At 42.1% G+C, this 144,179-nt stretch overlaps 2 protein-coding genes across 3 annotated transcripts in view; one reads left to right on the top strand and one right to left on the bottom strand.

Annotated features, from left to right (window-relative positions):
- LOC111154265 (docking protein 6) overlaps positions 1 to 48,159 on the top strand; it is a 373,118-nt gene extending 324,959 nt beyond the window's left edge. Inside the window, exon 8 of the mRNA XM_022513774.1 lies at positions 48,023 to 48,159. Within this exon, the coding sequence (XP_022369482.1) occupies positions 48,023 to 48,159 (137 nt within the window). The remainder of the gene's footprint in view (positions 1 to 48,022) is intronic.
- An 18,244-nt stretch (positions 48,160 to 66,403) lies between these two features.
- On the bottom strand, positions 66,404 to 130,841 carry LOC111154274 (CD226 molecule). 2 transcript variants are annotated; one of them, XM_022513783.1, is made up of 7 exons: positions 130,775 to 130,841; positions 130,129 to 130,467; positions 117,019 to 117,121; positions 88,763 to 89,115; positions 72,620 to 72,722; positions 68,423 to 68,474; positions 66,518 to 66,661 (listed from the first exon to the last, which is right to left on the bottom strand). In XM_022513783.1, the coding sequence occupies exons 1-7, from the start codon at positions 130,818 to 130,820 to the stop codon at positions 66,548 to 66,550; spliced, it is 1,110 nt and encodes a 369-aa protein (XP_022369491.1). In that variant the 5' UTR covers positions 130,821 to 130,841; the 3' UTR covers positions 66,518 to 66,547. The 2 variants fall into 2 exon arrangements, with proteins under 2 accessions (XP_022369492.1, XP_022369491.1); XM_022513784.1 differs by lacking the exon at positions 117,019 to 117,121 and having other exon boundaries at positions 66,404 to 66,661; positions 88,763 to 89,119.
- Between the last annotated feature and the right edge of the window lie 13,338 nt (positions 130,842 to 144,179).

Below are 144,179 nucleotides of genomic sequence, written 5' to 3'. Positions count from 1 at the left end.
CCTGCCCTGCATCTGTCGTCCCTCTCCACACTTCAGAAGAAGGATAGCGGTCTCATTCACCAACAAGCCAAAGAAGAAAAGCTTCCACAAAGGGTCTGTGAGTAGACAACACAAAGAGTTTAAAAGAGGAAGAAAATCAACAAAGGGACAAAGAAGAAAAATTCTCAAAAATAATTCTCTGTACATTCAGAAAGTCATGAAAAGATGCAGTCTTTGGAGAACAGTTGAAAAGAGTTGCAAGAAATCCAAGAATAGAGAAGACACTAGGAAGGATATAAAGTGGGTTAGAGCCCTCAGCAAAGTAAATTAAAAATAGTGAAAAATCCTTCCACAAATGGAACTATCTTATAAGCACTCAGGAGTCTAGTATTTGTAGTTGAAAAAGCCTGGAACAACTTCAGGAAATAATAGACGTGGATAAAGTAACAAAGAAATGGAAGCAATTAGAAAGGGAAAATAATGGAATACGTGTATGACATATATATTTGGCATATTTACTAGTATATAAATAATAGTATACACAAGTGTATATGCCAAATACTGAATCAAACAGATCTTCCTAAAATGACAAATAAAGACAAGACATATGTAAAAAAGTTCGCTGAAATAAAGGAAGACGTGGGTCTTAGCTCAGGTTCTCTGCCAAGATGAGTTGACATGTGCAAGAGTTAACGACACCATGTTCCTAAATATTGGTGGAGAGCGTGGAGTAAACAACAGAGGTCATCACAAAGAAATTGCATGACAAGGATCCTGGAAGAACAGAGACGCGGCAGAGAGCACGCTACAACCACCCAGAGGAGCAAACTCACAAACAAGGCAATCAGTTCTGAGTCCGAAGTCTGAGAAGAGCAGGCCTGCAGTCCCTGTAGCCCACACAACTGACCTGAGCAGCAAATGGATTGGTGACACGGGCTCACAGAAAAAAATGCCCAAAATGCCAGTAAGGGCTCTGAGAGGAGGGTGGCGCGGACACGTGTGAGGAACAGAGGGAGTAGTTAAGAGAACTCGGTCTTCAAACTCCAGAGTAGGAAGAAAATCTGTAACGTCTGAACTCAAAAAATCAACAAATGTCAGCTTAAAAAATATAATAAAATAAAACTTTTATTTAGGGTTATGGCGGCAAATCTCAGAAGAATAACCCTGAAGACTGTGACTCCCTCTGGGGATCCAGATAGTACCGCCTTTATTATGATATCATCTTTGTTTCGACAGAACTTCAAATCCCACCCCCCACCAAGTGACTGGGGTTGAGGGGAGCAGACTGGATAGAAGAGAATCCTGGCGCATTTCTTCTCTGAGTGTGTAGTCAAAGTCATGGATCACTTGTAATTTTGAAAATTTTTAAATACAAAACTCAAAAGAAAGCAAGCACTAGATGCTTATTGCTTTCAAAATAATCCCTAGGCTTTTCTGGGACGAGGGTTAGTACTTCATACTCTGGCCTCGCCTGTCAATGCGCCTTTACTTCCTCAAAAAGCCCTCTGCCAGGGCCACCTGGGTGGCTCAGTGGGTTAAAGCCTCTGCCTTTGGCTCAGGTCATGGTCCCAGGGTCCTGGGATCCAGCCCTGCATCGGGCTCTCTGCTCAGTGGGGAGCCTTCTTCCTCCTCTCTTTCTCTCTCTGCTGCCTCTCCACCTACTTCAGATCTCTGTCTGTCAAATAAATAAATAAAATCTTAAAAAAAAAAAAAACCCTCTGCCAGGGATGTAGCTGTCTCACATGGAAACACATTTTCATTTCTACCCTCTTTTTATGCTATTGCTTCTATCACTATGTTTTCCCCATCTCTACTTGGGATTTTGCTCCAAGTCCTTTGAGGTCTAGACAAAAGTGAATTAATCTTTTTTTCTCCATATAGATCTTTACTTGCTCACTAGATTGCCAGTGTAGACAGTATTTTCGCCTTCCACTACCTACTTTGCATAGTGCCTTACAAAGGTTTGCAAAACTGAAGTGATCCCAAAAAAGCAGCATATTTTGGGGAAGAAATTTGGGTTTTGTTACACTGCCATTCTTACAACAGTGGTGCCTTGGGATAATAGAAATTGTGCCATGGAGAGAAGAAGTATCCCAGGGTATTTTGTCCCTAATCTGTAAGATGACAACAAAAAAATAGCATTGGTGCTGAAACGTGGAAGTTGCTTTAACAGTAACAATAGGATGGGTTGTGTGTGTGTGTTGTTGTACTCCACATGTTTGTTGCACGCACACACGCTTCTGTGCCACTGTGTCGGTTCATTTGGCTTCACACTCAGAAGGCTCTTCATTGGTTTTCTTCTTGGTGAATGATACTAAGGCCTGTAGTGTTCTTCAAACTGGGACTCAACCTGTTCTGTCCTGTGAATTTAATCTGAATTTGATGATAACATCCTGTTTACTGTACTATTACTAGAAAAAGAAAATGTCTTAATGTGAATTTTATCAACTGTTGTATAATTGCATAAATAATAGGACATGAAAATGTGGACATACCCTTATATTTGAAGAAAACAAAAATATATAATATATATAATCATTTCAGAATACATGTAATTCTGACATCATGATTAGGATTTAAGATTATGTTTCATAACTAGGAATTAAGAAGTCTGGGTGGGCACAGTCTCCCTTTACACACAGCACAGAACAGTGAACAACCGACATCTTGGGCTACAGATGAGATCTTATTTACTGTGCAGTCGAATCCATGGTAGGGGCAGATAGTACAGAAGAATGAGATTTTAAATGAAAACCACACGATCATGTTTTGGATTGCCAAAAGTGTACAGGATTGGAAATGTTCTGTGCTTCTGGTCGACTTATTTTTCAACGGACACAGAGATGTGGATATTTGGGGGCTATCTACTGTAGAGCCACCTGTGGTAACTATGGGATTTCTTAGCCTGGTGAGGTCTCCACTGACTTCTCTGTTCACTGAGGGGCAGGTGGCCACTTGTTAGAAAGATTATGGCGTCCGCTGTGTCTTTGCAATGCCTGCAAACACTTTCAGCGACCGAGAGAAAAGACTTTGAAAATAGTTTCCAAATTCCAACTGATCATCTGTTTGTCTTCCTGAGACTGTTCAGAGGAAAATGTCAGAAGGTCATTTTCCTTGACAAATAATTTGTACTCTTATATGTGAAATTTTTTTCTTTAGTACTATAAAAATAAGTTTTTTTTTTTTTTTTTTTTTACAAAGGAAGACTGAAACATATAGAACTTTTAGTTGATAAGCTTGACGGTTTCATGTTTTCTCCTGTGACAGTTCCTTAGATTTCTTGAAAAAAATACATATATATACCCTTGGTCGTGTATCTAACGGTACAGTGCCTCTTTTCCAACTTCTTGGCATAAGACGGCCATATGAGCTGAAGTGAGGGTATATGTGTCCCTAAAGAGTCTGAGGAAAACCCAAATCAACCCAAAAAAGGGCAAAATATCTTTAAAATCTTATTTTAGAAAGTTATAATTAATCCCTAGCCTCCCCACCCCCAGCTCTGCTTATATGCATTTTAGACTAAATATATCCAGTCTCAGTGCTAAACGTGCTTCTTAGGGTATCCATTACCTTTGTTCTAGTTCATTTTTTCAAGTTAATGGATGCTTAGCATCTATAAGACTGTTTCTGAATAAATTCCTGAGTATTGGACACCTCTAAGATATTTTGAAATCCTCCAATGATACAGCCTTCCTGGAACCACTAACGGAACGTGGGTTAAACTGGAACCCTCAAGTCTCAAGAAAAATCTGTATTTTTGTCTGGCTCTTCTATTTTTTCCACTCCAAAGTGCTAACAGTCTTTAAGAATAAATTAAGGTAATCTGGCCTCTCCTGGGTTGAACTAAGTGCCCTGAAATTCTCTTCACAACACAGGTGAAGCACCCAACAAGGTAGCAGAACCTCACACTACCATGTGTATGCCAATAGCAGCTGAATCCAGAAATTTCCTAAACTCTCCCCTCACTCACCCGAACAATGGTACAGCTCAGACACACAGTAATGACTGATTCCCTACCAAGTGTAGTCACAACTTGCCAGCATAAATGGGCTCCTTGTAATGAGAAGAAGGTAGAGGGCTCAGGTCCAGGTACACTGTTTAGAGGAATAGAGGGGTAAAATGGAAGTTTCCACTGTTACGCAACAAATAAAAATTAAGGAGAGATGGAGATTCCAACATTAAAGTAATGTTAAGCATATGATCCATTTAAACTTGGCACTTAAACAGTGAGTAAAGCTATCCAAGGGGTCCTATCTGATCATTTGGAACACTGGCAAAAGTGGTTGGCATAAAACAATATGTGGTAGTGCTGTCATCATGTGTAAATTGTGATCGTAATGCCTCCTAAACATACCCACGTCAGTAACAGAATCACTACCAGGTAATGAAGGCAGACTGCCTAATCAGAAGTAGTTATCTCATTTTCTTCCTAATATGTCCCAATTTGTAAATTAGGAGCATAAAAAATTGGTTCTGCTTCCCTGTGTTTTCACTTTTAGCAAGGCTACCTCATGAAACAATGGAAATGTTTTCTTATGGATAACTGAAGTGCAGAAGTAATGTGACTCATTATAATACAATACAGTGCATTGCTTCAACTCATTTCAACAAGGGTAAAATGCTTTTAACAAGCATTTCCAATAAACACTTTCTTAAAACATGAGAGTAGTAATATATATTATAGTTCTTTACAGATAAATGATGTTTTTCTATTTTTTTTGTAATATCTGTCAAACAAAAATCAAGAACATATATTTGGTTTACAAACATGATCATAAAGGTCCAAGTATATATGACAGTTGTGAACAATGAAGGTGGTATAATTTTTGCTTTTCATATTCCAAATGTTTTCATTCACTAGAGTGATTCATACTTATCATAGGCTTTATGTAGCTTTTTAAATATTTGTCAGAAACTATATATATATATATATATATACATATATATATATATATATGAAATCTAGTTTTACAAGGAAACTGTGTATCTTATAGGACACTTCTTTTAATTTTCTTTTGTTCCATTTTGATCTTTCCATCCTAAAAATGCATATGTTACATTGGTACAGCTTCATAAATTTTTACAAATAACATTCTAAACAGTGGTTAGATAACCATTATATTTGCTCAGGGGTGTGTTTATGTGTGTCTGTGTCTGTGCGTATGTGTGTATGTGTGATATAACTAGATTCAAAAACAAAGAAAAACTTAATTATTATCTTTATATCTTTTAATAACCAAACACAAGATAAATTTTGACTTGTTGCCAGTTTTAACTGTACACCAGTTTTTATTTTATTTGCCATTTGTTTTGTGATGACATAAATAAATGGGAAAGTATACCATGTTCATAGAGTGAGAGGACTTAATGTTATTTAAAATATCCATACTACTGAAAGCAAATTATAGAGTCAATGTAATCCCTATGAAAATACCAATGGAATTTTTTACAGAACTATACCAGATAATCCTAAAATTTTTGTGGAGCCACAGAAGATCCCAAAGAGCCAGAGCAATCATGACAAAGAAGAGTAAAGCTGATGGTAGCACACTCCCAGACTTCAAACTCTACTACACAACAATATGGTACTGACACAAAAACAGACAAATACTGGCACCAAAACTGGAACAAATTCTAGACAATGGAACAGAATAGAGTGCCTGGAAATAAACCCATGCTTACACAGTCAATTAATCCACAACAAAGGAGGCAAGAATATACAATGTGGAAGACAGTTTCTTCAATAAATGAAGTTGAGAAAATTGGACAGTTAAATGCAAAAGAAAGAAACTGGACAACTTTTTTATACCATATACAAAAATAAACTCAAAATGGATTAAAGAGTTGAATATAAGACCCAAAACTGTAAAACTCCTAGAAGAAAACATAGGTGGTAAGCTCTTGGACACTAGTCTTCATATTTTCTTGGCTGTGTCTCCTCAGGCAAGGAAAACAAAAGCAAAAATAAATAAATGGGACTGCATGAAACTAAAAAGCTTTTGTAAGTGAAAGAAATCATCAACAACAACAAAAAAGCAATCCACAGAATTGGAGAAGATGTCTGCAAATCATAATATCTAATAAGGGCTAACATCTGAAAATATATAAAGAACACATACAACTCAATGTCAAAAAAAAAAAAAGATTCAATTCAAAAATGGACAGAGGACCTGAATAGACATTTTTCCACAGAAGATATACAGATGGCCAAAACCATGTGAAAATGCTTTACATCACTAACCATCAGAGAAAGGCAAATCAAAACTGCAATGAGGTATCAGTTCACACCTGTCAAAATGGCTGTTACCAAAAAGACAACAAATAACAAATGTTGCTGAGGATGTGAAGAAATGGGTCCTTCTATTTTTTTAGGGAGAGAAAGAGAGGATGGGAGCAGAGGAAGAAGGAGAGAAAAAATCTTAAGCAGGCTCCACACCCAGCATGGAGTCTAATGCGGGGTTTGATCTCACAACCTTGAGATCATGACCTGAGCCGAAATCGAGAGACACTTAACCAACACTAACCCTGAAAAGGCAACATATAAGAACTGTTGATGGAAATGGTACATTGGTGCAGTCACAATGCAGAATAGTATGGAGGCTCCTCAAATTACTAAAAATAGAAATACAGTATGATCCAACAATTCCACTTCTAAGTATTCATCTGAAGAAAACAAAATACTAATTTAAAGATACCTTTGTACCCCTATATTCATTATGGCGTTATTTACAGTAGCCAAGATATGGAAGCAGCTTAAATCTCCATCAATAAACGAATGGATAAAGAAGACGTGAGATATGTATAGATGTAATGGTATATTATTCAGTCGTAAAAAAAAAATAAATAAATAAGGCATCTTGAAATTTGTGTCAACCTGGGTGGGCCCAGAGGGTATTATACTAAGTGAACTAAGCCAGAGAAAGACAAATACTCTATGACCTCACTTAGATGTGGAATCTAAAAGCAAAATAAGTGAACAAACAAAATAGAAATGCTTCATAAATACAAAGAACAAACACGAGTGCCAAACAGGAGGGGATGGGGGGATGGACAAAATAGATGAAAGGGCTTAAGAGGTACAATCCTCCTGTTATGAAATAAATAGGACATGAGGGTATCTCGAACAGCATAGGGAATATAGTCAATAGTATTATAACAGCTTTGTTTAGTGACAGATGCTGACTAGAGTCACTGTGGTGACCATTTCATGATGTATATAAATATAAACTAATACAATACAGTACATTAAGTATTCTTCAATAAAAATAAATAAATTACTGCCTCTATATTTTGTAACAACCCCACAAAAGAAAAGAACCCACTAGTTTAACTGTACACCTGTTTTCACTTTCTTTTATTTTTAAATATTTTTTATTGTGATATAAGATTGTGTGTGTAGTACGTGCATGCTGATCTGAAACACACGTATTGAGAAATGACGACCACCACAGCATTAGCTAACACCTTCATCAACTCGCTCAATTACCCTGTCGTTTCTGTGGTAAGAACATTTAAGGCTATTCTCTGAGCATCTTACAGGTAGACAACACAGCTTTCTTAACTACGATCACCATGTTGCATATTAGATCCCCCAAACTTATCCTTTCATATCTTTAAAAGATTTTATTTATTTATTTGACAGAGGAAGACACAGCAAGAGAGGGAACACAAGCAGGGGCAGAGGGAGGTGGAGAAGCACACTCCCTGCTGAGCAGGGAGCCCAATACGGGACTCGATCCAAGGACCCCGGGATCATGACCTCTGAGCCAAAGGCAAACACTTAACACTTAACTGAGCCACCCAGGTACCCCAAACTTATCCTCTTATAACAACACTTAGCTCAGGGATACCCGGGTGGCTCAGTTGGTGAAGCAACTGCCTTTGGCTCAGGTCATGATGCTGGAGAGCCAGGATCAAGTCCCATGTTGGGCTCCCTGCTTGGCGGGGAGTCTGTGTCTCCCAATGATCTCTCCCCTCTTGCACTTTCTCTCTCATTCTCTCTCTCTCTTAAATAAATAAATAAAACCTAAAAAATAAATTAACACCGTGTTAACCCTCCATCTGTTTGGTGCGGTAGGACAGGTAATGGACAGTAACAAAAAACACCTCATCAGAGTCGCCAAAAGTCACATTTCAAGAGAACTTCGTAATAACCCACTTGGCCAATATCTCTGTTAACAAAATTTATATCCACTTACTAGTCACGTTTAACCAGATTAAATGCATTAAAACTAGTTTTTTCCACATCTGTCTACGGCTAATCCCAAAGATGTCTGCTGAGGCTGTTTGAGCCTCAAGTGCAGAATAAATTGTTAGATCACTTTCCTTCTTAACTTGAATCCAGTATGTAGTCTGCTGCGACGGTCCCTTACACAAGTGGAAGCCCAGCCGGAGAGGCTGTGACGTGAGTCTGAGGAGGTGCTCCCCACGTTTAAGAGGCAAAGACTCTCCTGGTCTCCCATGACTTCTTGTGCTCATGGTGGAAAGAGCGCCAGGACTTTGCTTTTGTTATGAGGGCGGATTAACAAAATGGGTCCCTCAGAGCCGAGCAGAGTCCAGGCCACAACCCGAGTGTTCTGTTCTCTGTGATGACAGATGCTCTCAGAGGAGAGGTGCACCCTAATTCCCTTGAAGATACACCAGGCACCTCTGCAATTTAAGAATTTACTGTGTTTTTGAGAACCACATTATAAAATCTATAAAGTGCTTATTATTGATTGTGCTACCTAATTAAAGTGCACTCTATTTAAGAATGTTTTAAATTCCTTTAAAAAACAATATGGAGGTGGGGCACCTGGATGGCTCAGTTGATTAAGCGTCTGCCTTCGGCTCAGGTCATGATCCCAGGGTTCTGGGATTGAGGCCCACGTGGGGCTCCCTGCTTAGCAGGGTGTCTGCTTCTCCATCTCCCTCTGCCCCTTCCCCCGCTGCTTGTGCTCTCTTTTTCTCTCTCTCAAATAAATAAATCATTTTTTTAAAGATTTGATTTATTTATTTGACAGACAGAGATCACAAGTAGGCAGAGAGGCAGGCAGAGAAAGAGGGGGGGATGCAGGTTCCCCACTGAGAGGAGAGCCCGATGCGGGGCTTGATCCCAGGACCCTGAGATCATGACCTGAGCCGAAGGCAGAGGCTTAAACCACTGAGCCACCCAGGTGCCCCAATAAATAAAATCTTTAAGAAAAAACAATATGGGTGATATTTGGATCTTGCTTGTCTGTATTTAGCAATATGTGCGGCGATGCAGTCTTGCATTGCTTTTGTGAACCAGGTCCTGGTTTGCAAGAGACACCCCTCCCGCCCCATGGAGAATAAGAACACCCAGTCCTGGAAGCCTTATAATCACAGCATGTTACCTGCTCACTCAGGTAAGCAGGTTGTCCTTGATCATTTGGGTAAATAATCCTTCAGGAAAGCATAAAAAATGATACAAGTTAGAGAAAAACAAGAAGTAATAGCCTCCATTGAAATTCAGTATGACCTATTAAAAAAATAAATAAAAAGACTATAGGTCACTTGGATCCTACCCACTTTTCATACTAGCTGAGCCGCGTTTTGGGGTGGCCACCAAATGTGGCCAGTGCTATTGCATTGCAAATAGTCCCATCAAATATTAGCTCAGTTTCTGCAAAAGTGTCTATTTTCTGAGGTATTCTGGGTAAGCACTCTGTCCCTAGTACAGGCACGCGTTAGTGTCATTATGCAGAAAACGGAGGTCTGTTTTCAAATCCAGCAAAGTGTGGCGGTTTTCATCATCGTGGTTTTTCGGTTCTAAAATCCAGTGTTACTGTTCCTCTAAATGAAGTGCTTCTCAGGCTTCGGGTTTTCTGCAGGAGAAATCGTGACATCGTACATCACAGACCGGAACGTCTACTCTGAATTTCAGAACAGATAAGCCAAATAAGGGGAGTAACCTTTTACTCTCTCACTACATTCATCAGATCAATAGACACAGCGTCAAAGCGCCTTATTCAGGGTGTCGAGAAACCTGAGTTTTCATTCCAGTTCTGTCATTAACTGCTTTTGTAACCTTGGACAAGTTGCGTCCCTTCTCTGGACTGGAGATCTGTCTTGTAAAATACATACCAGAGGACAGCCAAGGTCAGCGAAGCCTCAGAACGCCCAGGCCTTCCGTTTACCTCCTTCCGATCACTTTTTACAGGGTTCCAGAAATCCTTCAGTCTCCTAAACCACGTGCAGGAGGCTATCAGGATGTTTCTGGAGCGCTAAGAATTTATGTTGACCTGTGAAATCTTGCAAAATTTAATAGTGACACACTGAAAGACAGGGTGACCCAACCCAGAGAAAGCAGAGATAAAGACAAAAAGCTTGGAGCAGCATCGCTTAAGGTGAGAACAAGGGCCACTTCCCGACGGTGCGTGTTGGCCGACCCGATGCTCGCAGGGCGCCCACGGTGTGCGAGGCCAAGAGCCAGGCCTCCCACGTCAGAAGTTCGTTCATTCCACAGACCGATTCCCTTCTCGACGGCACGTCTGGGAATCTTACCCATTGGCAGACGGGATAAGTAGACTGTCTCGCTGCCCGCCAAGCAAAGGTCTTTAATGAGAAGCTTTATCTGCTTTTAACCACCTCCTAACAAGTGGGGAAGAAGAGAGAAACCACTCTGTGTCTGCTCAGGCTTATTTTTCCTCCGAGGAATCACACTGGAAAGCCGGCCTCGGCCAGGGGAAGAGCTTAGCCAGCGATCTGTGAACTGCAATCATCCAGCGACCGAGGGCCTGGGGCGTTTTCTAGAAGAGTGAGCTTTCTGCCTGAGTGTTTCTTTCAGAGAAGAGAAATGAAATGTCACAGCAATTACCTGGGCCGTGGACAGTGTAGGGAAAGCTGGCTGTGGCCGGAGTCCCAGTGACCACATTAGGCAGAGATGAATGCCAACCACAGCTCTCGCTTCGAAGGGAGCCTAGAACAGGATGACAGGACGTGTGGAAGAATTCCCGAGAAAGGTCCTGGAAACACACGGAGGAGCTTGACTTCCTTTCCAGGAGTGCTGGGATCCACGTCCACCATTCCCGTCGTCCAAATTCTGCCACTGCACGTAAGGAAGAGCCGCTGCGGTGAATGTGTCTGTGAGGACCTTCCCCGAATGCCCTCCTTGCCCTTCCCCTCAGTGCTAATTAATCTCTTTTAATATTTGTGAGTCTAACCCGTGGATCTGGCAGAAAAGCCAGCAATCCCTGTGTTAGGCTTTCACGTCTATCCCAGCCTTCTCAGAACAGAAAACGACACCGTCGTTGATGGAAGTTGTCTGAGACTCTGACAAATGCTAACGCATGTGGCTTTAAAAGTCCAGTGCGACAACACGTGACACAAATCGATTTCAAAAGAGACCAATCTTGCTCCTGAAATAAAGTCTCTAGAAAGATTAGAGTCCCTGGCATGTTGTTGAAAGTCCCTATCATACATGAATTTAGACAGTGTGCACATCGGATTAAGGGCTAAATGCTTTTCCACAGAAGAAAAGCACAGTCAGAGCCCCGGACCATCGAGCCAGTGGCAAGACTCTGGGTCACAATGGCTTGTCCTTCTCATTGCCTTGTTTCTCGGTAGCCTGGAATATTGAAGCCATTTGATGGTGCATCACACCTCCGGAGGGTGATGTCCCAAGCAGAGAACAGTTCAGATGAAAAGCATCATGAGTCCATGTGGATTTTTTTTTAGTAAAATTCTTGGAAATGGCTCTTACCTGATGACCTGACTCAACTGGGCTATGGTGATTACTCTTTCCAGAAATTGCACCTGTTGATTCAGTAATCTCGTAGAGATTAATCTTGTATTTCCAATTCTTAATTTATCTCCCGGTAGACATAATTGCCCGTGTTTATCAGAAAAGATTCACAGCTGCACCAAACCTACCCCAAGGGACAGGTCTTCTCGCCCATTGAAAGGAGGAAGAAATACGATTTAAATAATAATTACCTGCTAGCATTATCCTGGTATAATTCTTCTAAGATTCCTTGAGAAAAGAATTATATCCTTTCTGTAAGAATGTAACCCCCCATCACTGTGGTCAGATAACGTTACTCACTGAACCCATACTGAGTGTGAGAAAAATAAACCCACAAGCCGGAAAGTGTGTATCATCGCTTTGCTTGTTTTAGCTTTTTGTTCCATGTACCCGAGAACTACTTACCACATGTCTCACTTATTGAGGTGACTCTTAAAGCTTTTTCATTTTCATTGGCGAAACCTAGAAAGTTGTCAGAATGTATCTTCATGTATTAACATCTTGAAATGCTATTACTCTTTAAAAAAAAAAAAACCTTCATACATTAAGGCAGAATGTAAACAAACAAAAGAGACTGGAATCCCCTAGTTTGTTAGTGCAAGGGGAAAAAAATTGCTCAAAAATTTTTTAAAAGATTTTTATTTATTTATTTACTTATTTGACAGAGAGAGAGATCACAAGCAAGCGGAGAGGCAGGCAGAGAGAGAGAGAGGAGGAAGCAGGCTCCCCGCTGAGCAGAGACCCTGATGGGGGCTCCATCCCAGGACCCTGGGATCATGACCTGAGCCGAAGGCAGAGGCTTTAACCCACTGAGCCACACAGGGGCCCCATCAAATTTTTTAATATACTGATTTTTGAAAGATTTTAATGAGCTAACTTTTGTTTATTTATGTACCCATTTATTGAGATATAATTGACATACAACATTACATTAGTTTCAGGTGTACAATATAATGATTTGGTATTTGTATATATTGTGTAATGATCACCACAATAACTCTAGTTAACATCCGTCACCACACATAGTTACAAATTTGTGTTTCTTGTGATGAGAACTTTTAAGATCTACTCTCCCAGCAACTTTCTTTTTTTTTTTTTAAGATTTTATTTATTTGCCAGAGAGAGAGAGAGAGAGAGAGAGAGAGCAAGCGAGCACACACAAGCAGGCAGAGAGGCAGCAAAGGCAGCGAGAGAAGCAGGTTCCTGCTGAGCAAGGAGCCCGATGCGGGACTCGGTCCCGACCCTGGGATCATGACCTGAGCTGAAGGCAGCGGCTTAACCCACTGAGTCACCCAGGCGTCCCAACTCCCAGCAACTTTCAAATACACAGTACAGTAGTAGTAACTGTAGTCACCACACAGTGCATTACGTCCCATGACTTACTTATTTTATAACTGGAATTTGGCATGTTTGGACCTCTTTCAAGCATTTTGCCCAATCTCCAATCACCAACCGGAAGAGTCTCTGAATGCATGAGTTCAGTTTTTAAAATTAGATCCACATATAAATGAAATCATATGGTAGTTGCCTTTCTCTGTCTCACTTATTTCACTTAGCATAACGCCTTCAAGGTCCATCCACATTGCATCAAATGGCAAGCTTTCTTCTTTTGATGGCTACATAATGTTTCCCTGTGTATGTCCATACCACATTTTCTTTATTCATTGATCAGTGGATGCGTAGGTTGCTTCCGTGTCTTGGCTGTTGTAAATAATAAATACGGAGATGCAGGTTGTTTTGTTTTGTTTTTTTTTTTTTGAGTTAGGGTTTTTGTTTCCTTCAGATAAATAGTCATGTGGAATTGCTGATCATGTGATAGTTTTATTGTTGATTTTTTGAGGAATTGCCATGCCAGTGTGGCTGCACCAGTTCACACTCCCAACAGTGCCCCTGAGTTCACTGTTAGTGCAAGTCTCTATAAATGGGTTGGTTATCTACTACTCTACTAAGACAATTGGATCACCAGCCCCCAGCTGGATGTCCTCTCTTCCTTTTTGAACTACCATAACATTTCTTTCTTTTCTTCTATGACACTGTTTTCTATCACTACAAATAGTATTACCCAGAGTGTATTCTCTAATAGTTAGGATGCAGTATCTTTTTATAGCCTCATAAGGCCCATCACTGTCTCGTATTCCTTTCTTCTTTTTGTTCACTCGTGCATCAAATATTTATTCCCACAGGCAGTAGTGAACCAGAATAGACAGCTGTGGCCCCCATGAAATTTTCCTTTTTAAATACGATGATTCTTGATTTAGATTTTCATCACAGTTTATACTCTGAAGTTTTATATGGATTCTTGTAATCAACCAGCTTGATTGACTTATTATTTTTGTTTTCCCATACAACTTATTTTTTATTGAGTTATAATCTATGTACAATAAAATGCCTAGATAGTAAGTTCAGATCCTTGAGGTCTGAAATTACACTCATATAGCCACTACCTAAAATAAGACACAGAACATTGCCATCACCTCATAAAGCTCACTTGTGTATCTTTCCAGTCAAATTCCGCCCCCCCAAACAATCACTTCTTGATATCTGTTATCACAAAATCTAAATGTTTAACTTGTTCTTCGAATTCTACAAATGCAGTCAGACACTGTGTGTGATTTTGTATCTAGACTCCAAAAACTGAAACAAGTATTTTGAAATAGGAATAATAATTTTTCTTTTATTTGTTTGAAATTAAACTTGAAATAATAAAGAGAAATCAATCCATGGCGCCATATTCTATTAAGATTACTAGACTTTAAAGAAAAAGAAAAAATCTTTTAGATATGTAAGCAGAAAAATAAAGCATATGACTTGCATGTAAAAAAATCATTAAATGTAAAAGTTGATTGTTTGACTTTTAGACAGCAATATATTATTCTAGAAAAAAATGAATTAGTGTTGTTGAGATACTGAAAGTAATAAATTATAAGCCAAATATTTTATACCCAGATAAACTGACAATCATTTATAAATGGCACAGATGTGTTCTAATTAGAAATTTCTGCTCAGTGAGAGACAATCAAAAGAAAACATTTACAAAAGATACATCTGATAAAGTAATGTTATCTAAATTAAAAAAGAGGAGCACCTGGGTGCTCAGTGGGTTAAGCTTCTGCCTTCGGCTCAGGTCATGATCTTAGGGTCATGGGATTGAGCCCCACATCAAACTCCTTGCTTAGCGGGGAGCCTGCTTCCCCCTCTCCCTCTGCCTGCCTCTCTGCCTACTTGTGATCTCTACCTCTCTGTCAAATAAATAAATAAAATCTTTAAAAAAATAAACTCGAAAAGAACTCTTAAAACTCAACAATAAGAAAAAAAAAAACTAGATTAAGAAATGATCCAAAGGTTTTCACAGACCTTCACTAAAGAAGGTATACGTGTGGCAAATAAGCCTGTGAAGATGCCCCATCTGATGTCATCAGAGAAATGCAAATTAGAAAACAAGGAGATGCTCCCACTCACCTGTTAGGATGCCAAACTCCAGAATCTCAACAACAGCCAATTCTGGTGTGAACATGAAATGACAAGAACTTTCATTCATTGCTGGTAGGAGTACAAAATGGCACAGCCACTTTGGAAAACAGTTTGGCAGTTTCTTTCAAAACTAAACATACTCCTACCATAGGATCCAGCAATTGTGCCCCAAGAGAAGTGAAAACTTATGTCCACACAAAAATCTGCACACAGATGTTTGTAGCAGGTTTATTTATGATGGACAAAACTTGAAGCAACCAGGATGCTCCCAGTGAGTGAATGGATGGATAAGCCAATGGCGGTGCATCCAGACAACGGAATGTTAGTCAGTGCTAAAGAGAAATGAACTACAAAGCCATGAAATAGATAGGAGAACCTCAAATGCGTGTTACTAAGCCAGTCTGAAAAGATTACATCTTCATGGTTCCTACTCTATGACATTCTGGGAAAGACAAAACTCTTGAGTAAAAAGATCAGTGGTTTCCAGGGGTTGGGAGGAGGAAGAATGAATAGGAAGAGCAAGGAGGATATTTAGGGCATTGAAAATATTCTGTATGATACTATAAAGGTGGGTGTATATCTTTATACATTTGTTCAGACCCATAGAATGTCCACATCGAGTGAACCATAGAGCAAACCACAGACTCTGGGTGATAATGACGTGTCATTGTAGGTTCACCTATGATGTTGACAGTGGGGGAGGCTGTGGCTGTGTAAGGGCAGACGATATATGGGGAATCTTCCCCCCAGTTTTGCTGTGGAGCTAAAAGTGCTCTAAAAAAATTAGGTCTTTATGAAAAATTAGCTGTAGTAATGATAGAGCGTTTGCACATTCAAATATGTTTTCAAAGAAAAATTCTGCTTGTTGCCATTTCTAAATGTTGAGGTGAGAGAGACAAGCATTTTCACTTTATGTTATTTAGCTTCTACTTCTTCCTGTTGCTACCTTCACAGCAGAGGAGATGAAAGCATGAGTTTTGGGGCCAGACCACCTTTGTTGGAGGGCTTGCTACGCAGTCATGGGCAGAAAACTTAACTACAGTTGTCCCTGTTTTCTAATGTGCAAGATAGAACCTTTTAGCAAGTCATTGGCTTGTACAGAGTCAAGTACAATAATAAAAGTCATGAACCCTAGGGGCTCCTGGGTGGCTCAGTCGGCTGTGTCCAGCTCTCAGTTTCAACTCAGGTCATGATCTCAGGGTCCTGAGATGCAGCCCCGTGTCCAGACTCTGCACCCACATAGGGTGAATCTCCTTGAGATTCTCTCCCCTTCCCCCCCCGGCCTCCTGCTCTGCTCCTCCCCCAGCTCAGACTCTAAGTAAGCAAATAAATAAATATATAAAATCTTTTTAAAAATATTTGAACTCAGGGCACCTGGGTGGCTCAGTGGGTTAAAGCCTCTGCCTTCAGCTCAGGTCATGATCTCAGGGTTCTGGGATCGAGCCCCGCGTCGGGCTCTCTGCTCAGCGGGGAGCCTGCTTCCCCCCTCTCTCTGCCTGCCTCTCTGCTTCCTTGTGATCTCTCTCTCTCTCTGTCAAGTAAATAAATAAAAAAAATCTTAAAAAAAAATCATGAAATGCTATTATTACTAATACACCGACCTGTGGGCAAGAGATTGGAGCTGTGAGCTGAAAGGAAACCCTTCTTCACTTGACATTTTACACACTTCTATCTTGTTCTTCCAGAATCCATTCAGCTGTCACAAAATTAGAAATTCTTACCTTTTTAAGAGCTTTGTTTGTCGACAGTGATATGGTGGACACTAGAGGAGAAAGTTCAGGTCTCTTAAATCAGGGAACACCTAGCCTTGTTTTAAATAAATGAAGCCATTCGCTCTGACTTGGCCTGTGACCTGAAAGGCCAACAATGGGCGTGGGGAGTTCTTCGTGAAATCCCTGAAGTTGCCCATTCCAGAGAAAAGCAAAAAAGGTGGGAAGTGTTTCTCCATCTGCCTCCACAGAAAAAGAAAGATACACATCCTTCTTTAGCACTGCTCGAATGTCTCCAACCTCCTCCTTCCTGGCCTCCAAGATCAGGAAGTGCCCCCCGCACGTCAGGTAGGCCTGTCACTGAGAGGACTTCACCAAAAGCTCTGGCCACAAGACTTAACTGGAATGGTTTCATCGTGCCAAATCAATGTCTTGAACAATCAGGCTGCTTCAGTCCTCTGTGGAAGATGTCAGCCTAATACGTGTGAAGTGTGGTTCCCTCCTGAAAGTCAGCCATTTGTGTGGTGCCCTAATGACCACGCCCCCCAACCCAGGTCCCGCACACCTCGGTGCTTCGGGGCTCAGCTGCCATCCGCTGGAAAACCCTCGACACCTCACCGTGACTTCATTCTCCAAACCATTCGCCTATAGCATAAAAGCAAATGAAAGTAATTATCATAGCTATCTTTCAAGGGGCGAGAGTCCACTCCTGCTACATACAATTTTAAGGCAAGAAATTGAAAGCAGCAGGAAAGAAACATTGGCACTTTAGCTTCTCTTTATGGAGTTTTGGGTTTTTTTTTTTTAACTATTTTTAGTTTTCCTTTGGTCCTGTATGTGTGGTAAAAACACAAAGATTCAAGCTATTCGATGTGGCTTTCTCTTCCAATGGCACCGAAACAGTAAATGGAGTCTAGAGCCACTAATCTATGACTTTCCTTAATTTCAAAGTCTCTTAACCTTTTTCTTAGGTCCTTAGTGAGTGGCTTCTCATTAAATGAGATTTCTAAAATGTGTTCTATATTATGTTTAGTTTCTGCTCTTCCCCATTATATTTTCAAATTGCTTATAACAAAGAAACTAAATCATTTCTACATCTATTTCGCCTCTTTTCAGAAATCACTTATGCTTCAGAAATTGCCCGTTGTTTCTGGGGAAGAAATTAAGTGCTATTATTAAACTGACTCAGCCAGTGTGCTTTATCTGTACACATGTCTGATAGGCTTGCCGGAACACAAAAAGCCTTGTTACTTTATTTTGTCGGAATTGATGATTTGGGGGAAAAGCTTCATGTGATTATTTTCTCTTCTCCAGACTTTCTCTATTTGAGGGCTGCTTCGGGATGCTAGGTTTTTAAAATGCATTTATGCCAACAGCCTCTGAAAGACATGGGGCCTCCTTTTTATAGCGGCTCATAATCACAACTCTGTCATTTAACTGGGCCTCTTGGTTTTAACATCCGAATAGTTCCTTCATTCTGGACAGTGTAGGAAGGTCATTCCTCATGTCTTGAAGTCCACACTTCGAACATGCGGCCGTTTCCCACCACAACACTCTTCCCAAGGAATCGTGACTTTTGAGGTGTCCGTTTTAATGATGATGCTGATATAACAGACATGCCTTTGGAATTGTTCTCCTCGGGCAAAATGCTTACATACTTGGGTTGGAAAGAACCCCACGCTTTAGAACTTGAAGTAACGGCTGGCATCTAGTTCAACCATACCCTCCCAGCGACCCATGAAACTGCAGTTCCAAAAGGTCGATGTGGCAGGTGGCACAGATGAAAAGTGGGCGTTTCTGTTTAGGGTGAGAGATCTGCTCTGCACGTACAAGCATTATGATCTTAGGCAAGTTTTTTAACTTCTCCGTGCTTTGTTACCTTCATCTGTCACATGAGAATAATACGTATGATATTGATCACAGAAGGATACAAATATTAAGTGAGTAAATGTGTTGTCACCTAAATATTCTCTTTCAGTCCTCATTTTTGATGTCTTAGGGTAATGTATGGAACACAAAATGGCTCGTACCAGTATTATTTTCACTGACTTGTCTGAGGCTACTGTGAGAGGCTGTAGGGTGTCTCCCGCAAGATGTCTACATCGCATGCCACCCCAGAACCTGTGAATGAGTTACCTCACACGGCAAAAGGGACGTTGTGGGAGTGACGAAGTTGAGGCTCTTGAGATGGGGAGACCATCCTGGTTTATCCACATGAGCCCTGAATGTAGTCTGAGTGTACTTACAATGAGGTAGAAGAGGGTTTGGCTACTGCCAGGGAAGAAAGCCTCTAGTCTACTGGTCTTGGCGTGTTTCCTTTCCACCCACATGTTTATACCTCATGCTCACAATGCCTGCTGTAGCTCTAGGCATCACATTCCCTTTCAAGAAATGTAGCAGGAGGAACACACAAAAAAAATTTTCTTTGGGGGCTTATTATTTTTTAATCAATAAGGATCTCTTTCCAGAATTTCCATAGAGACTTATATACTATGGGCCAGATGTTTGACCTATGGGCATCCCTGCTGCAAGGGAGGCTGGAAAAAGAAGTCAGTGGCAAAGACAAAGGGAACTGCTATGATTTGCTTATTATCATTATGTCTCTCCTTGGTTAAGGGGGAATCCTAACTTCATTGTGATCAAAAGATTCCCATTATGGATTCTTATCACAAGGACAAAAGGGCAAATGGGAAGTTGCTTAAGCAATAAACTGAATCTGGCATATTTTAGGACTATACTATTTTTTTAAGATTTTATTTATTTATTTATTTGCTGGAGACTGAGAGAGCACAAGCAAGGGGAGTGGCAGGCAGAGGGAGAAGCAGACTCCTTGCTGAGCGAGGAGCCTGACTGGAGCGTGATCCCAGAACCCTGGGATCATGACCCAAGCCAAAGGCAGCCACCTAACCGGCTGAGTCTCCCAGACGTCCCAAATTTACAAATACTTCTGATTCAAATAATGCATGGATTGAAGGAAATTTGGGGGTAAAAAAGGATCACTAAGAATAAAATGAGAATAAAATAAAAATTTTAAACTCATCTCCCAGGAACAATTGTGTTGGTATTTAGATAGAAAGATATGTCAAGCATTTTTGTTTAGTTTTGCTTACTTTGTTGTTGTTTTTTTTTTTAACTCAGTGAATCATACCTTTAATTACCTTTTTAAACCACCTTTCCTTAGCAGTATGCCATGGGTAGTCTCCCAGGTCATTAATATTTTTGTACAATCATTTATAATGGCTACAGAATGTTCTAGGCGCTATGTCAGTAACATAATTGATACAATCAACTCCCATTGTCACACATTTAGATTATGCTTCCTGTTTGTGGAGGTTTTTTAAAATTTGTTTTGTTTATCTTGCTATTTAACACAGATATATATATACACACATATATGTATATATATGTGTATATATGTGTGTGTGTGTGTGTGTGTGTATATATATATATATATATATATATTTTTTTTTTTTTTTTGTAAGATCTACTGTCTTAGCAACTTCCCAGCATACAGTGCAGTACTGGTAGCTGTGGGCGCCTGCTGTCATAGATAGCCTGAAGACTTACTCATCCTATAACCAGAAGCCAAGCTACTTCTTAAGCCTCCTCAGGAAACTTTAAGCCCAGGTTTTTCATATTCACATATATGCTTGCTCTACCATCTCAAATATTAACACAGACCACCAGTTGGGATTGGTGTTATGCATAAGTCATACATTTTCTTTAACCTTGACGTCAGTGAGGGGTATCTGCTGAGGGGAGTGTCTGCAGGGTTGGATACAAATAAAGACCAGAGAAATTTAACAAAGGAGAAGGGTGACAATCAATTTCTGCTCTAAAAGTAAGGTAAAACAAGGGCCTCACTCTAGAGCAGACCCCACTCTGTAGACTTTCACTATCAAAATGGAGTCTCTATGCGGAGCGGTTCGAACCCCACTCACTGCACAATAATTGTGATGAGCTGCTCTCAGTAAGCCAGAACTCAGATAGCATGGAGGGAGACATGGCCCCTTCCCTTACGGTTTGTTATCTAACAGAGCTATACATACTGAGGGCAAGAGTTCAGAGCACTGACACGGGTGACTTTATGTCTGTTTGTCCTGTCATGGAAGATGGAGCTACGAGGACAAGGGTCCAAAGGTACTCTTCAAAGTCACTGAGAGGTTTCCATGAAAGAAGTAAGGGATGAGAAGTAATGATCCAAGAGATAATATTGATAGAATAATCCATGTAAAATAAAATAGATGTAGCCCTTTGAAAAATACATACAGCCCTTTGAAAAATAGATATTAAAATGCATATACACATGCAAAGCAGGTGGGGCCGTAATTTTGACCAACCGTGTTTCCACAGCTCAGTAGGCTTCATTCAACACTACATAAAACCATGACACTGTTAAGGGACCTCCCATACACACGTGGGGAAACAAAAGAAAAATGCCGAGCAGACCCTGGTATTTCCAAGCAGATTTCCTCCCATTTAAATCCTGATTTACATAAAGCATGTATATGATAATGTATGCAAATTGTCAGTTAACAAGCAACACACATTTTCTTAAAGCTTTGATTAAGGGATTGGAGCTTAATTGAAATGTCTTAGGGTACAAATATATGAAGAAACTATTAAGGAAAGTAATCTGAATGCTGTCTGCCCTTTCAAACAGGTTTTTCATTTTATTATTAAGGGAATGGATTTTATAATAACTTCCCTTAATTATTAATTATTTGGTTTTTAAATCTATGTTGTGTGTGTGTGTGTGTGTGTACTAAAAAGGAAAATTAGGTCATGTGCTTTACTGTTTACTTTTCCTTCAAGGTCTCTTGGGTGTATTTCAAAGTTTTAGACTAAAGTCTGTCATCTCACTTAAATGGGTTTCTTACCTGAGCTGTTTTTAATCCTCTAACCAAAGTAGAGCCTGAGTAGAGCATGAACCAAAGAGAATTACTTGTTCTATTACAATTATTATAATAAAGGATGTGTTTAATGGTATTCATAGTTTTAAAAATTTATTTTATTTGTGTTTTCTTAGATGATTTTGCTGCCAATAAATTCTTATTGGAAAGCAGGTGAATAAAATATAAAAACTTTCAGAAGCATGCTAATTCTATTTTTGGATTTGTGCTGCATGTTAAATTTTAGCCCATTTTAAGTTTTAATAATGTAAAAGGTCAAATACTCAATGCAGTGCACTTTTTAGTGTCTGCACTAAATGCCACATTAATCTCAGTGTAATTAATGAGCTTACCCCATATTTATTAAGCAAGAAAATGGGATTATTTCCCTCAGAACCCATGAACCTAGCAGAATAATAGATAAGAAACATAAATTTTGCGACCACTGCCCTGACTAAAAATGAGCTACACAGCCCAAATAAATTCGTTTTTGGCTTAATTTTCCGAGATCCAGAATTAGAGTATAAATCCCACTTATCAATCACTGTAGTCCCATTATCATCAACCGTAAGGATCAATATTTTACAAGGCAGAGTAGGTAATTGGAGATTCACACCACTAGGCAGGTTATTCTGGAACATTATTACGTTAAATGACAAGCTCATTCAGGAATCGGATCGCATGCAAATTGGCTTTCATGTCTCTACAAATTTCTAAAATGTAAACACTAGACATTCAAGTTCATCATATATTTAAATGGAAACCAGAACCAATGTGGTAGTCATATCAAGCTCCAGGCAGACCTGGTCAGAAGATGCTGGTGGCTAGAACATGAGCATCAGCCATTTTGGTCCTCATCAGGAGTGCAAAATCACCATTTCATTGGCAATTAATGACAGTGACCACTAATGTTATTCCGAATCACAAATGGTCAATACCTAAGGACATTCAGAAATGATGGAGACCTATAGTTCTTAAAGCATGGTCCCCAAATGACCAACATCAACGTCCCCGGCGAGCTTACTAGGAATACAAATTCCGGGGTGTCCTCCCCACCCCCAGACCTACCAAATCCGAAATTCTAGGGGTGGGACCCAAGAATGAGTATTTGGCAAACACTTTGGGTGATTCTGATGAATGACTGAATGCCAAGGAACTCAGCCTCGTTTTGTCCAATTTTGTGAGTGATAAGAAGACACATTTACTAGATGATGAGATCAGAAATAGAGCGGCCAGATACCGGGGGAGAAATGGTAACATGGGGATGGGAGGCAGGGTGTGATGTCTCTCAACTAGGAAACTTCTGCAAGTGTGACACACAAGAATGAAAGGGGGACATTAGCTGGCCCACCCTGTTACCTTTGTGACCTGGATAAAGCCTAGCTCCGCCGCAAACCACAGGAGTCCTGGCACCCTGCAGAGCAAGGCAGCCAGAAGATAAAAGCAGAAGGAAGGGAGGGAGGCCATGGGTCATATGGAAAAACAGAGATGCCTTAGCCCGGGCTTGAAGGCAGGCAGGACAAGGAGAGAGGACGAGCCTTGCCTTTATTCACTCTCATGCCGTGTTGTCCACTTGCTACAACAAATAGGCATTCCTTCTAGGATCTGAAGCTCATCAAAGATTTAAATTTTTTAAAAAATAATAATACTCAATAAAGGCAAGTGTTAAAATTAACATTGAAGCAATTAACTGGGTCTAGGAGTGAGGTCTGACACGTGTGTAGTGTGAATGTGACTAGTGCTGCAACTCTCCAGTTGTTTTATTTTTTAAGATTTATTTATTTTGGAGCAGGGGGAGGGATGGAGGGAGAGGGGGAGAGAGTCTCAAGCAGACTCCTTGGCTGAGCACTGAGCCTGATGCAGGGACTCAATCCCACAACACTGAGGTCACAACCTGAGCAAAACCAAGGTCCCGATGCTCAACCCACCTCACCAACCAGGTGTCCCAGGCAACTCTGCTTTCATACCAAAGTCTTGCTTGGGCACAAGAATATGGTTGCAGGAATAAATCATTTAAATACAAGCAAATCAAGTAAAGGGTGACAGAAAACCTTCTAATGATCACATTTTTCTTTATTCTGTGTATACACACACACACGCATACTTTTTTTAGGGGGAACTCTGAAATTTCTTATATTTTACACTTAGTGACCTAAAAACTGAAATTTTGTAGGGTCCAGTCTTTCTCCCTACATAGACATCTAGACTCATACATAAAGATGTATATGTAATTTGAGATTTTTCAATACTTGGTTAAAATTTGTTGTGGTCTCATGATCTGTTTCATTGCTTAAATATAATCTTTGTAGCTGAAAACTTATCCAGTTGTATTTTCTAGCTTACCTTTTATATCCTCTAGGATATATGAGAAATACTCGTTTCTGCGGATATGATTATGTTATCCAAAAATAAAACACTGTAACTTAAGAAGAGAAAAAGAATAAAGCTGAATGTATTGATTTTAATACCAGTTTTAGAAACAGATCAAACATCTTAATTCATCTTCCATTTAGTGATTTTTTAAAAAAATTTTAACAAGGTCCTGAATCCATGAGGAGCCGTTCCCCAGTCCCACGGCTCCTGGTTTGTGTTGTGCACAAATCAAATTCCCGACACTGAAGGCACGTGTTACTGCCCGGCCCCTTTCTAAATCTGACGTGTGGACATCAAAATGACAGCAGCTGCTCCTAGATGTCTCTCTGCCAATCGAATGTGCCCTTTATATCTATGTGCAATGTGTTCCTCTTCCAAAAACTAGGAACTGTGTCTATGGAAGTGGTGGCCACACATATCATTATAAATAAACCCATTTCCTGTGAGCAAATGAGTGAATTCACTACGCAGCCTTAAAGCGGATTCACAAGGGATGGATTAGGGTTTGTGGCCAGAAAGGTTGGAGATTTGTTAGGTTGGGCCATCTTTCTCCATGGTAATAAACAGAAGCACCCAGTATGTAAGAATATTTACAGGAGTGACTGTCGTGCAAAGAACTTTACAGACATCACCCTTTCTAGAATAATTCCTACTTAACCTAAGCCCAACCCCAAGGCCATTGTCATCATCCCTGTTTGAAAAATGCAAAACCTGGGACTTTCAAATGACCACCAGTTCAAGGCAAATAGGATGTCAAGCCAGATCCATCCACATGCAGACCCGGGGACTCTAGCTTAGGGTTTGTCAAGTCAGGGGGAGGCGAGCTTCGAGCTATAGGTACGGGAGCTATCCCCAAGCATTGAAAACATCCTGCATTCAGTGCTTTGTTCCCAGAGAGCAGAATTCTCACACAGTGCTTTTTGCCCAGGATGTGGTAAGTAGACTCACAACTTCAATTAACACCAAAGGGTGTTCAAATTAAATTTAAAGGTGTTACATGTTAACTATTCTTGTTCAGTTGGTTTGATTTCTGTGATTGTAGAGTCCAATCCATCTCTTTCTTATTCTTTCATGAAACACGATAAGACACATTCTACAACTGGTGTGGCCATTCTGCCAACGTCTAGGGTTCCAACAGACTGCTCATCGGTGATCGGTACTGCTGATCGTTTTGGGTGTGTTCCATTTTACTTAGTGAAAAACTCGTTTTTATTCTTAAACAGGAAAAAGTAACAATAACAATAAATGGTCCTTAAGGGCCATTGGCCCTAAAATCAATGGCTCCCGAATTTACTACAGTCAGTCCTGTCGCGGTTCGTTCAGGCTGCCCTAACCAAATACCACAGATGGAATGTCTTCAACAAGAGAAATTTATTTCCCCAGAATTCTGGAGGCTGGAAGTCCAAGGTCAAAGTGTCAGCATGGTCAGATTTGAGTGAATGTTTTCCTGGCGTGCAAACAGCCCCCCTTCTTGCTGTGTGTGTCATGGCTTTTCCTCAGAAACTGTGGGAGAGAGAGTGAGAGACAGACAGGGACTTCTCCTCCTCTTCTAAAGCCACCAGTTCTGAGTAAGACCTCACCCTTATGATTTTATTCAACCTTAATTACATCCTAGAAGCCTTCCCACCAAAGCAGCCACCCTGAGGGGTAAGGTTTCAGCAAGTGACTTTGGGGGCCATACCCCATTCCCCTGTAACAGCCAAGTTCAGGCCGGGAACAGAGGGGTCACGTGCTGGATGCAGTAGGAGCTGCCGTCACAGGTCCTCTGCCAATGCCAGCATCTCAGGGAAACGCACGAGGTGTCCTTAAGTCAATTATGAGTTCTAAATCCAGACTAAAACAAAGGTGTATGTTGGCTCAGAAAGCCTGCCAAAATGAGAATTCTGAAGTCTGGAGCATTTTTTTCCAGAACTGAGAACTCAGAGAGTCCTTGACACCCAAAACCATACAGGCACCATACACACCCATGCCCCATAGGTACTACCACTTCAAGCTGAGGACAGTGAACGATGGGGACCTCGAAACCTCATGAATCCTGAGATTCCACCACAAGGCAAACATTCTGAGCCTGCAAACTGACCATTTTTGCAACCGTGGCTTTCCCAGAACACCATGGTGGGCAGGACCACTCCCAGTGCAGTGGTCATGTGTCCCAAGACATCTTAAGTGGGAGGCAGGAGTGAGGGGCTATGCCTGAGATGAGAGAGTTTCTTATTAGTGGACAGATCTCTGTATCAGTCAGGACTCAGACAGAGAAGCAGAGCCAAGAGGAGAGATAGATTAAGAGACATTGCAAACAATTGGCTTATGTGATTGTGGGGGTTTGACAGGTCCGAAATCCAAGGCCAGGCCGTGGGGAAGAGCAGCTGTAGCTCCAGGACAGGACTGGAAACCACAGGTCATGAGCACACCTTCCTCACCGGGAAATCCTCAGTACTGCTCTTAAGGACTTTCCACTGATTTAACGAGGCCCACCGAGATTGTCTAGGATAAGCTTCCTATCTGTGGACTTGAATCATACCTCCAAACTACCCCAGAGCAACGTGTTGATTAGGGTTTGATTGAATAACTGGGGCTGTAGCCTTGTCCTGTTTACACCCGGAAGGACCATCCCAGCCTGCAAGCGTTCCCTGGCTTTGAGAGGCTGCTAGGCACCACAGCGGAAATGAGCACCTTGAGGCAGACTATTAAAAGCTCCAGAGTGGGGGCACCTTGGTGGCTTAATGGGTTAAGCCTCTGCCTTCAGCTCAGGTCATGATCTCAGGGTTCTGGGCTGGAGCCCCACATCAGGCTCTCTGCTCAGCAGGGAGCCTGCTTCCTCCTCTCTCTCTCTCTGCCTGCCTCTCTGCCTATTTGTGATCTCTGTCTGTCAAATGAATAAATTAAATCTTTTAAAAAAATATACTAGAAGCAAAAGTTTTACGCATATATAAGGGAGTTTCTGCTTTAACCATTGTTAACATCGCTCTCAAAAAATGTCTGCTTGTTTGTTATTGTAGAAGCAAATAGTATGCTGAGAAATAGGGCATTAGGCAGCATCATTGCACCAGGAGTAAACTCTTCAGTCTCCGCTGCTTTTGTTGGGTTCCATGTATTTCTTTCGATCTAGTCCATATAGTATCTTCGTCTTAGGATAATGGCCATCTGTTACAGCACGTGTATTTCTCCATGGGTAAAGAGTGTGCCTGAAATGAAGAAAAAGGTCTAGACAAAAGTATTTCATCAATGTAGATTTTTCAAAGCATCTCAAATGTTGCTGCTTCTCATCAAACAAGCAAGCAGCCCCTTACATTCTGGGATCCTGGCCATGAGAAAGTAGGAATTGCTTCTCCTCAGAAACTCACTGCAACTTGTCCAGGATTCTTTTATATTCTGGCACCTACCACTGCAGAGACTGAATGGGATTTCGGGCAATGATCGTAACCACCAGCTAGTACCCTACGCTAGTCTCCACACTGACACCTCAGCTCTCGAGTATCTGAATAAACATGAGTTATTATGCTTTATACTTTCTGCTCATAGAAAAATACATATATTTTATAGTATTTTTTAGCTTTATTTTTATTTTTTCAGTGTTCCATAATTCATTGTTTATCCACCACACCCAGTGCTCCATGCAATACGTGCCCTCCTTAATACCCACCACCAGGCTCACCCAACCTCCCATCCCCCTCCCCTCCAAAACCCCCAGTTTGTTTCTCAGAGTCCACAGTCTCTCATGCTTCATCTCCCCCTCCGATTTCCCCCCAGTCACTTCTCCTCTCATTCTCCCAATATCCTTCATGCTATTCCTTATGCTCCACAAGTAAGTGAAACCATATGATAATGACTCTCTCTGCTTGACTTACTTCACTCAGCATAATCTCTTCCAGTCCCATCCATGTTGATACAAAAGTTGGGTATTCATCCTTTCTGATGGAGGCATAATACTCCATAGTGTATATGGACCACATCTTCCTTATCCATTCATCCGTTGAAGGGCATCTTGGTTCTTTCCACAGTTTGGCAACTGTGGCCATTGCTGCTATGAACATTGGGGTACAGATGGCCCTTCTTTTCACTACATCAGTATCTTTGGGGTAAATACCCAGTAGTGCAATTGCAGTGTCATAGGGAAACTCTATTTTTAATTAAGGAATCTCCACAGTTTTTCAAAGTGGCTGCACCAACTTGCATTTGCACCAGCAGTGTAAGAGGATCCCCCTTTCTCCACATCCTCTCCAACATTTGTTGTTTACTGTCTTGTTGATTTTGGCCATTCTAACTGGTATAAGGTGGTATCTCAATTTGGTTTTGATTTGAATCTCCCTGATGGCTAATGATGATGAACATTTCTTCATGTGTCTGTTAGCATGGATGGGAAGAATAAACATTGTTAAAATGTCTATACTGCACAGAGCAATCTATACTTTCAATCCCATCCTGATCAAAATTCCACCAGCATTTTTCAAAGTGCTGGAACAAACAATCCTAAAATTTGTATGGAACTAGAAGAGACCCTGAATTGCTAAGGAAATGTTGAAAAAGAGAAACAAAACTGGGGGCATCATGTTGCCTGATTTCAAGCTTTACTACAAAGCTGTGATCACCAAGACAGCATGGTACTGGCACAAAAACAGGCACATAGACCAGTGGAACAGAGTAGAGAGCCCAGAAATGGACCTGCAACTCTCAACTAATCTTCAGTAAAGCAAGAAAAAATACCCAGTGGAAAAAAGACAGTCTCTTCAATAAATGGTGCTGGGGAAATTGGACAGCTATGTATAGAAGAATGAAACTTGACCATTCTCTTACACCATAAACAAAGATAAACTCAAAATGGATAAAAGACCTCAACATGAGGCAGGAATCTATCAGAATCCTAGAGGAGAACATAGGCAGTAACCTCTTCAACACTGGCCACTGTAACTTCTTTCAAGACATGTCTCCAAAGGCAAAGGAAAAAAAGCAAAAATGAACTTTTGGGATTACATCAAGATCAAAAGCTTCTGCTCAACAAAGGAAACAGTCAACAAAACAAAGAGGCAACCCACGGAATGGGAGAAGATATTCATAAATGACACTACAAAGGGCTAATATCCAAGATCTATAAAGAACTCCTCAAACTCAACACTCAAAAAGCAGATAATCACATCGAAAAATGGGCAGAAGACATGAACAGACACTTTTCCAAAGAAGACATATAAATGGCTAACAGACAGATGAAAAAATGTTCATCATCGTTAGCCATCAGGGAGATTCAAATCAAAACCACATTGAGATACCACCTTACACCAGTTAGAATGGCCAAAATTAACAAGATAATAAACAACAAGTGTTGGAGAGGATGTGGAGAAAAGGCAACCTTCTTTATAGTATATTTTTAAATATAATATATACTTTGTATCTATGCAGACAATGAATATTTCTAAGGTAGAGGTATTGATAGAAAGCAAAAATTTAGATAGAATGCATAATTGTGCAAGCCGCTGATGAATTTTTTTCAATGATGCACACTCGGTGCACACGAAGCAAGAACCAAGCACCTTCTGCATATGGATTAGCTCCATAGGATGCATCGACTGGCACAAAGAATGAAGGCTAGGAGGGTTGTTTAACCTTAAATTTACTATTTTTATGTCATATTTATTTCCATGTAGAGATTTAAAGTTGTGCTAAATTATAAATTTATATTTTTTAAGATTTTATTTATTTTTATTTGAAAGAGAGTGTGGGAGCAGGGGGAGAGGGAGAAGCAGGTTCCCCATTGAGCAGGGAACCTGATGCAGAACTCCATCTCAGGATCCCAGGATCACAACCTGAGGACGAAGGCAGTTGCTTAACCCATTGAGCCACCCAGTGGCCCCCTTCCTTTTGTTTTTAATTTTATTTATTTTTATTTGAGAGAGAGATAGTGAGAGATAGCGCATGAGTTGGGGGAGGGAGTAAATTTAAACATACAGATGTAATATGTAAACATCAACAGAAACTATTGTTATTAAACTAACAAGGCAATCATTCAAAAGTTTATAAAGATCAGAATAGCATAATCCTTGGCATTTTTTTGATTGTGTTACATTTTTGTCAATAGAATCATGTCAAAAATCCTGTGAAAATTACACATATTAGTTAAAATGTCCTAGAATCATGAGACATGTCAGTAATTGAAGTTATCAATAGGACAGAGCATGTATGATTCTTGCTTGGCTTCTCAAAACCCCTAAGCCATACCTCCTGTGTGGGCCACATTACTGTGTTTTCCATCACACATTACAACAGCCAGAAATGGGAGATTCTAAAATACACCATGACTGCATCTTCTTGGTTCAGTTCAACTGGCTTCACAGAGGACAGAAAGAAACTGCCTTAACAAAAGAACTCTGATAAAAGATAGAGTCACCAGTTAATCATCTCCTGAATGTTAACCATCACAGCTTGTAGGCTATTTACCCTGTAATCTCTTTATTTTCTATCTTTAAAGTACTCTATTGTGGTATAGCAATAGTCTTTTAGAGCAATTTTAAGGGGCAGCAAATCTTTGAGAACAATTTTCCATATTCAGAATTAAAACATGCTTCCCTCTTTTTAACAAAGGCTCTAACAGGATAAAAGCTTCATTCTAAAACCACAGGAATCATTCATTTTCTCTGCTTTGAGTTTGCCCTAAAATAAATGTTTCTTTCTTCCTTGTGAAAACCAAATGAGCTCTGATTTTTTTCCCACTTCATCTTTATGTTGACAACATGCTATTGTCAAAAAAAAAAAAAAAAAAAAATCGGAAGAAAAGACCCTCCCCATCAAAGCAATAGCAGCAACAAAAGTTTATATGCCTTATTAAAAAATAATTCAGATGGTTCTTAGGTGACTGGACTGTCTTTACTGGAAATTAATTTTCATTAACAATATTTTAATCCTAAGAATTTGAGTGGTGAGAAGGGCCATTTATCTAATTTTCTATTCTTGTAGAGAAAACAACATTGTCCATATTCACTCTTTCTTTCTCCTATATGATGAATTTCAGCTCACTCTATGAAACTGTTCTGTTGGTCACTATTACATAAATTATGTCATTAAGGCAGGTGTATTTCAGACAAGAAAGGATTTCACTGAAACTTAGCAGAGTCTTACTAAATAATGAGTCAATGTAAAATCAAACAAAAAATTCAAAGACACTATCTGTAGCATGAGAATCATTACATATCACTATTACTAACATTGTCAAGAACATGAAGTGTCAGAGATTTTACCCTACATGCAAGCTAACAAGTCAGCCTGCCACAGTATCATGGATGTTGGCAGAAGATGTGAGACTCCTGAATCAGAGAATAAGGGTGTTTTATTACTCCCAGCAATACTATTAGCCAGAGTATCAGCAATTGTGTTGGTTTCCTGAGTCCTGATTCTCATAAGGAGATGCAAAGAGGCTAAGATGACACCTACACATGAAGTAGGTTGTGTTACAGGAGGAGAACCACAAGTTTAGGGAACCCAAATGTTTTATAATGGGCAACAATACAGCCTGAACTTTGAGCCAGAGACATCTTTATTGCAGATAAATAAATCTCTCCTTTCATCCAGAAGGAGGCAGAATCTCCATCTTCCAAGGTTGTTTGCTCTACAAATAGCCCTGAAAAGATAACCCAGAGTAAAGGCCATCAGTGTCTCAGAAACAAACACAGAGAGATGCAAGAGGCTCACAGACAACTATCTGCCAACAAACTTCCACTGCACAGGTCTTCTTTCTGCATAAATTAGTCCATTTGTTGTGGTCAGTGCATTACAATGAAGCCAAAAATAATTATATCCTTATTCTCATATTTATACCTAAAGCATACCTTTGACAATCACATTTCACTTTATATTATTATTATTTAAATTTTCATCTCAAAAAGGAGTGTCATTTCCCCCCATCAGCCAGGGGGAGGCATATAATTAAACTATTGTGATTCAACAGATAGTTATTGACCATCAGAGATATATCACAGATAATTATTGACCATCAAAGATGTACAAGGCAATACCTGAGCCATCTATACTGTGTTCTACCCTGCACAAGGGGAGCTGCTGCCTGCATTTCTCATGGTTTTATTCATTAATATTTATTGAGTGTCTGCTGTGAGGTGGCATTTCCCAAGGCTCCAAAGACACAGAGGTAAATAAGCTTCCTTTCCTCAGATTCAGTGTAAGCTCCTAGAGGAGACACAAAGATAGAGTAAGAGATGAGACAGAGATGTGCAGGTGTCGCTGAGGAAGCTCAGTGGATTGGCTCCCGACGCAGGCAGGTGAGATGGAGAGCAGGAATGTGTCAGCCTTCCTCCATGAATTCTGACACTAAAAATAGGAGTGAGCCTGGTAGGAGTGGAGCACCAATGATTATAAGGGTGGACCTTCCCAGAGAGGAAGAAGCCCATGCCATGGTTTGGAAAGGCTGCTCTCTTTGGGAACTGCTGTTGGTTAGAATGGTAAGAGCAGGGGTGTGAGAGAGAGACGAGGGAAACATGAAGCCAGAGCGGGAAGGACAACTCCCATCACAAATGGTCCTTAGAGGAAGTTCCGATACATTTCACTTATATGTAGAAAGAGTTTAAGGGTAACAATCTGGTTAAAAGGGAGTTCTGGAGGATTTGTCTTGAAACCACGTTTGTCAGCAAAAACAATGTTTTCACTAGACTTTTACTGGAGAGGAGTGGAACTGATGGATTTTATACATGGTAGTTAATTAAAGAGCTCTAGCATCATACCCTTGTCATCCTCATTGAGAACCTTAAGTACTATGCTAGGAAGTTTGCATTTATTCTAAAAAAAATGTATGTAGGGGAGAGATCACCGCATGTTCATACTCACTTTGGCAAAGGACATATTACATGACGGCATTGTCAGGAAGACCAGTTGGGTGGCTAGAGCCATAAACCTGGTGACAAATTCAAGATAGAGGTAGAAAGCATGAAGGAATTAGTAGAGTTAAGAGGTTTTAAGGAGGCAGAACCAACGAGACGTGCTGAATGATGGTAGGAGGGGAGATAGTGGACAAGCAAGGAGATGAGAATGGCTCCCAGGCCTTCAACATGGGCTGACGGGTGTCATTCACTGAGTACAGAAGGAAAGGGAAATCAGGTGGGGAAGAAGGATGAGTTCAGTTTTGAAATACTGCTTCTCAGTAATAGACAAGTTTTTGCTTCTTGTCATGGATGACAGGCCAATTTGGAGAGTCACAAAGGTTTTCTTCATTCTAAAAGCCTCTCGCTCTCCGTCTATAGGTGATAGAAACGTTGGAGCACTCAGATTTCCAGCTATTGGGCTCACCCACCCAAGAACCCCAAAGCAGCTAACCCTTCCCCCACCTCCATTTTTTGGGGAAAAAAACTCTTCCATTTATCAGAACTTAGTTGTTTAGAAAATTAAACAGTACTCAGCAATGCATTTTAAATAAAAGGCAAACAAATTGAAACCTAATACAATGTATTGGGATTTCATCTATCCATCAGTGCAGTGACATTATCTGCACAACTCTGGAGTAGTCACTGGAATGATTCTTATTTTACAGATAAAGAGGAACTAAGGCTTAAGTTACCGAGTCAGGACTCAAAGTCAGATCCCCATGCCCCAGATTGTGTTCTTTAACATTTTCTTGTGTTCCCCATATAATCTGTCTACCAAATTTCTAAAAGGCCCTCTCTGTCTCATTCCTAAACCTGCTGGAAGTGCTTCAGTTTTGTGTGGTAAAGGTCTGCTCAAGTCTTCGGTCGTGTGAAGTCTGTAAGCCTGGCAGGTATCAGCAATGCTGTGTCACATCTCTGCCCTGCCAGGAGTTTCTTTCCAGACTGGGAGGAATACATTTCCTCTGCATCCAAACTTCTTGCTTCAGTTTCTTTCTGAGAATCACTTTCCTAATTCCCTCCTTATTGAAGAATATAAAAGGGTCGGTACCAACTTCATAGGGGCAAATTTGTGTAATGCTAATGCCTTAATATCCACTACCTCCTAAAAGTAATATCCTGTGCTAGACACCCTAAATCCATCCTCTTATTAAATGCTTACATGTAAGATGTCACAAGCTCATCTTAGAGGTGATGAAACTGAAGTTGGTTGGGCGTGGTGAAGGAACCTGTCAAGGCGCCCCCAGCTGGAAGGTGACCGAGCCTGCATTCAAACCAAACGACTCCACAGCCACTCATGAGGGCTACTCATAATGACTTACAACTCAGCATAATTGTCTCAAACATTACACATATACTTCAAGGGAACCTCTTACACTGTTGGTGGGAATGCAAACTGATGCAGCCACTCTGAAAGACGGTGTGGAGTTCCCTCAAAAAGTTGAAAGTAGAGCTACCTGTGACCCAGGAACTGCACTACTAGGTATTTATCCAAAGGATGCAAACATAGTGATTCAAAGGGGCACCTGCACCCCAAGTGTTTATAGCAGCAATGTCTACAGTGGCCAAAATATAGAAAGAGCCTAGATGTCCATCAACAGATGAATGGATGAAGAAGATGTGGTAGAAATATATGTGATGGAATATTACTCAGCCATCAAAAAGAATGAAGTCTTGTCATTTACAACGCTGTGGATAGAACTGGAGGGCATTATGCTAAGTAAAATAAGTTGGTCAGAGAAAGACAAATATCATATGATTTCACTCATATGTGAAATTTAGGAGCCAAAACAGATGAACATAGGGGAAGGGAAGGAAAAATAAGATGAAAACAGAGAGGGTGACAAGCCATAAGAGACTCTTAGCTATAGGAAACAAGCTGCAGGTTGCTGGAGGGGAGGGGGATAGGATGATGGGGTAACTGGGGGATGGGCATTAAGGAGGTCACATGACAGAATGAGCAGTGGGTGTTATATGCAACTGATGAATCACAAAATTCTACCTCTGAAACGAATAATGCACTATATGTTAATTAAATTGAATTTAAATTTTAAAAAAATTTAAAAAATTATACATATACTTGAAAATGTAATAAAGAAACAGGAGTACTGAGAACATGAAAACATAATAATGGCAAAACAAACCCTTTTCATCTTTGGTGCCAGCAGTTGGTCTCTTCAATCTGTTTGAAAAGTGCTTTGAAAGAGAGAAAGAAAAAGGAGAAAAGGGAAAGGCAAGAATTCATTGTGAAGCACAAGTGTTCTCCTTTCTCTCCTGTCAGCATGCCCCAGATTCCTTCCTTCCAGACTCCGTACAACTCCCGCGAGGCTCCTGCTCTTTGTCTCCAGTGTCACACTCTCCTCCATAAAAAAAGTCTTTCATTATCATTTATTGGATTTATGTTTGGACTAAGTTATCTGAAAGAAAAAAAAAGATGTTTTTAAGTCAAAACATCGATGCCTGAAGATCAAAATTTTCATATTTGGACAACAGTGCTACCAACTTGAACTACTGATACCTGTATCCAATCAAAACAAAGCAAATAGGAAATGTTCTTCCATTGAGCAGGTTTGTCTTAAGTAACAATAAAATTTCTGTTAGAATTGTTAGCTGAAAGAGTTTCTGACCCCTTCAAGCCCACCCACCACCAGTGCCATGATCCCACCATGAATCTAGGCTAATGTGGTAACTAACGTAACTGATAGCTAATAAAAGAGACCAGTACTACCTTTTTTTTTTTGGCAGAATCACATTAAAAGTGAGGCTCCACACGGACCGAATACTGTCATGTTTTGAAGGAGTTAAATTCAGAATTTTATTCTTTTAGTCTTGGTGTCAAAAAATGACAAGTCACCCTTTATTTTAACTTCAACTAGAAAAATCTCCTGATTGAAAACTATTTTCTACATCTTTCTACTATTTTGTATGCTTATTTTTTCACTTACTTTTCAAGGCTTTATTTTCATGTATAGTGTAGATAAGAATATAAAGTAATATGTTTCTCCAGAAAACTAGCTGAATTTCCCAGTACCAGGTTTTGTGTTTTTTGTTTATTTTTTAATTTGATAGAATCACAGAGACTGCAGGCAGAGAGGCATAAAGACTTAGACAAACATAAACCTTTTCTGTCTTTGACTTAGCTGGGATTTAGAAAAATTTAATTTTTATATGACTTACTAATTTACATTAAGTCGATGCTATTATTTATGTAAACATAAATGCTTTGCATCAAAATATTCTTACATTCTATGGCAGCAGTGAACATAGGGGAAATTTAGTAACACTAGTCAATGCGTTGTTGTGGATGCAATCCAAGAAACATCCAGATGGTTTATTGATCATAACTTTCTAAGAGTTAGCATCCTATCCAATTAAGTGATTGTTAAATATAAAAACAACCCAACAAGAAAAACTAAAGTTTCTGATTTTCACAATTATGACATGAAAGTCAAACAGATAAAGAGATACCGACCTTGGGAAAAAATAGTGAGTATCCAATTCTTACAGTTAAGTAATATGAAATACAAATCAGATTATCCTGTGCTCCACTGAAAACCAAGATAACTGTGGAAATAAAGGGGGAAAAAATGTATGAGTTGCTTGCACCCTGGTCTCTGAGATATGCTTTTGTTTGCAAAACCATGCCTTTTGCATTGACCATTGTACTACCTGTAGGTAGAGTTAACCTTCTGGGGTCAATGAAGAGTTTTGAGGCAGGCAGCTTGAGTTCCAGCATCTGTGTCTGTGTCCCTGAAAAAAAGGAAGAGCACTGATCCTACAGGGCTACCAGGTGGATTAAACCAGCATAAGTGAAATGTCTGATGCTTCCTGGCACATTGTTAGTGTTCAATAAATTTTAATGACCAGAATCAGCCAGAGCCTGGCACTCTGCTATTTGGTGTGTCATTTGGTAAATGAGAGGACCGGCCTTCGAGGCTGAACTCCCCATCACTCCCTGCTCTGCCTGTTCCTAGTGAAATTAGGGTAGGCAGCATGACACTATAAAATGCCAAGTATTCTAAATAGAAACTTTTTAGCCTTTTGACATTAGAACTTAATATGAAAAACAACTGATCAAAATATATTTCCATCTCCCGTAAAGTGAGAATAAGATAAAAATATTTCATTCATAATGGAAAGTAATGGGGTGCCTGGGTGGCTCAGTGGGTTAAGCCTCTGACTTGGGTTCAGATGATGACTTCAGGGTCCTGGGGTCAAGCCCTGCATCGGGCTCTCTGCTCAGCAGGGAGCCTGCTTCCCCCTCTCTCTGCCTGCTTCTCTGCCTACTTGTGATATGTCTCTCTGTGTGTCAAATAAATAGATAAAGTCATTTTGAAAAAATGGAAACTAACGAGAAGATGATGGTTTTCGTTGCTCCCTGTTGGGTATAATGATAACACAATGCCTAATAAGGATTGCTCAATCTGCCCTAGAAAAGTAATTTGGACTTTTTGCAGCAGTTTCTCATAAAACAGAAGAGATAGCAACAGAATTCTTCCTTTGTCTTATACTCCTTGACTCCATCTTCATGAACCTCAGATCTCTTGTTCTCTATTTACCTGGATAGTGACAGGACTAATACACACATTGCAACAACTACTCTCCAGGAAGTGCCACTAACCAGGCAACTGTCTAGGCTGCAGATGTCTAGGCTCTGAAATTACCACTTAGTTTATTGGTTGTGTAAGGCAGTACTTAGAAGATTGAATTTCATCATGCTAACAAATACTTAGGTAGAACTTTCTCAATGAGACTGAAACTTCTCAACTCCCCCAGCACACCTAACTGTTCTGGTCTCGGTCTTATCTACATCAGTACCAGCAGTTTTCAACTCTCCTATTGGACCTGGAGGAATACTAATTAGTTGGAGAAAATGGGGAAGAATTAGAAGGAAGTCTTAGGAAATGTACATAAAACCAAAGGCACTTTTTATGTTTGTAGTAGACTTCCATGAGAATTTTTTCTATCAGGGCTACATTCTATCCATCAAATGTGTTAGGATGCAAAAAGGGTTGAGAACAGGTACTCTGCAGTCCCATTAAGTGTTATTTTGAACCACACATCTCATCCAGTCACTTACCTTATTAAAATCATTCAAAAGTTTCCTGTCACCTTAGAAAAAAAAATCCAATCTGCTTAGTAGGATCTAACTGTCCATGGTGCGTTCCCTCTCCATCTCCCAATCTCATCTCCTACCACATGCCATTTGGATTTTTATATTCACTATTAGCATCATGAGGTCTGTAATTCATAATGGCGAGATATAAAGAGTTTGAAAGGCATGACAATTTGGGCATTGTGTTCTTAGACACACAAAGGAAATATTTACAAATATAAGATGACGAAATTCCATTTGTGGTTATTGGAATGTTTCCCAGATCTCTGAAAAATCAACCCAATCAGTTATTAGAAGGAAGAGCTCTAGGCAAACTGCTACAGAGAATGAGATTAAAAATCAGATCTTTGTCCATACAGATGGCCAAAAGACACATGAGAGGATGTTCAACATCACTCATCATCAGGGAAATGCAAGTCAAAATCACAATGAGCTCTCTCACCTCACACCTGTCAAAATGGCTAAAATCAACAACACAAGAAACAACAGGTGTTGGCAAAGGTATGGAGAAAAATAAACCCACTTTCACTGTTGATGGGAAGGCACACTGGTACAGCCACTGTGGAAAATAGTACAGATATTCCTCAAAAAGTTAAAAGTAGAACTACTCTACAATCCAGCAATTGCACTACTAGGTTTTTATTTGAAGAATACAAAAATACTAATTTAAAGGAATACATGCAGCCTGGTGTTTATAACAGCATTATCTACAATAGCCAAATTATAGATGTGATTGATATATATATGTATATATGTACATATATATATATATATATATATATATATATGAAGTGTATACAAACACACACACACGTGCACACACACACGTGCACACGCACCAGGGAATATTACTCAGCCATAAAAAATGATGAACTCTCACCATTTGCAATGACACGGATGGAGCTAGAGAGTATGATACCAAGCAAAAAAAAAAAAAGGTCAGAGAAAAGACAAATAACAAAAGATTTCACTCATATGTGGAATTGAAGAAACAAACCAAATGAGCAAAGGGTTAAAAGAGAGAGAGAGGCAAACCAAGAAACAGACTCTTAAGTGTAGAGAACAAACCAATAGTTACCAGAAGGGAGGTGGGTGGGGGCACAGGTTAAATAGGGAATGGGATTAAGGAAGCACTTGTGATATTGTGTGGAAGTATTGAATCACTATAATGTACACCTGAAACCAATATTATATCGTATACTAACTGGAATTTAAGTAAAAATTTTAAAAAATAAATTAAAATCGGAATCTTTGTTAAGCACTAAGCAAATTTTTGACACATATCTTCAAACTCATTTCAGAAGTCCTCAGAGCAGATGCGAGTTTAACCTTGTATCTATGGCAGAATAAGACTGCTACATTATATGAAAACCTGGTCATAAATTTTAAACAGTTTCATTAACATTCCCCAGATCTAGTCTACCCATGTTGCAAACTTCCTCCTAGGTAAACTTATGTGATAGTCAGTAAATTTCTCTGTAACATTTCTGTTGTAACTCAAATCTCTAAGTATATGTGTAGGGAAGTCTCATTGTCATGCAAAAGTGTTTCTTTGCATTATTTTAAATTTTTTAGGAAAGAATTATAGCAAATAAAATGTTCCATTTTCTCCCTAAGACATTATCTGAGGGACAGTCAGCTGGTGTGTATTCTTGTCATTGATTTGTAGATTAATGTGGATTTTCAGTAAATTTATTAAAATTCCTCAGATTATAGTTCTGGAGATCTCTACGTGAACTGGAGTACTCTACTTCATGATCTTAAATGGTTCCTTGATTGCTTAAACTATCTACAAATATTGTGTTCAAAATGAAAACAAAGATATAGCTATATATAATTTTATTAACATTATATTTTAAATGTTATAAATGAACCTTTAAAAATAGCAATAAAATGTTGTTGGTCAACATTAATGAATTTTCATTCCAAGTATTTTCTACCCTTTGTACTGTCTTTCAGCTTAGATTATATGTTAATATTTACCATTTTATTGGCTGCTACAGATTACTTCTAAATTCAGCTAAGTTTTTCCAAGGGGTTACAGTTGTAGAAAATTAAGATTCCAATAGGTAAGTAGAACACAAGAGAAATTAAATGCAAGCAGTAGGAATAAATGGATGCTACATCAACCAGAATAATAGATCTAAGGCTGTTTTAATTCTAGAAATAGGTAATATAAATGTAATTCTGTATGAATCAAATCAAACTATCTTTAAGGCAAATTAAGGCATTATAAACTACGTTATGTCTGATTTTTTTCAGCATTAGAATGTGGATAATAACCCATTGGTAGGCTGAGTACTACATAACATTATATAATAAGCATTTTTCTCATTCAAAAATTTCTGAGTTTTAAAGATTTGCGTAAAAAATATTTAGATGTCCACTTATGAAGTAAACAAAAAAGACCCATAGTTTTGGGGCTGAGAGTGCCATCATTAAAAACAATAAATGCACAAGTGCATATTTTTAAAAAGAGAACAAGGGAGAGAAAGGAAAAGGAGTAGAAAAGCTTTTGCAAATTAGAGTAGTGGAATTTTTTATTACTTAGGAAACTTGGAAGATGAGGTTAAGCAAATCTCAAATCTCCACAAGGTAAAGCAACAAAAAAGAATGTGAAAATAGAACACACTGGAGAATTACAAGATCTGTCCAGAACATATAAATAAAGATGATTTGGGAAAGGAACACAGTGTTGGGAGAGAGCGTGCACACGAAGAAGATGGTGGAAAGGAAATAATTAACAAAAAATTATAATAACGCAGAAATATTTCCCAGAAAATGAGAAACCATGGATCCTTGATTGAAAAAACTCATAGAGTTTGAAAAAAAGACTTGCAGCAAGACTCGTCATCATGAAGCTGTTAAGACTAGGAATAAAGAGAAGTTCCTGAGAATTCCAGAGGACAAAGCAGGTGACAGAGGACCAGCACCAGACACTGTTGCACACACTTTCTCACTACCTCAGCAGCAAGTTGCTGTGATGACGAAATGAGCTAATGACACCTCGTGTGCGTGGGTGTGCACACGTGTGCACGTGTGTGCACATGTGTGTAGTACAATATAGTACCCCTGTTCTTGGGGTAGTATCCTGACACCAACGCCATACGGTCTTATACGAAGTTATTACTATTAATTAATCTAAAACATGATTCTGATCTATTATGATTGCCATTACACACTTGAGGAATCAACAGGACAGAGCAGCGACATCTCTCCAGTTGTCCCCCAACTAGTAAGGGATGAAGCTGGGAGCCAAACCCGAGCAGTATTCCTTCAAGGCTAACGCTATAAACCATCACACAATACAGGCCTCCTTAACCTAGGCCATGAATGAAGAGATATTCCCAATAAATCAAAGAGCCGAAGACAGCATAAGAAATTATGAAAATATATGTATAAAACAGCTTATAAGAAAATATTTTAATAACCTGTGACAAGGGGAGACTTATTACCAAGACACAAAACTCAGAAAACACAAAGTCGGATTTGGCTTCAAAAAAAAATTAAACACTTCATGTAGCTAAAGGAAATTAGCTAAATAACAAGATGCAGTTTTTCAACTTGGAAACATCCTTCAACTTGAAAAAAAGTAAAAGGCTAATAATATCCAGATCTTACTAACATTAAGAAAATACTTTTTTACCCTCTATGTGGGAGTGTAAATGAGCACAATGCAAACTGACAGTTTATTTCAGACACTTAATGGCATAAATCAACCATTAAACTTTTTTTTTTTTTTGGCAATGTGAAGGGTGAGAGATGACATGTGATATTTAATCATTTTATATAATCTTAAACTGAATTACATAACTTTACTAACATGTACAAATACCTCCTCAAAAAAATGTTAAGGATATAATAATTCCCAGCAAAGAACAAAGTGTCACCTCCCTCATCTTAAATTAATATGTCCTCATCCATTTTACTGATTACAGTTTGCTCTGCACTGACCTGTGTCCCCCCAAAATTTATGGATTGGAGCCCTAACCTCAAATTTGACTGTATTTGGAAATAGGGCCTTTAGGGAGGTAGTTAAGGTTCAATGAGGTCATAAGTGTGGGGCCCTGATCCTACAGGATTCAGTTCCTCAGAAGAAGAGGAAGAAAGAGACCACAGGAAATCACAGAGAAGAACCCGGGTCAGGACTCGGGCAGAAAGCAGCCAAGGACAGTGTCCTCCCCGGAAACCAACCCCGCTCACACCTGGATCTAGGCCTTCTGGCCTCCAGAACTATGAAAACATCGTTTCTCTGGTTCAGGCCCCCGGTCTGAGGTACTTTGTTAGGCCAGCCTGAGTTGACGACAGCACAGCTTAAGTTGTTTTCGTTCTTTGATGACATACTTCAGAGGTATTCCATTCACATCTGTAGGGATTGAGTCATGACGGTTGGTATTCCTGCTCTGAAGCTTTGCTGCATCCTCCACTAAACAGACATTTTGAAAAAGTTCTGTGAGGAAACCAAGAATGGAGTGGTGGTGGCCGTGGGGCTGGGGGGAGGGGACATGGAGAGATGTCAGTCAAGGAACGAGTTTTCACTTATGAGAGGAATGCCTTCGAGGCTCCAGGGTAGAGCTTGGTGACAATGGGTAGGAAAACGGTTTGTGTGCTTGACAGCTGCTGAGAGTAGATCGTCAACATTCTCACCGCATACGCGAACACGGAATGAGGCCTGTGAGGTGATTGTGTTAATTATCTTGATGACCATTCCACAGTGTACCCCGTGTACGTGTATATCAAGTCATCACCTTGTGCCCTTGCCATATATACAAGCACATTTCTCAATTGTACCTCAACTTTTAAAAGTAAAAGGTAAAAAAATAACAAGAGCAGAAAAATCCATGTGTCCAAATAAAAAAAAATTAAGAGACAACTAAATACCAAAAAAGAGAGAAAGAGAGAGTTCTGTGAGGAAATGTAGCAAAATGTCAGCAAGGTTTTGGCTTCAATTTCCAGACCTAGGTCTGCCTCTCTGCCCCTCCACTTGTCAACTGTGCCAGTCCGTAAAGACCTGTGGGCTTCGATTTGCTTTTTCCCACCGGGAGAATAAGGATATGCAATTTCACGTCATAGCACTGATATGAGGATTTTTTTTTAATGATATTTCTATGGGGTGCCTGGGTGGCTCAGTGGGTTAAGCTTCTGCCTTCGGCTCAGGTCATGATCTCAGGGTCCTGGGATCGAGTTCCGCATCGGGCTCCCCGCTCAGCAGGAAGTCTGCTTCTCCCTCTCCCTCTGTCCCTCCTTCCTTCCCCTCACTCATGCTCTCTCCCTCTTTCAAATAAATGAATAAAATCTTCAAAAACGGGGTGGGGGCCATGAAGTTACTGGGACCCTGAACTCTCCACTGGAATTTCAGAAGCACCCACTAGGACAGCCCACAGACCCAACTAAAACATAGTCTGGTTTGAACTGAAATTAGAATGAACTGAGTAAAAGCCAAATACAGCGTCGGGGAAGGATGTGGAGAGTGAGTCCCCGGCATCTGCAGGCATAACTAGGAGGTTCTGAGTCCCCATGACCACACTTGCCACAGCTCCAGGCCATTCTCCCGTCGTGTCTAGCTTCCATTTATGCCTCCCGCCAGGAAAACATTCAAGTATTAGACGCCCACGAAAAATCCTGGCCCATGGTCCCCTGCTGTGAGAGCTCCTAGCGCCCCCTGTTCTGGCCCCCCACCCCGCCACTCCTGCACTCTGTCCTGCAGCGTCCACCACCCGTCCCCCCCTTGTCCTCCCCTTAGAAAGCCCTTGTGAGGGAAGACGGCTCCTGCTCCGTGTCTACTCAGGCCTGACGGTTGTTGATGCGTTCTTCTTGCCTGCCCCGTTCCTCCTGAAGCTGTTTTACTGGGGGCTACTTTTCTCCCCTTTAAAAAATTGTTTTATTATTTAAATGGACAACCCCCTTCCCTCTCTCCCAGATCCCAACAAAGTAATAAAACAAATTCAAATCAAGTATCTAAATTCTTACCAATTAATAAGCAGGAGTGCTATGCTTTGGGACCCTTCTGACTTGCTAAAGAAACCATTTCTTTTCTATCTTATGTAAAGAACACAGATGTCTCCGTGAGCACAGAAAACCAGGCGCCATCATAAAGGGGGAAGCACGCTTCTTCCTTCCTCCGGAGAGGGAGGGTATTGATAAAGTGCTGTCGTTCTGGGCTTTTTTCTAGGTGTGATGTGACTGTCTGGTCATTTTCCACGGCATCTGTGTTCCTTCCAGATCTTTACTGGTTTGAATCTTTCAGGGTGCTCCTGAGTGTTAGCCCTTTGTGGCTAGAGTGACTTCGCCTTCCTTGTCCTGTGGTGTTTAAGTTTCTGGAACTGGGAGGATTCGCATCATTTTGTTAGAATAAGCAAATATTCTCAGTGTCTCAATATCCAATATATTTCCTTCTCTATGGAATGGAACTGTGTTCTTCCATCTGGGGGTTGTGCACGTAGCATGGGTGGAGGGTTGTCATGAAGTGTCATTTCAGAGTATACTTCCAAATGCCAGGGAAATATGGGTTTTATCCCCAGCTTATCAATATTTCCTGAAAATATGGGTGGAAGATATTATTTTCTTTTAAGACAAACATGAATATACACTGCAATAGAAACAAAAATGTAAAAAGACTTTTAAGATAGACCAGTAGCCATTAGCAAATTTGTTGTTTTTAAGTTTCAGAATTCCCCACATTCCCCACGTATGTATTCAGCTCATTTTTCTTTAGGGGATGATCTGGAGGGAAACTGTAGGAAGAATTTAAATAGAGTCTCTGTTTAGTGGTGTGAACAGTCTATTCTAGCAAGTGTTTAATTGAAGCCACAAAGTTGATTTCTGTTTTGTTTTCATCAACAGTGCCAAAGGGCATAATTCAAATAAATGTGGAGAAAATGCTTAATTATTTCTCTCTCTTCTTCTCTTACTCATTGTTGACATAATCAAATAGTACTCATTAAGCCTTCATCTGTACAGTTCTGATTGAGGTATGCTATTTTTGTGATAAGCATTAAATAGCGTCATCTGTGAATTGTCTGAAAAGAAATGGTTGAGGTAAAAAATAATAATAATAATTTCATTTCCAGTTAAACTAGAAATTGTTCATAGAGGAGCCGAAGAAAGCAATGTTGACCTTGAAGGAGAATAATGTTCAAAGCCCGGCACAGTGAGGGGACACCGCTGACCCAGGGGAGAAAGCGCAGACATTGAACAAGAACACATAAAAAAGAATCTGGGCCCGCTGGGCAGAGATAGAAGGGAGAAAACTAGCATCTGCTGGGTACCTCCAAGTTCCAGGCATCTTCCCAGGTGGTGGTTCACCCAATCCTCAAAACACAGGGAGCACAGGGCAGTTGTGGTTGACATGATGTCCACAGCTCTCTTCTCAGCCCCATTGGTGCCCTGCCGGATCTTGGAAAGAACGGGTTGTGTGCATCCTTCTTTCGTGTTTCTGTTTGTCTCTCCATGATCAGCCACCATTCCCGAAGCAGCCTGTGAACCACTTATGAAGACAGGGACTGGACTTCCCATTCCCGTGTCTCCTCTGTGGGGTGTTGAACTGTGTTAGCTCATGTTTGACAAAGAGCAGTTGCTTGACTGAAATTTCACACTCAAGATTCTAGGGTCAAACGCTGAGTGTGCCAGACTCTTCCCAAATCCACAACTTACAAGCCTTCGCTTTTAGCCCACAAGAAGTGCGAACTAAGGGTGATCCCCAATACTGCTCTCTTTTGGGTATTTCTCATTTATTTTTTAAATAAGATAAAACCGAGGCCAGGAGCACTGTCTTAATATTAGAATTTCTGGCTGGTTTATGCTGATAAATGCCTGCAGCTCTACTTGTGAGAACGTGAATTATCGTCTGGGAAGTCAATGGTGAGATAAGGAGCAAAACTATTAAAATGTTTAAGTGATTTTTTTTTTCATATCACATTACTCTCTCATAACTTTGCCGCATAAGTACCATGTGAAAATGCCACCTTCTTCTGGAGGGCCTCTCTGGCCGTCCCATCTAGGTGACCTTGCTGGTCACCTCTCTTTTCACTATGGTGTAACATGTCTGAATTCAGTTACAATGCATTGGTTTCAGAATCAGAGTCGTACAGCACCACTCATGTCATCCAGAATTTGCAGCTAAGGAAACCCAGAACTCAAGAGACAAAGCGAGGCTCACGAGGTTGTTACTCCTACAAGTAGCAGAAGCAGCATGCAGATCTGGTCCGTTAGCTCTGAGTTCCCACCCCTTCACCCTAGGTCCCCTCACTTCTCCACTTTTCTGACTCTTCCCAGATCCAGTGTTCTTCCTTGCAGCATCAGGGTCCTACAGGATAGAGAAGACACAACTGGATGGGAATTTAAAAGACTTTAAAGGACTATTTACCTGGGAGGGAAGGGACGGAACCAACAAGGAATTGTGAAGGACAGGCAATAGCAGGCAGCATTCCTACCTGCAGAGGCAAGGAGCAAAGAGAGGAAATGTGGTTAGGACGCCCTGGGAGAGGCAGGGCAGGGAGCAGAAAGGTCCAGAAGCTCAGAAGGAGGCAGGGCTGGCCAAACCCCAGGAGCTGCCGGAGGGCAAGGCAAAGAGGAAATGCCCACATCTCCCTCCTCCCCTAATCTGCTCCTGGGGAGACTTAATCTACAAGGGAATTGGGCCAACAGTGAATCGAAAGTGATTTTTAATGTAAAAAGCAAAATTTCACTCTCACAATTTTTTAACCTTAAGTGGTTCTACCAGTTCAATTAGCCTTCTATTACCCAATTCATTTGCATTTCTCCCTGGACCCCAAGCTTCCAACACTGCACGGATGTTTTCCAAGTCACCACACTCACCTGATGATGAAACTGGCTTTAGGCACATGACCTCATGGAGGAGAAGGACGAGATGCTCGTCATCTCTGTGAGAGTGGACTGTCTGGCCTCCATCCTTCCTGACAGAGACCAGAAACATTGCCAATCAGGCGCGAAACATCTTTTCGTTTTGCTGAAACAGACACTCTGGAAGGACAGAGCACACCAGATCCAGTGTCCTCTGCTCACTAAGCTCAGTCTCAAGCACGAAGAACAATCAATTCCTGGTTAAGAAAAGGTTGAGGAGGCCCCCGGATAAGGGTGACGTTTTCTCCCTCTGTTGTCGGCATTCTGACAAGCTCCTCGGTGGTCACTTCCGTTTCCGTTTGCATTAGACAAATGTTTCGTTTCAGGGATGCTTCCGAGTTCCCAGAAGCATAGATAGAATTTTCCTTAAATCTATTTTCTAGAAGATTCAACTTTCCGGCCATTTTAGTAACCATAAAGGTTTGTTTCGGTTAATCATATCACCAAGTGGGTTCAGTTACTCACAAACCTGACAGGATAAGTCAGGGCCTTGATGTCTCCAATTGTGAAAGCTCTTCTTGCTAATTGATGGTTACTGGTTGGGATACAGTGTAATTTGCCTGCTCAAAAAAGGTTTTAAGAAAGTATGTAATTTGCTTTTGTGTGCCAAAAGTGAGTACAGAAGAAAAAAATGCAGCTCACAGGCTCTCCATCAAAAACAGCTTTTTTTTTTTTTTTTTTTTTTTTTCCAGAAAAGCTTTTCTGCTTTTGTTCCAATAGCTGGAGGCTACTAGAAGTTTGAGATCTCTAGAAAGCGTACCCAGCTCCCTGGCATCTTGTTTGACAAGACACACTTGAAACTCTTGAGCCTTGAATACATTTTTAACTCCAAGAGGAATAAAGCACCAGAGTTGTCCGTGTCCCACACCTGTGTCCTTACCTGGAGCTCTCTTGGGAGGATGTGTGGGCCTCGGCCTTGTTTGCTTGTTGTTGTTTTTGGTTTTTTGTTTTTTCAATCTATCCCTTTGCTTCCCTGGATCTCTCTCTCAGCGCACCTCTCCTTCCTTCCCTTCTCGCAGGCCACGGGTTCGGTTCCTCGAAGATGTCTCGCGCACAGACGTTTCCCAGCTACGCCTCGGAGCAGAGCGAAGAGACGCAGGCTCTGTCTCGGGCGGGCAGCTACGGGTTCAGCTCCAGCTCTAGCCTCATTCAGTGACAGTCGGAGAGCTGCTGCCGCCCGGAGACAGTCTGTCCGCACCTGCCGCGGGGGCCACTGCCCCTCAGCCTCCTGGAACACCCGTCGCGGCTGAAATGCAAGTGGGGCGGGTCTAGCCCCCATCCCAGGGGAAGGTTACAGACTGGAGTTCTGCTTCCTCGACTCTGTGGCTAAGTCTTTATTTATTGAATTTCTTGGGGGTTGGGGGGGTGGGGAATCTATGTTTTACAAAAATAAGACTCCAAATCGTAGCAACAGTCATTTAAATGAAATTCTTTGGTTCTGGGCACCATGGAAAGTGGCCCACACCGGGTGGTGCCTGTGGGGGTGGGCATGACCCTGTCCTCGTGGCTCAGCCCTCCCGTCCCGTGGCGGGGTCTGTCCTTAGACATAAGGTCACCCACCGCAAACTCTGTGGCATGGAAGGTTCGGATGGAGACACATCCAGCAAGGTCTACAAATGGCATCATGACTCTCCATATAAATAAGCCCCAGTGACAATGAAGGGAACCCGAGATCTAGAACGCACTGCTGAGCGGGGTCTTGGAGCTCTGCTGTGTGTGTGCGTGCGTGTGTGTGCATCTGTAGACAAACAGATATGGAGACCGCCGTATCCATCTGTGTCTAACAAGTATACACCAGATGTGTGCTGAGTGTGACAGGCTATGCTCACTTACATTGTTGAAAACTGTAATTTGGTGCATTAACATTAAGATTGTTACGTTGAATAGCTATTTTTAAAATAGTGCTGTAAAAAAAAAAAAGGCTTCTTATTAGCAAAAGTATTTACGTAGTCAAGTCTGCTCCTCTGACAAGTATAAATGAATATGTGAGAAGGGGGGACGTGCTTGAAAACAAAAACCAGAGAACCGCTCTAGCTGTCCTATGCGTCGTGTCGCCATGCCGTCTTTCTGGTTAGTATCCCCTTGGTGACAATGTTTGTCTCCTTGGCCATCCCTCTGAGCTACGTGAGGGAGATAAGGTGTGATCGCCCACCTGCCTCCATTTACCCTCAAGTAAAAAAAAAAGATTTTAAGTGGGAAACCGTTTTTTAAGAAAGAGATGGAAAGTATGTATATGATACCCAGAAAGAACTCAGCTGTTTTACCGTTGGGAGAACCATGGGCACAGGAGCGTAGATGTTAATTATTTAAGATTTTATAGACGCCATTATCAAAAGCCACTGGGCACTTGTGATTTAGTGTGTAACCAGAATTTGCTAGGCTTTCCTTTCTTCCTAATGGACATGGTTGGCTGGGATCGTAAGAGAAAACAGATCAAGTATAATTTTTTTCATCTCTGACAAACCTTCCAAGTTTAAAGGGAAGCGAGTGGTTGGCTTCCTCGTGATCTAAAGAATTTGGATCATTTATTTAGGGTCAGCAAAGATATTTTTGTCCTTCATTTTGAAGTTTATTCAAGTAAAAATTAAAATCATTCTGCCCGACTTCCCTGGTGCCACACGCCTAAGACGACAAGCCCACAAACACCGCAAGTGGAGTGTAAAGTGCAGTGAGCCCAGATCACGGAAGACAAAAACCTGATTTGTTTTTTCCTAATAGCAAAATTCTTTGAACTGTTGAAGTTAGTCTGTTGAAGGGGTACCTGTCTTGCTGATCTATAATAAGACTTTTTCTTTCTTATCTCTATCCATAGCTTGAATACAGATTACACAGACATTTCAGAGAATTACTACTGAGTAGAAATGGTTCTGGGTCCCTCCTAGATGCATATACACTTAGAGCACCTACCTGGCCTCTCTGAATCTCTCTGATAAGTATGAACACCCCATCAGGATGCTAATCATAAGAGTTCACTTGGCTATGAAAAATAATTATCTTAAGCTTTCAGGGATAAAAAAAAATGACTCAAACCCTCTGTGCTGTGAATTTTGCTGACACAGCAGAAAAGCGGATGCCGGGTTCCTGATGATGACCCAGCCTTCCCTAAGATCCCAGCTGGCAGGGTCACACGCCTCTGAATCACTGAGCGCCTCGGCATTTGCTTCCAAAATGCCCTTTGTAAACCACACCAGAGCAGCCCCCCGCTGAGACCATCCGCGCACAGCTCCTGGTGGTGCCACACTCAGAGCAAGCCTCTCGGCGGCTCACTCGGTCGAGCTCTGCTTAGAGACCACAGTTTCTACACAGGACTTGTGGGGAAAGGGCCTCAGGGGTCCTGGTTCATGTCTCAGCTTCATGAATGTGCGAGAAGCACAGACAACGAGTCCGGGGTGGGGGGGATCCTGCTAATTAGATGAGTCTGCTCTTGTGTCTGGCGGAAGACACGATGCCTGCCTGAAATTGCTTCCAGAACACCATTCGCTTGTGATCATTACCCGTGAGCATAAATGAGGAGATACCAAAGATCAGGCGAATCTTGGGCCAGGTCATTCTGAAAATGAGGTCATTACAAAAGTGTGTGAGAGAAATTTCCTTCCCAAGTCTTTAACCCAATCTCATCCCAACGAGGATAATGCTATAAAGTCTCTCCTGGTACATTTTTGGAGATTTATTCTAGCATACGCCCCCATCTGTACTAATAATTGTAGCTCAGATAAAATTGCTAACCGAACAGATAGGAGAATTTATATTAGCCTAATATACTTGACATGAGGCAGTGTGCATGGTAATAAAAATGACGAGCAAACAAATCTTCTGTAAAAACCAAAGATGAAAGAAAAGTTACCATACCATTCTCCTGCAACTTCATAAAACCAATTTCATTGGAGCAATTAGAATGAACATAGACACATATTCAACGCACTCGAGCTCATAGGTTTTTGACTGAAGATACCTCTACACTTTGCAAGTCATTTTTCTCCCTCAGAAATTGTATCATATCTTTCCTGCCATTGGGATTGCTCTGAACCAAAGACATCCTTTGGCTCCTTCTGAAAGTGACTCACTTGGGGTTCCAACCATATATAGGTAGGTGAGTGAAGATGGTCACAGTTTCCACATTGGGTTGGAAGAGAACAGTGGTGAGGGACCTTGATCCAAGTAATGAAGGCTCTTCTGAGAGCAGAGAAATGCTGGAGGGTGTACACAGTTTTCACGAAAGATGACATGGCGGGAGGGGGAGAGGTTATTTCTTACATCCCCCAATTTTCTTCTGAAAATATTAATCATTGCACCCATGACCGATACCTGACCTTATCTTTGAAGTGTTTAAAAGCATAAAATAAGCTTGACCCAGTAGTTTACCATACTGGTGGGGGAAAAAGAAAACATATTCTTTGCTTTTTCATTGAATGAGTAATAGGCACTCAGAACCAATTTATTTATGCAGGTCGTTGATATTTATGAATCAATAGGTTCTGGCCACTGCCACAATATGAACTTAATGAAATAAGAAATGTATATTTACTTATATACTAGGGAAGATACCGTTTGATGAAGCATGTGAAATAAAGTGAAACTATTTATTAAAAGTAAACCTCACTTTTTTTCACCAAGTAGTAACTAGAGTACTAGTCCTAGTATCTTGTACAATTTTTCTCTGTCTTCATTGGGCAATTATGTTTGAAAATCATTTATCACCTATAAAATGGTCAGCCACTAACCCTTTCTGTCCAATATAGAAACAGTGGACTGGTAAATAACATTACACTGTTAATAGTTTTTACAGATCCAATTTATTTACTGCATGTGGTATCTTTAGAGTAGAAATTAAAAACATATCATAAAAATTTATGTCTGCCCCTCATTCTTCAGCCAATATCTGAGAAAACTTTGTAAAAAAGCATGAGTACCCTAACTCCTAGATTACTTGAGCCACTTACTGAAATCAACCATTAATGCTATGGTGAAAACAAGCTAAGCAAATTATATTCTTATAAAAAAATTTGTAGTCCAGTTTTGATGATTATACCATAGCACAGTAAATAGGCAATATACATTCAGTGATGCTAAGCTTTAGGCCTTTAACACATTGTCTTATAATAAATATTGTACTAAAAACTGCTCAAGGTGAAAATGATACACTTTTCTCCAATTCTATGAACATATCATGTCCATCAGTTATCTGGAAATTTCAAATTGCTCTATCAGTCACATACCATACTTTACAACTCCTCAACCTTGGCCTTCTTCAAATAGATAAAAATTGGCCACTCTATTTCCATTAATATAATACTAGGCGATGTGCTACACAGATGAATTTCTGGCCTATGAAATGTATGGAGAACAAGAGCCCATGGAGGGGGCACAGAAGGAGCAAGGGACCTACTCAGGAGGGCAACAATTTAGATAGAATTATAAAACCCCAGTGAAATGTCCAAAGTAGCACTAAGACCCTATTTTCTTGACACTCTAACCTCAGTTCCATATCACAGAGTTGGTCTTCTTGACCAGCTTCACCTGGTGAAGACAACGGTTGCACCATGTTTTGAAGTGACCACAGAAAGACAACACATAACCAATAAGTATGCTTCCTCGGGTTTAGTGAAAATTATTGAACATGAAGGAGTGTGTAACAAGATCCCCATGGTAAAGTGTCTCTTGGGTAACCCAAGGATTATTTTTGTATGGTCAACTTCCTTTGAGTTTCAAAATGAAGGCATGTTATCTGTGACCCTGGGCTGAGGGCTAAGTATGTCATTAGAGAGCCACAGCCCCATGTGTGCATTCTCTGTGAATGTATTTGCAAAACTAGCCCACCTTTTTCTCCCTGAAACTATCACAAGTCCTTACTTTCTTACTCAAGAATGTGAATCTTTGTTGGATCACTTCTCCAATTACTACAACTTGTTGAGGCAGTAGCTAGTTTACAGACTCTCATGGAAGTATCCTGAGATGTTGGGCACATTTTCTAGACGGGCAGGATGCCAGCTAGCTCTGGAAGCAATTGTGTGGAATAAAGGACCCACTTCACATTCTACTCAGGAGGAAACCCAAGCCCATGAATGTTGTCATTTATTCAAGGCAAAGAAACAGTCAGGAACAGTTGTGCCCAGTTCTAGGCTCCTGGGCCAGAGCTAATTTCCTTGGCTCCATCTTGTGTCCCATTTAGATGCAATGGGGGTTGAGAAATGCCACATGGCCTCTAGGTAAATGGGCCCTTGCATAACATTTGAGTGTCTCCTCAGGTTTTTCCGATGTTCTAACCATTCCTGGACTCATCACTATCTGTGTCAGTAGAGAGGCTTTATGAGACAACTCATTAAACCTGTAGGTCATGAATGATTGGCATAAATTGTATTCTTCTTACAACTGTTACCAGTTCTTCATTGGAAATTCAAACTTACTTATTCTAAAGTGATAGTCAAACTAAAAAAAAAAAAAAAAGTGGGTATGGTTTGTATTCCTACTGATTCATCGTATTGTAATCATGATAATGATTTTATTCTTATTTTATCTCCCTGTAGTATTTTGGCTTAATTCTTTATGGCATTTGTCACAATGTGTTTAGATAATAACATTGGGCTCACATTTTGTTTCTTGTGAACTTCAAAAATCTTCCATTTTCAGTTGGAACTGGGAAATGACTTTTTTTTAACAATAAAATAGCTTACATATCAAGTTTTTTAATACACTTCAGTAGACAATTATTTAAATTAACTGAAGCCTAGATAAATAAGAAATCAGTTAAAGTTACCAAGTAGTATGAAAACCACATTTTACTTATGATTTTCATACACTTTTCCCTAGTTTATGATTTTAATATCATGTAAACATTTAAAGGAGAGGAAAAGTACATTTGTCAAAGAAATACTGTAATTTCCTTCTAATAATTCTGTTTAAAAAGTTTTTATTTTGCCTTCTTTTCTATGCCTACTACGCTATATTCCGTATTCCAATTTTAAGAAGAATGAATAATTTTAAATTTTTTAATAGTTATTTGGGCCTAGTTTTAATTGTTAATACAATTCACTTTCTCTGTCTGTTCTCTACTCTTGGGACGATTTTAGACTGAAAGAGAGCATAAAATCAGCCCTTTTTGTAGACAGAGAATACTGCACTGAGTGGAACAGGGGTCTACTATGACCAGGCCATGCTGTTCTCATTAAGATCTGACTGCTACCTTGATTCACTCAAGAGATCTATAGCTTCATAAGACTTGCTTATTTTTTGGAAATCTGAAATTTAAAAGCCTAAGTTCAGGAAAAGAAGATTGAAATCATGACTTAGTTTTTTTTTTTTTTTTTTCAAAAGTAATGACAGATTTTCTCTCGAAAACAATGTAAGAGGGTTTCTATGGTGTTCCAATATTGTTAACTATTTGACAAATGGGCTGAAAGGCAGGGAAAATGAAGACTAGAATGGCAATAGCATCTTGATGTTCTATATAAATAAAAAATTAGCATGGTATAGGTCAATATGAAATCATGTGACTAATCAAATTCAGACTTACGTATCTACTGCATAATTCAAAGACCAATGCTTATTCTTAAATATACATGTTTGTGTGTGTCTATCAGTGGGTTCAACGGGGGAAAGGAAGCTCTCAATTTTCGCGAAGACCTAAAATAGAGAATAGAGATTCCTTCCAGTTATGAGGCACTCTATATTACTTTGGTAATAACAGGCAGAATATAAATCACAACAATGAATCCGTCTACTCCCTGACAATAAATGAGCATAAAAGCCGGCAGATGAGAGAACCAGGACCTGCAGAAGCCCCCTTGTACCTTCTCTGCACTGAACCCTAACACCACACACACACACACACACACACACACACACACACTTTTTTTTTACTTTTGACCTACTCTGTATGTGTTAGATTTGTTACCTTTTTCCTAGGTCCACCCAGAATTATCCCACCTTTCAAAATCCTTATCCTTATGAATCTTCAAAATATATTATGTGCTATATGTTTGCTTCCTGTAAATTCTTTTAAATTAATTTATATATACTTTGTGAAGTCTTCTACTGTAAAGGGATGTCATTTGTCATTGATTAAATATAATGTTTATGATTATTTTGATAAAAATAACTTTGGATGCTAGGCCCTTGTTAAGAAATAAAATATCCATTACCCAGTTTGCTTCTACTGGAAATCATATGATTTGACTTTATTTTTCATCACAGTCTACTCTGGATAAATAACAGTTTGGGGACGTCTGTACTTAAATACCAGTTGAGCCACCTTTTGGAATGGGATGCAAAGGAACAGCTGTCCCTAGAACCTAAATGTGAATTTCTGGCAGAACATAAACTATTATAAAAATGAGGCAATAATAAAATTAGGAAATTAAATTATTTTTAAATCTGTCTGTGTGATTTTTTCCCCCCTTGGTAAAAACACATGAAATACATAATATAAGAATTACCTTCTTCTGAATTCATAGTTTCTGTATCTCAATCCTTGGTAGATACACCTAATGAATTGTTGTTAATGTCTTCCACATAATTCTAAGAAATTTACAATTGATATGGTTACAAGGAGGGTGATTTATAGTAATTTAAGTAATGCTCCACTACTGAAAAAAAGCAGTCCAGAAATATTGCTTTACACCACAACTTTGCATGATTGAGATTTTTGAACATCTATATCGATGGTTTTTACCCATGAGTTATTTAATATTGTTCACTATATTATATGATTTCCTTATATTTTTATTATTATGTGATGAACTGTAACTATGTAATTAAACAGGATTCTGACGGTCATAGTCTGCTAACCTTTAAAATGTTACTTATTCCTTCATTCCTTGACTTGATATTTTCAAAATAAAGTAAAAGAAGGCCCTTTATTAAATGTAAGATTACTGAGAACTTATTATGCACTCCCAGTGTTTTCCTAATCCTATGTTAAATAATTTTTATTAGAGTGACTGGGCTTGGTGGAATCATAGAATATTAATGTTGTTACTGGCACTGGTGATCAATACTTTTATTTTCAGTGAAGCGACATCCAGAGTTTTTAAGTGGCTTTCAGTGTCACGAACTGGAAAACAACTTTCCCTCCAGCTCTGTGCCTGCCCTTTAACAGCCAAAGAAAATTACTGAAAATGAACATTTGGCAGACAAAGACTTCACCCCAAAGGTGAAATGTGTGCAGTCATGACCACACCAGATCTTGATGACTTTCTAATTTTCACCCCATTGTATTGAACCTCTTGTCACCTGGATTTAGACGATTTGCATCTGTTTCTCAAACTTAATCTTTAGATATTAACTGGGAATTTGTTGTAAGTTCACTAGATTAATTTGTGAGGAGTGTTTTTCCTTTTGGAGGGTCATGTCTTTAAAGAGAGTCCAAAGCTTCCGTCTGTCTTCAATGATCAGAGACATCAGAGTGGGTGAGTTCACCTGGACGGAGCAGACATGCGGCTAGAATGTCCAGCTGCGGTAGGTCTGGCCAAAGTCATGCATTTGAAGAAGGCAATGACAACTGTATGACAGCTTTCAGACCTGTCAGCTGGGAGAAGTTTGGAACACAAGGGGCAGTGAGGGGGCCCTTCCTTGTCAATGTGGAATGAAACCCTGCTTCTCCTGGATATGAATTTTTTTTTAAGATTTTATTTATTTATTTGATAAATTTGAGAGATTTTTTTGAGAGAGAGAGTATGAGAAGGGGGAGGGTCAGAGGGAGAAGCAGACTCCCTGCCAAGCAGGGAGCCCGATGCGGGACTCGATCCCAGGACTCCAGGATCATGACCTGAGCCTAAGGCAGTCGCTTAACCAACTGAGCCACCCAGGCGCCCCTGGATATGAATTTTTGGTGCCACTTTCATAACAAGCTAGTGATGTGAACTTCTTCCTCTTTTTCTTCTTCCTCTTAAAGTCATGAGGACTATGAAAAGTACAAAAGTTTGTATAAGTTTGGAGCCAACATCAAAGAAGATATTTAATAAGTGCCTGCCACAGGGCACGGCCCAGGAGCCATGGCTCTGCTATTGTTGTAATATAATGAAGAGAAACAAAACCAAGAAAATCTCCCCAGTGGCAAAACTGCTATCCTTATTTCTAAATTAGTCAAGAAAAACATTAGGCAAATTTACCTAATTTTGATATCCATATGGTGAATTAGAAAAATAAATGTTTGAGCAAGACCTAGATAGGATATCTAAGCATTCATGAAAATATGAATTATCCTAATATCTAGGTGTTTCAGGCTGCTGCTTTATAGGATCTCCAAGGCCAGTCAACCACTAAGGACTTACTGAGGGCTTGCTGCTTACAAAACGTGAGTCAAGGGCATGCGACATCTCCTCGCTCTTGGGTCTTGCCCACTTTTTGATACACATCAGTGTCAGGCAGGAGCTCTGGCAGCAAATGGGTACTTGGCTTTGCACAGAAGACATGAGATAGCTAGAAATAAGGGGTTAGGGAAGGCGAGAGAGACTAGCCTCCCCAGCTTCCTAAATCCCTTTTTCCTAGCTGTCTCTGGATTTCTCCTTTTTTTTGCCTTTTCTGCCTTTTTTTTAATCCTAGGAAATTATTAGACAGGGTTGTCGAACATAGCTCCAAAATTATCTCCCGTTATTTGAATTGCATAAATGTTTTAAACCACGTTCTCTAAAATTCCCAACTCCTTTTTTGACACAAACTTGAGCAGAAGACAAATATGCAGTCACCCACTTTCTCTGCATGTGTGAATTATAGAGCTCCGTTCTATGTACCTTATAATCTTCCAAATATTTGCAAACTTTGGATATAAGGTAGCCAAAAGAGAAAATGCTATTTCAAAATTTAATTTTAAAACCATCCTCTGAATCTTCTAAGAGCTAGGAATTCAAAATGAGCAGGAGTTGAGCTCTCCTCTAAGGAGTTTGCCATTTAGGGAAGAAGTATGCATTTCAAGTCATGAAGCAGGTACGATCTGTCTGGGATATTCAGCCAATATCCCTTGACTTAGTAAACCCTTTCTTCTTCCGGTATTTAAATTATTTAAAAAATTATTTTAGTTAGACTGCTGTTTTTGAAGTTTATGGGTTTTTTTAGTAATTATATTTCAGGGAGCTAAATATAGAGACAGAGTTTGATGTCCAAAATAATAAATACTAAAGCCACTAACCAGAAGTAACCCTCACTCTCAGCAATGAATCTAAAGAAAGAATGCTACAGACGTATTTTGTAGATATTCTACTTAGCTCTTCTACCTCCTTCGCCTCCACGTCTGATCCTCTTTCTCAGTACTGAGGGGGAATAACATTAGAACCACTGAGATGGCATGAAGCATTGAGAGTTTTGACAGGGAAACTTAACTGAAATGAATTGCTATAAATTTATAATTTGTAAATGGGACGTCTAGGTATTTGGTAAGAAAGAATGCCCACTATTACACATTGTAATACTGTGCACAACCTAGACTGATACGGGTGCTATTTGGTATCTCAGGTAAAATCAACATAGTTTATAAAAATATAATTCCATCCTTCACGTGGCATTTCTCCTTCCTAGTTCTTCCACGGCAATGTAAATTGTACGGAGATCCAAGAGGCATTATATCCCCGGAAATGCTATATTATGGTGCTTGACATTTTAAACAATAACATTTGCATGTTATATTTAACTGTGCATTTAAGTTGAATTTATGAATGGGATTTGGAGCATTATGATCTCTGATAGTTCAGGTCATTGCTGATGACTCAAGAAAAGAGATCACATTTGTCCTTTTCGGTTCCTTTCTAGATACTGTGTTCTCCCTAAAGCTTATATAAAATATGATTCATACAATGATAATGAGTGGTTATTACTAATGCATTTCCCTAATTTGAAGGAGATGGTAATGGGTTTGGGGTCATTTGCTTGATATTAGTCTACCTCAATAGAAAATTTCAATGCTACTCCCATTAACATGTGAAGAGAAAGAGGGCTGAGTTTGAGAAGCAATTTTTGAATGATCTTTTTGAAAAGTTTTGCAGTATTTTGATTTAAGGCCATAGGTAGTGAAAAAACGATAGGGCAGCTCTGCCTTGGGTCTGTCTCTCATGGTAAATTGACTCACACATTCATGAGAACCCTCCACCAACCACCATTGTCTAACAGTCCCACAGGATGTGTGGACCTTCCTTCTCAAGTTGCCTGTTTTTGTTTATCTTTCTTTTTATCATGTGTTTTCTTCTATAGAAGCCAAACAGTAACTAATTAATTACATACATAAAACATAGCACATAAAACATATATATGCATAAGTATTTCTTGATCCTACTGTTAATGCCTTCCTTAGTTTCTCTTATCTATAGAGTTTGCTAATTTTCATTTACCTTTTATGTGACTAATCCTTAAAATAAATGAATATTGAATACACGTGACCAGGGAAACACTTCCTTATGCCTTGCATTTCAATCCATTTTAGCAGAATCCCAAAAGAGCTCGTTCAGTGCGGTGCTTCAGACTATATTCTGTGGTGGATGGATGTTGCTGACAGTTCCTCTGATTTAATTTTTGCTGATGGAGTAGACTTAACCCGTCAGTGTCTTCTTATAGTTTGAGATGGAATTTCTCTTCACTACCTTTTGCTTCTCTTTGGACCAAAAATTTTATGAGGGTGGATGTTGATCTGGAGTCAAGGAAACTGAGCATAATCTCCTACTAATTTCCAGATTACATTCTACATTTGTGCCAAGTTTTCACATGCCATAGATACTTGGTCAGGTGGATCTGTGGTTTATGAAAATGGGCCAACGCGCAACATGGATCCAAGTCCAATGTCAGACCAGCCTAGTGAAGCTTCCTAACATCAGGACAAAGAAACAGGTCAGAAAACAAGGCACCAGAAAACATATTAAAACCACATGGAGGGGCGCCTGGATGACTCAGTGGGTTAAGCCTCTGCCTTCAGCTCAGGTCATGATCCCGGGGTCATGGGATCCAGCCCCACATCAGGCTCCCTGCTCAACAGGGAGCATTCTTCTACCTGTCCTGCTCCCCCTGTTGTGCGCGCGCTCTCTCACGCTCGCTCGCTCTCTCTCTCCCTCTGTCAAATAAATAAATCTTAAAAGGTAAAAAAAGTGCCCGAGGAAGGACTTCCAGGTTTAATGCTAACACATAAAGAGCTTGGAAGATGTCACTGCTTGATTTCAACAAGAGAAAGCTAAACAGATTAAAAATCAGCGACTTCTCAGAGAACTGAGGTTTGAAGGCAAACCCCCAAATCTGCAGAGACAGACGCATCCGTACAACTACAACAACCAGTACCTCCTTCCCCGGGGCTGAAGCTCCCGAGCCACAAACTATGAGAAACACTTAAAAGGTAAGCAAGGTAAACTGTTGGCATATAATTGTGGGTAATAGGATTGTGAGAAACTCACAGGGACCATAGCCTGGGAGGGACCCCACACTTTCATGGGCTTTTCTTCCAGGAAACTCAACAGATTCTCATCATGAGGACCCAAGAAAGCTCCCTTCATGTCTCTGGCAAGGAAAGGGGCAAGGTCACCACTGTGAAATAAGCCAAGAACCTTCTCAGTAACAAAGATATGCTTACCCTCCAGAGGAAAGGACTTCACCAGAGCCCAGCTCTCAAACTTAGTCTGGGCTCCTGTGGTCTTCCTGTCTCACTAAGGAATTAAAAAATAATAATAATAACATAATCAACAGGGGCCAGGCCTTCATGGAAATGGATTGAAAGCTTGACAACCAGGGATAGGAGTAGGGAGCAGAACGGGAAAGCAATTCTATTGGAGAAATCTTTGTGAATGTCACAGACCAAAGACACATCAAAATCTGTAATAAGAAATTTTAGTAACATCGAGAGAAAATCGGAGAGTTCAAGACCGTACCCAATCATCTTATTAAAGAAACATAGTTTCATTCACTAGAGATGCTCTTGAATATGTAGGATAAAGGTTGTAATGAACAAGTGACTGACTAAGGAGATCATCTTAAGAGTGAATTTCCAGAAAAATTAAAAATAAGTTGAGATTCTTTTAAATTTTGAAGAATGAAGAAAGTTATCAGATCTTCTCAAATTTTTGTCTTACAAATATGGTCTGGCATCGCTCTTGCAGGATTTGGAGAATTTTGCTTGACATTTTAAACTCAGGGAATATTTTAACTCACAATCCAGAAAGGACCTTTGCTTCTTTGGCCACATGTGCAAGATTGGCACTGCCTTCTCATTACTTTCTTCCTTTACTTTTGTTTCTACACATCAAGTGGTACTCAGTATAATTTTATGACATTTATATTATTTTAATTAGCAGTTTTCCACTAAACATGGACAAAGTTCAACTCAACTTACTTGGAATGTTGGAGGTTATATGTTACAAAGAAATTGATATTTTGTGTAAAGACACGCCTGTCTAGACATAAGTTACAGTTTTAAAAATCAGTAAACTGGACTGAAGTTAAAGTCCAAGAATAATATGCAACGGATGTGTTCTTTGGGAGGCAGGTGAATCTTCATATCCAAATCCAATCTCAATAACACTGTTTTTTTTTTCAATAACACTATTAAAAATGAACTGTTGGCCACTATTCCAGTACTCCTGAGAGTACTGATATGGATTATAACTTGTATTTGTCTATTCACTAACTTACTCAGAAGCAACCTTGGATATATCTGGATACACTGGTAATAGATTCAGGTATTACATAAGGTCCTGAATTTATATTAGTCTATCTAGAATGTGCCATCCTGCTTATGGACTGCTGGAGTTGCCACATTTCCTCCCCGTTTCCCAAACATTGGTGTCCAAATGCTGTTATAATTCACCCCTATCATCTCATTCAAATCAATTAACAGTTTTTCTAGAACAGTCAACATGAGCTTCCAAAGATTACAAGAAATACCCCCGACTCTTCCAAACAGAAACCCAAATATTATAGGCTTCTTACTGTTCTTTGTTCAGGGCACTGAGTAACATTTGCAATCTGGAACCTCATAGCCTTTTGTACTAGGGCATTTTTGAGAATTGATTCCAGGTTTTATGGTCCTTTGTCTTCATTTTTTCTGACGGGAGATGGAGGATGACAGTTCTGCAAGAAGCTATTAAGCACCACTGCTTAATGACCCAAGTCTAGGGTAACTTTTTCAGGAAGTTAAAATTGTTGGAAACATCTGCTGCATCACAGAGAATCTGGGGAGATTATCTAGGTCACTGGTGAAGACTTTGAGATAAACTTACAGTAAATACAGAACTATTGTAAGCTAAAAAGAGACAATTATTAGCTCTAGGTGAAAACCAAAGTTCTGTAGGAGAGAAGCACAATATTTACCATTTGTTCCAGCTGAGAAGAGTGTTGGCAAAGTCATAAAAACATAAACACCAAATACTGAAATAACTCAATTTTAATACAAATCTTTTGGAAGGGTGGGCACATGAGAAAGGTGTGGTGAGTTCATGGAGAAGAAAGCATCCACATCAGTAAATAATGTCTAAAATTGAAAAAAAAATCTAGTGATATAACCTGCTCTTCAGAAAAGTAGCAAAAAACAAAGTAATTGGAGGAAGTGAAATCTGTTGTCTCAATGGAGGGAAAATGTGAAGGGCGAGAAACAACATTTTTTTTCCCAAAAACCCCTCATACAGCACTTTGATTTTGAACTACATGCACTTCGAAAATGCACTGAACGTTGCATTGATATTGAAGTTATAAAGCCTCAGTGGTTTGAATTTTTTCTACATTTAACTCTTTATGTTAATATTATTCCTCTTAGAGGACTTTTTCCTAATATTCTTTGATGGCAAATAAAACTAATGATGGTGAAACACTGCACTTTATTCATTCAAACAACAGAATTCAGTATGTCAAGGACATTGAATGCCTTACAAAACCAGAGAATCTGAAATTACACATAAAAGTGGAAAAAAATGTTCTACACAGGGTGATTATATTACTCATCATTCAAACAGGGACAATAGGCAATACATGGGAATTACTGCAGACATTCATCACACAGATCCCCAGATTAGGTCTTTTATGACCACCCCTTCCAACACAGTTAGTGCTTTGAATCTGAAATACTATGTAAACCAACCTTGAAGATTTGTAAAATTCCCTTAGAAAGTATTGCAGCAAATTCTAGAAGCCACAGCTCTACATATGAGTCATGAGCAATAGAAAAGTTTTTTAAAATGCTTGATTTTATGTTTCAGATAAAACTGTAAGAGCCCAGAGACTTGACTTAAAATAATTCCAGTGAAATGACCAGTGGAAACATATATTAATTTATGCAAAAGCCTGAACATGAAAGTCAACACTTTCTAGGCACTATGTTCTAATAGTGGCCAAACTAATGGTGATACCTGTGTTATAAGTTGGCATCACTTTATATTTCCCAAAGATGTTTTTTCACTATTGTGGAAAGAAGCTAAAGATTGTATTCACAATTAAGTGCCTCTATCTGAACTTTATAAACATTGAGTTCTGCAACAGCTCCAGTCTTGCTGAAATGTCATACAAGCAGCACAGAATATAGCACATTATTATAAATCGAGGAGAAGCACGTTGATTACAGCAATTTCTACTTACAATGTGGACTCTACCGGTTTGGTGAATTACTGTAATACAGCTGCAGATGTGACTTAAGATAGTTCTATATAAATCAACATAACTTGAATATTTACAATGAAAGTAAACCTACTAAAATTATTTTTATCTTCCTTTGACTTGTAAATTGATAGCCAATGTATTTTAAATGTATACATATAATATTTTAGTAATAAATTGACTTCCTTAAAAATCCTACAAATGTAATATTTACTAACTAAAGAATATAGCTTCATCTGCTGCCTCTCATCCATAAGCATAATTACAAGCTAATGAAATTTCAATTCTATTTTCTCAGTGTGCATAAAGGCCTTTAAATAATGTCTCAATTCTCAAGGTCTCCCTGATGATAATAGAATCAATACCTAGTCATCGTAGGTTAATGGCATGTGTTCTTTCCCCAACAAAACTGCACACTCTGTAATGACATTTAACAAACTTACCTAACTTGTCATCACACAGCAATTCCCTTTAATCGGTTACTTTCATGTAAATATTCAAATGTACATTTATGGCATTCAAAGGAAACATAGATTTTTATGTAATATATTATATATCATCATAAATTATATATGTAAAAGAGAATGCAAGGAAACATCTTGCTCCCTAAGTAGCACCTTTCAAAAAAGATTTAAAACATAATTTAATTCAATTCTGACCTTTTATTCTGTGGAACAATTTTGATTGGTTTCCTTAGTACAACAGATTAGGGGAAAATACACACACACACATAAGTGTGTGTGTGTGTAACACATATACACACACAATATACTATACATACCATGTATTATTTCTATAGTAGGTGTATATATATATGAGAGTTATAAAACTCTAGCTAATTAGGAATAATGTTGAACAGACAATAATGAAAGTGCTTCATTAGTAAGTAAAGATGTCCAGGGAAAGAGCCTTAGTGAGTAGAATTTCATCAGCATGAACAGCTGAGAGTGTAACAGGACCAGTGGTGGGGTCAGTGGGGGGTGCAGAGAAATTCCAACAGGACTAAGAAGAGTATTAAATGCCTGAAAAATCCTGAGCTCTGCAGAGGAGGAATACATGAAGAAGAGGGACAGAGGATATAGTTCTCATAAATATTCTGAGTGACAGATTAAAGAAAAAGCAAAACATGCATGGGAAAAGAGACCGGTTTTAAATGGTCTGCAGGCTCTGCTGTAGAATCCTCCATGAGGGAAACTTCCAGGACAGTGGCATCTGGTTGTACTTTGTACCCGGCACCCCCCCACACCCCATCATCTTCTCTGTTCAAGTGGGATTTTCATTTCCCCATATTGCATTGGTAGAAATGCTTTCCTCCTCACCCATATTAGTCACTGAGAATTTGGAAATACCTCATGAGAGTGGACATTTTTGCTTTTTCTCTTTTGAAGCCGGCAGGGGCACCCACAATTTCTGCGATTCACAGAATCATTGCTCTATTGGGTGCACACAGTAGTTAAAGCTATCATCATAAAATATCCATTGACTCACTTAAGACTGTAAATTGCAGCTTCAAATCTGCCTAGATACCATGAAAATTTGGTTTTGGTTCACTTAAAATTATCATAAAAACCTACAACCTTGAATCTTACATGCAATTTTTGTGGTGAATGTTTTAGAGATGAGTAATAAATATTTGAGACATGAATGATCACTCTCTTTGGTAATGACCACTGTGGTTTCAAGGTGATCATGATCCTTATTTAGCTTCAGAACTACTTTTCATTGTGTGACCCCATCTAGAATGTGGACAATGGCAGGACAGCCACTAACTACTGTGTATTGACATCACTACGGTTGTCTTTGGCCAAACTGTAAAGGAAGACAAAGTTCTCTCTGTATCTTCCCATTCTTTGTTCCCTGTTCCTCCTTCCTTATAGGCCTCCAAAGTTCCTCCCCGTCATGTTTCTACCATAACCCAAACCACACTTGCAACTAACATTCTTTTTCTTATATTCAGATTTCCCATAATTATTAAAAAAGAAAAACAACTGATAATGCCTAGATGCCTGACTCTTTTGAGAGACTTCACATATTTAAAATAGTTCTCAAAAGTGGAAAAATTCAATATCAAAAACATGAAGTTATTATTGGACCATGTACTACACTTGCTCATAAAGCTAAGCCAGAGAGAGTGGAAAGAATTCCAGGCAGAATCAGGGATTCCTTCATTTGATAATAGAAAAGGAAGAGATTTCCGTGTTCTATTTGTCTTCCTCTTGACCATTCATTTATTTCTGCTGCCAACTACTCTTCTGGACTATGCTGATAGAGCAGATTTTAAAGTGGGGGGAGAGAGCGCTAACCCAGATCCATCCACATGTTCTCTTCTCAGTTGGTCAACATTATGTTTGGAAATGGCTTGCAGTCCACATTTGTCGGTCACCAGCCAACATCTCCCCATCTCCCTCCTCTAATGATACTCTGAATTCCCTGGTAATGTGCTTTGGCCTCAGTCCTTGTTCTAGAGGTGAACCCTTAATTTACTTAAGCCATTTCATCCTTTCCAGTCATGATGGCTGTTCAATGATGGTCAAATAACCGATTCCATTTACTTTATCAGAGAAGTAAACTCTCTACCAGGCAGAAACAAGGATTGCGAATCGCCAAGAGTGGCTGGAAACACAAGGAAACACGTGAATAAGAGTTAGGCTAACACCAATACAGTGGATCCAACACCACAAAAGGAGACCCAGAAACAGGTTTATGCCCATACTTAATCCAATATGTGACATTTAAACCTTCGGAAATAACTCTTGTCTGAAGCTGGATCCCCCCTGGATTGTTCCATTACGTGACTCAGGGAGTTTCCCCTTACGTATATACTAATGAGAATCGGGGTTTCTGAAACATTTCTGTTAAGAATGTTCTTCAGGTTATAAGGTATTTTTCCTACCAAATTAAATAAATGTAGCCAACTAGTATCCAGGGTAGGCACCGAGTAGTGGGAAAAAAATAATACAAAATAGTCATCATAAATCTGCTCAGCTCAAGGAAAATGCTCAGACTCTGGTCTTTGGCCTCTGAGAGAAGGCTGGGTAGTTGACATAAATATCCTCTCTTGCGCCATCCGATGACTGGTTGGTAGAGTCGGGATTTCTGTAGTTGTTGGCTGCCTAGAAAGAGACAGAATGTCAACGATTCACTGCATTTCAGCAGCCAATAAAGATACTCAAAACCAATCTCTCCTCAAACGGACCACAGTGTAAGTCAAATTTCTATTATAATTAATCTCATAAAACATGCCTTTCATTGTACTGAACTTCTATGAAAAATCACATTTTTGACTTGCTGGGCTCAGAGTAAGGCGCAGCAGGAGGCTATTCCAGATTGTCACTTGGCTGTATTAGACTATGAAACACTTAGTCTTGGAACTCTTTCCCAATATCCCGGGCTGTTTTGATAAGAACTATCAGTCTCATTTTTATATGGGAGTCTAGTATAGTATTTGCCATAGTGGGTACTCAGTAAATTCTTTTGAATGAATGCCTTAATAAATAATACTTTCAAAGTACAGTGTCATGTCTTGACAACAAGCAACTAAATGCAATAAAAGAAATTAACAAAACATACTGGCATTACTTTCAAGATGATGTCATATACTCATTAACATTCTCTACACTAATCAAGTCACTGTGACCACCTACACATGTATGTGGCAGAAAATATATAACCATGGGTGAGACAGAGAGAAACTGAGAGGAAAACAAGAGGAAGAGAGAGGGGGTCTTTTGGTGAGTACTTTGGAAATTGAGAGTGGTTTTGGTGCTTACAAAGAAAAAGCAAAAGGTAAGGTGCAGTTCCATCGGTAATTCCAGAGCCTGCTGAAAACCCCAAAACAATCAAGTAGGTCAGTTTCTTTCTCTTTCACAGTCCAACTTACTTTCTTTCTAATCATCGTTCAAAATATCGTTACTCTACCAAAGTCTGAACAAGTTGAATACTTAATGTAGGAAGTTGCAAAGCTCCTTCCCTCCCCTGACATTCACAGCAATAAATGTGGCTTTATATTGGCTCTAGTGGACAATGGTGAAGGACAAAGAAGGGACCCCAACACTGCGTAGGACAGCACTGTTGCATCACTTGCTGGAGTGGTAGATGAGACAAGGCGAAGACTTCTTTAGTCTTTCCAGTTACTGTCAAAAAGCCAGACATGAATTATTCAGAAAAAAAATTTTGTTGTGTACAGAGTAACTAATAGAAGAAAAATTTAAACTGAGAAATAAATAGGTAACAGAAATCTGAAGCACACATATTAGATTGTCAGAAAAGTTTTATTACTTGATGTTTTGGTCATAATAGAATTCAATTGCAAATAAGTAAACTGAAGAGAAATTTATGTAATTTTAGATAACACTTGGGGAAATGTTTTGCTGTAAGATTGTGTAAACAGGGGTGCCTGGGTGGCTCAGTCAGTTGAGCGTCTGACTCTTGGTTTCAGCTCAGGTCGTGATCTAAGGGTCATGAGATAGAGCCCTGCGTTGGGCTCCATGCTCAGTAAGGAGTCTACCTGAAGATTCTCTCCCTCTCTCCCTCTCTCTCTCCTATACCCTTCTCCCACTCTCTCTCTCTCTCTCTTTCCTTCTCTCTCTAAAATAAATAAATCTTCTAAAAAAATTTTGTAAACAGAATCATATATGTTAAAGAGAGAATCTGGCCAATAGTGGAGACAATGAGCATGAAAGTAAGACAAACTATTTCAAAGGGCGTCAATAATAAGAGAATAAGTCAGAGAACAGGTGTTTCCTCAAATAGCCGATCTACTACATGGCCAGGGAATTGTGAGGAGAACAAAATTGTCGACTCCAAGATGGACTGACTTTACAGGATATTACAATGCACAAAAGGGGGGAAAAGACAGCTCTGAGAAAACTTACCTTATTCTGTGCATCACAGGAGTCTTTAAATAGTTTCTTCTGACTCCTTCTCCTGAGAAGACATATTCAGTAGAGGCATTAAGATCTACACCCCAGCACTAGGATTACTGCATATAGTCACACACCTTACTTGTACCCCAGCCTACATGCCCTCACTAAAGATGTTGAAGTTGCTTCACACACACTTACTCAAAATTCCCTTAACCTAATTCTTCACTTTCCACAGATGGTAAAGGCATCTAAATGGATATCCAGCCAGTGTATATTAGTAATTAATCTCAACAGCTTACTAAAGAATGGTTCATAGTAGGTTATTGCATAAATGGCTTACTGCCTTTTCCAAATAACCTTGAGCTTAGAGATTGCCCACAATTAAAAACTTCCTTTTCAATGCCAACTGTGTAACTTCTTGAATGACCGTGATAATAGAGTTAAGCTTTAGAGAAACTTTCAGGTGTTTTACTAGACCTCCTCAACGGATTATTTTATGTAGCTTTCATCAAAAACTCTGTCTTTAACTCAGATTGGGAACCAAAGGCAAGAGAGGAAAAGTAACTTGCCCTACGTCATGTGGTTGGTTAGTGGTAGTATCAGGATTTGAATCTACAGTCTTCCTTCATGACTATCAGGCTCACTACTTCTGGAGCCATGATGCCACAGTTCCTTGGGCCATCTGGAGCCATGCTACTCTGTAAACTCTCCACCATTCCAGTGAAAACTATAAAACCTAATGTCAGGAGGAATCTTTGAAAATTCAAGAGAAGAAGAAAAGAGGCCACGATAACTGAACATGCACTAGACAAAAGGACTCTACCCCAAGTGCAGGAAGATATATTACAGGAGATGACGACTATCTTTTTTTCACCCCCCTACAAAAAAGACTTTTATCAGACCACAGAGGAGATGGGTTAGATGCAAAAACGTAGGGTTTTTTCCCTTTATGCAAAAAGATGAAGTTGTAATTCCTTCACGGAAAGTTTAAGAACCAGCCACGCTTGTTGCTCTCCAAGGAAAGGTTATTCAGATGATGGATGCTGTTCTCTCCTCGTTGCTGGGAAATCCTCCTACTGTGTCGACATCATCACAGATTGATCTTACTCTGTGTGTATCTGTTTACTTTTGAAGAATCTTTTATGCAATGAATTTATTTAAATTTTTGATGTGTAAGTTTGTTATGTGAAGGTGATATTTCCAGGTCTTCCACATAAATTATTTACTCCTCAAAAGAAATCTGTGATGTAGATGCTATTACTGTCCTCTTTTTACAAATGAAGAAACAAATCTACAACCTTGGAATCTTTTGTTAGATCATTGTTCACAAGGCTTGTTGTATCATAATATAGATTAACTTTCCCAAAGAGGTCCAAATAAGCATATTGTTTGCATAAGCCTAGAATATTCAATATAATGAAGAAAAGAGAACAAGAAACTTAGAGTCAGATCCTCTGTGTTTAACTTGTGCTTGGCAATTTACCAGATATTTGCACCTATAAAATTCAGTCTTCTCCTCTGTAAAATAAAGATGGTGAACACTGTGGTGTGTTCTAGGTTGACTGGCCATTCTGGTTTGCTTGATTTTAAGGAGTTTCCCTGGAATGAGGGATTTTCAGTGCTGAAGCTGGGAGAGTCCCAGGCAAAGTAAAAGAACCCATTTGTTGTGAACATCAAAGTTGACAACAAAGGGAAAAAGAAGGGTCTAACGTTTTGCACACTAAACATTACATTTCTTCTTATAGACACACGCGTCAATGTGTAGACTATCTTTTGGCTCCTGCCACACCTAACCAATGCTATGCACGTCCACCAACCACTTAATCACCCTTAACAACATGACCATTCTGATCTCCAACTGGAAGCAACACAAACTGAGAGCAGAGAAGGTGCGGGAAATGCCCCTGGACACACAGGCTCCGGGGTACTAGGTGTGAAGGAAGGACTCGGTTTCTTTCAGGCACACTGTGGTTTCCTTTGGCTTCTCCCCAGGTCAGCACATCTGAAGCGGCAGGATTATTTTAAATGGTCACAAAGACCGAGTTCTAAAGACCACTGTTTAAGCCTTTGGGTCATTTTTCATAACATTTCCATTCCAAGTAAGCACCACAAACTGATACGGGCAACAAGGTAAGAAAGAACAAACACTTCTTCCTTTGCGATGTTCTGCCGTGATTATGCATTCAAGTCCACTAATCTTTTTATCGCGTTTAACCAAGTGGGACAATATAGTCTACAGTTCAATTTAGCTATTCATGTAAAAGTGATGCATTTTCATGAAGCTAAATCCATCATGTCCAACATCTGTGACCCTCCGGAGATCTGTGCTGTCACTCACTCTCCCCTACCATGTCACCCGTGTTCCCGCGTGCTCCTGCTGTCACAGCTGCCCTCAGTGCATTTTTCATCAACTAGGGTGAAGCAGTAGAAAATTCCTTAGTGTCACTAACATCCTGGATTCCTTCCCTCAGTTTGCTAATTTGCTCAATTTCCGACCAGGGAAAGACTTGACGGCAGCCCGTGATGGAGAGAAAGGGAAAACGACAGTTCTGTGTTTCAATTTAATTAGACAAATGCTGATTGACCATTCATTATTTGGAAAGATTAGTGCTAAATGCTATCAAGCACTAATAAATGAATCAGACACGTCCCTGTCATTTTGAACAGAAGGGAGGAGAGCACAGAAAGGATGACGCTATAAAGCAGGCCACAAGTAGCAACAGAGAAGTACAGTGGCTTCCAGATGATGACATCATGTCTCTTTGCAGGGAGGGAGAACCAGGACAGACCTCCCAAAGGGGACATGGGTCCCACGCCTTGAATGAGCCACAGGAGTGAGGCCAAACATGGGGGAAACAGCGTTTTGTTAGCTACTCAAATGGGAAGGGAGTCGGGTATGTTCATAGAGTAAGACTTGCAGTTTTAACAAAATTTGTCAGTAATGTAGCAAATATAAATGAGCATTAGGTTGGGGCCCCACTAATTAGGTGGAAGTCAAGACAGTGGGCGCCTTTGATACGGGTTCATGAGTTTTAACATTATTCTCGTGGCAACAGGAAGACAAGAGAAGGTGTTAAACAGGAAGGACACCATCAGTCTAGCTTTCAGAAGAGCAACCAGGAAAAGTCAGATGTGTTCGAAAGAAAGAAAGGAGACAGCGGGGGCAGTAACTAACCTCCAGTGAGCTGTAATACCAGCTCCAAAGAAGTGAGGCCGGGATATGGAGACGAGATAGAAAAACCTACCTGATATCCTATTAATATGCATGTATGTGCAATGTGAGTGTGGTGCATGTGTGTGTGTGTGAGAGTTTGTGTTTGGTAATACTGCTGGGATGGAAGAGAAGAGGCGGATGTATTCCTTCCCTCTGCTAACAAAATAGCACTTTCATTAGAACACAAGAATAAAGAGTAATTTTAATGCAGTATGATTACAGCTAATATTACCACAAACACCTAGACATGTGAGTTGGTGAACATGAGACAGCAAGAAAGGGCAGAGTCAACCCGGAATATTCCAGCAAGTTCCCAAGAATGCCACAGACAGTAAAAGGTAGGAAACTGTAGTAGAGGTCAGTGGTCACCTACTCTCTCTAATGTAGCCCCTTCCAACACACCTCTCTTCCTCAATCATTTTTTTAGGAATAGCAGCTACGTTGCGTGTCGCAGACACTGAACAGCCATATAAAGTATGTTGTTTGTTTACTAGAATGTGTGTCCCATCACGCCTTGTTTGCTACTGTCACAATAGATATGTGATGAATGAATGCGTGGGGAGCATTATTACTGCTCAGCCTTGGTCTTCCCCCTCTCAGTATATCTCCCTCCCACTCCCCTCTCATCACACACACGCGTGCACACACACACACACACACACACACACACCACCTCTCACCCAATACCCTCTTCTCCTTGCAGGAGGAGGAAGATAGAGGGCAGGGCAGACACAGCAGAGGTCCCAGCAGCTGGCTGCCCAGAATATGAAAGCTTTGCTAACACAGGAGCAGCTCCTACTACTTCTTAAATGAACTCCTCTAGCTTTCTCCTCTGGTATTACCACAACTGCTTCCTTCATTGTGTAAGAAAAACACCCAAAACTCTGCATATGAGTGCGGAGGCAGCTTGGCCAACTACTCTATTAACAGAGAGCCCCTCACATCAGGATGACTCAGAGGAACCGAGATTCAGTATGAGCTGCAATACTCACCTCTTATAAGAAATGACAGTGACCGTGGTAATTAGAACAACAAACAGCAACAATAAAACTGCCCCTCCGGCCACAAAGAGAGTGTATTGGTTATCAGTTTTACCTAGGAAGAAAGAAATATAGTAGGAATTAGGAATTCATGTAAAGCCAGAAAAAATGGTGGAAAATGAGGAAAAGGAACATTAATCAAAGTAACTATTCGAAACAATCCAATGAAAAAACACGACGAGATGAAGGGAAAAAGACAATTTTTACTTTAGATTCTTCTAAATATTTGTGATCTCTCACAGATTTTTATGAGTTCCTTAATTCAGCTAAATTTAACCCCTTAAGAAGAACAAGAGTAAGCAGATGAAGGGAGGGGCGCCTTGGTGGCTCAGTCGGTTAAACATCCAGCTGGTGATTTCGGCTCAGGGCCATGAGATCGAGCCCCACGTCACACTCCACTCTGATCGTGAAGCCTGATTAAGATTCTCTCTCTCCCTCTTCCCCTCCCCCTCTCCCCACCTCTAAAAAAATAAATATGTAGGTGAAGGGGATTACGAGGTACAAACTTCCAGTTATAAAGGAAATGAGTCACAAGGATGAAAAGTACAGCATAGGGAATACAGTCAACAGTATTGTAATAGCCTTCTGTGGTGACAGATGGTAACGAGACTTCTCGTGGTGACCTTCCATAATGGATGTAATTGTTGAGTCACTGCACTGGACACCCGAAACTCATTTAATCTTGTAGGTTAACTAGACTTCAGTTAAAAATCCAAAAAACAACAAGAATAGAAAGAGTGTATGTTTGATATCCCTTGTGTGTATGTGATATCCCTTCACCTTAAGGAGCTCCCAATCACATACATAAAATCTTTTGTAGAAAAAAAAATAACTATCAAGAGTACACAAATGAAGGTTACTTTTTAAGTCTGATCTATGAAGCACATTCACACAATGGTATAATGTTAAAAGTAGAATTTAAGAAATATTTCCTACTCAATCCGAGTTAATGATAAAATGTAATCAGAAAAAATAGGTTACTCCGACGGAGTGCTTAAGCAGAAAGAACAACAGTCCGGAAATCGGCCATTTTCTCCCGGATCCTGTCACTCCTTAGCTATGTGACCTCCAGTCAGTTCCTTCCCCATCTCCGATGCCCTTCTTCATCTGTCAAGCTATGACAATGACAAAAGTTCTAATGACATCACAGAATTGTGGTTGAGACTCCCATGAGGTAATATTCAAATAAGTGATGAACTACTAGAGCAACATCCCCTCTGAAGCGAGAGGGGCCAGGCTGTGGCATATGAGCAGCACGACTTCCCTCTAACCTTGAGAGTAAAGCCCAATGCTTGTTCTGTAATTCCCATGTGGCCTGCAATCCTATGGCAACCTGAAAATCATGCTTTTCATTGGGTTCTCCCTGATCTTTCCCTCAGATTATTTCTTCCTTCTTGACCTATTATTTAGCTGCAATTTTTTTTCATGATAAGAACTCCAAGTCTACATCCACTCATCTTTTTGTACAAAGTGAAACTAAGTCAAGTAATAAACCTTATTTTCATTTTTTAAACTCATTGAACCTATTAGGTGAAGAAAAGTAGAAAAATGCATGAACTTTAGAGACTTTGTACATACAGTCTAAGAACGGCTTTTGTCCAAATATGATGGAGAAAGGGAAAGCTAAATTTATTCAGAACAAAAATACATTAAACCACTCCTACAAACGGAACAATGAAATTTTCTCCCTGCCAAATAAGAAATTAAGGTTTTTAAGTTCTTAGTACATTATAAAAAAGAACTGAACAAAATACCTGAAATTATTTTGCATTGTAACACAGGACTATAAAAGGACCACGCTTGCTGTACTGAAATAATTTGAATATCACAGATGCTAAGGTTAAATCAAACAGGCAATCATGGTGAGGAAATGAAAGGTATGATTAAAATATTCATCGACAGTATTCTGGGAAAATTGTTTAACCACTTTTAAAAATGTTATTTAGACCTTTGCTACAGTAAAAAAAAAAATCTGGGTAGACTAAAGTTTTAGATTCTTCATGCAAACTTTAGAAGAAAATATAAGTAAATATTGTTTAATCTCTGGAATGAGAAATGGCATAAAAATACATACATAGGGTTGACCAGGTGAGTTGAAAAACATCTATAGTTATAATGATCACAAGCAACATGTCAAGACAAAAAAAAAAATAGTATATTTAACACATCCTTTCTATTAAGAAAAAGTAGTTGGGGCATCTGGGTGGGGCCTGACTCTGGATTTCAGCTCAGGTCATGATCTCAGGGTTCTGAGATCCACCCCTCTCTCCTGCCCCCAGTGTGGAGCCTACTTGGGATTCTCTTTCTCCCACTCCCTCTGCCCCCTGCCACTAGCACAGATACTCTCTCTCTCTCTCTCTCTAAAAAAGAGAAGGCTACAGGAGGACAATATGAAAGATACAAATAACTTACTATGGAAAAGCACATGAAGAACGAGTTTGTGTAAGAGGCAGGTGGGGTCCGACAGAGCATCTCGAGCTCTCTCTGGAGGAGTAGAAACTACCCCAGCTGCATCTGGAAAGAATTCGGTCTCTGTGTGACAACTCTTTCCCCAGGTGCTTACACATTCGATGAACTACTTTATCCTAAAGAAGTGCTCAGAAATGTGAACATAGGGTTCTGTAAAACACTTAGAACAACAAAAAGAAAATCCTCATCTCCCTCCAGTAGAAGAGCAAGACGGCCCAGCTGTCATTCTCAAACTCACTTTGCATCCGCATCACCTGCGGGCTTGCGAAGCCACAGATTTCAGGGCACCCCCTCTGAACCTCTGATCCAGAAGGTCCCAGTGGGTCTGCATTTGCAGCTCCCGGGCACCATCTATGTTGCTGACCTGAGGCCCGTTCCTTGAAAACCTTGGCTATAGACACTTGGGTGTTGTGTGTAGGGAATTCCAACGACATGGAAGACTCCTGACTACAGACTACAAAGTTAAGTAAAACTTCAGAACCAGCACTGGCAATTGCACATGCTGTAATATCTCCATCAAGTATAGGACTTATGGGAAAAGAGTCTGCAAGGGGACAAATGCCAAAATGTTAAAGTGATGATCTCTGGAGAGTGGTACTAAAAGCAATTCTTTCTTTTGGCTTTTTGGTATTTTCCAAACTTTCTAAAGGATTTATTGTTCTTTTGTTAATTAGAAAAAAAAAAAACATAGCATAAAAGCATAAGGGTCTGCATGCTTAAAACAAAATAACGTGACAAATTTTAGTGGTGATACTTAAAGTACAAGACGTACATAATGTCTTTTGTAGAAGTATATTCAGAATCCTTAAGAATTAAGATGGCATTCCTTATTAAACTTCAATTAAACAGAATTAAGTAGAAACCACTGAAATGTACTGGTTATCTGTGTCACACTCTTCAATTAAAAATCCAAATTTTCTAAATGTATCCTTCAATGTCAAACATGTTACCTCCTTTTAACTTCTTCTAGTAATGTTGACCTGCTGACGTCCGATCTTCTTATATTCATACATCTTTTAACACATAGTATGTCAAGCCATACTCTAGCATTACAGATGAAATGGCATGTAAAAATGAATTGGGTTCCTGAAGAAAAACACCGACTAGAGCAAAACTGCTTCTCTACTCACAATGCTGCGGACACTCACTTCCCCCGAGCTGGCCCAGACCCCACAGGGAAGGGCTCAGTCCCACAACATCGCTTCCCTCCTCCCACTTCAGATCCGATCACAAATCCAGGCCTCCCCGTTCCTGACGGACCAACCAGCAATACATCAAAGGTTCCCATGATCTCCTCAAGTTCGATAATTTGCTACAACAGCTCGCAGGACTCAGCCAAGCCCTTTACTTACTATCACTGGCTTATTGGAAAAGACCCAACCCTGGAACAGCCAATAAGGCAAGCTGATGAGGGCAGGGAGTAGGGATGGATCTGCCATGCTCTCTAGGGATGGGCCACGCTCCCAACACCTCGTGTGCTCCGCATCCCAGAAGCCCTCTGACCCTGTCATTTGGGGGGTTTCTGGAGGATCCATTACATAAGCACAACTAGTTAAGTCATTGACCACTGGTGACTAATTCAACCCCAGCCCCTCTTTCCTTTCTCGGCCCCCACGGGCTTAAAGACCAGCCCTCCCATCCCACGGCTGATTCCTCAGGCACACAGCCCCCATCCCGAAGCCCTCAAGGTGCTTCCAGCCACCAGCTGCCTCTTGAGCTTGCAAAAAGACCCTCATCGCTCTGGAGATTCCAAGGCTTCTAAAAGCTCTTCTGCCAGGAACTGGGGGCTAAGACCAAATATTGTAGCAAAAGATGCTTCTAGCACCCCTGTCACTTAGGAAATGAAGAGAGTTCAGGAGTTCTGTGAAAGGAACCAGGGGCGGAGATGGTATGTTTTAGTATAGCCCAGTGCCCCATAGATGGAGCTTACGTGGTTTTGGAAGGCCCCGGCCAATTTAAAAACACACACGGAATGAGCGTTTTCCCACAGGAAGTAAGGCTAAAAGCACGGGTGTTAGGTGGAGAGTCACTCCCACTCCAGAGACACTGCAATCTAGAACCTCCGGCCGACAGCCTAACCTGCTTTGTACTCCCTTCTCCGGCCCCATCGCCGCCGTCACAGGAATCGTCAGTCTCAGGAACCAGGCCGGTGTAGCCACAGCTCACTGGGCCCCACGTGGTTAAAAACAAAAAGGAAAAGCAAAGAGTGTGCCTGCTTCGGGAGCCCATCAATAGTTCCTAACACTCACTTTTGCCTAAATTCTGCTAATAGATCTTAGGTTGAGTAATGTCAGCCCTCAAGCCCCTCTCTTAAAGAAAGAATTATTGTGTGTTCTCAGCAGCCACTTTTTTGCTGATTTCTTTTTTTTTCATTTTCATCCCAATGCTGTCTTGATTCATAGGAGGACAAAAGTGTCGTGAACCATAAAGCCATTATTTTCCCTCCCATCAAAAAAGATAAATATAGTTAAAACAATTTAAAGCATGTCAGTGAGATATATAAATGAAGAATTTACTCCCAGACGGCCACCCTCCAGGCTACATTCCTGCCGGTGACAAGTATTTATGGCTGAGTTATAAACCTTTAGAAAGGCCCACGATAGAAATGATGCCAGGTCCTTCCGCGGGAACCAGGCGGGCAAGAGCAGACATTAACATCCCTTGTTTATCCTTTATTACGGCGGGAGGTGGGTTAGGCAGTGAGGAGGCTAAGTGACTCAGAACCCGCACATCGGGACCAAACGACATGCGGGAAAACCGCACAGGTCCTGAGCCTCTCGCCAGCCCCGCATGCGGGATACCCGTTACAATTCTTCTTGCTTTCTTACCTCCTTAAAAAGAGAAACAGAACCATTAGATTTCATTCTGTGTAGACAGAATATACACGGCATGTGGATTCCCAAGGGGTAGACAGAGCCGACACACTATTATCAGGTCGATCCTAATTTATGATCACTACGTAATGTATATATCCCACCTTTGTCCCACATTAGACACGGAGTTGCTGACAGAGAATGAGGAGGGAAACATTGGGGCCCAGTCCTACCTTTTAATTCTTTTCCCTGGAAGATCTCATATGAGACACTTTTTTGGCAACGGCAAAACGAGGATAAAATCGGCCCCAAGCATGGCTATGGGGTTTAGATGAAACATACAGAGCTGCCTTTTATTTTAAGCACCATGTCATCTGTCAATTATTAATAGTATACTTCTACTTTGTATGCATGCATTCAAATCAGGGTTAAAAAAATAACTCATTTGTATTCTTTTCATGTGGAACTAGTCATGTGGAGCAGCTAGACACAGCCTCCTGGGGACAGGCAGGGGAGCACTGATAAACGTGTATCAGCTCTTTGCCGCTTTGTAGGACCGCCGGATATAATGTACCCCATTATATAAAGTCTGCTGCACTTTCCTGTATGCCTGAAATACACCACAAGTGGGTACTGATACGGTAATCTTCTTCCAAGTTTTCAAAGGTCAACTTGCTTTGTGCAAATCAATTTTATACTCTTTGTATTTCAGAAAATCTTGCACTGTTTTATAGCAAGAAGAGCCTAGTGAATAAATTATTTTCAGAGAATTAAGGAATTATGACATCAGCCTCTAATCTTTCTTCTGAGTGAGGATTAACTCCTCTCCCTCAAAATAAAAGTATTATCGGATTTTAACTGAGAAACCTAAGGCACACAAGAAAATCTAAACCATAAACACGAGAAACAGAAGCCTAAAAGGACAGAAACAGAAATGCAAGAGAATCCAAAGCATTGCCCTGGAGAAAACCAATTGAGAGAATCAAGTTTCCGAGTCAGTGCATGACTTTTGTTATACTGATATTGCCTCTATTGATGGAAAATATTTCCCAATGACTTAAACACTTAAAAGTGTTACATCAGTTGAGATACACATAGTCTAAGATAGACCATATAGCTTACCTACTCAGTATAGGGTGGCTGCATTGGCTCCATTTTCTGGTGTCTTTATGGACTGTAATTGGCACGTGGCCAGGGCATCTAAGTCAGCATAAGGGCTATAAGGATGGTGAACACCTTTGGTTTGGTCCACTTGTTGAGAAAACATCCAGGGCTGACTCTATCATCTTTAGATGGAGTCACCTTTAGATTTGTCATCTTTTCACCCAAGTATTTCTTGTCTCATGTTACATTTCTTGTATTTTCATGAACCTCAACTTTCATGAACACATATTATTTAAAGGAGACAGTTTTATGCATCCTAAGTCAGAATGTCAAGAACCACACAATGCTTGCTCACTTTCTTAGTGAATTGAGTGTGCAGAAAAAAGTTATGGGGGCGGCCCAGAGAGAGCTGTCCTTCGAAAAGCCTGCATGCAAGGTTGGCTGTTGGCTGGTGTGCAGGGACCTGGATTTTTGGAGTGTTTCTGCCACTCTCTAACTGTTAGGATGGTTTACTGTGTCTAAGTTGTTTATACAAACCATGTGGCTTATGCTGAACACCTGCTTTCTTTCTGGGAACTCAGTCAGTCCTTCTGACTTTGCCGCATGTGCCTTTTACCTCTGCTGATCTTGCTTTGCGTTCTTCTGCTGTAGTAAATCCAGGCCATCCCTTGGGAATGCAATCATCAGGAAAGAGACCTCCTAATTCTGCAGAAGGGTAGGATCCTAAGCCCCAAGGTGGGAAAGTACCTCCTGCGTGATGGGGTAAGCTCATTTTTCTTTAGATAAAGCCAACTAGCTAACACAGACGGTTATCCCAATTACCAGGTGAATTCAGGTTCAATTCCCTGTGACAAATGGTGCTGTCAAGTCCTCTTCTTTGGGGACTAGTTCTTGTTTACCTTGAGAACATGTTAGCAGTGGGTCCTATCTGCTGGACCCCGTAAAAGGTGAGATTCCTGACTTTGCACTCTCTTGGCAGATTACCTGTGCTACATATCACAGTTCTGATTTAATGCTTATTTAATAATAAGATTGTTTTCTTTCTCTTTTGTAGAGCAGTTTTCTGGGGAAGAAGGAGATTGTCCTTCTAATTATAATTCCCCAACACACTGTTGTTATTACTGTTGTTTAACCAAGTGTAACTCTACACTACGGTGTCACTATTATGTGTATCCATGAGGACAGAATGGGAAATTTTTCCAACACTCTACTGAAATCAAGATAAAAACATTTCTGCCATGCAATAAATTTTAGCACAGGAGGCATAGCGTATCACTTAAATAGTTTATGTATTCAGCCGTTCAATATCAGGATCCCCATAAATATGAGAGAATATAGCTATTCAGGATATCTTAATATCAAAAATAAACCTTCCCCTTTTTTTAGGAGGTTTTGGGGTTGAAGCCCTCCCTGTCCTTGAGGGTGAGGAACTAGAATTCTGCTGGCTTGTAACTCTGGTTCTGGGTTCGCGGGTCTTCACAAGCACAAGAGGGAGGCCAGTTATATCTACAAGAACTGGAGTGAGAGCAGGATTCCAGAGGAAGGAGGAACATAAGACAAGACGGTTGTGCGTGAAAACTTAGAGCAGATTCCCAGCTAGTTGCTCAAGGGAGTGGGCTTCCCGACAAGGAGAGAGTCTAGCGGGCGGATCTGGCACAGACCTGAGTGGGGGGACAGGTGCTTTGCAAAGCCGAGAAGCCATGCGAGAGCTCAGCGATCAACAGTTCTCCCAGCAAGAGCCTGGACTCTCCTTTGTCCAGAGGTTACTCCTGACCCTCCCCTCATCTGTTCCTGGTGTGGACTTGACCTCATCAGCCACTAGCACTTCCCTCCAGACCCAAACACCTGCTACCTGACTTTGCTTTTCCCTCACATGACTGTATAGAAACCCTCCATGACACAATTTCATGATACCCACTGGCCCAGGAAAGGGGACAAGTCAGGGGAGAACCCACACAGCACCTATGATGACCTAGCAAGCCTCACCAAGCACGCAGAGCTGGAAGAAAATTGTGGGAGATCAAACCCCCATTCCTTTGCCTACACTCACTCTGGACATTGGGTCAGTTTGAAGTCTATGTACCTAAGGCGGGAAGCGGGGTGGGGGGACAAGGCTATGGAACTCTCCAGAGCCAGCTTCTCCTGTGATGCATCTGCTGACGACAGCACTGACTTTTTTCTTTCACTTGGAGCAGCGATAGCCCCCCACGGTTAAGAATAGGAACTCTGAAGCCTTCCCACCCTGCTGTGAATCCCAGCCCCTCTCCCTAGCCATGAAGCCTTGAAAAAGTTACTCAACCTCACCATGCCCCACTTTGGTCATTCATAAAATGTAGATAACAATAGAGTTATGACAACTAAATGAATAACTATCAGTAAATTCTTAGAATGACCAGTGCACACATAAGCACCTTAACGAATTTGTCATATAGAGGCCAAGACAAAGGCCTGTGACACTTAATTCTTACAACTCCTACTTATAACTTTTCCCTTGGGCCCTCAGAAATCAAAATTCAAACTCCATGCCATTTATAAAGGCCTATATATAAATGTGTTACAAAAGTCTATAGTCTATTCAATTTTAATTCATTTTATTAAAAAAAAAAATGTTTACTAAGTGCTCTACCAAGATGTGAAAGCCATGCCCGGCTGTCAGAAACAAAACCTGCCTCTTTGTGCTCTAGTTTAACTACCCATCTGATCTCTCCTTTTCCAAAAACAGCCAATGACTGGGGCGCCTGGGTGGCTCAGTTGGTTGGACAACTGCCTTCAGCTCAGGTCATGATTCTGGAGTCCCAGGACCGAGTCCCGTCTCGGGGGGAGGGCTGCTCAGCAGGGAGTCTGCTTCTCCCTCTGGCCCTCGCCCCCTCATGCTCTCTCTCTCTCTTAAATAAATAAAATCTTAAATTTAAAAAGTCAATGATTAAAGTAGGAATTGAAGGACTGGACTTCACCTTTACTGAATCAGGAAGAAAAGACAGTAGTAAACATAAATGCTAAGCAACCTGTGTTGATTGAAGTGTCTGGGACAAAAGTGCCCACACACCCCAGGCCTCTTACTGAAGGTTGACTTGTGGCAGGTGGCTCATCGCTCCTCCTACCCAATGTTCACAGGCACCTTCATTTACAAATGCGCACACACACGTGCAAATTAAAAAGTGCAGAATTTATCCAGCACTCCGTATAAGGCATGAAAAACTGAAGGCACATTCTCATCATCATTATTACTGATAATAATAATTCTACTTTGCAAGCCTATATTTTTCTGCATTTGGAAACTTGTCTCCTATGCGGTCCCCATTTGAGGTCATCTGCACACGTACCATGCCCTTGAGCTTCCTCAGCAGGGGGAAAGCTATCCAAAAATATCTCTGTTGAATACATGCTTTTGGAATGTATTTGTTTGTTGTACAAACAACCCACCAACAGAAACAGACTTCTAAACATGAAGAACAAACCAGTGGTGGTTGTGGGGGAAGGTTGCATTGGTGGGGTAGTGGTGGTGAATGAATTAGGTGAAGGGAATTAAGAGGTACAGACTTCTAATTATAAAAGCAATAAGTCATACCATAAAAATACAGCACAGGGATGACAGTCAATAATATTATAATAACTGTGTGGTGACCGAGGGTACCAACATCTACTGTGGTAAGCATTTCATAATGTTCGTAACTGTTGGATCTCTATGTTGTACACCCAAAACTAATATAATATTGTACGTCAACCATACTTCAATTAAAAAAAAAAAAAGTCTGAATCATTTCAGCGTAAAGAACTTTAAGTTTCTTTGAGGTTCAAAGATGTGTCTCTACAAATGACAAGTCTATGTTTATTCTGCATTCGCTGTCCTTTTAAATAACATAGTCCTCTGCAAACCTCCTCTGTCACCTAGTACTTGTCCATATTTGTCAAAGAGTTAGGTCAGTGCTTGTCTGAAATGTTTCAGCTGAAGTCTGTAGAAGCTGTCTAATTGAATCTTAACACTTAAAACTAGAATCACTATTAAGGCTGAAAGGCCATTAATCTTAGATGAAGAATTATTTTTTTTTATTTTAAGTAATTTTCTAATTGCCTTTGGGGAAAACTTCACACACTCATCTATGTTCAGTCCCTAATAAGGCTTTCCGAGACAACCATAAGCTATTCACAATTCCCAGATGCTTTAAATTTAAAAAAAATCCCACGCATGACAAAGAGTATAAAAGGCTGTTTTGCAGTTGGAGTCCATTAGGCAGGTCTCTCGACATGGATTTTAAGGGGGAAGAAAATCAGTACATTTATCTGAACTTGAATTCCTAGCTATACTCTTAAGTTTCTAGGGTGAGGAAAACTTCATGAAAAGTGTTGGAAATTCAGGTGAGGATAAAAACTCGCTTAGAGAAAAGTCGTCACTAGGATTCGGTGCTCTCTGACGTCGTTTCTAGGGGTGAGAAGCAAGTACAACTCGTGCTCCCTGTGCATGCACGAGGTAGCAACACCCATCCACAATGCTCCTGGGTAATAGCGTCAGCGGCGGCCTTGCAGCATTTCCTTCTCTCTGATGTTAACTTGTCATGATTACTATTCCATCCCCTACCTTGTTTAGCCACACAAACATGGTATGTACACAAAAATGACTGCAGGCAAACATCCCAGGATTCTGTGCATTAGGAAAGATGAATAAATCAATAGCTAAGTAACTAGTTAGCTGCCTTTTTTTTTTTTTTAACACAGTGTCGCCTGAAAGAACGGATTTGGGCAGAGGCGACTGTAAAGACACAGAGACACAATAGGCCATGATTGAGTAATCAGCTCACTTGTGATGCTGGAAACAGTGTGGTTCATTTGGATATCCAGTTATCACACAGAATTTTAAAAACTTAACAAACTGAGCTGAAAATTATAGTGGGTCCATTTCAGTAGAGGTTATTTTCTCTTGTGAGCAGTGACACCAGTGCTTTTGGATTCCGATGCTGGGGTTCTTATTATATAAAGAACTGTCAGGAACATCATTTTCTATGTAGGTGAAGATATTAAAAAGCTGAAGTTCATCACGATGTCATGGAAATAAATGTGTCTGACGTTCCGGTGCACCCCAGCTTGGACAGCCCCCATGCCTATAATAGTCAGACCTATCATAAATTAATAAGGATGGGACAGAAGGTTCTGGATAAGTGGATCTTTGAAAAAAAATCTCTTGTCTACATCTGACACTGCTCAGGAATCCAAATCATCTGGGAGTGAACTGGTTGCATTTTAGTGGAAACTAAAGCCCAAAGAAACAAATGAAGCTCATGTCTCTTCCTCCATGTTCTTCTAGTCCAACTCAGGAGCACAGAGTCCCAAAGTCAATCTCCATCAAGCCATGTAGAGGCAAGCACCCTATTCCTCTGTGCTCCTACCTGCTTGTCAACCCTATACCTCCATAAGAAACATATGGGAAGAGTCCCTTGGCTGTGGCCCCATGATTTCCCAGGGAATACTTCTGTAATTTTCATTTATAAACCTCATCCACCAGATCTGGTGACTTGCAATAATGCACCATTTATATAAAACAGGCAAAACAAGAAAGATAAAGTTAAGAAAGGAAGCAGGCTTTTTTGAAAGATATTAATGTAAACAAAATTCATGAAAATTTTCTCCCCAAACATTGCAACTGATCTCCTCAGAATTTAGGTTTCTTTGATCAGCAATCACTAAACCTCAAATGTTAAATGTCGATGAAGAAAACTTAGAAATAACCGAGCTAGAAAACTTGAAAAGAAAACAGACACACTTTAGAACAAAAGTAAAATATGTAGAAATATACTAGAATAGATAAAAATGCTAACATACAAAGAATCAGTTGAGAACACTTACTGAGAATATCCTGGAAAGATATTTTGACTCCTCTAGGCAAAGATGCTATAATCCCTAATCTCAAGTAATTTCTTTTTTTTTTTTTTTTTCATGGAATTTCATAGACGTAAGTCTCTAGACCACGGCAAACAAATGCAATTATTAAGTGATTTAAGGGTATATATTTCCAAGTTACAGAAGTTTGAGAAATTCAAAATGTTTAATGGTTCGATGGCAGGGAAGCAGTTGGGCTAATGTGGAAAAATCGTGAAGATGGAGGAGATCTGACTAAAACACTAAAGGAAAGGAAGTAACTATGATGAAAACGAGCAGGGTGGTTCGGAGGGGAGAGAGTAGCGAAGTGTGTGCCTGGCAAGGCCCCGGCAAGCACAAGCTGACATTCCAATCAGACTAACCTCTCTGCCCTTGTCCAGGTCACCTCCGTGCCAGCCCAGGTGCGTAAGGAGACTGTGGCTCCCCACCAAGCCTGCACACTGGCTCTGGGGTCCACAGCAACCCAGAGAATGGGGCACCTTTTTCTAAGTGCCCGGCCCAGAGAAGGCACCATCTGAAAGTTGTCTGTCTGGAGTGGGCTCCGTTTTGTGCCCGAAGATCTCGCATGTGCTAGAGGCAGCCTAGGATGACAGCTAAGCATCCAGGGCTGACTGTTACCAATGACTCTCCGCCACTTCCCTCCATCTCAAATTTCCCTTTTTGATTCTGCATCAATGATTTTACCTCTTTGAATACCATTTTGCCATCTGGTTAAGAATGGTTAAGAATGGTTAAGAATCTGGTTAAGAACTCGCAGCTTTCATTGCTCTTCTGTGAGATCCAGAAGTGCACCGAGTCGTCACCTCATTGAACCTCCCACCTTTTATATTAACCCAGAACTCCAAATCCCTGTCCCGACCTAGTCATTGGATTGTAGTCACCCACACACAACGTCCTCATCCCTCCAACCCCCCCGTGCATAATTTGTGCTACCTCTCCAACTCTTTTTCCTCCACTTTGATCATCACTCAGAACTTGGTGGTTCAGCTGAGTGGCCTCATCGCTGGCAGAAGACCGGACAAGGATGTGAGTAATGATACTGCTCGGCAGTGGTGACCAGAAGTTTGTTCACAACTAGTCTCCTCCGGAAACAGAGAGCGGATTTCATTTCTTTTTATAACCAGTTAGCTCAGCTGCAACAATGGTGGTCTCACCATTACTTATCTCCTATCAAAAGGCTTCCCAAATTCTTTTGGTGGAAACTAAGATGCTTTTCTCATGACTAATGACAATCTAGAGGACATAAAGGGCCCCAAACCATCTTGGTCACTGTCAGTGTATTCACGTTCCCCCCTGTTCCTTGCCCCCGTTGGCTAGACAAGTTCAAATTCAGAATAGTCTGTCTGGAGCTATTTCAAACTGCTTCCCAGGTCCTGAGTGTAAAGGACAGGAGACAAATATTCTTCACTCGTCAAAGATAGTCAATAGGAAACTTTGGTTCAAGCCATGCTTCTGCCACTCTCTCTCTCTGTTCAAAATATGTCAAGAACTAGATATAGGGGACACTGATCGGCATTGTGTCATCTCTTGGGTGACCTCTGAGTACCTGGTACTCGTCTGAAGATGAACACAAGCTCAGGGAAGAGCCCTGTGTGTGTGTGTGTGTGTGTGCACGCACGTGTGCGTGTGTAGAATACGACAGTCATGAAAATCTCTCCTTTGGATCCTATAAAAGAAGTTGATGGGAGGCAACAAAAGGACGCAGAGCAGTTTATAAAATTTGTGTCACAATCACCTCTCCCTTGACAGTTGAAATAAATTAAATCTGCTCCACATCTTATACCTGTCTCTCTGCTTTAATCCTTACATTGATTTTTGACCAAACAGCCTCAAGACTTGAAATAATCAAATCACATCAGAGCAAATGTAAGTGATCCATTTCTGCTTTCCATCTGATTTTTTTTTTCAATCTTTACTTACATTTACTTTAAAAAGGAATTAAACCAAAACATAAAGTCAACAGCTGGGCATTTTCCATCCATTATAACTTTTTACTAATAAGCCCTATTGATATTCTTTTAACCTGACAAATTTAAATATCTAAAAGCCATTTTGCAAGTGATTAAAACACACAGACTCTAACAATACTGACCATCACATTCAGTCACCTTCAGATCGTTTATAATTTATGTTATCGTTTTGAGCAAGAAATTTAGTCACGTCTGCACAAGTGAAAGACATTTTTATTAATTATATACAGTTAAATAACTATAATATATTTAATATACAGTTATATATATAATATATAGTTAAATAACTACACCTTCTAACAATTTGTGGCCTCTATTTTTCTATAATTTGTTTATAATTATTTTTTCAACATATAATGTAAAAGATCTTACTTTCTATTTGAAAAAAGTTCTTTATGATATTTTTTTGAATAGAAATTTTCCTTGCCTTGGTCTCTGAGAGAAAATTAATGACCTTTTTTTTTTTTCCTGGCCACGTTTAGAAAATATTTCTGTAATGCAAGGTTTTTGTTTTTGTTTTTAAGGTACAAAATATTTTGTATATACATCTGAAGGAATGGAGTCAACACTTAAAATGAAGAAACTCTGTTAATTTGTTTCTCCCCCACAGAGGCCATTACCCCTTTCTTCTACATCAAGTTCTTCGAACAGTTTAGGTCTCACCTACAACCTGCACCACCATAAGAGAAACAGAAGGCTGGATGGGGTCTGAGGGGATTATGCATAAGGAAGTGCTGTCCTTTGCCAGTCTTCTTAGCTCACAGCTGCTGCACATGCAAACCGGTACCTTTCCAAGCAGGAACAGACATCGGTCTATAGTGTGAACAGAGTCTATAAAGGTACGGCCTAATCCCAAGAAACCTGGGCTCTAGAAGTCTACCCACCAGCCATAGCCCGCTGCTGGCTGGAAGCACATAAAAGAATGGAAGAGAAAGAGAGAGAGCATGGTGGGTGGAAGGAAGGAAGGAAGGAAGGAAAAAAGGAAGGAAGGAAGGAAGAAGAAAGTTAATACAATTTCTATAAACAGCAAAAATGATCTCTTCCGACAACGTTCATCTGCTGTGCGAAAACTTGTCCAGAGGCAGAACCGGGAGAGCCTGAGACCGCCTTCCTCTCCCCGGGACCCGATGCAGACCCCACCACACACTTCTCTCGGGGCCTCTCTGTACTTGCACTTCGGGAAGTGAAGTTTCTTTTTCTTACTCTCACGCAGGTTCCGTGGGGCCAGCAGCTTACACGATCAGGGCTCCATCACGACACAGGGAACAAATTACTAATACAAAATCAGTGCTGGGCCCTGGGGGGAGCCTGCTCGGTTGAAGGGCCCAGAAGGCCAGTCTGCTTCTGCTCTGAGGGCCGAAAACAACGGGAGGAATAAAAGCCCTGAGCCGGCCAAGGAGGAACATTATCAGATATTTATTAAATTCTACTCAACTCAACACTGACTCAGCAAATACCAGTCCAGCACCATTTTATTGCTGCTGAGGATTCACGAGGATTCTAGAACTTAGACACCACCATCACGAAGCTGTCACATAGCTGAAAACAAATAGAAGTTATACAGCTGAAGCTCCCCGCTTTTGAGACCATGTATTTTTTTAGAATTACCAATTTTTTTTTTTTTTTAATTTCAGGAATGTGGCAGATCAAGAAACTGGAAAGATTCATCAATGTTAAATCTGTGATTGATGGCTTAGCAAGATAAAGAAAAACCAAATCCTAGCCTTCAATGACTGACAACTCACCTAATCTCCAATGTTACAAAATATGTTGAACACTAGAGTCATGAAAAAGACAACAGAAACCAATCCACAGTGGTGGCATCCTTTCCCATGTCTAACACTGGAAGACACCCATGACGTACTCACCATCGGTTACAGTCAACCTCATTGCGATTGTTTCCAAGGTTCCATTGTCCCCTCTGCTGGCCTTGAAGCAGCAGCGGTAGAGTCCTGAGTCAGAGGCCATGACGTGGGGCATGACGATGAAGGAGCTTGTCATGCCCTGACTACAGTTGCTCAGTATCTGTCTTTGGTACTTTGAAGCATAACCTTTCCCTTGAGACAAGTTGCAGCTAGTCAAGAGATCAATCTGATGGGGCTGGATCTTTTCCCATGTAACGTGCTGTATCGGCCCCTTCTGTGGAAGCTGACAGGTGAGTGTGACATTTTTCCCAGGTTCTGAGACAATGTGCTTCTTTGATGGCACGGCGATCTCAAAGCTATCTGAAAACAAGAAGCAAATGATTGCACACAGGTCCTCAAATTTGGGGGTGCAAAGGTGGGAGCTACCCAGAAAGTTCCATCAAAAGTGTCAGTGATGTTATTTAACACAGTTTCATCAACTGTAAATGACATCTTTATGACACATTTTTGTAAGGAAAACACCTTTGGAAGAGGCGAGCAAATAAACAGAAAAGAGGATATACTTGTTGGCACATATTCTCTTAAGTTTTACATGGTTAACCATAGAACAAGAAATGTAATCAAAACCCTTGGTGCTTTTCTTGGTAGTGATCTCATCAAGAAGCTGAATTTCACAAGACTGCTCTGTAGTTCTGCTGCTCTGGGGACTCAAAGATTGTATCCAGATACAATCACTGATATCACTTTAATGGCTATTGAAGAGATAACAAATCATTTTCTTTTGGATAAAGACCCACATAAACTTATCTTTCAGAGACACAGGTTGTTCGAGGCGTACATAGAGTAAGGCTCCACATGTGATTTAAATGCCTGGGTTCCAAGTAAGTCCTTCCATATTTTCCCACTTTCCTACCACCATGGCTGAGATACCCAGCAGAGAGCCCTCAGTAAGCACCACACAGTTCTGGGCCACTTTCTTGACTTCCAATTGAAAAAGAAAAGAAAAAAAGAGTAGACAGGGAGGAGAAGAGAGTAGACACCACACTTGAGAGAAGAAGAAATTAAGTCTAAAACACAGTGAGATTGGCAGTCTATATTAAACTAGAACACTGTGTCTGTAATAGTTTCATCTCCACTAAAAACTAGCTTCTTTTCTTCAACACATGGTTCCACTGGTCAAAATGTTGTTGAAAAGAGAAAACCACAGCACTCCAGTTTTTCAATTTGTAATCATACAACTATTTATCAAAGTTAACACTTTACCCACATAACAAGCACACAGGAAGCATCTTATCTCTAAAATAAAGTCAACAGAAGAACAGGGGAAATAAAAAAGAAGGAAAGGGAGAAAATTCATAAGACATGGAGCAAATAAGAAAATAAAAACCTAAAGAAAACAAAGGAGAAACTAAAATAAAGTTAAGACAGCAAAAAAAAGATTTAAGAGGAAAAAGTGAGAGAAGATATAAATAAAAGGCTAAGTCAGATGCACAGACACTGGACTGGGAAACTATAAGGAAATACAAGGAAGGAAAAAAAGACCAAGAAACAGGTGTTAGTGTGAGCCGTGCTGGACCCTCAGAAATCAGTGGCAGGCGAGCCGGGTCCGTCCCCAGGTTCGTCTCCAGCCCCGCGCACCTGCTGTCCTGTTATCTTCCAGGACGGGGCTGCCCTCGCACACCCGCGCGCCTCAGGGGCTTGATGCGCCCCTGTAACCGAAAGCTGCTCTCGGGAAGCAACCCCGAGTGATGCCGGCTTGGGTATAAGTCTGAGGAGTGTCTGCTCTGGTTCAAAGGAGCGCTGCACATGGCAGCGGGGGGCACTGTCCAGTGCCGAGCAGCCCGGCCTCAGGCTCTCAGGTGGAGCTGTCCTCGGCGCAGCCTGCAAGGTTCTGCAGCCCAGGCTCTGCATAAGGACCCAGACCGCCTGTCCACAGACGTGCACGGGGCTGAAAGAAGCAGGTCCCCGTCAGAGGCAGGTGGTTCTGAGGCACAGTCGCCCCCGATTAGCCTTTCCAGATGAACAGAAGCGCTGGATGGTGTCAGATAAAAATCGAGAGCCAGAGCAGGTCTGCAGAGCCTGCCTTGTCTCTCATGTCACTTGCTGCCTGCTCATGTCACCTGATCCTCATGCACAACACATGTAAGGGGACAGGAAATGACCCTGAAACCCCGCCCCCCCCCACACACAAGAGAACCCCGGCAGCCTGATGTGCTTGGGACTGGAAAATGCAGCTACTTCAAATAGGGATCAATAACTGATAGGGAAGAAAAAGTTGGATCAGAACCCTAAAAATAGAAACAAAAATAATCAACCAGTTGATTTTCTATTTCTGTTTCGTGATGTATTAATTCTCAGCATAAAAATAGAATAGACTGTGTTTTGTTTGTTTTTTTTTTATTTTTTAGGGGCGCCTGGGTGTCTCAGCAGGTTAAGCCTCTGCCTTGGGCTCAGGTCACGATCTCAGGGTCCTGGGATCAAGCCCCGCATCGGGCTCTCCACTCGGCAGGGAGCCCGCTTCCCCCACCCCCTCTGCCTGCCTCTCTGCCTACTTGTGATCTCTCCCTCTCTGTCAAATAAATAAATAAATAAAATCTTTTTTAAAAAATTATAAAGCATTTTTAAAAATATTTTTTAGGAGTAGTCTTAATGTTTACAGCAAAACTGAGAGGAAGGTACAGAGATTTCCCACATACTTCCTCCCTCCCACATACTTCCTCCCTCCCCATTATCAAGATCCCATATGAAATGATACATTTTATACGAAGTAGGAAACAATCTTGTAACATTATAATCACTCAAAGTCCAGAATTTAGAGTTCACTTCTGCTATTGTACATTCTATGAACTTGGACAAATGTACAAGGACACATAGTCACCGTGATGTCATATGAAGCATTCTTGCTGCTCTAGACATCCTCCCTGCTCTGCCTGTGCTCTCCCCTCCTCAGCCTTTGGCAACCACTGATCCTCTCACCCCCCCATACTTCTGCCTTTCCCAGAATGTCAGAAGCTGGAATCACACGGCACGTAGTCCTTCCAGATCGGCTTCTTGCCCGTGGTCATGAGCACTCGAGGTTCCTCCACGTGTTTTCATGGTTTAAGAGCTCGTTTCTTTTGCATGTTGAATAGTCGTCCGTGGTCTGGATGGACCCGCACCTACTGAAGGACATCTGAATTGCTTCTAACTTCTGGCAATTACGAGTGACGCTCATTCACAAGCAGGATTTTGTGTGAACACGAGTTTTTCGTTCCTCTGGGCATATATCAAGAAGCAGGACTGCTGGACTGTACGGTCAGAGCATATTTAATTGTGCAAGAAACTGGCAAACGGCATTCCACAGCAGCGACCCCGTTTTCCAGGCCCACCAGCGACGAACGAGTCCTGCTGTTACTTCGTCCTCATCCACACTGGGTGCTCTCAGTGTGCAGAATGTTGTCTGTTCTAATAAATTTGTGTGTTGTTTTTACAGGATTTTATTACAGAATAATATGATGAAATTCTCTGTATTTTGTATATGATTTTTCTGACATGGTAACAGATCATTTTAAAAAATTATCTCAGTGCTTCATCAGTGTTTTCCGAGCACCGCTGAATCCCTGGGGACCCCAAACATTCCCAGGTGCACCTGTGCCTCACGCCACTGCCCCAGACCACCAGCACACCCCCAGCCGCAAATCTGTCCTCCTTCACAGAGGACAGCCGGTAGCCCTGCGTGCTGTCGGAGCAGCCTTGCGTTATCACTCAACTTCACAAAACCCTGAGTCCACTTCCTAAAAGCTTCATAGGCCCAGGCCTCTGTACAGACCTTTACATACCGCACACCACTCTACTTAGGACCGAGAGCAGTGTGTGGCGTAGAGCAGAGAAGTCAAGTGATGGTTTGTGAATAAAAACTGTATTTGTAATTTCACTTTGCAATGTGTGGTGTGTCCCCACTGATCTGGGGAAGGGGGATATTTTACATCTACAAAACCTCTCATACTGAGAAATGTGTTTGAAATTATATGTGTAATGCCTAAATGAATTAATTGTTCCAGACAATGATCACCTGTCTGTAAATTCATTAAAAAAACAAAAACAAAAACAAAAACAAAAAAACAACAAAAACCCATTCATGTCTCCATGAAGCCACCTTGAGAGGAGTAGCCTGGCCAGAATCACCCAGTCTGACCTGGCTCGAGCCTCCACGTCTACCTACAAACTGGCAGCCCTACAAAGAGCAGAGAAACATGACCCGTGACACTGGGGCCAACAATCATGGGGTACGAAAACACAAAACTCCTCAGCTCCAGATAGGATCTCTCCCCTCCCTGAAAACCAATTTTGGACCCTCTGGTGCTTGTGGGCTAATCCCCCTTTCTTCTTCTCTATTCGTCAAAATTCTGGAAGGAATCCACTGCTCCTGACACTTCCCCACTTCTCACGTGTGCCTCAACGCCCCCAGGAACCACCTCTACCCATTCAACACGGCAAGTCATGCATGTTCTTGAACTTGAGCACCGGATGCCGCACCCTTCTGGAAACGCTGGCCTTCTGTGACCCGGCATGTGCCTGCCTGTCCTCTCTCCTTTCTGACCTTCCTCCACAGGGGTCTTACCCAGGGGAGTAAGTCTTCCCCCTGGGGTTCCAATGCCCGTCCCCCTGGGCTCACCATCCCCGGGGAATCCCCCCCACACTTGCAATTTCCAAACTCTCTTACTTGCAGATGTCCAAATCCAAAGCTCCTGCTCTGTCAGACCTCTCCCCAGGGTTTCCAAAGCACAAGACAATAACTCGCTCTTATGATGTTTAAAATAGGCTAAAAATTAAACAGCCAGAATTGCCCTGAGCCGACTGCGGGAGCACGACTATTACTCCAGCTAATTAGAAGCGATAAGAGTAGTAGCTTCGCATATTCCCAGCTGTGCCTAGACTATGTATGGGCTCAACAGAGAACTTTCCTAAAAGGTCTTAAAGTGTCCCATTTAAATGCAAAATAAAATGTCCACCGCATGATGACTTAAGGAAGTATTTAAAGGGACCTGAGACAAAGATCTCAAAAATAAGCAAGCCCTTGCCAAGTTTCCATCAAAGAACAAATAAAATTTCGTAGCCATGTATGGTGACAGTTACTAACTAGGCTTACTGAGGTCCTCATTTCTCAATATACACATCAAGTCATTCGGTTGTACACCTGAAACTAGTATCGTGTTATATTTTACCCCAATAATAAATACTTTAAATTTTTAAAATAAAGAAAATCACAATCACAAGTGGGCAGCAGGGTCCGGGAAGCAGAGAACCGGCCTCGGGGAAGCCCGCAGGGCCTGAGGTGCCTGTGAGGCCCGGGGGGGCAGGAGGAGCACAGACTCCAGAGGCTAAAGCTCCCAAGGGTGACTCTGCCGTGACAGACCAGGAGAAAGGGTAGTCATGGTGGGCCCCAAACTGCGGTGTCGGGCAGCTCCCAGCAGGCCAGAAACAGGGGCAAACAGTAGCCATGAGCCGAGACCAAGGCAGCGCGCGTCCTAGGCTGTGCCCCACATACTCCGGACCAGCCTGGAAACGTCCGGTGCTGCCATCATTTCACAGGCAGAAGGCAAAGAAAGTTGTGGGGACGGTGTTTCTCTAAATAGCTGGAATGTTTCCAGATGATGCTATGCTTGAATTGTGTGCACGCCCCCACCGAAATTCACATATTGCAGGCCTAACCCCCAGCACCTCAGCATGTGACCTTATTTGGAAGGAGGGTCATTGCAGAGGTCATCAGTTAAGATGAGGTCACAGCAGAGTGGGGGGGCCCCATCCAACGGGACCGTGCCTAGGGATGCAGACATGTGCACAGGGAGAAAGTCATGTGAAGGTGAAGGCAGAGGTCACGGGAAAGTGTGCACAAACCAGGGAATGCCAAAGATTGCCAGAAACCACCAGAAGTGAGAAGAGAGGCCTGAGTAGACGCCCCCTCGCAGCCTAGGAAAGAGCTGACCCTGACCGTGTGGACACCATGGTCTGAGACTTCCAGCTCCAGAACAGAGACAATCCCCCCCAGGGGTGGAATCTTGTAGAGACGGCCCAGCACATCCCACAGGGGTGGGAGGAGGTGGAAGGAGGTGGGGAAAGACTTCCTCAGGCTGGCATTTCTCGCAGTCTGGATTTTAGGAGAACCTACCAGAAGCAGCAAGGCGGTCCAGTTAGGGAAATCAGCCTCTTCACAGCTCCCTCCCCACCTCTGTCACTTCCTGTCCTTCACTGACGTGCAGATAAAAGGTAAAGGAACCAAACAAGATAAAAATAAGCTAAAAGATTGCTTGACCGAACAGCACAGATAAAGTGGGAAGAAGGAGAGCGGGTTCAGAGATAAAAACACAACCTAACAAAACTGTCAGGCTAGGCAAGGCCACTCGTTTCAGGGAAAGAAGTAGCTAGAGGCAGGCAAACAGGTCCTGGACAGCAAATCAGAGACTCGGTGCAGAAGATGCACACGAAAGGGGGTCTGCGGCAGGTCCACACGGCAATGTCTGAGCACCAAAGAGCACGAGGAACACGACTCAGGCCTGGACGGATTCCTGGGTCAGATCCCCACCTTGTGATTCAAAGCAACCACTGTGGCCAGAGAGCACCCACCCCACCCCCCAGACCCCCGGCTACCCGCCTAGTGGCTTCCTGGAGCTCCCTGAAGCTTGACAAGGTCTGTCTGAAGGATCACCATGTTTCCTCACATGTGAATTTTGCTCACAGGTTTTAATTGTTGAAATGTACATTTCAATCTCTCTGTCACGGTACAACGAGAACTACGCTTCCTTCTTTTCTTTTCTTTTTTTTTTTAGTCGCTAGCATAGGATTTGTTGAAGTACATGAAAAAGTCTTCCTTCTGAGCATCTCTGCAGCTCCTCTCAACTAGAAAAATAAATGACTTGTGGGATATAAGAATTTTAAATAGTATAGTTCTGAGGTCTTGTAAAACCAAAAGATGACAATATAGCCCAGGAGCATTAGCTCGTTTTCTACTAAAGGATAGCAAGTGGCCGCACTGACTTAGAAATTTAATGCAGACTTTCTGCATGGCAGAGTTTTATAGAAAAAGAACCAAAAGATTAACACCAACCCTAATCACCTCCTGCTAGAGAACAGATTGTGTTAGCAAATTGTCACTGAAGACGACATTCAGCGTTTTGTTTCAGTTACTTTAAACATTTTCGACATATTATAAAGGCAAAATAATATACCTCGAATGAGACTTACTGTGTGCCAGCATGAAAGGCACTGCATGTGCTGTGTCATTTCGTCCCCAACACTGACAACCTCGAGACAAGTCACCCAGCTGGCTGGAGGGTGGCCGAGAAGGGAGACTCTCCTAGGGAGGAGGCTCGGGAGCCCCCTGCCAAGCCAAGGCTGCCATCTCATCCCAGGCCTGCAAGGAACTACACGTCATAGAATTTTCCTTCCTACCTACAGCTGGGCAGGAGTTCACAGAGGCAAAATAGGCTCCTAGGAAACCCCTGTTCCTAAATATCTTATTTTATGATGCCTTAAATCCTATAATTAGAAATCAATTTCTTTACTTGTCCTGGTTAAAATGCACATAACAACCTCAGCTCCTGGCAGGCACCAACACATTAGTGTGAAATCGCCCATTAGATTGCTTTCCGACTGAAAGGAAAGGAAGCAGGTTCCCACAGGCAAGTGGCCAGGAACAGACCGGCCATGACAGGGGAGACAGAGAAGAGCCAAGAGCCAGCCGTGTCCCTGGCCACCGTGTTCCCAGGGAGCACAGCGGGCAGAGGCAGGGGGAGCATCGGCAAGGGCCGGGTGGGTAGGAGACTTGAGCAGGAAGACAGACTACAAACGCGAGGCAGCAAAATGCTACCTCTTCTGCTATTCATTCATTCATTCATTCAGTCACTCATTCATTCGCTCCTTCAACGAAAATTGTACGGATGTAAAGACAAATGGGCCCCAGGTCAGAGCTGGCGGAGAGACACAGGAGCAGGTCGTCCCAGGAGCACAGCAACGAACCCACAGAAAGCCTGGGATGGAAAGGTGTGACCTTGGTTCCTAGCCAGCTAACAGCTATGCAAGTTCTGTCAAAGAGTCTCAACCAAATACAGTTATTTGCCGGAAGAAAATCTGCTGAGGACACCAACACAAGATACTCAATTAGCTAAATAAGTTTTGTGCACTTAGCACATCTACTCCATGTTCAATTTCCTTCTATGTTTTCTGTCCTTGTCCCTATTTTTTACAGAATCTCCCTCACTACCTTTCTTTTATATTTCCAGTTGGTTTTGTGGAGAACAAGCAAGTAGAATTTCTGATGAACGACATATGAAAAATGACTAGGAAGCAATTAGATGCTCTAAATGCCCCGAATGGGGAAAATCCCCACGGCGCATCCCACACACTCACAGGAACACATACATGAGGACACGCCTACTTAAACCTCCATAGAAAGAGAGATGTAATAAAATTAACTGAATTGCCAAACCAAGTTTTTAAACTCGCCGCTCAGAAAATTGGGGTTCACCATTTTTACCGCTGTGATTCCTATCCAATTAAAATTACTGTAAGAACTGGAAAGCAATTTCCATCAATTCTGCAGACAGAGACGTGACCTCGGAAACAGAAGGCATCCTCTATCAGGAAAGGGGAATGCGGCCTTGAGTCTCGGCCCTGCAGAAATCTCCTGTCCAAGATAGCACCAGCATTCCAAGAAACCGAGATCAAAACTCCCCTTTACAGCTCTCTTCTGAAAATCTGCGTATGAGTCCTATTGTACTGAGGAAAGTCCTCCTGCTGCACTGGCCATGGTTAAGAGAGGCTGAGATCTCTGGGAGGTTGACGACATTTTGTTCTCTGGAAGGGGAGAGGCAAATGATGAGTGGGGAGAACAGAAAGATCAGACCTTCCACTTGGGTCTCTCAGAGTCATAAGCTCCGACCAGCCCTGCAATGCTGGGAACTCTGTGAAGCGGAAAGGACGGGTAATTGACATGGGCACAGAGCAAATGCTTTCAGGCCCCATAGGCACCCCCCCCGGAGATCCCTCTGCTTTCTGGGCACACCAGCTCGGTGCTTTCTCCTGAACAGCCAGCACTGCTTAGCTTGGGGAAGCTGGAACCCGCTTTGCCCGCGATCTACACACCAGAGGGACCCTTGTCCAGTGACGGACAGGGGTCAGGGGTCCTCAGGTGCCTCTGGCAGAGGAGCTCCGGTTAACCTCCCTGCACTTTGCCTGGCCTCCTTCCTGCTCAATCCAAGGAACACTTCCTAACTCATCCCTTTCACATTCCTCCTCCTCTCTGGACTCCTGAGGAATGCCAGCCTAAAGCAGGCACAGTTCTGGAACTTGACCAATGTTACTTGGAAGCTAAAGTTTGAAACTTACACCAGGACACCTGCAGGAGGCCTCCAGAAATTCTGCTTCAGTAACAGGGCTCTCTTTTGTTCGACCTTTCTTTTAAGGCCCAGCAAGCCTGCCTTGTCCCACAGTATCGGCTCCCACCTGCCCACAGTCGCCCTAGGCTGTGGAGTCCTACAGCTCTTACTCTTTTCCCATGTCTAATTGTGCATAACAAATTTCTACTCTCACAAAATACAAACTGCTGTGTTTTCTACCTTGCTTTCCTCAATTATGCCAAGCTCCTTGGAGGCAGAAATAATTTTTTAAAATACTCATTTGTTGCTTGTTACTCCATTATGTTCCAAAAGTTCTCAAGGTGAATCGTACCATGTCGTGAATTGTATTTATTTTCATCTCTAGAAACACCCTATGTTACATCTTGCACATATTTGATGATCAATAAATACTTGCTAATTCATTTATTTCATCTGTAGGGGGTTAAGCATTGTAGCAGAGAAATCCACACAGTAAAGTGACTTTGAAGCCAAATAGGATGAAAATACAAGACTTGGTTCCTATATATTCCCCGATGTTTCGTCAGCGGGACCACTGAAATATCTGCCTCTGGGTATTCTCTAATTCAAGCCCCTTTCCCCTCCACTCACACTGCAACCAAAGTGATGTCGCTGTAACCCAAGTCTGATCCTGCCGCATGTCTGCTTTAAAAGGCTCAGGGGTCTCCCATCACAACCACTGGACAAAGTGCACGTTCACTAGTCAAATCCTTTACGATTCTCGCCCTGCCTTTGTCTCCAGGCTCATCTCCTACTAGAACCTGCCGCATACCCTAGTGTTCCCAAGCAGCATCACGCTTCCCGTCGGGCAGCAGCCATCTCTTCTGGATGGCCTAAGAGGACCCCGCCCTGGCCCGGGAAAATCACTTCTTCTCCCATAAAACTCGAATATGACAGCACCTCCATGGGGAAATATTTCCTTACTCATCCGTAGAGCGGCCAGCCGCTCCCTCTTCTGTTCTACTTCTGTCCCTTCTGTTGTGTTGCCCCTTCTGAGCTGTCAGGTCTCCCTGCCGTGGGAAACTCAGAGCCTGGAAGACGCGGGCCTCGTGCCTCCGGCGTGAGGTCTGATCTCGGCGCAACGCCAGTGTCTTCAGTTGCTTAATAACTATTGTGGGATAAATGGATGAGAAACCATCCTTGAGGATGACACCGAGTTGTAAATTCAGTGCATGATCCCAGCAGCCTAAAGTAGTGTTTTCCAGTCCACGTCCTATGTGAAGTTGGGGTCTTCATTCCCACGTTTGCAAAATACAAGCCCCCACAGAGGCTGCTCCTCCCGGCGGATCCCCAAGCACCAGCCGGCCCCGTGGTGTCTACGGCTCTAACTCCTTCTCTCCGAAGAGCAGCAGGTGCTTTTCAAACCACAGCGGGATCAATGTACTCCTCACAGCCCTCTGAGGTGGGAGACGCTGATTATCCAGTTCAAACTATCCCGAAGTTAAAGTGAAATATAGACCAGTATCGAAAACCCAGCAAGCACCAGGCTGTGGACAGGCAGAGCTCTCATCGTGGGATCCGCCAGAAAAGCGAGTGATCCAGAAAAGAGACTCAAAGAACTGGTAGAATGAGGGAAACAAGCAGTTCCCCTGTCAGTTCATCAGGATTTAGAAGGAAATTTGGGGGCACCTGGGTGGCTCAGTGGATTAAATCCTCTGCCTTCCGCTCGGGTCCTGATCCCAGGGTCCTGGGATCCAGCCCCGCATTGGGCTCTCTGCTTGGCCAGGAGCCAGCTTCCCCCTCTCTCTCTGCCTGTCTCTCTGCCTACTTGTGATCTCTGTCTATCAAAAAAATAAATAAAATCTTAAAAAACAAACAAACAAAAAAAGAAACCACTTTCTTAAAAAAAAAAAAAAAAGGGGGGGGGGGCGCCTGGGTGGCTCAGTGGGTTAAGCTGCTGCCTTCGGCTCAGGTCATGATCTCAGGGTCCTGGGATGGAGCCCCGCATCGGGCTCTCTGCTCAGCAGGGAGACTGCTTCCCCCTCCCTCTCTGACTACTTGTGATCTCTGTCTGTCAAATAAATAAATAAAATCTTGAAAAATAAATAAAAATAAAAGGAAATTTGACATATACCAATAAAAGAAATAGGTATGGAAGTAGAAGGAGGTAATAATGTATTTATTCAGCATTCAATGGGTGCTGTTTCTAGGTCAGAGGAAATGTCTACAGATCAATCCTAGAAAACCATAATTTTTTTACCATTAAATTCACTGGGTTTTTATATCTAGAATAAGATACCCCAGACGTAAGTGACACGCACCTTGGATGGGCAGAGAACCTGAGCACTAGCGACCATAGTGGCTGGTCCAGTGTCCACCAGCAACATCCTCCCCCGCTCTGCTAGGGCATCTTCCCTGCCACCCCGTGACCTCTCCAGAAGCAACTTGTGGGGGTGGGGGAGGTGTGGAGTGTGGGGTTTCCCAGGAAAGCAGCAGGGGGCGCTGGCTGGCTTCCAGGGTGTGCGGATATAGGTGTGTCCTGACAGAGGGGCAGGGAGAGAATGAGCTGGGACCCACTGGGTACCTGAGGCCTGGCTCAGAGAACCCATGGTTGAATCAGGCCCCAGGCACGACTGCTGGTGTTGCTACTCCCCAATCTGGGGAATTCTAGGGGAGATGGGGAGCTCTGGGATGAGAAACACAGGCTGCCCTGAGTGCTGGAAGCCCCTGGTCCCAGGCTCATCTGCAAGTCATCTATTTCAGGCCACAAACCCCCTGTTAATCAAAGCCCAATTCCCAACACACCTCGAACACCCCATCCCTCAGGGTGACAATGTGGTCGCACCTCGTTTCGGGGCCCTGGGGCAGCGATTGTGCAGTCCTGGCAAGGAATCGAGGCCCCAGTGAATGTCTGCCCGTGTTCAAGACCACGGCAACCCGGACACACAGCTCCATCCCACCTGCTCCGTTGGCCCTCCCAGCAGCTGCAACTGTCTAGCGTTCTTCCCAGGAGACTGTCCTGCCTGTGCCTGGAGCCCTTCCCTGGAGAACAGCCCCCAGGGCATTGTTCTCTCGGCAGACCCAGCCCGTTTGCCAGCACCCTATGATGGGGGAGCTGGCCCCCCCACCCAAGCTCCCCATGGTGGAGAAAGGGAAGATCTGGAGAATATCAAGGATATTCTAGAAAGAAAAAGGAACTTGGAATATGTTAGAGAATAGATTGGTAGAGCTTTAAAAACAAAACAGTCCTTAACTGAGGAGATAAACATGCTTAAAGAGATTTATTACTGTCATAGGTCACGGATTATTTTGCCATTTAAATTTCTCACTTCTCGAAACAGAAAAAGGAGCAGCTTGACCACAACTAGAGAAAGAAAACAAACTTTTTATTTTCTTAAAAGGAGAACTGCCTGAAGCAATTAACAGAATTTCATTAATTTCTGCTTATGCACTAAAGTGTAAACATTAAAAAAAAAAAAAAAGTAGAACACCTTAGAGCAAAATTGGTAAGCCAGTATTTAGATCTTAGATTGACAACCTCTGTCATTTACCATCAAATTCCAAGCATGGGTAAGTGCCAACAGCAGTTGAGAAGGACACAGTCCTGGTCCCTTTGCCAGCAAAGATCTCATGGGCAGGAGGAGCTGCTGTGAACAGAGAATGCTTCTCCCAGAGCTCAGATGTCTAGTCAAATGCTCAGCCTGCAAGTCATCAAACAAGGGGCCAGCCCAAGGGAAAGAGGAGAAATCTGACAGGCTCGGAGAACTGGAGGGTTCCACATAGGAAGAGAAGGAAAGAAGCTGCCTCTTATCAAAGTGTGGGAAGAAGGAACTGCATCCCAAACCTTCTCTATGAATACCTATTGGACTTCATGACATTTTTGGAAACAAAGTGACTTGGGGGAAATACATCACTGCTATTCGAGACACTTCCAAAATTGGGAAAGCAGTCTCGTTGTGATTATATTTTTCTAGGATTATTTCAGAACAATGATCAAAAGTGTCTGTTAATTATAATACTGTCCAAGAGTTTGGTTTGTAAATATCAGGTCAGAGGTGAAAGTCCTCTGCCTCTGAAATCCTACCTTTCTACAACAACCTTCCACCCAACTCGTGCAAAACAGCGCTATGGCTCCGAGTGTGCTGGGTGAGCCCTGCTGATAAGCCTTGAGAGCAACTGCATCCCCAGCCCACCTGAAGAGCGTGACTGGCGAGCTTCCCTTTGCTTCTACCCACCCACTTCATATTAATGCCGTTGGCAATGAGAGGAAGGACCAGAGGAGTATAATTCAGGTTCATCATCCCGCCAAGAAATGAAACTCACAGTGCACCCTATATCAATATATTTGTGTTCATGGACCCAGGGCAAAATATTTCTTTTCCAATTTTGATTTGAACCTGTGTTTGGCAATACCTAGCAACGGCTCTTTCAGTCTCCAGTTTTCTCGCTGAAGAACGTCAGATCTCAGTATCTGTGCCGGGTCCAGTTTACTGCTCTTTTAGAAAAGCATTTCTACTGTAAGAAATTGGAAAGGGAAGGGAGGGCAAGACAGACCCAACTTTTGGCCCTTCCTCTACTCGAGAATGACAACCAAGACCATTTCAGATGCATTTGGCTGTCTTCTGTTACTCCCAATAAAACAGAAAGTTCTTGCTCTAAAGAAACTAGTACACAAATAACCATCGATTGAAGACCTGCTATACTTAAGACGAGGTTTTGAGTCCTAGGCCAAAACCTACTTACCTTCAAAAGAGTTACAATTAATAATTCAAGAGGTTTTGACTCACCTGGAAGTAAACCGGTACAAGAAAATGTACACAAAATATTTCTGAGCTGTTTAAGCTGACCCTGGCTTTTTTAGGAATTCCATTTCTGTTCAGCTTAAAGTAGGGGAAATTTTCCCTTTGAAGGATTAGAACTTTATTTGCTGTTTTGAATGCAGCATCATTGGTGACAGTGCCACTCAGGGTGACCGAGTCTTCAAGGGGCATGTCCTTGTGCTTCACGGCGACTCTAAAGGCAGGTGGAGACAGTTAACACCTCGTTTTGTCCTCTCACAGAATAGTGCTTGAATGGGTATACGTGAAAATGCAGACCCCCTTATTGTAAACTGCTTGTATGTTATTTCTCCTTTAAGTTACACTTACAGCATTAGATTTATTTTTTGGAATTGTCTGTGGAGGTAGCTTTTCCATATCTATGAGTATGATTTCAAAATAGTCTCACATTTATAAAGTACTTAGGATGAAAGAGAACATCAGATCTGACAGGGTTCAGAATCACTGCTCCTTGCTTCGATTCCTTAGTAGTAGAATAGGTGTAAAAATACAGAAATGCGTAGACATCTTAGTAAATGGCCAGAGAGACCATACGATGTATTTTAATCTAATAAATGAACCCCATGTTAATGTCACTAACCAAAGACCCCAGGGTGCTTTCTATTGTGCCGTAGATCTCCGTTTGTTAGAATTCATCTAAGGACAACATTAAACATGTAAACACCAAAAGCAAAGATGAAATAGAAAAAGAAACAAAATTCTTTTTCAGATTACACTGAGTTTTCAAATACATTGTTTGAAGCAAGGTCGGGAAGAGCTTAGATAAATATGGCCCCTTATGAATTTGTATGCCCTATTGCTGCATGCCATTTTTTAAATGCAGGAACTAATTGAAATGGTTACTTTTAAAATATTTAAACTCCACATTTGCCATTCTCTCTGGCTTTTTATCTCACTGTAAATTCTTCCCCTAAATTAGGGATGACTTCCATTTCCCCTGCACGGTACATACTTCTCTCCGAAGTCTGCAATTTAATTTCCACCTCCATAATTTTAAATATTTTAAAGTTATCATTTTACACTCTCCATTTTCCTCTAAAATTGCCTTCAGTAATGGCTTCCTAACTCCATTATCTTGGAATTACATTTATCACATTTATGGGTTTGCCTTTTAAAAGCAAAACAAAACAAAAAACCATAAAATTTGGGGATCAGAGTCTAATCACAGGATGTGTCTGAGCCAGCGGCGGCAATTACTAATACACCCTAATGTGCCTCAATCAAGGTGAGGTTTATCCCACTTAAACTACTTCATTTCAGAGCTAGATTGTATAGAGTAACGGTTAGGAAAATAAGGCATCTTTTTGCCTGTCAATAGATGCGATTGTATTCAACTGCAAAAATAATTTACTCACAGGCTTAAATCCCGCGTCTAAGTGAGGCATATAAATAAATCACTGGTGGCTTAAGCAACCACAGATAACCACCAAAATGGTGATTTGTGAGTTGTTTATGACACACCACAAATAAAACCAAAAACCTCACTGCTTATTTCAGGGAAAGATTAATTTAATACATAGCTACTTATAAAATCATATGCGATAGGAGCGCCTGTGTGGCTCAGTTGGTGGAGCGTCAGACTCTTGGTTTTGGTGCAGGTCGTGATCTCAAGGTCATGGGATCAATGTCAACCAATCTCCATATTGGGCCCTGGGCTCAGGGGAGATTTGGGATTCTCTCTCCCTCTTCTCTGCCCTTCCTGCTCACATGTGCTCACTTTCTCTCTCTCTCTAAAATAAATAAATAAATCTTAAAAAAAAATAAAATCATGTAAAATTATAAAACAAAACCAATTTAAATAAATTTTAAGAATACACTAGCCCTAGGAAAAAAATCTAAGATGACATTGACCATCTGCCCTTCCCACTATACCTCTCCCCAAATATTATTTCAACTCTGAAAATAAAATGTATCTTCTTTAAAAGTTAAAAATAAAAGGTAAAAAAAAAAAAAAAAAGGCTGTCAGACTAATCTGTATGAAACAAAATGTTTTCCAGAAAGCTATAATTCAAAACATTTATCATCTCAACTAGGAACAATATGTTTGATTCATAGAGTAATGAAAGAGTATATTTTCCTGATTTTTAGATAAGCATCAAACCACAAAATGAGTCATTCCCAATGAACTAGAGACCTTCATTTACTATAACGGGTAAACAGTTCATCAACTAAGGTATAACCCTATCTGAGGTCATGAACCATAATTTTAATGCCTTCTGTATATAAGAGAATACCAGAAAAGATTTTTCTATTCAATATATGTACCTAATGAGCATTCATTTTATTCCTATCCGTTTAGCTTTAAGAGATGCCAAAATAACAATATAACTTTGTGCATGTAAATGTTGAACCTTTGCAACATGGTATCCTTCTGATGACCTCCAGCTGACAAATACATTCCCATGTGCACTCAGAGCACCTAGGCACTAGCCTTTGCTACCACCCCCCCACCCCCACCTACCCTCTCAGCTAACTCACTTCCATGTTCCGTCGCCCTTTCTCCCTCAAGGGCCTTAGCTCTACCCACTTCTCCGCACTCCACTCTCTCGGGCTCTTCTTGTCACCTCTCCCCTGGGATGGAGCACCAGCCTGGCAATAGTTCTCCTGCTCGTGCCCACTGCAATTCCCTCTGTCCCTGTCATAAAGCTGGAGCAGTCTTTGCAAAACACAGATCTGGCTCTGTAAGTCCCTAACTGAAAATTCTTGAATGTATCCCCAAATCCTTAATGATAAAATTCAGACTTCTTAGCACATATCATAAGCCCCAGTTTCACCACAGTTCAACGTCGCTGCACTGCTCACCGTGACCCTGAGCTTCCTCTCAAGACACACCCAGACTTGCCCCCGAGTCCAGACTGGGTCGCTCCCTCTCTCAGCATCACTCTCCTTCCACCCCCCCACCCACCGCCCTGGCCTGGGGAGTCAGGTGCAGATTCCTCCGCTAAGATTTTCCAGATAACTTCTCCTCCTCAGACTAACTCAGACCACCCCCTCATTTTATGCCCATATTTTAACCAAATTTTCCTCTGTTCGTAGCCCAACTCCTAAGATACACCTCTCATATGGTGGTTAGTTTTTAAAAGTAAAACAGAGGATTAACATGTTTCCTCACCTTGGTAGTTTGGGTTCCCTTTCCCAAGTGGTCGCTCTCATCTCATTATCCAGAACATCAGGGATGCCCTGGGTTTTGTGTACAAACATGGTTTTAATTCCTCATACCACTTGTTGGGGAAAATAGTATTGAAAAAGATCATAGGCTGGGGCTCCACTCTAATAATTAATCCATGGGTAACTGTGCTTTGAAGTAGCAGGGAGAAAGTCTGGATTCTCTTGGAAAAAAAAAAAAAAAGAAAAAGAGTATGACAATCACCATGAGTCCCTGCATTCAAACTTTAATAGCACGTTGACCCCTTGCGAAACCTGACTGTTTGAGGAGTATCGGACAGAGTCTACACTGCCCCAGACCCAACACCACATGGGGAGGGAAGGGCACCCCAGGACAGTCTCATGCATTACCGACTATTTGCAGGTTGTTCTGTTTTGCTTTGTTTTTTCTGGTGTGGAAAAATTAGAAAATTCATGTAAGCCAAAAAAAGAAGATAAAAATCACTTGTGATGTCAATCTCCAAAATAATCACAGTAAATATTTTGAATTTTACCCGCTCAGTCACACCACAATGGTGTTTCTTTTTTCTTACTACGGTGGTACCGGTCTCTTTCCCAAACTACGTGTTTTTTTCGACTTAACAATACGCTGAAACAACTTTCCGAGACAGTTTTTAACACTGAGGTGAGTGAATCAAGCAAATCAGTCCTTAAGAGTCTGTTGTGAAATGACGTGTGAAGCTGTATTCACGGGACAGAATGAGCGAGACCTGTCCCCGCCCCTGTGGGAACTTACAAAAAGTCACTGGCTTCAGTCACTAATTCAGCATAAAATAGTTCATCCGAGCCTCCTCTGCGAGAGGGGCTGAAAATGATGTCAGGGATACAGCGGCACATCAGACAGCATGTCCCCGTCCTCACAGAGCTTAGGAGCTGGCCCGGCGCCCCGAGAGGGGCCGAGAATTACAACCCGCGCCGTGCTGTGAGCTCGGAGCCCGGACGCACCGCCAGGAGCCGCGTCCCCGCAGAGGAGCAAGGTCTCCTGCGGACCTGGAGCAAAGCCTCGGGGGGAGGCAGCCATCTGGAACACCTGCTGGGCGCAGGGAACTCGCGGAAATCCCGTGGAAGGTGGAAGGCCCAGAAGGTGGGCGCATTCGCTTGGACTCCGCTTCGTAGGTTGAATGTTTGAGCAGGACAGTGGGACGTCACTGGCTGCTGAGCTCTGCGTGGACACGGCCAAGGCCATGGCCATGGAAGCAATGGGGGGGCCGGGGATGGGAAGTCTCCCCAAAGGCTAGAAACTGAAAAACGGAGCATTTGAGAAATCATGTAGCTGCTGGAGGACCCAAAACCGGAGAAAAAAGCAAAAGGGTGAGAAATGCCAAACACAGAAAAAGGTTAAGACAGTAAGCGTCCTGGCTGTAGAGGCTTCAGCCACTGATTCGGGTGAGTATTGGGTATTATCTCGGCTAATTTGCTGCTTCATTTCTCAAAGACAACCAAAAACTGGCTGCGGCCTCTCTGCTTCCGTTACGCTCAAGGTGAGGAAGAGGATTGGAGAAACCTGAGCAGTTCGAACATTCCAGAAAAGCTGTCGGGGAGCTTTTTCCAAACAAAGGGGACAAAGAAAATCGACCTTTTAGATAGCTACAAAGAATATCTAAAATATTGAGAGAGAAGCCTTGAGCCAGGGAATTCTATCACGTAAGACAAAACATTCCATTTTTACCACAATATTTAAGGGATCACTTGGAAGGTAGATGAAACCCTTCAAATCATGTATGGTAGCAAGAGAAAGCTAATGACGTTACTGTTTGAAAGAAGGGAAGGCAAGAAGCTTATCCAAGTTTTGAGAATAAAGGCTGAAGAGACAAAGCATATTATCTCGGTGTGAAATAAATGGCCCGCTGCAAAGCGTATTTTCCTCTTATTTTACCGAACCATTCAGGGAAGGATTATTAAGTCTAACAAAAAGAACTGTTTATCATGACTAAATTGTAAGCACTAGTGAGAGGACAGGGAGTCAGCTGAGTAGCACCAGCCACTGCACGAGGATTTAAAAAATTAAGTTCTCTCGAAAAAAGGGACAGTTTGTTTCCGTAAGGAGCACGACCTCCCTCACCTTTGCCCACTTTTCTTCATAGACTTTCACATAGACTCAAGCCTATACGGGAACTGGGAAGGGTGGAAGCGGGGGAGCCTAACTGTTTTGCTTCCCTTCGGAAAGCCTCTGCAAATGAACCTGTTTCTCGCCCTCCACTGGTTGTGACCAAAGGTGCCGACCTCCTTGTCTCTCTCTGTTCTTCAAATCTATGGTCCTCCACTTCATGTGTTTTGAAACTCAGGAGTTTTCCTCAGAAAACATACCTCCTGTTACCATCAACTATCCATTCAGATACAAGACAAAAGAATGCTATGGGCAGTTTACCACATGGCATCGCTTCTCGGCCCGCTAATGTTTCCTTTTCTTCATTTTCATATCTGAGAAATCTTTACTGTTCTCCTTTTTATTTTCTCGAAAGATAGTTCCTCTGTATTTCTCTCTATAGATTTAGTACTACTCATAATTCCTCAAAAGAAAACAACTTTGGTCTATTCTTCTTTATTTTTCTCTAAATATAGTGTTACTCATAATTCTTCAAAAGAAAATAACTTTGGTTATTTTGGCCAATTAATAGTAATATGTAATACATACCAGGTGCTTATAGTTTGACACGAGCTGTGACAAATACTTCCCAGGGGATGTGAATTTCAAAACTATCCTACATTGCAGGCACCGTTACGATGCTCATTCTAAAGACAGGGTAACAAAGTCAGGGCTAGTGGAAGTGGAGTCAGTACTTGAACCCAGAAATTTGACTCAGTGTCTGAAACCAAAGAACCAAAGGCCCACTATGCACCAGAAGAGTAGCTGTACATCAGGAAGCCCATCATTGCTGCTATATTGGCAACTCCAGACTACTCATTCTGGAACCCTATAAATCAAAACGTGATCTCACATGTATAGTGTAAGTCAGCCATGTTCCCTTGTGCTTTCTTCATCTACATATAATCTGTCTCCGCTGTCTTAAGATGCATTTGTTTTTCATGCTGAGACCATGAGAATTTATACCCATCTCTCCTCTGGGAGAGCACTCTTTCCTAGTTGGAAATCCGATCTGACCCTCAGTTTCAACACCTCTCGCTCCGTAGCGCCTCATGCAAACACAAGCTGTTGCAAGCTCTCTCTCTGCCCTCATCAACCCTGTCCTCATGTCCGTCCATGACCCGTAATGCCCATGTTCACCAGGCCACTCAAGACCCCGTGTGTTTACCACTCATGTCCACTCCTCTGCATCTCCGTGCAGGCTGTCCTGTCTGCTGGACTCCCTAAAACTCTCATTCACCCTGAAGACCTCCATGAAGGTGATCTTCCGGGAAGCCTTCTCCAACTTGGTCGCAAAGATACGGTTTTCGCCTTGTCGTTGTCCCCTCTGGACATTGACACCTTGGTGATGTGAGGCATCAACACACCTTGGTGTGTGCCATTAGGCTGTGAGCGTCCCCGGGACAGGAGTTGCTTCTTATCCTCTCATATAGGAAGGATACCAAGGCTTTCACCTTCCCAACCCAATTTCCTTAAGAAGCCAGCAATCCCTCCTCCTGGCTGAGCCATCGTGCACATTAAATAGAATGTGTGGCTGACAGGAAGCCTCAGGAAGCCTTCCTCACTTTCCCTTATATTTTGAATATGATCTTATAGGACTTGTCTACTCATTAGTCAATTTAAGTGACTGTTAGTCAAAGTTGAAGACACAAGCATTATATGGGTTACACACTCCAGACTTTGTCCAGTGCTATTTGGCATAATTTGCTTCCATGATATTCCCAATTATACTCTTATTGCCCTAAAGACCTCTTTTCTCCAGGTTTTTTGCTTTAATATGGTTTGGGTGGGGTGTGTGTGTGTGTGTGTGTGTGTGCATGCACGCAAATTAAAAACAAGATCCCATTTCTGTCTTTGCATAACTACACTTAAGGGAGTATTGAGAATCCTCAGTTTTTATTACCCATTATTACCAATTATATCAAACATAAGAAAGTCCCCATAATGAATGACAAGTTATTACTTACTATTTGGAGCACTAAGACATATACAAAGCTGGAAAAATAATTGTTCAGAGGTTTTTATAAGAGCATTGGAGCTAAAGCAAATCTGTTGCAAGATGTTTAGTCTATTCTAAGTAAGAAGGATACATTTTCATTTTTAACACAGGATACAAATATAATAAGGGCTGAGAAATAATTTCAGTCTCAAGAAGGGCCTTACTAAACCTGACTAGGGTAAAAGGAACAATTCGTGTTGAGGTGCCCAAGATCTGACTTAGAAATGCTGGACTTCAACAGAGTTCGAGATTCCTCTCTCCACTAACCCCATAAAGCCAGGAACAGACCCAGGAGGGGTCTGTAGTGCTGGAGGCCATGCGGTGCTGAAGACACGTGCCTGGGAACGGAGCCCCTCTCAGCCCACCCATCCCCACACAGGTGTAAAGTGGCGAGAGCGAGCATTAGACTCAGCGGCCCTTAATAGGAAATACGGTAACGAGAGAGGAAAATTCAGCAAAATGCTGGAGAGGAGGGTCCCCTGGCCACAGTAAGTGAGGCTGCAGGGAGCAGGGTGGGTAAATCCGGGAGGGCTGCACTCTTGGCTGACTAGAACTCCACCCAACGCCCGGTCCCTCAAACCTCTCAACAGCCGCTGTGAAAGGTGCGTCTCCTTCATGCCCGCTTTGCCCTATCAGCTCTGGCCTTTCTCAACATGTGCTGTTTGCTAATGAAGTCTCTGTCACACTCCTTATCTGGGGAATGACCAGTTGAAATCTGTAACTGCACCCCCACACATCCTGGAGGCCTAAAAAATTAAGTAGATTGATGAAAAAGTTGCAAGAAAGTGACAAGCTTTGGGGCGCCTGGGTGGCTCAGTGGGTTGAGCCTCTGCCTTCAGCTCAGGTCATGATCTCAGGGTCCTGGGATTGAGTCCCGCATCGTGCTCTCTGCTCAGCGGAGAACCTGCTTCCTCCTCTCTCTCTCTCTCTCTCCGCCTGCCTCTCTGCCTACTTGTGATCTCTGTGAAATAAATAAATAAAATCTTTAAAAAAAAAAAAAAGAAAGTGACAGGCTTGACATAAGTGACACATCTGATTCAGGGTGGAAAGAGATTAACCAATAAAAATCAATGGAGGACTGTGCCTTCAGGCTAAAAAAACAATGTTTCCAGAGGATAGACATGCTACCATTTTATAAAGGACGGCATCTGCAGAAATCATGTCTCAATACACAGCTGCTAGAGACACTTCAAATTTCTACAAGGTGGACGCTAGCTTCTTGGGTTGTTCTGTAGCCCTTCTAGCAAATACTAGAAAGCTAAGAGGGGAACATTACCCCAAATGGAGCAGACTGAAATTAAACTGGTGGACTCCTTAGCTTTGTCTGTACTCAATCTCGAATTTCTCCTCTGAGAAATGTGTGGACCCACTACGTTGGGATTGCACATATACCTTGTTCTTGAATCCGCAAGAAAGAAAAATACCTTGAAATCACTGCACTGTGGAACGGCACAGACACATATGTTATGCACTTCGAGGCACCTTTCATGATCAAAATGACTACAGGCAATTCTAACTAGAAAGGCAAAGTCAAAAAAAAAAAAAAAAGAAGTCATTGGAAAATTACAAATGGAAACGATCATAAAATGCAAATATTCTGGTTAAAAAAATAAAAGGTAGAGTTGAAAAGGGAAAAATCCCAGAAGAAACCCGAAGACTTCTGAAAAACACCTTTTTGAAAGTCCAGGGAAAATATATGCTAGAGATCTAAAGGGCCAGGTGCTTGAAATAAAACCCCTCATGGCTACCCTGGCAAAGGCAAACGGCTACAGTAGGATGAAGGTATCGCCAGAAAACAAAAGACCATTCAGCTGGGGAGAGGAGGAAGCCCAGAGGTACAAATAAGTAACTAGGCCAAAGGGGTATTTGAAAAACATCTTGCAAAAGACTCCAAAATAAATACTGAAAAGTTTTTAACTACATCAAGAGAGAAAGTGAGTGAGAGAAACTTCCAGCATTTGAAAACAGCACGCACAACAACAGTGTCGCAGAGAATAAAAAGAAAATGACAAGGACACTGAAGGAATTATGTGGCTCTACCTTTATGAAACTGAGGGAATTTCCAAATTTTTCTACTGGCACAGATACGCACCATGTGACTTTAAAGAAATGATGAGGACTTAACCTGGAAGTGGACAAGATGATCCCATCAGGGAAAGGGAACCTGCATTCAAGTTGCTCTGCAGACACGACAAGTCAACTTCTTTGACCAAATGTGTGTCTGGCATTTGCAGTCGGCTGCCACACTTCAGAACAAGCACCGGTGCAGTGGCACCATCCCACAGGGCTACCCTAGTTATGGGAAGGCAATTAAAGCCCCTGAGACTCGGTGCTGTCTAGAAAACTGAGAACAGGTGCCGAGAACAGCAGCAGGTGCCTAAGCCGGTGTGGACTGGGATGGGCACTACAGCATGATCTCTGCAAAGGAAAGGAACACCTAAGTCACCTCCTGGAATTCCCGGAGTACGTACATCTTGTGGCAAAAGAGAACACATGGACAGAACTTATTTAGATGTTCAATGCTTTTAATTTCCTCTTTGCGCGTACCCCAAAGCCATATTCCCTTCTCCCAAGTGGCTCTTTCCCATTCTCTCCACTCTTCAGAAACACATTATCAATCTTAATTTCTCTTCCCTTCCCCACTCATCCAGCCAGTTGCTGGATCTTGTCAATTCTACCTTCTCTAGAACTTGTACTACCTCTCCCCAGTGCCCTGTCCTCATCCCCTGACAGTTCACTCCCGCCTGTATTAGCAAAATAGCCTCCACCCCAGCCTCCCTCTCTCCAGTCCTGCTCCCATTCAAACCACTCCCTTCATCCAATCAGTCTGATCTCTCTCTCCTACCAAGCCTGCAGTACCTTCTCAGTCCCTGGCAGAAAACCACTGAGGGTTTGGCCCCTGTTTGCCTCTCCACTTTTACCTGTTATATCTTACATTTCAAGATAATGGGCTCCCATTCCAGGTACCCCGTGTATTCTCTTTACTCTGGACCTTTGCACATGCTATTCCTGTTGCAGAGGACACACTTATCCTGTTCCTGTTCCTCCTTTAGTTGTCAAATGCCCCTCTCTCCTCCCCAAGCTGAACAATGAAGAATGACAATGGTCATCCTATGGGCTCTAATAGCCCCCCTTGGGGCAGTTTTCCCCGTCAGAGCATCTGTCATACAGTGATATAATATCTACTTTTCTCCCCTTCTGTGGGCAGGAGCTCTATCATCTCCCTCGTCAGATCCTAATAGAGTACAGGGAAGTGGTAACTGCTAATATGTGTCTGCGGAAATATTCTTGAAGGTTCACAGAATGAGAATATCCAATTCCTTAGGGAAGGTGAAAAGGGGACTCAGTGGAACCACCATGTCTTGAGTACTTGCTACGTGCTAAGTACCCACACCGGCCCTTGCCTGCATACATTATCTTAAGAATTCATTCTCGAGCCTGCCCATAAAGTACATATTACTATTGCCGCTCTATATATGAGTAAACTGAAGCTCAAAAAGATGAAGGGACTTTCCAAACAGCACAAGACTAGTTAGATGGACAGAACCAGAACTCAAAATTCTCTGTCAACATACCCATCTTTGTACTTACTGCCATGAAGACAAATCGATAGGAATTTCTCTAAATAGAAAACTGTGAACAGTGAAATCTCCTGGGAATCAATCCTGTAACTAAACTCACTATTTTACATATATTTATACAAATGAATTTTTTTTAAATTTTGGCAAAATACACATAACATAAAATTTACCATCTTAGCCATTTTTAAGTGTGCACGTCAGTAACACGAAGTCAGCGCATATCATTGTGCAACCAAACTCCAAAACTCTTGATCTTACAAAGCTGAGATTCCGTACCCCTTGAGCAACTCTCCACTCCCCGAGCCCTCACTACCTGACAACCGTCATTCCACTTCCTGTTTCTATGAATTTGATGACTCTCGGCACCTCGCATAAAAGGAGCCATGCAGGATTTGTACTCGTGTGACCGGCTTATTTCACTTAGAGTAATATCCTCAAGGTTCAACCACATTGTAATGGGTTAAGAGTGTCCTTCCTTTTTTAGGGCTGGATAATATCCCACTGTATGTCTATGCATTTTGTTATCCATTCATCCTTCCACGAATGGAAGGATGGTTGCTTCCACCTTTGGGCTATTGCAAATAATGCCTCCATGAACATAGATGTACTAAGCTTAATATATTCAAAAGTAATGTGCTAATAGAGATCCACAACAAAACCTTGCAAATGACACACCATTCTGGGTGAGGATGTAACAAACTAGTGGGAGCAGTTACCAGGGTATCTCAGTGAGCTATGAATTGTGAGGAAACATGATAGACACATTTCAATGAATGCCACGTGGAGGAGTGTACTTAGGGGGAAAAGCCCACTGCACTTGTTTTTTTAAATAAAGTTAAGTACAAATAATCAAGCTATCTAGAGAAATAAATCCCCACCGAAAACTACTTCAAGCTATGTTTTACATGCGATGGGCTATACATCTGTTACCACTCAGGAAAGTGCTTTATACTTCCTGGAAGCTACTTCAGAAGACGTCGCTCTGTTCCACTTAATTGTATCTGGAATTAGCAGCTTTCCAAGTGCTGATTAGTTAATGCTGGCAGTTTTCAGGGAAAGTACCACTTCCCTCCCTTCACCCCTATTCTTTTGCTGTTTTATGGAGCCAAGTCTCCTAAACGCAGAGCATTTAGTGTCCAATATTGTTGGGATCAAGGAGAGGGTAACGGGATATGATCTGCCTCCAACTGATGGGGCAGAGGGGTGTTTGGCGGGGGGGGGGGGGGGCGGTTAGTGAAGAAACTGACATGGTAACCACAGGCGGAAGACAAGAACAACAACATATTAATTAAAAGGTAGCCACAAACAACATCTGGGGAAGTGGAGAGGAGACATTGTTTCCCATTTTAGGAGTGGGGCAAGGTTTCTTTAGCTGTCCCTTGAAGGATAAGTAGTATATGGAGTGGAAGAGTATTTAAGGGAAGAAAAGGCACAAGCAAAGACAACAAATCCAGGAATATGGATGATGCTTCAGGAATTGAAACGTAACCCAATTTGGCTGAAAGAAGAATACACAAGGGATAAGTTGGAATGTATGCAAGGACCAATCTGAGAAGACTCCGAAAAGCATTTTTAATAGGACTAGGAGTAACTGAGTAGATGATGGGTGCAAATTTGCAGGGTCTGGGAAGGTAACAGAGATTCCTGAAGCCAGAGGGTATAATAATAGGGAAAGGCGGGGACTGTGAGAAACTTAGGAATTTACGAGTCAGAAAAAGGCAGCTGCTACTCAGCCTAGAAAATGCTGCTGAGCAGAAAACTCAGGTCGTATTGACAGCCCCTCCAGACGTTTATGAGTATTTTCAATCTCCAGAAGACCTCCGATCACATGGGATGGGTCTCAGGGGCCGCTAACCTGCACACTCTGATGTGGACAGGGAGGCATCTCTGGGTCTAAAAATGTCCCTGTCATCTGCGTATGTACACGTCCGGTGTTTTAGCGGTCACCCTTCTGTGCTAAGTGCTTTGTTTTCTTACGCTCACCATACTTTGTCCTTCGCTCTCTGTTTTAATTCATTCTTCTAATTCTGTCTTAATATCATTATGTACTTGATAGAGATGTTGTAAGGATTAAATGAAAGAATCCATGTAAAGCCTCTCGAACCTTGCCCAGAGCTGCCAAAGAACAAACATTCAATAATCACTAGTCATTTATGTAAAAGACCGTTAGCCAAAGCTCACTGGGCACACTCATGCACACCCGTGCACACCCATGCCTTCACCACGCGTACATCTCCGACCCAGTTGCTCTCTTGAGCTCTGACTCAAAACCCTCCTGCCTACTAGAGAGCTTCCTTGGATGTCTGGAACCAAACCCCTCTACCCCACTCCAGACCTTTTTCTCACCTCATACTCCCCCTTTCAGTGAATGATATCACTATCTACCCAGGACCCCAAGTAATTCCTGGTACCATTCTTGAATTCTCCTTCTACTTGACACCCAACACCCAGTCTATAATGAGACCCTATCATTTCTCAACTCTCCTGCTCTATAGCCCATTGTCTGAGCTAATTCTCAGAAACCTGGAGTCTGAGAAGACTGCACGCCTCACCTGGAGGTAATCAAGAAGGAAGGCGGTCAGGCATCTCTTATCTACACTCAGAGTCCCAGACAACTGGAAACATAGTCCTACCAGGTCCAGACGAGAGTCCAAAAACTGGGGCATCAGATATTATATTTCTTGGAAGATCATGAGCTATGTTACTCAGATCAGACTTTCAGGTGAAAGCATCTAGATGATGAATCTTTTTTTAAAAAAATACATAAAGGTGAGAGATAATAGTACTTTATAATATAGGCTCATATATATAGATGAGACATTTATTTTGAAAGTCTAGTTACTTAGATGAGAAGAATGAGAGAAAATAAGGTTTAAAGGATGACTCTTACATTTTTGAGAATTGGAATTATTGATTCAAATGAGAGACTGGGAGCAGAACAGATTTGGTGATCGGAGGGACTGCATTTATGTTTTAGAAATATGGATACTTTCATTTCTAGTAAAATATGAGACTCCGTTATTAGCACTAAAATTCCTATTAAAAACAACTAAATATGTAGGATAAACTATTTTAAAAATATTAAAAGCATCGAGTATCTGACAACACAGTACTCAACAGGAAGAATGTAAGTGAGAAACAAGAACATGGAAGCAAGCCCCTTTTGCCCTAGGCACACTTTGTCAATCTAAGCAAACTTGAACTCTGATTTTTGAGCCTCCCACGATGCATTTAAATGGATGTCAGCACAGGGTCTACCTGAGGTGGGGAACTGAAGAGAAGACCCTCCAGCTGAAGTGTGTGAGGGGTATACCTTCATGGTACAAATGAACTGGAAGTAAGCCTGACCTCACCTGCGTCTCTGGGAAACAAAGAAAAAGAAGGAAAATCCTTGAGTAGAGCTGCATACGCAAGTCAGTTCTCATGTGGATCTACAGTCCTAATTCCTACAGCATGGGTGTTCCAGAAAGTCTAAATTTAAAGTAACACAGTGTTGCCCAATAAACTGGGGAGACCCTGGGCCTTGGGTCCTTACCCAACCAGACTTGAAGGAATCACCAAAGGTTCTTGGTCTTGTCATGAAAAGGGATTCAAGGACAGACACTCAGCACAGCAGATGAGGAACACAAGTGGGGATGTTTATTAAAGCAGAAAGTATGCTCTTGAGATATGAGAGTGAGTGAGCTCAGGAGAGAGAGTGAGCTGTGTGCCCTGGGAGCTGGGCTAGGGTTATCTTTTATTAACAGTTGTTAACTAGGGGACAAAATATTCACAACTTGGGGCGAGAAGCAGGATTTTTTGCTTTTTTTTTTTTTCTTGCTTAACTTTCTTGCTCAGGGGTTCCTATCATGATGCCCACCATTTGGGGCCTGTCTAGTTTGATCCGGCTTCTGGGGGAATGCTGCCGGGACAGACCTCTGACCCTCCCAATAGCTGGCCATAATGTTGCTGACCTCCGCATTAGAACCTAACTATCTACTCTAACACCAGCACTCAACTCCTCTGTGAATGAAGGCCCTTCATTCTAGTCTCCGAGAACTCCCAGAAATGCTCTGTGAAGAGTGATGAGCCTCACACAGGCAAAAGGAGCCAAGAGCGTAAGGACGTAAAGGAATGAGACAGACAATAGGCAGCAGGAGAAAAAACAGATAGTAGAAATAGAGCCACTTTGACATTAAGAGAATCAGAGACAGATGATAAAACAACTATGGGCACCAAATCTGGAGGAGACGGGAAGGGTATGCTGAAAAGGACAGATTAGGGTAGAATGACAGCAAGAACTAGAAGTGGCTAATGGACAAAATCCTAATGAACTGAGTAGGCAAGGGGAACAACGCCCCAGCAATTTCCGAGCCAAAGTTCTGGCAACTGTAGTCGTTTTTTAATATAAATTCTGAATCTCTGGGAGGGAAGAAATGAGAATAATGGCAACTACATGAGGAAGAACACCCCTGACTCTGCTTCACCCCCAGTTACACTGCCTTGGTTTAATTCCACTTCCTGTCTTATCTGGCCCATTACTACAGCTTCTGCATCACTGTGCTCAGACTGTCATAACCACAGACCACAGACTGGGGACTTCAATATGGAAGTCCAAGACCAAGATGGCAGCATGGTTGATTCAGTGGGGCCCCTCTCCTGGGCCTGTATGTGGCCCTCTTCACCCTGTATCTTCACATGTTCTTGCCTCTGTGTGTCTGTATCCTAATTTCCTCATCTTCCAAATGGCTCCAATGACTACATTTTATCTCACTGACCTCTTTGAAGACCCTATTTCCAAATATAGTCGCATCCTGAGGCACTGGGGTCTAGACTTCAACATATGAATTTAGGGGGACACAACTCACCCCATAACAGCCTCCTCACAGTGCTCTTCCTAAATTGCAAACCATTCACCCAATCAACATTGCTAAGGGCTCCCCATTGCCTAAAGAATAAAGTCAAAGCACCTGAAAATGGTGTCAGCAGAGACACAGAGATGCAACTAGAACTGTAGCTCCCACTCCCACCCCACTGCAAAGAAAATGCAACCTAAGTACCAATGTGGTCAAGTCAAGCGTTCTGAAAACTGCCCCCACCCCTTCCAAGCAACAATCTGGAGCTCCTGCTGGCAGCAGATCAAATTCTCTGTCTCTGGTATCCACCCCTCCTAATTCGCCACCTGGCTCCACTACCCACTTGGGCTCATTTACACTCCTGCCTTACTAAGCCTCCTGCGGCTCCCTAGCATGCCGGCCTCACTTTTGCTTCAACCATTAGCACGATTTCCCTCAAGCAGGGATGCCATCCTGCCAGCAGCACAACCAGTCTTCAAACAGGAAGTTTCTGATCTTCCCCTTTGAGTAAGCTCAAGCATCTTTTGTTCTCGGAAGCTCACTGCATGATCCTGTTTCCCCTCTCTGCTGCCACTTCTCCAACACATACCGCCGCCACCAGCATCCTATCACCACCCACACCTGCTCTATACACCTGCATTCGAGGAAGCATCGAATGGCATTCCAAAGGAGCCTTGAGCTTGAAATCAGAGACTGGAACATTTCCTCACCGTACCCCCAATCCCATGCAGACCCCAGCACACCGTGGATATTCAATAAATATTTGTTGAATGAAAGAGAAAGGCAATGGGAAGAAGAAACTTGAGGTGCCGGGACCGGGGGGAGGGCGGGGGGATGTGTTTGTAACTTAGGAAGGAGCAGAGTCTTTGTGAAGATTTCATTGGTTGATCCTACACCGCTGGCAGCAGCCCTGCTTGGTGTCAAGACTGCAGGGTCCCTTTCTCCTACTCTTGTCTGTTTCTTAGTCTCCAATTTTGCTTCTTTCCTGCCTCTAAATCATCCCATATGCAGTCGCTAGAGTAATGGCTCCAAATCATGGCTGCAATCATGCCCAACACGGGACTTCCACTATTTGAAAACCTTACTAATCACCAAATGAAGTCCAAAATCTAAGCTTCCCACCTGCTGCCCTTCCCCTAAGGCTGTGACCAAAGTTGTTGTTTGTTGTTTGTTTTGTTTTGTATGCTCCAAATGCAAAGAGCATTTCCATTATGTGATGATTTTCGTGACACACTTTCCTTCTAGAATCGTACCTGAATTTCCAGCCTGGTGCAGACACTTTCCATGGTTCCCCGATACTGACAGTAATCTCTGTCACCTCCTCTCAACTCCCAAAACATTGTTCTATGCCTCTTAACAAGTATATACATACTTCCCCTATTAGATTATAAATGTCCTGAAAACAAAGACTTTCTTATTCATTTCATCATCTCCTCACAGCAAATAGTAAATTTCTTTTTTTTAAGATTTTATTTATTTATTTGACAATGAGAGAGAGAGAACAAGCAGGGGGAGAGGCAGGCAGAGACAGAGGGAGAAGCAGGCTCCCTGTTGAGCCGAGAGCCCGATGTGCGATGGGCAGCTCGATCCCAGGACCCTGGGATCATGACCTGAGCTGAAGGCAGATGCTTAACTGACTGAGCCACCCAGGCACCCCAGCAAACAGTAAATTTCTATTTACTAGATCTAGAAAGGGTTTACACAATTTTAAAAATTACTATTATCAATATTCACCCAATAATAGAGATTTTTAATACTGCAAAGGGTCATTTGAGCAACAAATCTTAATACTATGCCCTTTGGTTCAAATCTGCTATTTTCACTGAAACATAGTAGTTAATAGTTAAGAATATAATTAGTAATAGTTAAGAATAAAAATTCAAAAACTATGTCAGCTCAAAAAAACACAATGTCAGTAACTAGAAATTTTTCTCTCTTCTTTAATATTTATGCTTTTGGGAACCATTTCTAGGATTTAAGAAGAAAAGAAGGAAGAAGTGAGATATTTAAACTGTCAAATAAATGTTCTTTATTTACATTTACCCACTTATTTATAAGAACGACTGCGTTTCTTGTATATAATAAAGAGAAATTTTGAGAAATATGATGTCATAAGTCAACGGGACGGACGATCGTCTCATCTGGGGACGTAGTTGAACGGTACCGAGCTCTGTCTCAGAGAAAGTAGTTGAATTCCTTGGCTGTTTCTCAGATGAAAAGTGGTGCCCTTCCCACAGTGATTCCAGTTTACAAAGAGAGAGAAATGTACTCTCCCCATTAATGGGATGCGTTAGGTGCGGGACCTGAAACTTCCTAAAGGTTTGGGTTCTTGGTATGTCAGGAAGGAAACCATCCTATACCAGGGGATACACACACGCTCCTTCACTAAACTCTTCTGGAAATATCGGTTTGGGTAGCACACGGCATTTCACGTAGCCTGCCAAGAAAGGGGACAAATGTGTTCTGAGAGCTAGTCTGCGAAACGAGAACGTTCTGTTTCTTAAGTATCCTGCTAGTTAGTGTTCGCAGAATCCCTGTGGCACTTCGCTGTCATCGGCCGCCGCCCTCACCCCACTGCAGTCGGCAGGCAGGAGCGCGGAAGCTCTTCACGGTGCTGTTAAATGTGAATGTTGCTTATCGTGGCTCCGGCCTAAGAACGCTTTCTGTGTGGATCTTCAGGGGAACGGGGGCCTTTCTCTCTGGGCAGATTGTGAGGAAGACTGTTCTATAAAATGTGTGCTGTGGTTAATAGCCGGAGTCAGGGAAAATCTTCTCGCACTGAGATTTATTGGATCGTGGATCATCTCTCAAGGGAAGTGCCAGAAGCCCCATCAGCGGAGTTATTTAATGAAAACTATGGTGGTGTAAGTAGAAGAGACGTTGCCTGGGGGAGTCATTTCGCGTTGATCCCTGAAGGATTGACTTGATAGTCTTAAAATTCTTAACGGTTTCAAAACCTTAAACGTCTTCCCAAATTTTCTGAGAGGAAAGGAAAAGCCATCTTGCTTGCAACCTCCACTTCCTATAAAACCAAACAAAACCCAAAACCAGCAGCAAGAAGCGTAGCTTGGAAACCAAGTCTTCTTCTACCAACGCTAAAGAACCGCGCACGGGAGAGCAAGAGCTCAAGGGGAAAAACCCTCCGACCAGCTCAGAGCTTCTCTTTTCCTCCTCTCTTGCCATACTTCATTTCCTTTTCGTTCGATTTTCAACGTCGAAAAATCCATTTTTATCTTACAAAATGCAAAAATGTAATTTTACCCTCAGTCACTGAATACTCTGATCTGTCAACGGGCCAATTCCCATACGGTCTTTTGAAGGTTCGCTGACACCCACCCTTTAATCCTAGAGAAGTTTCGGAGGGAAAGTGCTGGAAGACAAGGTGTGATTTCTACAGCTTTCAACCTTCGATAAGAGGAATTTAAAAAATAAAAAATAGAGACACAGAGAGGGTCCAGGGGAGGAGACTGGGCCAAGCTGCGTGGGCTGGCCTGTTCCAGTCACTGGGACAGCTCTGACACACGAAGCCGCCATCCCCACCCTGCACCGGTACCCACACCCGCGCCAGCACCCACTCTCGGGGGAAACATGTTCCACATACGGCGGTCAGCACCTCCCTGAGCGCTGCGGAGCCAGCAGGGGTGGCAGACAGCGATGGAAGAGGTGTGAGCTGTCCTGCTCACTCAAAGTTAAAGGAAAACCTGAGAACTGCACGCCTCTACCTACACGAACAAAATCCTTCAACGGGGCGCCTACGTGGCTCTGCTGGTTACGTGCCCTTGGTTTGGGCTCAGGTCACGATCTCAGGGTTGTGAGACCGAGCCCCACATCAGGTGCTGAGCGTGGAGCCCGTTTAACATTCAGTCTCTCTCCCCCTCCCTCTGCCTTTCCCTTCTCCCCACCTGCACTCGCAGGGGGGCTCTCGCTCTCACTCGCTCTCTCTCAAAATAATAATAATAATCTTCCAGAGCCACAGGGCAGTTGTTCGTAAACTTTAGCTTGTAGCTCATTCCCTTCAGGAAATTCAGCCAAATACCTGCCCCTACCCTAGGGTCATCTCAGAAATAAAAATATCTACTCAAGGAAAGGTAGAGTTTGTGCAAGTGAACAGAATAGTTTCAAAGATCAGAGCCGATTTCATGCCTGCTCTGGGTTGCCTGAGAACATTTTTGAGTAAATCTAAAGGAAAGTTTTCTTCTGGATGTTGCTATGGCGGTCACGTGTCCAATACTGAGTGCAGAGGGAACGAGAGGAAGGGCAGTTCTCTCGCACGGAAACGGACAAACGGGGACGCTGCTCTCACAAATCCCAAACAGGGACCTGTGCCTGTTTGTTAAACTTGAGCGTGAAAGGTAATTATCATCCAGTATTGTCTGCTTTTTGAGGTCTGGTTTGCCCCTTCTGGCCTGTTTTTTGTCTCTTTTTGATTTTTTTATTTTATTTTATTTTATTTGACAGAGAGAGAGAGAGATCACAAGTAGGCAGAGAGGCAGGCAGAGAGAGGGGGAAGCAGGCTGCCGGCCGAGCAGGGAGCCTGATGCGGGGCTCGATCCCAGGACCTTGAGATCATGACCTGAGCCGAAGGCTGAGGCTTAACCCACTGAGCCACCCAGGCGCCCTCTTTTTGATTTTTGATTACAGAGCTGTTCCCCGAAAGTCTGATTGTTCAATCTCCTGGTGATACGTGCTTTCAAGCATGCTCTTTCCTGGCTTAGCAAATGGAAAGCAGATCAGTAAAAGCAACCTTGGCATGGGCTCTGGTAACTACTCCACTTTCAGATTCCCATTGGTTTCACCCTTGAGAAGTTCAGTGACCCTAACCTTGCTTTCGCAAGTCTTAAAAACGTTCTTTATCATCTACTTCTTTATATTCTGTTTTATTTTATTAAGGAGAGAGATTTCTAACCCTTTAAAGTGTTTCTGTTTCATCAGTTGACTATTTCTTACAGGTACTATTTTATATATTTTTTCTTTCTTAAATGAAAAACTGCTGAAATGTAACATTTTACAGAAACATTGTTTATTCTTATGTGTCTGTGTGATGTGTGTATGTGTGTGTATACAAGAAAACTTTCATGACTTATTTACGAGCTGATAAGAATGCACCTTAAGAGTTTATGTCTTAATTCTTTAAAGAGTAAATTTGAAACTATTTTTCTATTTCTCTGCCCCACTTAAAAAACAAACAACTTCAGAGTGATAGAGATGTATATGATGGGCAAAGCTGAAAGAACCCACAGTCCACACAAGGACAAAACACGTTGGCATGCAGCGGTGACTCTCGTCACAGGAGGGCAAGAAAGCCTCCCCTCCCGTGGCCTTCTCAGCCCTGTCAGGAATCTCTTCTGACAGGCAGAAGCATCCTTCAGACCAAGCCCTCCCTGCCTCACTCTGCACCTGTCACTAATAGACAAGAGAGTATCAGTTTCATACATTTTCTTCCTGTCTTCTGAATTTGGGAGCGATAAAAGCTGAAATCAAAGGATTTTTGCTAAAAATAGACAATAAAATATAATCATATCGTGTATCTAGATTCCTCTGCCTTTTGAAGCACTAAGTCAACGTGTGGAGATAAGCTAAGCCACAAACTGCGACCCAGAAGAAACCGCACTAATTGTTGATCAGCGTCTGTTGTGGTGTGTTTGGAAGTTTGTTGTTGGTGTGTTGTGTGTGTTTGGAAGGTCTGGCTGTCATGGCTCTTGTTATTGGTGATGGTGTCAGAGTCATTTATACAAAATGAAAATGTCCTCGCAAACTAGTCAGAGCAGAGCCAAAGCTATCTTTGTTTCTAGATGATATTTAAAGCAATTCTGAGGCACCTGGGTGGCTCAGTCGGTTGAGTGTCTGACCCTTGGTTTCGGCTCAGGTCATGATCTCAGGTGATGAGATCGAGCCCACACCAGGTTCCAAGCTCAATGGGGAGTCTGCTGGAGGTTCTCTCTCTCCCTCTGTCCCTTCCCCCTCCCCCGCTCATGCCCCCCCGCCCATCTGTCTGAAATAAAGAAATAAATCTTTTTTAAAATAAACGAATAAATAAAGCAATTCTCCCAAAATGCTACTCCACCCATCCCCACGTCCAAATATTCTGACCTCCCTCCTTCAAGGTTAACTTTAAATTCCCCCTTTGCAGGGAATCTATCCTGAATCTCCTGGTTAAAAGTAAATCCTGTTTTAGGACCTGCAACAGCACTCACTCCTTAATTCTACTTTGCAACACACAGCTCTTCTCTCCCCCAGTACTCTGCATACCACTTAGAGCTGAGATCCACGTCTTTCTAGCTTCCAGCCACTGACATTATCTCGAATATAGTAGGTTCTGAATAAAGACTTGATGAGTGAATAAGGATAAGAGGGTTCAGCTCCCACAAATCAGCATACACATTGACACAAACCAGATCCGGGACACTGCCCCTTCTCCAGCTTTAAATAAAATTTAAATCCTGACATCATCCCAACATTAATAAACAAACAAGTAGGCAGAGGAAAGCACATATTGATGATTCTGGGTTGGCCACCCCAATTAAGACATAGGCCAGCATGGTCTTTAGAATCCATCTCATTAGGGGATTTCTTGGCACTGCCAACAGTTCTGGGTCCCCAGTATTAGAGGAACCTCTTTTCCTCTCTAGTGCCACTCACTGAAACATTTGGATGAGATTAACATTTAAATTGGTAAGTAATTTAAATTGGTAAGTAAGCAGATTGCCTTCTAACTGTGGGTGGGCCTCATCTAATCAGTTGAAGGCCTGAATAGAACAAAAAGACTTGCTTTCCCAGAAAAGAGGGAAATCTCCAGCAGAAGCCTTCTGACTTCATCTGCACCATTGTCCTTCCTGGGACTCCAGCCTATTGGTCCACATTTGACAGGCTCCATAATTGCATAAGCTGATTCCCTATATTAAATCTCTTTCTATATACATATACAACTTATTCATTCTGTTTCTCAGGAGAACCCTGAATATTACCAATACCAATACTATAATACACATACTAATGTACACTCCTACCAGCAGTGGGTAAGTACCCCAACCCATAAAATATTACTTCTTTACCCTGACCTTAAACTCTTCCCCTCCTATAAGCTACAACTAATTTACTCTTGTTGGTGGTGAAAAACGTAGGTTTATTATGTGTCTCCCTCTGGAAAATGTTCAGTAGCTTCCCACGGATCTCCCATAGTGAAATTCAGACTCCATGAGGCAATGAAGATCTTGGCCAGCCTAACTTCTCAGGCTCTTTGTGACATTGCGCTGTTCCAACTTTTTTTTAACCTAGAATCTACTGTATAAAACCTCCCTTGGGACCCCAGCACAGCACATGCTGAGCCCCCTGGCTGATGCAGGCACCCCTGTTTTTTCCTCTCGGGCTACCTCTCATGACCGCGAGGGGCCACAGAGCCCAGAGAGGGAACCACATCCTGCGTGGATGTCAAACTTTCCTTGTGCCCCTAGAACACTTCCCTCTCCACTTTCTCTCCTTCCCTCATCTGTCTCTCTCAGAAAAATACCCTCCACATCTTCAAGGTCCAGTGCGACTTGGTCCTCGAGCCTCCCTGCGCACTGTGTGGGAATTCCATTCCCCTTCCTCTCGTTCCTGGCACTTCGCAAACATCAACTGGTCTCCTCTGGGTGCTGAGACTGGGCAAATCACAGCCTCCAGGTGGTCGATGACCCTGAGCACTTCCATCAGCAGCACGATGGGAGCACATCACCTCCAGCACGGTGTTTTGGAAGCATTAGAGGAGATGACATTCGGTTCATGCACAGGAGGCAGTCGGTGGAAGGTAGATTGTGGAGTAGGGTGGGTGGGCCCCCCTGTGGGGGTCATTTCCATAAGCTTAACTACATTTTCTTGAACCGACTAGTAAGGCCAGAGACACGGGTTGCAGGAATTTTCAGCGGGATCCCTCTTCCACCACAAACTGCCGCGAACGAACGGGCCGCCTCTGGAAGGTTACCTACCGCCCAAGGCACCCAGCAGCTTTTCCCTGGAAGCAGTAAATGCCTGCCGCCATGCTCACCATTAACGTCTCCAATCAGATAGCAATTGAGAAAGGCTTGTGTGAAGTTAACACACCTTTTAACGTAAATTTGCATTAACAGCACCTTTATCTAGAATAAGCTTGTGCTAGTTGCGGCTCAGCCCTGAGCTGAAAGCCTGTGGGGGGTGGGGCAGCAAGGCTGTACCGTGGTTGACCCTCCTCCTCTGAGGGCCCCCGCAGCTTCATGCCCCCCAAGCTGTCACTCCCCATTCCTCGCTGCAGTTTTATCCAACAGGACACACATGAAGTCTGCGAACTCACCACACTTCAAGTCCTTGCCTGGAAAGTCAAGCTTATGTCCACATCCACGTGGGCAGTGGGGTTAAATGAGAAGATAATGACCAAGTTCCTCTAAGGTAGTCAGCTATCAGCAAGGAAGAGAAATCAGCGTTTGTAGGACTCCTTCTGAAAGCCTCACAACCCACTATACAAACTAGGATTTCTGGATCCCAGCTCCAGTCTTGTGTCGTTAAATAGACCATCAACGGTCCCTCTGAGTTACACTCCCGATACTACGTTAATAAAGCACAAACCGAAAACTAAAAGTATATATAAGGTTAGCTTTGAGATACAGCTACTATTTTTTAAATTCACTATCATTTTTAGTTTGTTGTTCTTTTTTTAAAAAAAAAGGATTTCCCCCAAGTTTTGAAAATAAGTGGAATACTCTCACCAGCCCATTACTGCAATCTGTTACTTAAAAATGTAAATGATCAAAAACAATCATGACAAACATGCTTAAGAATACCATCACAGGGAAAATAAAACTAAAAAAAAAAAAAAAAAGAATACCATCATGGGGGGCACCTGGCGGCTCAGTCGTTAAGCGTCTGCCTTTGACTTAGGCCATGGTGCCAGGGTCCTGGGATTGAACCCACATTGGGCTCCCTGCTCAGTGGGGAGCCTGCTCCTCCTGCTCCCACTCCCCCTGCTGGTGTTCCCTCTCTTGCTGTCTCTTTCTCTGTCAAATAAATAAAATCCTAAAAAAAAAAGAAGAAGAAGAAGAAGAAGAACACCATCATGAATAATTCATCTATGTGGAGAGGCAGGCTCTCCTTTCTTTGACCAGTGATTGAAAATCCTACCATTGTATTTGAAACAGCCCCAGAAGGTAAAGATCCACCCTGCCTAACCACAAGAAAATGATAGGAGCAACAAATCTGGATGATAAAAGCAGGAAATATTGCCAAAATTGTTCATACACGATGCTAAAAGTCCTATCTTAGTATGGCGATCACAACTTAGTTCCCAATAATTTAGCTCTATTTTCTATCCTAAACTTTCAGAAGAGGTCAAAATGCCATTTTTTGTTTTTGTTTTTAAATTAAAAATGTATATATTAGGGGTTCCTGGGTGACTCAGTTGTTTAAGTGTCTGTCTTCAGCTCAGGTCATGATCTCAGGGTCCTGGGATGGAGCCCCACATTGGGTTCCCTGATCAGTAGGGAGCCTGCTTCTCTCTCTGCCCCTCCCCTCTCTCTCTTTTTCTCTCTCTTTCAAATAAATAAATAAAATCTTTTTTTAAAAAAGTATGTATTTAAGACATGCAATACAATCATTTGATAAATATAAACGTATACATACACACACACAGTGAAACGATTACTACAAGCTAATTCACATTTCTTCTCACATAGTTACTATTTTTTTTCCAGGGAGAGCGCCTGAGATCTCCTTTCTTAGGACACGTTAACTGCAGTCCTCACGAAGCACATTAGCTCTCTAGGCGGAGTCATCCCACCCAACTGTAACTGTGAAACTCCCTGTGCCCAGGACCATTATTCTCCCTATGTTTAAGCAGCTCTTTTTTGACAGAAATTGGAATTCCTGATCTGGGAATCCAAACTGCAGAAGCTCGCCACACAAAGGGTGGGGGGTCCCAGCTTGTTCTGGCCTTGGTGGCTCAGGCCAGGTGTGGACTAGCTCTCTCCACCGAAGGCCCTTACCAACCCTCTCCTTCATCTGCACGGCTGATCAAAAGTGGTCCATACGTGAAAAACTCGCAGGCAGCCCTCCACAGGTGACTGCACAAGGCAAATGAGGCGTTCCATGACAAAATGGACTCGGTAATAAATATTTCGTTAAAGAGATTTCGCTAATAGACACTTTATAAGCCTCCGTCATATACACAAAACCTTTTTTGAGCTTAGCTACATCTACAGAGAAAAAGAAAACTAACACACGGGAAGTTTCCTTATCTTCTATTTGCGATCCCTAATGCAATACTATAAGTTTTTCTTTTATTTTTTTATTTTTTAAAATATTTTATTTATTTATTTGCCAGAAAGAGAGGACGAGCAGGCAGAGTGGCAGGCAGCGGCAGAGAGAGAAGCAGGCTCCCTGCTGGACAAGGAGCCCAATGCGGGACTCGAGCCCAGGGCCCTGGGATCATGACCTGAGCCGAAGGCAGTGGCTTAACCGACTGAGCCACCCAGGCGTCCCGGTTGTTCTTTTATAATATACATCCCTTGGAAAGCAAGCACTCCAGCACATGTCACATAATGTGTTCTGCTGACTATCCATTTAGGATATAATTTGAGAGACTTCAGACGAGAAACACACAATTCCAAACTATGTCCTTCCCTAGACTATTTCGGACATCTCAAAATGTCATCATTAGTCACTTTGTGTTGAAAGCATAGGGAATGATAATAGTGACAATAATAATACCCACCACTCCCTGACTGCCCCCCGTCTTTAACCATAGGATCCTTAAGCCGTTCAACAAAGAGAATGGTATTATTAACTCAGTTTACTATTCAGAAGCCTGAGATGCAGAGGGGATCGACCAACTAACATAAGGTTTTGAGGAAACTAAAGGCTAGAAAAGCCATGTTTTTCCAATAAACCATACCCAATCCACGTGGCTATTACTTGAAGGACTAACTCACTGAGCAGCAAAGCACACTCCCTGGTAGACACGGCAGAAAATATCTAAGAGATCATTTGATCCTTCTTGAAATGACACCTTGCAGTTTCTGAAGGTTCATCTCTTAGGAGCTTGGTTGAAGCAAAAAATGGAGCCAGCGCCTGATGAATTCTGCCCAGATTCACTAATAAATCTAGATTTGGTGTTACAGAGAGGACTCTGAACACACAGAGGTTGAAGCCAGCACTGAGTGCCTAGGGGAGGGAAGCAGCACTCCGTCCCTGGGAGGAAGCTCACATGGGGAAAGATCTGGTCCTGGACCCAAACACTGCCAACATCAGCTTAGTCCAGGCTCTAGTCATGGTTGAGACAAGAGAAAACCTGGGCTCTTCTTCCTACGACACTCTAATTCGTGAAATGGCCTATTCTACTCAGAAATCACAGCACATTAAGAAAAATGAATCTGATTCACAGAACTATTTCTTTAAAACAATAACATCATAAGATCTAGAAGTGAAATTGGAAAATACCACAAACACATGATAGAGCATTTTATAGTTTCTACTGGGGTTTTAAGATTCGATGTCGTAGATGGGTAAGAAGGAGAACAAGATGTCCACTCACCTGAGGCAACCACCTGGATCACCTTCTCCCAATGTCCTTGTGGGAAAGTGTGTAGAAAGCAGGAATAGAAGCCAACATCGGCCTCAGAGACGTTATGAAAGGACAGGGTCATATCATTAGGCGCCATGGTGGAATTTAAAAAGTAAACCCTATCAGTATAGGGTGGCTTTACACTCAAACCGTAAGCAGGGCTGAAAATGGCCATGAGCTCTCTGTTGGTCGTAGTGATCTTGTGCCATTCCAGCTGAACTAAGGTGTCCAGTGATGAATATATACACTCCAGACTCATATTCTCAGCAAGTTTAACAGTCGCGTCCCAAACCATCTCTTCACATAGTGCTGAAATACACAACATCACATTTGTTCAGTTAGGCTTGATGGATGACATAGCAAAAGACACCTCAAGCTTTTTCTAAGCTTTCTAAGACTGAGGAAGAGAGCAAATTGAGACCCCCACTAAACGCTAACAGTTTCTACCTTAGTCTAAAAAGGTTTCCACTGCCAATAAGAGGTATTTGTAACTTGTAGATTTCCTGAACAAGTGAGAAATTATCGGAGCCTACTAAAGGGCATTATAAATTCTAAACATGTCACACTATAAGACCAAAAAAGAAGTAAATTTTTTAAATGAAGACATTATCTTTACCTCTGTATATGTGAAGAAGAGCGAAGAAGAAAGTAAGATAATCCATCTCTGGAAACCGTTTGGGAGGGTGGTCTATTAAAAAAAAGACAATTTTTATAATGTTACATGCGGAGGCCCAGCACAATGCACTGCTTCCTTCCTCTCAGATATTATCAGTCGTGCCTTCTTTTTCTGAAGAACGAACACAGGAAAAGGTCTGAGCTTCAAAGTCAGGTTTGCTCTCGCACAAGGATGAGCAGATTTGAATCACTTCTCTCTCTCGGGGAAATAGCTTATTTTCAAGCTTTTATTTTCTACAAAGATTCATTCATTGAACAAATCAACGAATGGCTGAGGGCGTTCTCTATGCCAAACTCTGCTCTAGGCAGTTAGGATACAACAGTAAATTTGTTAAAAAAAAAAAAAGAAGAAGAAGAAGAAGTCCTTGCCATCATGGAGCTTACATTCTAGTGGGAGGAGACAGAAATGGAAATAAAATAGTAAAAAAATATAGGTAATTACCTATAGCTATAGGTAATAAGTGCACGAAGAAAACACAAAGCAGGAAAGCGGGGATAGGGTGGTGCTGGTGGTAGTGCTTCCCTTTTAGACAGGAAGGTCAAGTTCACTGAGAACTTGACATTGGAGCAGAGACCGAAGGGCAGGGGGAGGGCCTTGGGGTGTCAGGGATTTGGAGGCTCTACCAATGTGGACTGTGGTTGGGCATGGCCTTCCTTTTACCTTTTACTTCTACCTTTTCATTGACCTCAGGCATTTGCTTTGGAAGCCATGAAGGGACCACAGAAGGACCTGAGCTACAAGAGTGTTGTACCTCAGGACATACACAAACTTACCATTATGGATGATTTCTTTAAACTGTTTATTTTGAAATAGTTACAGAGTCATAATAATTTGCAAAGATAGTACAGAGAGCACCCTCTCACCCACTTTCCCCTAATGGTTACATCTTACATAATTATAGTACAATATCAAACGTGATTGATTTTTTTTTTTTTTTAGGTTCATCATTGTTCCCTTCCCTCATGTTAAATAACAGTTCAGTTTCTTAAGAACTTGTTAGGAACATATTACCATGTTAATATAAAAACACATTATTTCCTCTATGGAATTATATGAATGCATTTGGCCCATGATGACAGGGTCAAAATAAAAAGTAGGTAAAAATTGAAAGGAGGAACATGAATCCCTAAAGACAATGTTGCCTAAGGCCAACTCTGAACCTGGTTTCAATCCCAAAGTTTACCAGTAGGTGTCTGCTGTTCAACCTCAGTATCTAACCTGGAACTTTTTCAGGAAGCGAGAGATCAGCAGTATAAAATTAGAATGTATACATATGGTACTGTATAGACCACCTTATGTTTATACAGCATTCGGTTTTCCAAAAGCTTTCACATCTATGGTATTTGTACCTGTAACAGCTGTATGATAGAGTCAGATGAGGTATCTCTGTTTTGCAAGTAATTCAAAAAAACAGTCTGTCCAAAAATTTACTGACTGTGACAGGTACCCTGCCTAGGTCCTGGAGGTGCAAGTATGAGGAAGACTTGGTCTCTGTCCTCAAGGCATGCAGTAGTATATTGGATCAGACAGATCACAGAGGCAATTTATTATAATAAAACCTGATAATTCTATAGAAGTCAAGTTTGAGCAAGTATTGGCACAGCCCAGAGAGGGGGAAATTCATTCTAATTGCAAAAGGTTTCATAGAAAAAATGCACCAGATCCTGGGCGTTCCAACCTAACTAAGATTTTCCAAGTAGAGGAGGAAGGGAAGGAGATAAAGGCATGACAACAGAGCAAATTTTAGGGGAATGGTGTCACTATGGTCTAGGGGTTGGAAAAGAGACAACCACGATGTTGGGTCCAGATTGAAAGTATCTTGAATGACAGCAATAGAGAAGTTCAAACCTGGCCTTCAGGAACCACAGCATCCTGCTTACATCTGTAACCACAGCACCAAACACAGTCCCTGGGACACATCTATGGCATATTAAACACAACTCTGACAGCAACACAGAGCCACTAAAAATCTTATGGAGGCAGTGATGAGGACAGTTTTGTGTTTTTGAAAGAGAACCTGGATGCCTGTGGAGAATGGACTAAGGTGGTAAGGGCAATGAGGATTTACATCTGAGTCAGAAAAATTAACTCCACATCAAATCTTAACGACAGGACTTCCTCTTGATAGGTACCAACAAAAAAATAAAACTATAGAACAAGAGTTACACCCAGTCCCAAGAATTCCTGAATCCCTCAAAAAAGTGTCCTCCTAACTGGCCCCCCTTGCACCGTGCCCTGCTTTAGACCTGTGTCCCTTCACACACACACACACACACACACACACACACACACACACACTGTACCTGGAGTGATCTTGTGACAGACACAGTATGACCTATTTCAAAATACTTAATATATTTTGCCATCAATAAAGTAAAAAAAAAAAAAACAAAAAACCTAAGAGCTGGAGAAAATATCTGCAAATCATACATCTAATAAAGGTCTGAATCCAGAATATACTAAAAAAACTCTTACAACTCAACAATGAAAAAGACAAACAACCCAACTTTAAAATGGACTAAAAAAAATTAAAAAGTAAAAAGTAAAAAAAAAAATTTTAAATGGGCAAAAAACCTGAATAGACATTTCTCTAAAAAAGATATACCAACAACCAACAAGTACATGAGAAGTTGCTCAACATCACTAGTCATTAGAAAAAAATGCAAATTCAAACCACAAAGAGATATCACTTCACGCTCCCTAGGATGGTTATAATGAAAAGGCAAGTAACAGTGCTGACAAGGACATAGTGAAATTGAAATCCTTGTACACTGCTGGTGGGGATGTAAAATGGTGCAGCTACTGTGGAAAACAGTTTGGTTGTTCCTCAAAAAGTAAAACAGAATAACCATATGACCCAGCAATTCCAGTCGTAGGTTTATACCCCAAAGAACTGAAAACATATACTCAAACAAATACTTGCACACCAGTGTTCATAGCAACTGTCTTCACAAGAGTCAGAGGGTGGGAACGACCCAAATGTCCATCAACAGAAGAAAGGGTAAAGAAATTGTGGTATATCCACACGATGGCATATTATGCAGTTATAAAAAGGAATGAAATACTGATTCAGGCTACAACGTGAATGAGCTTTGAAAACATGCTAAGTGGCCAAGGGTCACATATTGTAAGCTTCCACGTATGTGAAACACCCAGAATAGGTAAATCTATAGATCTGATCAGTTGTCAGGGGCTTAAGGGAGAGGAAACCAGGAGCGACTGCTTAAGTCATAGAGTTTTGCTTTGGGACGATGAAAATGTTTTAGAACTTGATAGAGATGGTACTTGCAGGACACTGCGAATGTGTGAAATGTCAGTTGCGCACTTTAATTTTACGTTGCGTGAGTTTCACTGCTCGTGAATGGCATTAGGCCAGATTCACCTCAGGTCTCTCCAACGGCACAAGCCACCGCACGTTGCTGTTGGCCCTGCGTTGACTGACATCACGTGGTCCCTCAGCCAGTCTGGTCTGCAAACGCACATGGGGCCCCACCGTGCGAGCTGCGAGCGGAGTCCCGTCACACGCCTGGCCACAGCTCCTCACCCGCTAGAAACGGATGATGCAGAACAGAGTCCGGGCTGTCAGATGAATGATTCACGACGTAAAGAATCTCTAAGTGCTCATGGAACACACGCCGAGACATTGCATGCGTTTATATTAACGTCTGTGTATTTATTAATGCATATATATATGGCGTGTGTGTGGTCAGGGCTGGGCAGGTTGGCAGAGGTGCAGGTAGAGCGGCAAGAGGAACGTGGACACAGCAGGTCTCTGCTGCCGCACGCCGGCGCCAACCCTACGAGAATGAGACGCAACACAGAATCTTCCAGTCAGAGGCTCCCGCAGCCCTCGGCGAGCTTCCCCCCGGAGCGAAGAATCAGGGGTGCGGGATGTTATGAGAAAAGGGGAATGGGGCGCCTGGGTAGCTCAGTGGGTTAAGCCTCTGCCTTCGGCTCAGGTCATGATCTCAGGGTCCTGGGATCGAGCCCCGCCATCGGGCTCTCTGCTCAGCAGGGAGCCTGCTTCCCCCTCTCTCTCTGCCTGCCTCTCTGCCTACTTGTGATCTCTGTCTGTCAAATAAATAAATAAAATCTTAAAAAGAAAAGAAAAGACAAGGGGAATGAACTGATAGTAGTGGGCAGTGACCCTATATTCCCAAGGCATCCAAAGTCAAGTCTCTGGAAAGACGAAGACAGCACTTGCGCTATCGGTGACTCGATTCTGCAGCGACTAAAATACCAGCCCCGGAGGCTACAGATCCAAATGGAAGATGCAGAAGGACGTGCAGCCCGAGATCAAGTTCAGCTGTTACAGCTTTGCTGAGGACAAGCCCTATTCATCAGCATCTAACCAAAGACAAATAGAGACGCCCTTGAGCTATTCCTGTTGTGGAGGGAGCCATTTTTTGCATGATTTATGAAGGAATTTTGGCTTGAGGTTTTTTTCTAATAGAGCTGTCTGTATAAAAGAGCTTCATCCTCAAGGAAGTCATTAATCAAAATATTATTGGACTCCTCCCCTATCGAACAGGTCTCAGCGAACCGCACAAGCATGAAACTCATTGCACGGGTTTGCCTCGCACCGCGTGCTGCTGGGCGACCTGGGCTGGATGACGGCCTTCGGACACGCTGTCTCCTTCTCTTGGGCCATCCACGCACACAGACGCTTCCCTCTCCTCAGCTTCATTGTTTCTGCTATCTGGAACATGTTCTGCTTTCCCAGATGTCTGCTTTTTCTGGCCGTTGGGAGGATTCTTGTCTCTGCGCAGTCACCCAAGTAGGCAACCGTCCCCGCGTATGCAGAGAAGCCGCTCCTACCTGCTCCCCTCCCACTCCTGCTGAGACAGCTGCTGACCTGCCGAGGGCTGCAAAACAGTCTAGCCTGTGCTAGACTCAGAAGAAGGGACCGAGGCTGGGAAGACTGGGGGCTTTCCTCCTTTTTTTTTTTTCCCCAGATGTGGGAGTTTGTATGCCTTTGGCTGGGATGTCCTTGTTGTGAGGCTCCTCCTTCCAGCAAGACTTCAACAGGAGGGTTTTAGTCTAGGTTTCTGCTCCCTGCCTCAAAGCGTCGCCTCAGGAGAATGTTACGAAGGAAGGACACACGATTTCCCTCAGACATCCAGGCCCTTAGAACTCGGGCAAGTCACAGAGCTGCCCCAGGGGTTAGATCACCTTGGAGGGACTGTCCACGAAGGCCCAGCTTCCATTCAAAGCAGACACCTCAGCTGGGCTGCAGCAGAGCTCCTCCGGGACAGGGTTCTGGAAACTGTGGCTCACGGGCCGAATCCAGCCCCGGCCGGACCCTTTACAAATAGTCCGTTCGGCCTGGGCCGTGCTCACTTGGTTCTACATCGTCTGTCCACGGCTATTTTTGTGTTCTGATGAGTGGCTGCAAAGAGACCACAAGGCCTACAGAGCCGAAAATAGTAACTGTGTGATGCGTGACAAAGAAAGGTCAGCAAGCCCTGCACAGGGTAATAAATACTCAGCTAGCAAACATTTGTTATTTAAGGTCCTCCTTGCTCGGTCTTGCTTGAAGGAAGGAAGGTTAAGCAGTGCAGACACTAGTAAAATTAGCTCGATTCCCTTATTCTCAAGGAACATACCATCAGACCTACTACAAATACAATTCTTCTAGAAGCACTGTGAGAAAGGACCTAAATGACACTCTCTGGCTGAACTGTTCCCATCCACGAACTTACAGGTTCATAGGACAGACATCAGCCATCCAGCTGTCATTGGCTCTTTTCCTGCTGAATCTACTTGACACTGTTTCATGGACAGTCTCTACTCCCCTGCACGAGATTTACGTTAAAAGTGTGAGCTCAGGGGCACCTGGGTGGCTCAGTGGGTTGAGCCTCTGCCTTCAGCTGGGTCGTGGTCTCAGGGTCCTGGGAACAAGCCCCGCGTCAGGCTCTCTGCTCAGCGGGGAGCCTGCTTCCTCCTCTCTCTCTGCCTACTGCTCGGCCCACTTGCGATCTCTCTCTCTGTCCAATAAATAAATAAAATCTTAAAAAAAAAAAAAAAAGGTGTGAGCTCAGCTACATCCACTTTTTTTTCTAGAAGGTTACTAACCTTGAGATGTTGCTTCTGCTCGCTGTAACTCTCCTTGGCCGCCGTGTGTCTGGTTAGGGGCTTCCTGTTTGTCGTGGCCTCCTTACCTAGCCCCCTCCTGTCCCTGGCAACCTCCCCATTCTCTCTGGGTTGGCGTGGCAGGAACAGCCCAGGGCTTTTGTCCCAGGCCCGGAGCTCCTGGGCTCTTCTCTCCTCCAGAGCTCCTCCCAGTGGGGGCAGAAGGAAAGCACTAATATTTCACTAAGCAGGGCTTTTTGGAGGATTAAAACCAGCCAAGGAGTGTAACTGCTTCTAGAAGCGTCTTCACCACGCAGCTACTCAGACTCACTCCACACCCACGCGGAGTTCTGTCCCTGTCGTCCCCACCCGCTGAAATTCCGCCGTTGGAAACGACGTGCTTCTCATCCTCTGCTCTCTCACCTCCCAACTACGCACAGAAACTTTCAGTTGGTGATTTTGCCTTTTCTTCCCCATTTGTTTTCCTGCCCAGCAACGTACTTCGTACTTGGCACTTCGCATTGGAAGTCTCTGACGTGCAGGCCGCTGCTTATCTCTGCCCAAATCGGAGCTTCCACCCCGCCTTCTAGATCCTCGTCTGGGTTTTGTGCCTTCAGCCCCCGCTCCGCCACACACAGCTCCGGGTCGCCGTTCGCTAAGCGCCCTCTCTGCGAGGTTAGCGGCTTCGAGGTCTTCAAAACAACCGTCTCTAAGTCGTTCTGGAGGACCACGGAGTTCGTTTTATTTGTTCTTCGGATTCTGAGTAATCGAGGCGCCCCGTGGGTTAGAGCACCGCGAGGGACTGCGGCTGAGGCGCACCTGGGGCGGTTGGCCGAGCTACCGGGCTGAAAGGCCGGGGTCTGCGGAGGAGAAGGCAGTTCTGGAGGCCGGCGCGCCCCGCACATTTTCCGAGGCAGCGCACGTGCAGGGCTGGCCTTTCTGCGGACCCCATGCGCGTCTGAAAGCGTGGAAGAAGAAATACAGGGGCGCCTGCTGGCTCAGTTGGTTTAATGTTCGACTCTTGATTTCAGCTCAGATTCTAATCTCAGGGTCGTGAGATCAAGCCCTGCATAGGGCTCTATGTTGTGTAGAGCCCCCTTAAGATTCTCTCTTTCTCTCTGCCCCTCTCTCCCCATTCTTACACTCTCTGGAAGGAAGAAAGGAAGGGTGGATGAAAGGAAGGAAGGAAGAAGGGAAGGAGGAAGGAGAGAGGGAGGGAGGAAGGGAGGAGGGAAGGAAGGAAGAAAGGAACGGAAAGAGAAAAGTAGAAGCTGTCTTTCGTTGCACAAATAATTCTTGAGCCCTTACTGTGGGGCAGAGGAAGTCCTCTAAAAGATCTGTCTGACTCATGTCACTATCGTTGTTATATCAGTATCCTCAGAAGAATACCCAAACTTCTTACTGACTTACAAGGCTGGACAAGATCGATCTCGACCATTTTTCCAGCCTAATGTCTTACACTTCGCCCACCCGCGTTCTCTACCCCAGACCCACCTGACGGGGCAGAGGCTTTGCACACAGGGTTCCTTTGCATTGACTTCTCTTATCTCCTCCCATAGGGAGGCCTCAGCTCAGACATCCCTTATTGGGTACCCTCCCTGAGCCCCCCACGCCTGGGGTAGATGTTCCTCTGAGCTTCTTCAGGACGCCAGATGACGACGGCTTCCTGACTGAAGCACTCCTTTGTAACTGCCCACTTACCCGCTGCATCTCCTCTGCGAGCCTCATGGAGCCCTTCAAGCTGAAGAGGAGTCTTGTGGGCTGCTTGTTCCACAGAGCCTTGCAAGGCACCCGGCATGCGGAGGGTGTCTGTTAGATCATTATTTGTTGAAAGCAGGCGAGGGGATGGCTTCTACTATGAGGGTTCATCGTATGTGGCCTATATGCTCATCAAAACCCAAAGGCCATCCCGTTTCCAATGTGTGGTTTTTTTCTTCTGCCTCATTTTTCTATTTCTCCAATGAATAGGGCAAAAAAAAAAATAATAAATAAAATAGCCTCGATCCAAAAGGCACATAAATTTTGGCAGGACAAACTCCAAGATAAACGTTCCTGATTGGGGCGAGCTCTTTCTCAAAATGATTCAGTGGGCCCTGGACTGAACCTCAAACACTGGCTGAAACAGTCGCTGTCTACCCAAGTGGTTCGCATCACACCGAATGCAGAGCCTATTTCAACAATAGATGCCACGTCCATCTATGGGGTCCAGGCTTAAAAACTGATCTTGCTTTCTCCCTGACTTACAAATCCAGATTTATATAGGCGAGGTCCTTTCCCTAAATTTCTCTTTTGTAGTCACTTCCTAATTCACCATCCACATGCAAAATAACACACACACATCATCCCCATCGCCATCATTACCATCATCCTCGTTATCTCCCATATCCCGTTAGAAAGTTACTGCTAGTATTATGAAAGTAAGAGGGGAGACAGCTTTTTTTGGTTTCTTTGTAAGGTCTTTCACTTTGGGTTTTTTTATTCTCCCCGGAGTTATTGAAATCTTGCAAAATAAAGAACCTAAAAATTAGCTTTGTATCTGTTCCTGAGGGATACAGGATCCCCACTGTCTTGGCACCAGGAAGGCAACATAAAGCTAGTTTTTTAGGGGAGATGTTCAGAGATCACATGGTCAATAACGAATTCCCCGAACAAACAATAAAAACATCCTGAGACAAATGAAACCGCATTACACGTCCAGAGAACGGCCATCCTGGGTTCCAACCAGGAGAACAAATGGAGGTAACCATTTGACGAGGAAAGTCAGTGGCGCAGAACGAAGATTATCTACCACTCCCAGAGATGAACAAAATTCTTCCCTCCCATGGTTTTTTTTTTTTTTTTTTTTTTTTAGTGACCCTTATTAAGGGCCTTTTGAAGGGTTTAAAAGTAAAAATACGCTTTAACATTACCATGTGTTGACAGAAATAGGAAACGCAGCTAAAATCACGACATCACTGGACGGAGTGTTACATTCGCTACCTCCTGCCTCTCTGGGGTCACCAGGGCACCAGCTCTGTATTCTAACACATGGAAAAGCAAGCATTTATCCTTCCTTCCCTGTACAAACTGCATTTCAGGGTGACCTAAGTTTCCTTTTATAGAAAAATTCAGCTACTAAGTGGAAAAACAATGATAGATACTATTTTTCATTGCCTTCTTGTTACTCCTATTAAAATAATGGAAGGAGACCATTGTTACTAGATACTAAGGCCATTAAGTGGAAAGTTAATGGGAACTTTATAATGAGATACACTGCTGATTGACAGTATATGAGCCCTCTGATCAACCCTAACCTCACGCTAAAATGGTACAACCAGATAGCAGGGGACCGAGTGACACAGCGGGAAGAAAACAGCACCACCCAGGAAGATCTCTTACCAGAGTAACGGAACCTAAATGCAGCCCAGGCTCTAGAAGCAGCTAGTAGTGTCTAGGAGATACAGAGGAGAGAAGAAGGAGTTAAGAGCCCCATGAGGAAGCAAGAAATACTACAGAACAAATGTCTTGGGCTCCCAATAAGCAAATGGCAATTATAGTATAATTACACAAGAAAATATAACCAGTCCAGGAAATGCCAAAAGGCACTTGACAACTTTAAATATCCTTTCCTGATAAGAACTCAGAGTAATTTTGGAATTTAACTAGCATAATAAAGAAAACTGGTTGGAAACTAATAGCAGACTTGATGGTAGAACCTTAGAAGAATCTCAGTTAAATTCCTAAGACAAGAATGGCCACTATCACTTCCAATATTTAATATTGCCCTGGAAGTTTTAACTGATTCTATAGGGAAAAAAAGAATAAGAACTGTAAATATTGAAGAATTATTTTGACTTTATTATTACTCGTAGATGATCAACCTAGAGAACACAAAAGAATCGAATAAGAAAGAACTGATAAAACAATAAAGTGTCTAAAAAATAGTTTTATAAGATTCAACAGCTTTGTTTTGTCATATCCAAATTAGAAGCAAAAAAGTACACGTGTGTGTGTGTGTGTGTGTGTGTGTACACATATGTATGAATATATATGAATGTATCTCAAGAATCGGTAGCAAGTATACAAAATCTACATAGTATATCAAAGGGAGTAACATTAAGTCTAAAATGAGAGTTAGTGAAAGACGTAATTAGATCTGTGGCAGAAGCTCCTCTTGTCCAAGAAGCCAGAGTAAGCCTCATTCAGGGAGAATATTGAGAATGTTGTCGAGCCAAGGAAGAGGCCCGCACAGACTTACAGAAGAAAGGAGCCGAGCTCTCCTGGATACTTCAAATAATTATGGAACATTAAATACTCTCTTCATTAAAACAGATTTGCCTCACGTGAAGGTTTTACTTTCTTTTCAACACGAACTTTCGGTATCACCTAGTGTTCTAGTTCATGAGCACTGGGTAGATATTTCACGTATGTGTAAAATGTTTTCTCATACTCAATTAAAGTTGCATTAAATAAAGTGTAATTAGGTCACATGGAAAAAGACTTTTCAGTAGTGACTAGAGAGTGAATAGTTGTTCTGGAAGTCAGGCTGTCAACTTTTTATTTTTTCTTTAAGAAACCGAGATTAATTAATTACGGATTTGCAGCGTATGAGAGCGGTGCCACTTTAGTTCAACAGGGAAAGAATGGCTTGTCTTCCATGTGGCACCAGAGAAGCTGACTTACCAGCAGGAAAGGCTGAAGTCAGCTCCATGGGGTCACTGGCCATTCCCTGGGCAGCACAAGCTCTACACGCCTGCGGTACGGTCCTTGCAGCTGCATCCAGGTGTAGGACCTAGGCTCTGCTGAGTACATCCATATCCTAAGAATTCACCGCCGTAGGCTGGGAGCACAGCAGGGAAGCAGCGGGGCTACGGGGCCCGTTCTGGCCAGGGGCCGGGGGTACGGATTTGCGGCGCCCGAGCTCTGCCAGCAGCGGTGGACTTGGCGTCCTGGTATGCCCAGCAGCAGACAACAGTGCCTGGGCCCAAGCAAGGCCGCAGAGACGTGCTCACCAGGCCCAGTGGGCAGCCGGCCAAGGGGCACTGAACAAGCTTCCGCCACCCGTTCATTCTGTGACCTGCGGCAAGTCCTGTGTCCTTCTGATAAGTTGCTTCCTTCCCAACTTAGAGAGAAGCAGTTTGGCAAGTTACAACTAAGAACTCTGATTAGTAACACTCACATGTTGCAGCAGAATGCACTGCAAATGCATTAATAGTTTGAATAAGAAAAATATTCAAAAAATTGGAGAATATGCTTGATAAGCCTGAAGACAGAGATGCATTTTTTACTTTGATATTACATACATATATATAAAATATATTAAGACACATATATATTAAGGTATATATATCTTATACCAAAGTCAGGGAAAATGTGATAGCTTTTTCTACACAAAACTTAAAACTGGGGGCACCTGGGTGACACAGTCAGTAAAGTGTCCACTTGGTTTCAGCTCAGCTCATGGTTTGGTCATGGTCTCGTGGTCGTGCGACTGAGCCCTGTATCAGGCTCCACACTCAGTGGGAATTCTGCTTAAGATTCTCTCTCTCCCTTTCCCTCTGCACACCCACACCCCCCCCTCTAAAATAAATGAACAAATCTTAAAGGAAAAACTTTAAAACTATGGCATGGCAAACATTGTACACTAACAAAACAAGAAGGCCTGACAATCGGGAGAGGGATATATGAAAGGTATGAGACACAGTGTAACATTTTCTAAGCATAAAGTGCTTAAATATCAGTGACCAAAAAAATCTCACAAATACCCCAACAGAAAAACAGGCAATGAATATCAAACATCAGTTCACATAAGAACAAATACAAACAGAAAAATGTGAAAAGGTATTTAATCTCGCTATGAAAAATGACATTTAAAATAATGGCATATTAACTTTTGCACATCGAATATGTAAACATATAAATGAAGAGAATGATAGCGACTGTTGTAACAAGAGTAGGCGGATGGGGGCTCCTGGGTGGCTCAGTGGGTTAAAGCCTCTGCTTTCAGATCAGGTCATGATCCCAAGGTCCTCGGTTCGAGTCCCGCATTGGGCTCTCTGCTCAGTGGGGAGCCTGATTCCCTCTCTCTCTCTCTCTCTGCCTGCCTCTCTGCCTACTTGTGATCTCTGTTTGTCAAATAAATAAATAAATAATCTTAAAAAAAAAGAGTGGGCAGAAACATGGATAGCCAAACCCTGCTGTGGACAGGTCAAGGGGTATGCATTTTCTATATGCAAGAGTTAAGCAATGCATATGAAAAATGTGACTTGTTATATCCTCTGACCCAGCCAGGCTGCCTTAAGATATGTATCCTAAAAAGAAATAAATTTAGCCAAGTTAGCAAAGATCTGGTTTTTTTGTTTGTTTGCCTATTTAAAGTAGGTTCCATGCCCAGCATGGAGCCTGACACAGGGCTTGAACTCATGACCCTAAGATCAAGACCTGCGCTGAGATCAAGAGTCGGACACTTAGCCAACACAGCCACGCAGGTGCCCCACAAAGATCTGGTGTTTAAATGTGTAGAGACACTCTGCTGCTCTTTGGTGGTTATGCAGGTCTATGTTCAGACGTGTAAAATAACTTGGAACACTCTAAGTGAAGAACTTTTTCCAACATACACACGCCCAGGACAAGAAGACAATGAGAGCCGTTTCTGCAAAGCAGCAGCTGGAGAAGAGCCCACACCCGGCTTCTCACCTGGTTTCCGCATGGGCGGGGGCTCAGCAGACTGTACTCAGGACTCCTCTGGCCACCGTCCTCAACCTTCCTGCTCCGTTGATACCCTTCCCTCTCCTGATGGTCTCAAGGTTTCGAGGAAATAAATATTGGAACATTTCAGGACTCCTGACCTCAAGCATCAGACCTCGGGAAAAACTAAGTTCCAAGAGACGCAGGAAGCAGCAGACAACCACACTCCGTGGACGGACTGGGGCTTGGACACATGTACTATCTCTTCCCCCAGCCATCCGGACAGAGCTCATGCCTTTCTCCTCCACATCCCGTTACTTTGTGCTACTACTTGATAACATTCCCTCTGCACCATGGATAGCGCGAGAGCGTGAGAGCGACCCTCGTAAAGAAAAGAGTATGGGCTTTGCAGAGGACTTGGGGTCAAATCCCCTTCCATCTTGGGCTCGCTGTGGGGCCTCTGGTCACAAGCTCTTTGGTGACGACACAGATGGCCAACTGTGGTGGAGCATCCGGACGGGCCAACCCCAACCTCGTGTTACGCGGCCAAGTGCACCCCACCCTCAGCGGGCCCTAGCCAGGCCCCCTCAAGACACAAAGTGCTGAA

Source organism: Enhydra lutris, unplaced genomic scaffold, assembly GCF_002288905.1.
Source record: "Enhydra lutris kenyoni isolate GAN:26980312 unplaced genomic scaffold, ASM228890v2 scaffoldscaffold36, whole genome shotgun sequence".
Taxonomy (NCBI): domain Eukaryota; kingdom Metazoa; phylum Chordata; class Mammalia; order Carnivora; family Mustelidae; genus Enhydra; species Enhydra lutris.
The sequence above is the reverse complement of the archived record's forward strand: the minus strand, read 5'-3'. Positions and strand labels throughout refer to the sequence as shown.

Bases quoted from the DNA above. Each gene is read 5' to 3' on its own strand.
- LOC111154274 (XM_022513783.1), bottom strand. From the start codon at position 130,820: ATGGATTATCTTACTTTCTTCTTCGCTCTTCTTCACATATACAGAG. The intron at 72,723-88,762 runs GTGAGTACGTCA...CTTTCTTCCTAG, and splicing joins GAGGTTGACTGTAACCGATG to GTAAAACTGATAACCAATAC. The intron at 68,475-72,619 runs GTGAGTATTGCA...ATGTCTTCTCAG, and splicing joins ACTGTCATTTCTTATAAGAG to GAGAAGGAGTCAGAAGAAAC.